Source organism: Falco cherrug, chromosome 10 (genome assembly GCF_023634085.1).
Source record: "Falco cherrug isolate bFalChe1 chromosome 10, bFalChe1.pri, whole genome shotgun sequence".
Lineage (NCBI taxonomy): Eukaryota > Metazoa > Chordata > Aves > Falconiformes > Falconidae > Falco > Falco cherrug.
In genome coordinates, this window is record NC_073706.1 from 38406247 (window position 1) to 38549693 (window position 143447).

Sequence of the window (143447 nt, forward strand, 5' to 3'; positions counted from 1 at the left end):
CTTGACGTAAGTGCAGCACTGTTCCCCCCTGGAGAAGGTGCCGGGAAAGAATTCTTTTGCTGCTTCTCACCCTGCCCTGGCAGCCATGTGAGGCACAGCACAAAAGTTCTGCTCCCTGCTTCCTGTGGTGAGCAAAACTGACCCTTCAAAGCTGCAACCGTTAAGAGCCCAAAAAAGGCACCTTGGGAAAGTGCAGCACTCCTCCCATAAAGAAGGTACCAGGACAAAATTTTCTTGCTGTTCTCACCCTGCCCTGGCAGCCATGCGAGGCACAGCACAAAAGTTCTGCTCCCTGCTTTCTGTGGTGAGAAAATGGAACCAAAGTTTTTGCACTCCTGTAGAGCCAAAAGAAAAAAATATATCTTGGGAAAGTGCAGCACTGTCCCCCTGGAGAAGGTGCCAGGCAGGAATTCTCTTGCTGCTTCTCGCCCTGCCCTGGCAGCCATGTGAGGCACAGCACAAAAGTTCTGCTCCCTGCTTCCTGTGGTAAGAAAACTGACCTCTTTTCATTGGCAATCATGCACAGAAAAAAAATAATCACCTTAAAGCGCAGCGCTGCTTACCTGGAGAAGATGCCAGGCAGGAATTCTCTTGCTGCTTCTCACCCTGCCCTGGCAGCCATGTGAGGCACAGCACAAAAGTTCTGATCTCTGCTTTCTGTGGTGATAAAATTGATCCTTCAGAGTTGCAATGGTTAAAAGCCCAAAAAATCACCTTGGGAAAGTACAGCACTCCTCCCATAAAGAAGGTACCAGGAAAAAATTCTCTTGCTGTTCTCTACCCTGCACTTGCAGCCATGTGAGGAACAGCACAAAAGTTCTTCTCCCTGCTTTCTGTGATGAGAAAATGGACCCAAAGTTTTTGCACTCATGCAGAGCCAAAAGAAAAAATATATCTTGGGAAAGTGCAGCACAGCTCCCCTGGAGAAGGTGCCAGGCAGGAATTCTCTTGCTCTTCTCACCCTGCCCTGGCAGCCATGTGAGGCACAGCACAAAAGTTCTGCTCCCCGCTTTCAGTGGTAAGAAATTTGACCCAAGCATTTTGCACTCATGCAGAACCAGAGCTCACCTCAGCAAAGTGCAGCGCTGCTCCCCTGGAGAAGGTGTCAGGCAGGAATTCTCTTGCTGCTTCTCACCCTGCCCGGGCAGCCATGTGAGGCACAGCAGAAAAGTGCTGCGCCCTGCTTTCTGTGGTGAGAACATTGACCCTTCAGAGTTGCAGTCGTTAAGAGCCAATAAAAATCATCTTGGGAAAGTGCAGCCCTGCCCCCCTGGAGAACATGCCAGAAAGGAATTCTCTTGCTGCTTCTCACCCTGCCCGGGCAGCCATGTGAGTCAGCACTAAAGTTCTGCTCCCTGCTTTCTGTGGTGAGAACATTGACCAAAACCTTCTGCACTCGTGCAGAACCAGGGCTCACCTTGACAAGTGCAGCACTGCTCCCCTGGAGAAGGTGCCAGGCAGGAATTCTCTTGCTGCTTCTCACCCTGCCCTGGCAGCCATGTGAGGCACAGCACAAAAGTGCTGCTCCCTAATTTCCAAAGTCAGCAAAATTGACTGTCCACAGTTGCACTGATGTAGAGATAAGACTTTCTTACTCAAAAGCAAAACCCAAGAAACCACGTACCCCTGGGAACCCCCTTGTCCTTCCGTGTGGCTGGTGACTTCCCATGGCTCTTCCACAAGGCAGGAGAAATAACCATGAATTTGGAAGCCCACGTAAATTCAAGTACACTTAGTCCTCTGACAGTCACTACTTATGGGCCAGCGGTCCTCTCACCCCTCCACAGATCTGCCTGTTAGTCCTCTAGCAGTCATTCCCCATGGAGGGACCACAAGTCCTCCACACCTACCCACCAGCTCACCAGAAATGAGTCAGACCACGCCAGAAGTGACACTGCCTGACCTGCAGGAGATCTATTAGACCACTAACGATGGTTTCAAGACAGAAAAAACACCACCATCCACCAGCACAGCAGAAAAACCACCAGAAGAAACTTCGTACACAAACCAAAGGCACCCATCCGTACTGTACAAAGGAAAAAAAAGCTGAAAAAGGCACTCTCCACAAAAAAACCCACCACACAGATCACAAGATAAGATAAAAATGCCATAACCCCAGGAACACAGGGCCAACAAACACAGATTCTGTCCATAACAATAACACACTTTGACACTAACTCGCTTGACCTCTGGCATACCATAACCTTGTTGCCACCAAACCCCAGCACACTGTAGCCCTAAGGCAACACAAAATGGAACACAAAGTCCCTGGAGATCTCCGCCAGGGCTTTCAGGTGCTCCCTGACCTCAAGTATCACAACCTTCAAGAGAGAACAAGATGGAGGCACCAGGACAACACCGCCATGCGTCTTCACACCCTGGAAAAGGGCCTGAGATAAACGCTCCTGGGCAGAGAGGCTGAGGCACTCGGAGGCTTTGAGCCAGCCCTCCACCACCACAGGGCTTCAGCTCATCATTTCTGTGTCAGAGCCACCAGGCAGGTGGCCCCATCCTCCCTGAGAGACCGCTCAGGGCACCTGTACCCAGCTCCAGGGGGCTGGACACACAGCCTCGGATCCATGGGGGGAGGGGTGCTTTAATCCTGGGAGCAGGATTTCTGACAGTGCCCCTGAGGAGGAAAGCCTCCTCAGGCCTGGAAGCCTGAGAGACATCCCTGCGCTGCTCCACACGTCACCAAAAGCAGGGGCTGAGGAAGGCTGCTTTGGGGCCCGTCGAGGGAACCAGCTCCCCTGGGCTGCTCTGCGGCCACCAGCTGCCGTTGCTGTCGCGCGGGTCTCAGTGCTGCTCTGCAGTCGGCCGTCACCTCCCCGCGGGACACTCCCCAGCGCAGCACACGTCTGCACTGGCTCTCCCTGGGGACAAAGATCACAAGCGAGGGATGGGCTTGGCTTTGCCCCCAGTCCCAGGCTGCCCCCAGAGAGACCTGCCACCCCCGCCCCAGCTGTGCGATGTGGGCACCACGTACAGCTGCAGCTGTGGGTCAGGGCAGCTGTGGGCAGGGGGCAAGCCCCGTGGCGGTGCCCCCGGCGCTGGCAGCAGGCAGAGCTGGGGAGAGCGAGGGGCAGCCCAGGGCAGCCGGCAGCCGGCGGCGGGGCCTGGCAGGGTGCAGCACCCTCAGCAATGCCCGGCTCCTTGCGCCTCGGCCCCAGGGCTGCAGCGCAGGGCTGGCCCCAGCCGGGGCTGGGCTGGGAACAGCCAGGCAGGGCCCCTGGCACCCCGGCACGCACCTGCTCCCTGCGTGGGGCGGCCTGGTCCTTTGCAATCGACCCCGTGGCACCCAGAGAAGAGCCCTGCCCTGGGCCTGAGCCATCGCTGCAGGGATGAGGCCTTCCTCGGCGTCCGTCCCTCAAATCCCTCCCTCCGGCCCCCACGGCCCGTCCCTAAAACACTTCCCCTCGCCCCCGGTCCCTGCTGGCCCTGAAGGCTGGCCACAGCACTTGGTTTCAAGCCTGAGCTGGTCATGTCGTGGCTGTTCTGGAATGTGGTACAGTGAAAGGAGAGACTGAAATGGCAAATTTTCCCCCTCGGGGCGATCAAATGCTGGCAGAGGTTGCCCAAGGAGGTTGTGCAGTCTCTGTCCTTGGGGATCTTCAAAGGCCAAGGGCACACAGTTCTCAGCAACCTGCTCGAGGTGAGCGTGCTGGAGCAGAGGGCTTGGCCCAGAGGACCTCCACGGGTCCCTTCCAACCCCCCCTCCTGTGTGGCTCTGTGCTTTGCTTTTCCTCCTAAAGCCCCTCAGCTCAGCCCCGATGCCCGCTGGAAAGGGTGCTGGGGCAAGGGACCATCCCAATCTCCTCCCCGAGGGTCCACCCCAGCACAAGCGCTCCCCACTCCACAAGACCCTATGGCAGACACAGTCAGGAGAGGGAAAAGATTCTTTTATTGTCAACAGCAGCTGCAGGGGCCCAGGAGTCACAGCTGTTCAGCCGGTGAAAATCAGTCGGCACCTGCAACGACAGAGTCAGAAAGCTCTGATAAGCCCCCAGAGGCAGGAAGAGGCAGGATTTGGTTCCCCCCTCTTTGGGGGACGCTGTTTCCGAGGAATTCCTCATGGCCCAGAAGGGACAGCTCTTGCTGGCCTCCACTCGAGGCCGGCTCCGGTGCCTTCTCCCCAGGGGTGATGTCCCTAGGGAGCTGTGCGTGCGCAGGGATGCTGACAGTGCCCCTGTGCCGCGCAGCAGGGCTCGACGGGGAGCCCCCGGGGAGCTGCCGTGGGGCTCATCCCAAACCCTGCTCAGCACCAGCCCTCGCCGGCCCTTGCCAGCCAGCTGGGCTGACTTAGGGCCGTGTTCAGGGCTGGGAAAGATGGGCAGCAGCGCGTGGTACGCACCTGGCCTTCCTGACGTGCTGCAGCTTCCTGCATTTTCTCAGGTTTGGGTCCACAAAATCACTTCCTCTCTTCTCCTTTTTATTTGTGCTTGGCTGTCCCTCTCCTCTGCCCAGGCTTCTTTTCTCTTCCTTTTCCTTGACTTTTCCTTCTCCTGCTGGGAGCCTGCAAACCTTTCCATCCCACAGCGTGATGAGATGGGGAAAGCCCCAAGCCCCTGCAGCGAGCTCTCAGGTCAGGCAAGGGGAGCTCTTCCTACCTGGTTTCCTGGGGCAGGCTGGTCAGTTGTGGCAGGCGTGCCAGGGACTCTGCCGTGCCCTCGGGGGTGCCTGGAGGCAAATCTGGAGGTGCCTAAACCAGAAACTTGGGAGGTAACGGGTGGCAAGTGACAGCCTGGGGTAGTGAGGGCCTGACTGCCAAATTGCTGTATGAGCTCTACAGAGGAGATGCTGGTTTGCATCGTGCACATTTTGCACAGTCCAGCCAACGCAGCCTAGACTTGATGAAGCTGCGACGGAGTAGGATTTGAGCAAAAGCCCTCTCAAGGTGGCAGCTACTCCTTTCTGTCCTTTTGTGGGTATTTTGTAGGTATGTTTTGTTTGATGAAGCAGATCACACTTAATGAAGTGCATTCCAGAAACAGCCTTTCCAGTTTTCCTTAGCACGCACCACTCTGGGGGGAGAGGAGGGACCCCAAAGGCACAAGAGAGCGGCTGCCAGGAGGAGGCCCAGCGGCTGCTTGGCCTCCTGGGAAATTACTGTCCCACTTGAGACATGTTGCCCCAGCGTCTGTGGAGCTGCCGTACCTCTGCCGCTTTGGGCCCTGCCCCTGTGTCTCCCCCATCTCCGCTGTCGATGCCCAGCAGAGAGGCGGCTGCATCCAGAAAGGCTTTTGCCGGATGCTGGGTCTCTGCTGTGCCTGCAGGGCCACTTTGCTCTTCGCACCGCAGCTCTGGAAAGCAAAAGCACGTGCAGCAGCGCGACTTCTTGGAAGTCAAGAACACCTAAGCAAAGCCCAGCCGAGCCCTACACCACTTGTCTCGTCAGCGTTGAGGTTTCTGGCATCCCAAGCCCCAGTGTCTGTGACAAGCCTCAGTCCCGCCTCCTACCTGTGCCCTGGTCCATGGGTGCTGGCACCTCCTCGGCTGATGGAGGGGAGAGGCCGGCCACCTCCTCCCCAAAGATGTCCCCGCAGTTTTCAATGAGGAACTGCACCAGCACGTTCACCTGCAGACATCAAAGCCTTGGTCTCAAGCCAGGTGCCTGCAGACGTGTCAAGCAGCCTTTCCCACTGCTGACCCTTCGCCTGCGCAGGCGGCTGCGGCTGGGGGTTGCTCTTCCAGGCACCCAGCCCACCAGCACTGGCCCAAGGGAGGAGGCAGCCAGGGACCTCGCAACAGCCAAGCTCCGATGGGCCGGGAAGGCAGCACTGGCTGCTGGGTAGGGCGTACCTTCTCGGTCACCGCCAGCATGGCCTGCAGCGGGAGCAGGTCCTCGTTGGGTGGGCTCAGCAGGTTGGGCCCGACGCAGATGGCCAGGTTGCTGCAGCTCATTCTGCTGGTGGCTGCGTTGTGGCCGATGTGCTGCAGCAGGGCCATCAGCCGCTTCAGGAGGAGGAGGTTGGCCGCAGGCAACTTGTTGGCCACCCTGAGGGAAGAGGAAGACAAGGCTGATGAAGCAGAGGGTGCCCACAGCCGTCCCCGCAGCTGGCCCCAGGCGGGTGGGAGCCAGCGGCCGTGTTGCACAGCTTTGCAGCTGCCCGAAAAGACAGCTTTCTGAGGAGCCCGTGCCTTTGCAGGCAGGTCCCAGAACTCTCCCGGTCCCTGCTCACCAGGCAGGCTGCTGCCCACACTTACGCTTTCAGCTCCTCCACCTTGGCCTGCTTGCTGGCCCTCTCCATGGCTGCCATCCAGTCCTCGTAGAGGTCGACGACGAGGAGCTTGGTGGGGATGCTTCGCAGGAAGTCCTGCAATGCCAAGGGCTGCAGGTGAGCCTTTGAACGCTGCAGGCCAGCCAGGAGCTCCTCCAGCTGCACGTCAGAAGTGCTCACCTTCAAGATGACGGCCAGCAGCAGCGCAGGCTGGCTTCCTACGTCGATGTCCTTGCCGCGGTCCAGGGCCTCGCGCAGCTGCCGAAGTTCTGTCCCACCGGCAGCTCTGCGGAATATCCCCTCCGTTGCTGGTCCTTGCTGGCGCAGGACAGCCAGCAGCTCCTGCAGGAGAGGCAGGAGGCCACTTGCTTGGCTGAAGAACCAAGCGGTGGCAAGGACCAGAGCTCTGCCCCAGACGTGGTTGCCTAAGCGCCACAAAGGGTCTGGGACCAGAAGCAGGTTCTGGGGGTGCAGAGCCCAGTGCCCTGTCCCCGCAGCTGCTGGGGACACGCAGGCCCTCTCCAGAGCAGCCGGAGGGAGGGCTGGGGACCCCGTCTGTCCAGGCTGGCTTACCTGGATGGGCCGGGGCAGCGTGTTGTCCTCCCCACAGAGGGCTGCCAGGGGCTGCCCAAAGAGCACCCTGCTGCAGCTGGAGCCCGCCTGCCCTGGCGCCTGGGCAGCGGCCGGGGTGCGCCGCAGGGCGAAGGGCCAGGGCAGCCCCATCCTCCTCCTGCTGGTGCTGCTCCCGCTGCTGCTCCCTCCTGCTGCAGAGGAAAACAGAGTAAGACACCACCAATGGAGACCCCAGGCCAGCGGTCCCAGCGCCTGCCCTGCCCTGCGCTGCCCTGCCGGCAGCACGGTGCTGTGTGGTGCGGCAGGATGGGCAGGGAGGCAGCAGCTGGAACCGCGGCGTTGGCTCGGAGGTGTTGACTTAGAGGCTCTTGAGAGCCATCGTGCCACGGGGTCAGCCTGTGCCAGCCTTCGCCCTGCCCTCCTGCAAGCTGCGGGCAGCAGCAGAGGCTCCGTGTCCCCGCAGAAGCATATCCAGCAGGCACTGCCCAGCAGTTGTCCTTGTCCGTCCAGGTGACATCCTTCCGTGGGCTGCCCAACCTGCATGGCGACACTCGGGACAAGTGAGCACAGCATTGCAGGAGGTTGCCTTGCTTTCCCAAACTCACCTGGTGCGGGGCAAAGTCCCCCTGCGTTTGCAGATGGGGCCGTCGCAGGCCCTTGCTTGGGATGAGCCTGCAAGAACCAAGAATCGGGCTGTGCTTGGAGAGCAGCCCCGCAGCAGAAAGGGCCACCAGCAGCCTGAGCGCGGCAGAGCTGGGACCCTCTGCCCTCCCGGGCTCTCTTCCCCATGTGGCAGGGTTCCTCCCAGTGTCACCAGTCAGAACGTGCTGGCGTGCTGCTGGCTTCCCAAAACTCTCTGCTCCCTGAGTGGCACCATCAGACCCTCTGTCCCTCCCGCACAAGCTCACCCCAGTCCCTGCGCATCCCGGCGCAGCCAGAGGCAGGTGCAAGGCAGCCATTCTCACCTCTGCCTGTGCCCCCATCAGCCTCTCCAGGCTCCTGGCGCGCAGTGTCCTCCACTGGGCAGGAGAGAAGGAGGGGAAGAAGGTGAGCAGCCATGGCTCTGCTGCTCGGCTGCAGGAGCAGTGCTTGGGGACAGGGCCCAGAGCAGAGAGACACTCACGGCGTGGCGGCGGCTCAGCTCCCTCTCCAGGAGCTTGATGGATGTCAGATGGGTGACGCGGGCTCCCTTGCGTCCTTCTGGTGTCCTGTGCACCGGGAAGGGAGAGGGAGAGAGCTGGGTGAGCCCCAAGCCGTCTCTTGTCTCTTGTCAGGCAGCTGTGCCCGAGAGCTGCTCGCAGCCACGGGGGCACCTTCCCCAGCTGGGGGCTGTGTTCCCCCGTCCATCCAGCTTCTCCTGGAGCATCCCCCCGGCTTACCCCAGCAGCGTGGCCACCCACAGCTCCTTCAGTGCCTGGGATCTGCAGATAGAGAGGAGAGAGAGCGTCAGGCCCTGCTGCCCCCAGCCCTGGGCAAAGGTGGGTGCCTGCACAGCCCTGTGCTGTGGGGCAGGATAGAGGTGCTGTCCAAGCCCTGGGTCGCTCTGTCCTGCCTGAGCGGCTGCATTTGCCTTTCCCTTCTGGGGACCAAAAGGTGACCAGGGGATGCAGGATGGGGAAACATCCCACATCCCTCCCTCCCTGCCACCGGGCTGCCTGCTCCCTGCCCAGCTCTGCACGCAAGGCAGAGGCCTGTGTTCATGGGATGGCGTGGGCACGGCTGGGAACCTCTGCTGCCCGACCACGACTCACCCAAAAGTGGCGATGCAGGAGCCGGTGGGCCAGGCGAGGATGACAGAGGTGCTGTCCTCATCGGTGCCTTCCTCCTCCTCCTGTCCATCCTGCCCCGCAGCCTCCTTCCCGCTGCTGAGCACCCACAGCTGGTCCAGCGCCAGGCGGAGCTGTGGGCGCAGGCTGGTGCCGTGTCTGCAGAGAGCAGAGGCGGGCACTGAGCTGGAGGGGGGCTCCTTGGGCTGGGTCCCCACGCGCAGAGCCCTGTCCCCCACCTGCCCTTGGGACGGACATTGGTGCCTCCAGCACCGAGGGGCCGGGGCCTGGGGCTGGTGCCAGGGTGTCCCTGGGCCGGGGCTGGGGGCAAGGATCTGGGCTCTGAGGGTCTTACCGCAACTTGGCGACCACCAGTTCCTCGTGGAGGAGCAGAAGGCGCCTCTCGCTCCTCTTGCGGCCCCGCGTCAGCCGCACGTCCGCGCTCAGCACCGGCTCGGCGTCGCTGAGAGCCTCCCTGCAGAGCAGAGAGCGGCGGGCGTGAGCAACGCCAGTGCTGCGTGGCCCAGCTGTGCCCGCGTGTCCCCGAGCCCGGGGGGAGCCCACCTGGAGCCGCAGCAGCAGCTGGCCTGGCCCATCCTGCCCGGGAGAGGAGGGCCCTGGCCGTGCAGCGAGGAGGGGGCCCAGCCGGCGACGGCGAGGCTGGGAAGCGGGGTGCTGGTGCTGTGGCAGCGCTGCTGGGCCAGAGGCTGCCTCCTGCCAGCGCCGCTGCGTGCCAGCACGGCTCTGCCCTGCTGCCTGTGGTGGCCGTGGGCTCCCCGTGACCAACGGTCTGAGCCCAACGGAAAGTGGGCGGGGCCTGCGGGGCGGGGCTGGGGCCCTCTCCAGTATGGCCGGGCCTGCCTCGCCCCGGGGAGCCCCGCGCAGGACAGGGCAGGGGGCAAGGGCCACCTCCCTGCGCCTGCGGCCAGCGCTTTGCCCTGGGGTTTGGACAGGGTCCTGCTCGATAAAAGAAGCCGTTTTTCCTAGAGGTGACCGTTGTGGCCTGAGGCAGACTCCTCTTGGTGGAGGCCGGCCTAGCGGTCGGAAGGCCTCTGGCACACAGGCCGTGCCAGGCCTCAGGCCCCAAGGCGCTGGAACTGGAGCAGGCCCAGCAGGAGGAAAAACTTCCATTTTTACCAAAAGACGGGGGGACTAGCAGCAGTCAAGAGCCGCTCGTGTCCTGCCAGGCGCCACAGGGAAATGAAATGTGTGGTGAGCTTCGGCAGGAATTGTGGTGCCCCTGGAGCACCACCCTTGCTTGGGAAGGCTTTATTCCACCTGGGTGCTAAGGCTTCACCCTTGGCAATCAGGGCTGGATGAGCGCCACACAGGAGCCCCTGCCCTGTTAGCCATGACCTTCACCCAGCCGGTGGCCGACACGGCCAGGGGCGAGTCTGTGGGGTAGGCCGTGACCATGGCAAAGAAGGGGAAAAGTAGTCAGCTTTTGATGGCCCGTGTCTCGTTTCACTGTTGACCCTAAGCAATGCCTTGCTTCAAACAGAAGTGATTCAGAGAGTTACACACCCGCCCTGTTCAGGAAAAATGCAGGAAATCAGAGACATCTAGCAAATTCTCTTGTGGCTGTTGTACACTGCAGCAAGAAGCAGCGTGGGTCCAGTGGCTAATGCTGGAAGGGGAATTCAGCACTTCTGGGAAAGGGAGATAAAGGCACTCTTGTGGGCCAGGCTGGGATTGGAGAGCCTGGGTGGGTGTCTGGGGTCCCAGCTTTCCCGCAGTGCTGACTGTGGTGCCTGCTGCTTGTTCTTCCCTGCAACGCCGGTTGCATCCACCTGCTGGGGCTGTGCTTGGGAAGGGCTCCGGGGGTGAGCAAGCCCATGGGAGAGGCCTGGGGAGAAGCTCTTCTCCAGAGATCTACCAGAAACTGTCCAGAGCATCCGAGAGGATGCTCTGTATGACAAGGGAAGGTGCCCGTTGGTCCAATGTATGAGAGCCTGCAGGGCTCCCATCAGGGTCCTTTGACCTACCCATCCTCCAGCCAGCAATCCAGGTGCTGGGGGGTCCCATGTAGGTCTCCTGAGGTACCCTTTAGCCCCGGGCAAGGTGTCGTGCCTCAGTGTGTGCTTGCAGGGCATGTTTCCTTCCTGCTGACAAGGGCGGAATTGCAGTTAAATGCCCCTGGGCGATCCCGAGCCAAGCAAACTTTTTTCTATGGGTCACACTGCTTTGCAGTCCATGTGTGTGGTTCAGCTCCTGCATGGGAGCTGAGGACACGAGGTGACCTAGCTCGGAAGCTGGCCACTCTTGCTCCAGGCAACTCCAGTTGCTTGCGTTTTCCTTCAGCTTCCCCAGCCTGATCATCTCCACTGTCACCTCCTCCCTGTCCTACAAGAAGTATCCCTATCCCAGCCATTAGGACAGTGGCACAGCACTCAGAATCCAGATCACTGGTAGAGAAGAAGGACAGAGGAAAAGAGAAGTTCTCCTTTGAAAGAAATCCTTCTTTGTCCTCCTTTAGCTACTAGTGGATGAAAAAAAGGGGGACAGAATTTCAGGCCAGCCACAGCACTGGCTTTCAAGCCTGAGCTTGTCATCTCATGGCTGTTCTGGAATGTGGTACAGTGAAAGGAGAGAGAGAAATGGCAAATTTTCCCCCTCGGGGCGATCAAATGCTGGCAGAGGTTGCCCAAGGAGGTTGTGCAGTCTCTGTCCTTGGGGATCTTCAAAGGCCAAGGGCACACAGTTCTCAGCAACCTGCTCGAGGCGAGCGTGCTGGAGCAGAGGGCTTGGCCCAGAGGACCTCCACGGGTCCCTTCCAACCCCACCCTCCTGTGTGGCTCTGTGCTTTGCTTTTGCCCTGGCGGAGATCTTCAGGGACTTTGTGCTCCGTTTTGTCTTGCCTTAGGGCTACGATGTGCTGTGGTTTGGGAGCAACAAGGTCAAGTATGTCAGAGGTCAAGCGAGTTAGTGTCAAAGTGTGTTACTGTTATGGACAGAATCTGTGTTTGTTGGCCCTGTGTTCCTGGGGTTATGGCATTTTTATCTTATCTTGTGATCTGTGTGGTGGGTTTTTTTTGTGGAGAGTGCCTTTTTTCAGCTATTTTGCCTTTGTGGGGTTTGGATGGGTGCCTTTGGTTTGTGTATGATGTTTCTTCTCGTTGTTTTTCTGCTGTGCTGGTGGATGGTGGTGGGCTTTTCTGTCTTGAAACCATCGTTAGTGGTCTAATAGATCTCCTGCAGGTCAGGCAGTGTCACTTCTGGCGTGGTCTGACTCATTTCTGGTGAGCTGGTGGGTAGGTGTGGAGGACTTGTGGTCCCTCCATGGAGAATGACTGCTAGAGGACTAACAGGGAGATCTGTGGAGGGGTGAGAGGACCGCTGGCCCATAAGTAGTGACTGTCAGAGGACTAAGTGTACTTGAATTTACGTGGGCTTCCAAATTCATGGTTACCTGTCCTGCCTTGTGGAAGAGCCATGGGAAGTCACCAGCCACACGGAAGGACAAGGGGGTTCCCACGGGTACGTGGCTTCTTGGGTTTTGCTTTTGAGTAAGAAAGTCTTGTCTCAACATGAGTACAACTGTGAACGGTCAATTTTGCTAACTTTAGAAAGCAGGGAGCAGCACTTTTGTGCTGTGCCTCACATGGCTGCCAGGGCAGGGTGAGAAGCAGCAAGAGAATTCCTGCCTGGCGCCTTCTCCAGGGGAGCCGTGCTGCACTTGTCAAGGTGAGGGTTTTTTGGCTCTATATGATTGAAAATGTGAGGGGTTAATTTTCAGATCACAGAAATTAGGGAGCAGAACATTTGTGCTGTGCCTCACATGGCTGCAAGGACAGAGTGAGAAGCAGCAAGAGAATTCCTTCCTGGCACCTTCTCCAGGGGAGCAGTGCTGCACTTTACCCATAGTGAGGGTTTTTTCGGCTCTGCATGATTGCAAATGTGAGAGGTCAGTTTTCTCACCACAGGAAGCAGGGAGCAGAACTTTTGTGCCGCGCCTCACATGGCTGCCAGGGCACGGTGAGAAGCAGCAAGAGAATTCCTTCATGGCCCCTTCTGCAGGGGAGCAGTGCTGCACTTTGCCAAGGTGAGCTCTGGTGCTGCATGAGTGCACAAGGTTTTGGTCAATTTTCTCACCACAGAAAGCAGGGAGCAGAACTCTTGTGCTGTGCCTCACATGGCTGCCCGGGCAGGGTGAGAAGCAGCAAGAGAATTCCTGCCTGGCACCTTCTCCAGGGAGCACTGCTGCACTTTGTCAAGGTGAGTTTTTTGGGCTGTGCATTATTGCCACTGAAAAGAGGTCAGTTTTCTCAGCACAGAAAGCAGGGAGCAGCACATTTGTGCTGTGCCTCACATGGCTGCCAGGGCAGGGTGAGAAGCAGCAAGAGAATTCCTGCCTGGAACCCTCTCCAGGGGAGCAGCCCTGCACTTTCCCAAGCCATGTTTTTTGCTTCTGTATGAGTTCTAAAGTGCTGTGTCAATTTTCTCACCACAGAAAGCAGGGAGCAGAACCCTTGCGCTGTGCCTCACATGGCTACCATGCACGGTGGGAAGCAGCAAGAGAATTCCTTCCTGGCACCTTCTCCAGGGGAATTTCCCAGTTCCCGAGAGACTCCTGGCACCAGCTGCAAGGGGGCTCCCAGCCGAAGGGAATTGGGGTGGGAATTGGTGATGTCTCCTTTCCTTAGGCATGTTAACACTTTGGAATAACAATTGGATGCTTCGCTTCTGTTGCTCTTTTCTCATATTGCTCACAGTAACTGCTACTGGTTCCTTTTATCATATTGCATGCTATTTTCTTTTATTGCAATATAAGAAACTGCGTTTGATATATTCCATCATTTGATATATTTGATAGATTTGATTATATTTGATGTAGAGTTCAGCTTTGCTGTGTATCCAGTCAGTCAGCAAAACATAATTTGGCGTAGTCGGCATCGTATGAAGTAAAACTCTCTCTATTTAAGAAGAAAAAATGTTCCTCGACTTGCTATTGGCAGGTGGGAACCATTGCCTTACGGTGTTTGGGCCAGAGTGGTCTGGTGGTGCTGGGCAGTTGGGCCGTGCCAGGGACAGAGGGACGGGGGCAGGGGAGGGGGCGGGGGGAAGGGGTTTAGGGACGGACGGGTGGGAATGGATGAAGGTGTTTAGGGATGGAGCGGGGTGTGTGGGGGTGGGGCAAGGATGTGTGTTTGTGGGAGTGGGTGTGGGGGGGGTGGGGGGTGGGGGGAGGTGGGGGTGTGTGTATTGATAAACCGGGGGTGGGGGCGTGGGGGGGGTTGAGGGTGTGTGTTATTTAGAGAACAGATTGGGGGGCCTGGGGGAAGGGTTTTAGGGACGGACGGGGGGTTAATGGAGGCCTTTAGGGAAGAACCGGGGGGTTGGGGGAAGGATTTTAGGGACGGGCCGAGGGTGGGGGAGGGCTGGACCAGGGTCTGGGGGAAAAGGTTTTAGGGACAGGGCGGGGAGGTGGAGGTGGGGGATGACTTCAGGAACAGCCAGGGTGGAGGAGGGGGTCAAGGGAAGTCTTTCAGGGTTGTTTGGGGGGAAGGATTTTAGGGACGGATGTGGTGTCTGGGCGGACGTTTGATGCCACCGTATAGATTCCACTGTATATACGTTTATGTCCAGGGATTCTGTTAAGGGAAGGCTGCTGGCTCGGCAAAGGGACAAGATGTCTGAGCTCCCCAGTTACCACACTGATTTGGTGTTTAGCTCTACGTTAAACACACCTGCGCACAAAGGTTAGGCCAAGCTGACTCTCTAAAGCTGTTAGAAGTGACAAATTAAGGGACCTCTCATCCAGGGAGTCAGCCTTGGGAAGGATGGGGAACAAAGAATGGATGGGGAAAAGATCTGCGTTCTCTTTCAGTGATGCAGAAAGAGCCTCTGGGTGAGGACGTTGTGGCCACAGGAGGAGACAAGCCGATAGAGTGCTGCGATCCGCAGAATGTTGGTTGGAAGTCGGGCAGAGGTAATTGTTGTGGGGGGAGATCGCGACCTCTGACTCAGATAGCCCCCCGAGAGAGGGCAAGGCCCCGCTTGGGGAGCATGGGGAGCTAGTAAAAAACCTCAGCAGTGCTGTCTGAGGGTGTGTGCTCATTTGTATTAAAGCAAGAAACTTGTAACCCATCCTGTGCCTGACTGAAAATGCATGTGTAATGCGCTATGAGTGTGCAAGTGCTCTGCTGTCCATAGTGCGTGCCCTCGAGTAACTGGGTGAGCACGCTCAGAGGAAACATTCCCCCGTGCTCCCAGCACTGCCATAAAGAATGCCTGCCTTCTGAAACTTGCAAGCAAGGCTTAGAGGGTTTCTCTCCATGACCGACTTTATGGCATCATTCCCACCATACTGGAGAAAGCAAATCTTTTATTGTTTGGTGGTGAAAGCAGCTTGGGCAGTGTCACTGATGTGCAGCACTTTTTTAACCTCAGGTCTAAAGTGCCACCGGTCCCACCGTGGGGTACATCCTTCCTCAGGCTTTCACCAAACGGAAAGGATGCATCAAACCCACCCCACAAACACGTCCTGCCCTTTTTTTATCTTTCCTGGAACGTGGGGACATGACCCTGCTGGGCCATCAGTGCCACCTGCCTGGGAGCCAAGATGGTGCCTTTGCATTCCAGGCTAGGAACTTACCTTCTTTTTTTCCTTTTCAGTGACTTTAGAGCCATCCTTAGGGAGGCTGGTTAAGCTGGTTTACTGCACAGCTGGTCGCCAGTGGAGGGAAATGGTAAGCTCCGCTGTTGCCTTTGGTGTTTACTTGTTACTGTGTCGCTCATTTGAGGGATCTTCTCATGCCCCGGCAAGCAGAAGCTATCACTCCACTTTAGGCCTTGGTCTAATAGTCATGCAAAGCAATATTGAAAGTCATTCTGAGGTCTGGAACAGGCCCCAATATGCATTTTATAAAAGTGCTTCTTGGCTGCTGTTTCTCTTTGTATGGGTTTTTTTCCCATTTCCCCAGACTGCTGAAGCTCTGAAAGGCGCCGATGAGCTGCTCTCCCTCAGTTTGCTCCTTTGCCTTTGGGGAGTGCGGTTCATGTTTTCTTCATGGCTTTGCAGAGGAGAAAATCCATGAGTACACCACCTTGGTTTTTTCACCTAAGCTAATTTCCGAAACTGCCTCCTTTAACTTAAACATGAAACTCTTCTTCACCTCTTTGTGCACTTGTAGAAAAGCAGGGTGGGGTGGGGGGTGGGGGTGTCTTCAGGAAGTGCCTGCAAAAGAGCCTTTGGGAGATCCTGTCCCTTGACTCCCATGTGGGGTAGTGAAGAGTCTGAGAAAGTCATGGGTGTTTTGGTGTTCACCTAAGCAGGTTTTCGTTTTGTTTTTTTTCTTTTTTATCTTATGTAGCTTATGTCACCAGGTAGTGACAGCCTGGGGATGACAGGAGGGGACAGCAGGCAGTGGCAGTGTGGAGTGTGACCAGAGGGGACAGTAGGCAGGGACAGGCCTGGGGGTGACAGGAGGGGACAGCAGGCAGTGACAGCCTGGGTGGTGACAGGAGGGGACAGCAGGCCATGACAGCCTGGGAGGTGACAGGAGGGGACAGCAGGCCGTGAAAACCTGGGGATGACAGGAGGGGACAGCAGATTGGGACAGCATGGGGGTGACAGGAGGGGACAGCAGGCCATGACAGCCTGCGTGGTGACAGGAGGGGACAGCAGGCAGTGGCAGCATCGAGGGTGACAGGAGGGGACAGCAGGCCGTGACAGCCTGGGGGGTGACAGGGCACGGGGCGGTGACAGGCTGGGGGACAGCAGGGACACCGGCGGCCCAGGCGGGGCTGATGAAGGCCCCTCCCCCAGGGGCGCTGAGTGGCCCCCTGAGCCCCTCTGTCACAATGCGGAGCCGCCTGGGTTGCCATAGCGAGCAGCTTGGCCTGGCAGCGCTGGTGCGAGGAGGGAGCGGAGGCCGAGCCAGGGCCTGTCCCCATCGTCCTCCCACCGGGGCTGCGAGGAGGAGCCGGCGGGCTCAGCCCGCGCTGCTGGCCCCAGCCCCTCGGTGGGCCCTGACCTGCTGTGGGGGCCGCGAGGCCAGCTGCTGCGTGAGGTGCCATCGCGGAGCGGGCACCGCCTGGCCCCGGCCATGTCGTGTGTCCACTACAAGTTCTCCTCCAGGCTGAACTCCGATGTGGTCACCTTTCACGGCCCCCACATCTCCCTGCGCGACCTCAGGCGCCAGATCATGGGCCGCGAGAGGCTGAAGGCGACCCACTGCGACCTGCAGGTCACCAACGCCCAGACCATGGAAGGTGCGTGGGGGCGGCGGGCGCGGGGACCGGGGACCGGCCGGCTGGCGATGGCGCAGGCGGCCAGTGAGGCGGTTGGGCCACGGCCGGCAGCGGTGACTTGTGCTGGGGCCTCAGAGCTGCTCTTCCGTGGTTGTGCGCTGGCAGCTGCCGTCAGGGCTGTGTGCGCAGCCAGGCACAGCAGCGTACGGGGTCCGTGTGCGACACCGCGCGTGGAAGAGGTTTGGTTTCTGGGAACCCTTCTAGCTAAAACGATAAGGGAATGTGGGACAATGCCTTGTCATCACAGACCTGCCAGATTTCTTTGAAAGCCGGCAGAGAAGGCTGAACATGATAGAAAAGGAGTGGGTGGCTAATTTAAAGGGGAAAAAAAAGTGGGTTTGGTGACTGAAATTTGTCTTCAGCTACTTTTACTCCACCGCATTGGAAAAGCGGTGCTTGGCTGCTGCAGAAACTGCTCAGTAGCAACGTTTTGGATCAAGGGTGTATCTGTGAGTGAGAATCTATGCAGACCCTGGAAAGCCATCTTGTAGACGAGTGTTCTGTCTAAAGTATACTTGGCATTTCTTGCTAATACAGCTTCTTTGCTGCACCATGCTACACATTCATTCAGATGCTATTGAGCATCATTTCTTCATTTCTTTCAAACGGTGCATTTTTGTCGTGGTACTGCGTGTTAAACGGTGTCAGGGCAGTACTGAAGTTTTATGGCAGATCAGTTATGGTGAATATACCTAGAAATGTTCTTAGAGAAACCCTAAGTTCTTTTGAATCTGAGAAATGGTGCTTGATTCTCAGAGACGGTAATGGTTTTGTATTACTTAGTGTGCTGTTTCAGTTTGGTAATCTACCGTCTGGCAAAGCTTGCATGTGATTAAAGACTTTGGAATATGACTTGTCAGAAATACAAAGACTTGGAAACCATCTCCATTCCTTAAACATTCAAATTTTATCGGTTGGGGTTTTTTTTCTTTTTTCCTGTGGTTCTGTGACATTCCCACAACAGTCTTGTCGTTACAATGTGTACTCATAGGATTTTTTCCTCTTCCTCTTTGATGTATTAAAACTTAAACAGAATAACATGCCTGCTGCGGTAACTGTAACTTTGGCCCCAGCCTTTCAAGTGGTTGGACCTAAAGACACTGTTTACCTACAGATAGGTAAAGTAGGTTCAGGAGAGTATCTGTGAGCAGACTTAACAGCACGGTGTTAGGGGTCTTGGGGGTGTTACGGGATCGCGTGTCATATACAGCAGTAGAGACAAACATGCAGGTAGAGGCAGACGTACAGGTTGTGACACAGATGCTTACTGGAACTTTTGTAAGGGTGTTTTCCCCGTGAAAATGCAAAAAATTCCCCAGCGGTTGTCAGAGCAAAGCTAAGGAATACATTTCGGTGTCATTTATGTGTATGCCAGATTTTGGGGTTTTATACATAACCGTGACTTTCCGTTTTTATTGAACAGCATCTACGTGCTTAAAGTCACCTTCAGAAGATGAAGGAAAGAACTAGGCCTGGATGCTCTGCCTAAAGGGGGTTCTTGGAGATCCTCCCTGTGGAGATATGGTAGTGGGTTTTATAACTTTGTGCAGGAGTCCTGACTAAATGTTGGCATGATCTTGGAAAGACCCTTCAGTGAACCTTGAGTGAAGATGGCCAACTTGTTCAGAGTTTTCCGAGCCGCGTGATCACGGAAATCTCGTAATAGAAGCAATGCTAATAGAAGCTAAAAGTAAACAGGATTTTACACATCACTGGGGGGAAAAAAAAGAGATGGTGGACTCTTTTTGAAGATGGTGGGAAGGCAAAATGGATGGTTGGGATGTGTTTTAAAAGGTGGGAGGCGGGGTGGGGGTGTCCTCTTCCGTGCTCGCTATTATAGAGACATGTTCTAGGGTTTTGTAAGCTAACAGGAGCAAAAGCAATGAAAGTTAGATCAGGAAAGAGCCTCATGTTTTAGCAGACTCTGCTTTAGTGACTTTAGAGACCATTTTGCTGTTGGCATTGAAACGATTCAAAACAAATGGAAAAGATTTTGCTGCTTGTGTTTGACTATCAGACCTGAAGATTTCTGGAAAGGTACCGTGAGTGTGTGGACATGATAAAAGCATGACGCTGTGTGTAAAATGTTGCTTTTCTATCCGTAAAGGGTTCCCTGAAGTGCTATGTCATGACATATTAATATCACTCTTACGAACTGACTGATGCTTTCTCTGTATTGATGTTGTTTTCAGAATACACAGATGACAATGCCCTGATTCCAAGGCACTCATCGGTAACTGTTAGGAGAGTCCCTGTTAGAGGAGTTAAAGCTACCGGCAAGACAGACCTTGGGTAAGTAGCCGTAACGCGTTGTGTTCTTTGGGAGGGGTTTCAGTGTGTTCACCTTCTTTGTGCCTGTTGGGTTACGGAGGCATTCCGGTTGTCTCTTTCTTGTTAAAGCTGCTGTTAAATTGTGTTGTGACAGGGCAGATTTGAATGTATCTGTCCCAAAGCAGACTTAGATTTTTCAGCCCGCTGGGACGTGGCATTCAAAGTCCAACAGTGGTAGCTGTTCAGACGTTTGAATTGGGTTTGCTCTTGGGGTTGGTTTTTCTGAGAGTCAAGTTCTCCATCCTGTTTCCTCTATGCAGAGAGATTCCTTATTTTATGCTTTTGCTTGTATTGCTTTTAGAGTAAACGGAGAGACACATTGCAGTGTGAACTGGTAATTGGTTCCCATCTGCCAGCAGTCCGAGTCCCAGTGTTTGACTGCTTCCTTTGTTTGGGGGCGGGGGGGCAGGGTATTCTTACACCCCAGAGGGGTGGGGGTGGCGGGGCTGCATGCTGTCTCCAGAGGAAAGACTGAGAGTGGCCAGCTGGCAAACCGTGCGAACAAGAAGTTTCATTCTTAAGTGATTCCTATTAGTTTCCTAAAGACAATGCCTGTGTCGGGCAAGAGAAAAAGAGCAACGTCCTAAAGCGTATTGCCTTTTGTGCCAGGACGGTGAAGGAGCAGTTGATCTTTTCCAAACCTGAAGCTCAGAAAGCAGTTGGGCACATTCCCAAATGTTGGTAGTTACCTTTCTAAGTTTGATTTCACCCTAAGCTGCTCTCTGTGCTCCAGGTATTACTGCTGTATTCCTCAGATTTATGGAGGACAGAGATCTGATTACAATTGCAGATATTCAAATGTAAGCCTGACTACAGCATTGTTGCTGTCATCGATGTATTGGTCCAGTCCAGTTCTGTATCAGCTGCGTCAGCATGGTTTGAATGGTCATGTTTTCCAGCCTTCTTCAAGACAGACCTCTCCTCCACCATTAGTAGATATTATTGACTTGTGGTTATGCCGTGTCTTTCTAATGTTAGTTCTCAATAAATAAAGTATACCGGCGAGTTACAGCGTGTCTCTAAGACTTATCTCTAAGACTTAACCTTGAGACATAACCATAAGTCTTAACCTAAAGACCTAACCTTAAGACTTAACCCTAAGACTCAACCCTAAGACCTAATGGGTAGAAGCTCCTGATCTGGCTCCGGTCAATCTGGGATCATCACTGGGAACCACGGAACTTGGCCAGCACAAGGTCTGTGAGGTAGCAGGTTAAATGAGGCAGAGGAGAAGCCCACCACTCTGATGAGCTGGGTTCTTGGCACCAAGGTACCTCTGTGACATTTTCACTGTGCTGCAGTGTAAAGACGGCCTGTGATTTTCAAAAACTGAAGATCAGTCTTTAAAATGCAATTCCTTGGACAATAATAACATTGTGTCAGGTAAATACATACACCCCTCACCAATGGAGTTTTGGTTTTTTTCTTTGTACCTTTGCTGCTTCTGCAGAAGCCAGTAGTGCAGAGGGCTGAGGGTACAGCTACACAGAGTGGCTTCTGTTTTGTGAGCTCTAACTAGACGTGCAATGGACAGCCATTAAGATTGGGAAAGCTCACAAAAAGCTTAAAAACAGATAAACCACAACATTTCTTTCTTTTTTATAGAACTCCTTAGACTACTCCTTTTTTTATAAAAATGAGAAATCAGGGGTTAGTCATGCTTTGTATGCTATCTAAAGGCTTTAATCAGCAGTGCCTCCCCTGTCCATGCAGAGGAGGTCATGTCCATCTTTTTTCAGATTTTCTGTAGCTGGAAGAAGTGTTTTTGCCAGCCACCACAGACAAGTTTTCCTAAAAGGCATAATCTGTCCATTTAAGTGTTCCTTCAGCCTGATAATGATTTAAAAACTGTGCCTGCTGGTCTGAACCTGGATTTCATGTTCTAGTTCCCTCCTAACCAAATAAATAGAATGTTCTTTGCTGTAGATGCCCCATTGCAACGGGGTCTTCAGGAAGGGATTCTGCATCCAGCCCATCATAAATAATCACGCAGAATTCCAGAGAATATTTTAAGACCAACACGCTCTGCACTGATACACGTCTTCACCACTGTCATCTACAGTGGTGAAGATGACAATGAGGAGTACAATGAAGAGGAAGAGAACTGTAAACAGTTTTTTTCTCTTTTTTTGCAAGGAAGAAGAATGAGGGGCTTTTCAACGCTTGCAATGCACTGCGTGAACGATTTCTTAGAAAGAGCATTACAATTCTAGGAAAGACTTGTCAACAAGTTTTTTGAAATAGTTTCCTAATCTTCAAAATATTGGAGCTGGTAGTCACCAGCTGTGGCTGATGCACCATTTTCTGACTCCTGTGAAATGCCTAACTGTCTGTTTCCATAGTGGTATCATTCCCATACCTCCTTTTCCTTAAATAGAGTTTAAAATGGGGTCCACAAATCAGATGATGCGGTCCACAATTCAGATGGCCATCAAAGAGTCTTCAAAATTTCTCAAAATTCAGGTACTTCTTTTCTGGGAAACATACTCTTTGCGACTTTAACAGAACGTGTATGTGTATGTATGTGTAGGTATTTACAAAGAGGCATTTTGTAAAACATTAGTTAAAACGTTGACTGTCTCTCACTTAGAGGTGAGAGATTCCGGGGGAAGGAATGGATTGCACATTCCCAGCGAGTGAAAGCGAGAGAACACCCTGCTCCCGCGCGTTCCCTCCGTAAATGCCTGTGCTAGTTCTCAGGCGGCCCCAAGCTGCTTTTCACATCCCCCCTGCCCTTCAGGCTGGCTGGCAGGGCTGCCGGTTAGCGCTCCCTCACCGCCTTTCAGGCTGAGCACGCCTGTCAACAAGACAAACAGGAGGGCTTTGCTAACCTTAGTATCCTCAACGGAGACGGGGAAGGAGCACTCGCGTCACCAGCTCTGCTGGCAGGCATCACAGGGCAGCAGGTCTGCGCAGAGGTTTTGTGTCGAGCCCTCCCTGGGGACACGTTGATCCCAAAGGTTTCCTTTTGGGTGTCAAAGGGCGATTGTTTTGAAAAGGAGTGCTGAGGATGGTTTTGGAATCATTTAAGATCAACAAAGAGCAGCTTCTGAGTACGTGTTGGACCTGCAGTTCCACTGCACTTGGCAATAGCTGCTGTTAAGGACTCCTTTTCCTGGCCAGAAGCAGAGCTTGTGGGCAGACAAAAACCAACAGAAAATCCAGTACCAACAGAAAATTCTTAAATCCCTTGCTAAGGGATTATCAAAAGCTTGATTCCTTTTAGTGCTTCTGGGTCTGAAGCTGAATTTCAGCAAGCAAAAGCATCTGCCACAACTCTTAAGTTGTGTGTCCTTTTAATGCTGCAAAACATAACTAATGCTACTTGCATGCATCCCAGTTAAATGTACCGTGGCTAGCTTCTTCAACCAGTCTGGAGCTTAAAGGCCAGCTTCAAAATGCTGGTGGTGTGCTTTTTTCTACACATAGCTTCAGTCCGCTTGGAAGAAAACTGGATTGGTTAAACAAGTCTTTATGTAAGGTACAAAGAGAGCCTATTTGTAGCCTAACATGAGTGTCAAATAATCAGTACCTGTTAAACAGACTGACAACCTGGCTGAAGACAATGCTACCAAAGAGGATAAGGTACAGGCTATGATGGTACAGTCTTGCTGTGAATACAACCCAGTCAAGGAAGTGTCAGGTATGTTCCTTGAAGGTTATGGGAACATTGTAGAGATGTTTGTTTTAAGAAGAGAGATGCATGCATACCTTTTCCTTTTTTTTTTTTTCTTTTTCAAAAAACTTCTAGTTACATGAAAGACCCCTGGGATCCACCTCCACCATCTAACATTTGCTTTCGTTTTGGAAAACCTGGCCACCATAAGGTTAAGTCTTAGGTTGAAGTCTCATTGTTGAGACCTAGGCATAAGTCTTGGAGCTAAGTCTTAATGTTAGAGTCTTAGGGTTAAGTCCTAAGTTTAAGTCTCAGGGTTAATTCTTAAGTTTAAGCCTTACGGATTGAGTCCTAGGGTTAAGTCTTAAGTTTAAGTCTTAAGTTTAGGTCTAAGGGTTAAGCCTTAGGGTCGAGTCTTGGGGATAAGTCTCAGGGTTATGTCTTAGAGTTAAGTCTCAGTGTTAAGTCTTATGGATAAGACTTAGGGTTAATTTGTAGGGTTAAGTTTTAGTGTTAAGCCTTAGGGTTAAATCTTATTGTTAAGCCTTAAGGTTAATTCTTAGGGTTAAGTCTCAGGGTTAAGATTTAGGGTTAAGTCTTAAAGGTTAAATCTCACGGTTAAGTCTCAAGGTTAATTCTTAAGGTTAAATCTTATGGTTAAGTCTTAGGGTTAAGTATTAAGGTTAAAACTTAAGGTTAAATCTTAGGGTTAAGTTTAGGGTTAAGTCTTAGGGATAACTGTTAGGGTTAAGTCTTAGGGCTAAGTCTTAGGGTTAACTATTAGGGTTAAGACACAGGGTTAAGTCCCATGGTTATATCTTAGTGTTAAGTCTTAGGGTTAAATCTTACCTTTAAGTCTCAGGGTTAAGTCTTAAGGTTAAATCTTAATTTAAGTCTTAGTGTAAAGTCTCAGGGTTGAGTCTTAAGGTTAAGTCATAAGGTTAAATCTTAAGGTTAAGTCTTTGGTTTAAGTTTTACGGTTAAGTCATAGGGTTAAGTCTTATACTTTAAATCTCACGGTTAATTCTCAAGGTTAACTTATAAGGTTAAGTCTTAGGGTTAATTCTTGTAGTTAAGTCTGGGGATAAGTCTAAGGGTTAAGTCTCAAGGTTAAGTCAGGTTTAAGTCTCAGTGTTAAGTCTTAGGTTTAAGTTTTAGGGTTAAATATTAAGGTGAAGTCTTAAATGTAAGTGTTAGTGTTAAGTCTAAGGGTTAAGTCTTAAGGTTAAGTTTTAAATTTAACTCTTAAGGTTAAGTCTTAAGGTTAAATCTTAAGGTTAAGTCTTAGGGTTAAGTCTCAGGGTTAAGTCTTAAGGTTAAATCTTTAAGGTTAACTATTCAGGTTAATACTTACGGTTAAATCTTAAGGTAAAATCTTAAGGACAAGTTTTAGGGTTAAATCTTAGGGTTAACTCTCAGAGTTAAGACTTAACATTAAGTCTTAAGTTTGAGCCTTATGAATAAGTCTTAGGGCTAAGTCTGAACGGTGAGCCTTAGGGTTAAGTCTTAGGGTTCAGTATTAAGATTAAGTCTGAAGGTTAAGTCTTAGGGTTCACTCTTATGGTTCAGTCTTAGGGTTAAGTCTGAAGGCAAAATCTTAAAGGTTAAATCTCAGGGTTAAGTTTTGCGGTTAAGTCATAGGATTACATCTTATGGTAAAGTCTCACGGTTAAGTCTCATGGTTAACTCTTAAGGTTAAGTTTTAGGATTAAGTCTTAGGGATAAGTCTTAGGGTTAAGTCTCAGAGTTAAGTCTCAAGGATAAGTTCCAGGGTTATGTCTTAGGGTTAAGTCTCAGGGTTAAGTCTTAAGATTAAGTCCTAGGCTTAAGTCTTAAGTTTATGTCTTAAGGTTAAGTCTTGGGTTAAGTCATAGGGTTCAGACGTAGGGTTGAGTCTTAAGTTTCATCCTTTAAGGTTAACCCTTCACCTTAATTCTTAAGGTTAAATCTTAAGGTTAAGTTTTAGGATTAAGTCTTAGGGTTAATTCTCAGGCTTAAGTCTTAAAGTTAAGTCTTAAGGTTGAGCCATAAGTATAAATCATAGGGTTAAGTCTTAAGGTTAAGTCTATAGGGTTAAGTCTTTAGTGTATATCTTATGGATTGAGACTCAGGGTTAAGTCTTTAGGTTAAGTCTTAAGTTTAAGTCTTATGGATGAGTCTTAGGGTTAAGTCAAAAGTTTAATTCTTAAGTTTAAGTGTTAGGGTTAACTCTTAGAGTTAAGTCTTGGGGATAAGTCTTAGGGTTAAGTCTTAAAGTTAAGTCTTAAGGTTGAGTCCTAGGGTTAAAACTTAATGTTAAGTCTTGGGTTCAGTATTAGGGTTAAGTTTTATGGTTAAGTCTTAGGGTTAAGTAGTCTTAAAGGTTATATCTCAGGGTTAAGTCTTAGGGTTAAGTTTTAAGGTTAGATCTTAGGGTTAAATCTTAGGATAGAGCCTTAAGGTTGAGTCTTAAGGTTAAATCTTAAAGATAAGCCTTAGGGTTAATTCTCAGGGTTAAGTCTAAACGTTATATCTTTAAGTTTGAGCCTTAAGGTTAGGTCTTAGGGTTAAATCTTAGGTTTAAGTCTTAAAGGTTGAGTCTTAGGGTTAAGTCTTAGGCATATAGTCTTAGGTCTCAGTCTTAAGGTTAAGTCTTAAATTAAAGTCTTAAGGTTACGTCCTAGGGTTAAGTCTTAGTGTTAAGTCTTAGGGTAAAGTCTTAACATTAAGTTTTAAATTTAAGTCTTAAGGTTAAGTCTCAGGGTTAAGTCTTAGGTTAATACTTAGTGGTAAGTCTTAGGGTTATGTTTTAAGGTTAAGTCTTAGGGTGAAGTCTCGGTGTTGAGTCTTAGGGTTAAGTCCTAAATTTAAGTCTTAGGGTTAAGACTTAAGGTTAAGTCTTAAGGTTGAGTCTTAGGGTTAAGTCTTAGGGTTACTATTATTACCGGGAACAGAGGTGTATTTCTCAAGTTCTTGCAACTTAGTCTTCTGCAAGATTGATCGATAGATAGATAGTCAGACGGACAGAAAAATTACGCAAGAGCTGCCGTAAATGGTTCAGAGATTTGTTTCCATCAGGGTAGGGCGCAGAACTTCCTACAGTGGTTATCTACTTCCTCATGCGGCCAAGAACTCCATCGTGTTTGCCATCACTGCTACCAGTTGCTCTGTTCCTTGCTTCTTTGGGCAACTTTGGAGCCTTTGCTGTGGAAACAGGCTGGTGTGATGAAATTTAGCACATAGGAATACTTCATGGTTTGCTGGCTCTTCAGCAGGGGTTTCCTTCCTCCACTCCCTGCCCAGCTCCACCCCTGTTCTCTTCATTCCTCTGTCCCTCTCCTGTCCCTCTCCTGCCACCACACCGCCCCATCTCACCCCCCTCTGCTGCTCGAAATATTAAGGGAACTAGACCTGTATTGAAAAAAGTGGGGTTTCTCTTTCCTCTCCTGAGGATTTACCACCCAGAGCAGGCTCAGGTTCTGATCCTGCCAACTGCTCCCCAGCGCCTGGATGCTTGCTCTGGGAAACAAGGACAGCTGCTCTAATTCTTTTGCAGGCACAATCTTTCTTTAAATTCTAGTTGAAATGAAATAAAGAGCTGTCATCAGTCCCACCTGTGGCACAGAGAGACACCTGTGTTTCATGCACATGTCTGCACAGAAACACACACACAGGGAAAAAAGCCCAGAACCGCTTTGTGCAAGGAAGTACGTAAACTCTCCCTATCAGCATTGCTGCTTTGAGCAATTGAATTGTTCTACAGTCAACTGACAAGCCGACACGCTGCCCATCAAATGAGAACCAGAATGTATGCCATTTGCAAGATGGGGCAGCAATAAGCCTTCGACCACTTTCCAGCAAGATCATGTCAAGCAAGGCGGTGTATTCATGGATTTTCTCCTCTGCAAAGCCATGAAGAAAACATGAACCGCACTCCCCAAAGGCAAAGGAGCAAACTGAGGGAGAGCAGCTCATCGGTGCCTTTCAGAGCTTCAACAGTCTGGAGAAATGGGAAAAAAACCCCATACAAAGAGAAACAGCAGCCAAGAAGCACTTTTATAAAATGCATATTGGGGCCTGTTCCAGACCTCAGAATGACTTTCAATGTTGCTTTGCATGACTATTAGACCAAGGCCTAAAGTGGAGAGTGATAGCTTCTGCTTGCCGGGGCATGAGAAGATCACTCAAATGAGCGACACAGTAACAAGTAAACACCAAAGGCAACAGCGGAGCTTACCATTTCCCTCCACTGGCGACCAGCTGTGCAGTAAACCAGCTTAACCAGCCTCCCTAAGGATGGCTCTAAAGTCACTGAAAAGGAAAAAAAGAAGGTAAGTTCCTAGCCTGGAATGCAAAGGCACCATCTTGGCTCCCAGGCAGGTGGCACTGATGGCCCAGCAGGGTCATGTCCCCACGTTCCAGGAAAGATAAAAAAAGTGCAGTGTTGCCTTCACAGGCACACGGTGACCTGGGTCAGGAACGGCACGGCGGCTGACCCCTGGCCGCGTGGTCCATTAGCTCACAGACACCAATGTGGTGGATGGCAAATGGCGTTTATTGCTGAACGGCGTGACACTATATGGCCTAGGTTTACACTGTCACTTCCGTTTGCTTACATCATAAACTAAAGCTGTTGGCTACATGGAGGGGGGCCCTGTGTTTCCGTACAGCGCGAGATCTACCGGTCGCCAGGCCCTACCTAGCAACAGTGCAGGACGTGTTTGTGGGGTGGGTTTGATGCATCCTTTCCGTTTGGTGAAAGCCTGAGGAAGGATGTACCCCACGGTGGGACCGGTGGCACTTTAGACCTGAGGTTAAAAAAGTGCTGCACATCAGTGACACTGCCCAAGCTGCTTTCACCACCAAACAATAAAAGGTTTGCTTTCTCCAGTATGGTGGGAATGATGCCATAAAGTCGGTCATGGAGAGAAACCCTCTAAGCCTTGCTTGCAAGTTTCAGAAGGCAGGCATTCTTTATGGCAGTGCTGGGAGCACGGGGGAATGTTTCCTCTGAGCGTGCTCACCCAGTTACTCGAGGGCACGCACTATGGACAGCAGAGCACTTGCACACTCATAGCGCATTACACATGCATTTTCAGTCAGGCACAGGATGGGTTACAAGTTTCTTGCTTTAATACAAATGAGCACACACCCTCAGACAGCACTGCTGAGGTTTTTTACTAGCTCCCCATGCTCCCCAAGCGGGGCCTTGCCCTCTCTCGGGGGGCTATCTGAGTCAGAGGTCGCGATCTCCCCCCACAACAATTACCTCTGCCCGACTTCCAACCAACATTCTGCGGATCGCAGCACTCTATCGGCTTGTCTCCTCCTGTGGCCACAACGTCCTCACCCAGAGGCTCTTTCTGCATCACTGAAAGAGAACGCAGATCTTTTCCCCATCCATTCTTTGTTCCCCATCCTTCCCAAGGCTGACTCCCTGGATGAGAGGTCCCTTAATTTGTCACTTCTAACAGCTTTAGAGAGTCAGCTTGGCCTAACCTTTGTGCGCAGGTGTGTTTAACGTAGAGCTAAACACCAAATCAGTGTGGTAACTGGGGAGCTCAGACATCTTGTCCCTTTGCCGAGCCAGCAGCCTTCCCTTAACAGAATCCCTGGACATAAACGTATATACAGTGGAATCTATACGGTGGCATCAAACGTCCGCCCAGACACCACATCCGTCCCTAAAATCCTTCCCCCCAAACAACCCTGAAAGACTTCCCTTGACCCCCTCCTCCACCCTGGCTGTTCCTGAAGTCATCCCCCACCTCCACCTCCCCGCCCTGTCCCTAAAACCTTTTCCCCCAGACCCTGGTCCAGCCCTCCCCCACCCTCGGCCCGTCCCTAAAATCCTTCCCCCAACCCCCCGGTTCTTCCCTAAAGGCCTCCATTAACCCCCCGTCCGTCCCTAAAACCCTTCCCCCAGGCCCCCCAATCTGTTCTCTAAATAACACACACCCTCAACCCCCCCCACGCCCCCACCCCCGGTTTATCAATACACACACCCCCACCTCCCCCCACCCCCCACCCCCCCCACACCCACTCCCACAAACACACATCCTTGCCCCACCCCCACACACCCCGCTCCATCCCTAAACACCTTCATCCATTCCCACCCGTCCGTCCCTAAACCCCTTCCCCCCGCCCCCTCCCCTGCCCCCGTCCCTCTGTCCCTGGCACGGCCCAACTGCCCAGCACCACCAGACCACTCTGGCCCAAACACCGTAAGGCAATGGTTCCCACCTGCCAATAGCAAGTCGAGGAACATTTTTTCTTCTTAAATAGAGAGAGTTTTACTTCATACGATGCCGACTACGCCAAATTATGTTTTGCTGACTGACTGGATACACAGCAAAGCTGAACTCTACATCAAATATAATCAAATCTATCAAATATATCAAATGATGGAATATATCAAACGCAGTTTCTTATATTGCAATAAAAGAAAATAGCATGCAATATGATAAAAGGAACCAGTAGCAGTTACTGTGAGCAATATGAGAAAAGAGCAACAGAAGCGAAGCATCCAATTGTTATTCCAAAGTGTTAACGTGCCTAAGGAAAGGAGACATCACCAATTCCCACCCCAATTCCCTTCGGCTGGGAGCCCCCTTGCAGCTGGTGCCAGGAGTCTCTCGGGAACTGGGAAATTCCCCTGGAGAAGGTGCCAGGAAGGAATTCTCTTGCTGCTTCCCACCGTGCATGGTAGCCATGTGAGGCACAGCGCAAGGGTTCTGCTCCCTGCTTTCTGTGGTGAGAAAATTGACACAGCACTTTAGAACTCATACAGAAGCAAAAAACATGGCTTGGGAAAGTGCAGGGCTGCTCCCCTGGAGAGGGTTCCAGGCAGGAATTCTCTTGCTGCTTCTCACCCTGCCCTGGCAGCCATTGAGGCACAGCACAAATGTGCTGCTCCCTGCTTTCTGTGCTGAGAAAACTGACCTCTTTTCAGTGGCAATAATGCACAGCCCAAAAAACTCACCTTGACAAAGTGCAGCAGTGCTCCCTGGAGAAGGTGCCAGGCAGGAATTCTCTTGCTGCTTCTCACCGTGCCCGGGCAGCCATGTGAGGCACAAAAGAAAATTTCTGCTCCCTGCTTTCTGTGGTCAGAAAACAGAACCATCACTTTTGAAATGGTGCAGAACCAAAAAAAAGTCACCTTGTCCAAGTGCAGCACAGCTCCCCTGGAGAAGGTGTGAGGAAGGAATTCTCTTGCTGCTTCTCACCCTGCCCTGGCAGCCATGTGAGGCACAGCACAAAAGTTCTGCTCCCTGCTTCCTGTGGTGAGAAAATCGACCAAAACCTTGTGCACTCATGCAGAACCAGAGCTCACCCTGTCAAAGTGCAGCACTGCTCCCCTGGAGAAGGTGCCATGAAGGAATTCTCTTGCTGTTTCTCACCGTGCCCGGGCAGCCATGTGAGGCGAAACACAAAAGTTTTGCTCCCTGCGTTCTGTGGTGAGAAAATGGACCTCTCACATTTGCAATCATGAAGAGCCAAAAAAACCCTCACTATGGGTAAGTGCAGCACGGCTCCCCTGGAGAAGGTGCCAGGAAGGAATTCTCTTGCTGCTTCTCGCCCTGCCCTGGCAGCCATGTGAGGCACAGCACAAATGTTCTGCTCCCTTATTTCTGTGATCTGAAAATTAACCCCTCACATTTTCAATCATATAGAGCCAAAAAACCCTCACCTTGACAAGTGCAGCACGGCTCCCCTGGAGAAGTGACAGGCAGGAATTCTCTTGCTGCTTCTCACCCTGCCCTGGCAGCCATGTGAGGCACAGCACAAAAGTGCTACTCCCTGCTTTCTAAAGTTAGCAAAATTGACCGTTCACAGTTGTACTCATGTTGAGACAAGACTTTCTTACTCAAAAGCAAAACCCAAGAAGCCACGTAGCCTTGGGAACCCCCTTGTCCTTTCGTGTGGCTGGTGACTTCCCATGGCTTTTCTGCAAGGCAGGAGAAATAACCATGAATTTGGAAGCCCACGTAAATTCAAGTACACTTAGTCCTCTGACAGTCACTACTTATGGGCCAGCGGTCCTCTCACCCCTCCACAGATCTGCCTGTTAGTCCTCTAGCAGTCATTCTCCATGGAGGGACCACAAGTCCTCCACACCTACCTACCAGCTCACCAGAAATGAGTCAGACCACGCCAGAAGTGACACTGCCTGACCTGCAGGAGATCTATTAGACCACTAACGATGGTTTCAAGACAGAAAAGCCCACCACCATCCACCAGCACAGCAGAAAAACAACGAGAAGAAACATCATACACAAACCAAAGGCACCCATCCAAACCCCACAAAGGCAAAATAGCTGAAAAAAGGCACTCTCCACAAAAAAAAAACCACCACACAGATCACAAGATAAGATAAAAATGCCATAACCCCAGGAACACAGGGCCAACAAACACAGATTCTGTCCATAACAGTAACACACTTTGACACTAACTCGCTTGACCTCTGACATACTTGACCTTGTTGCCCCCAAACCACAGCACATCGTACCCCTAAGGCAAGACAAAACGGAGCACAAAGTCCCTGAAGATCTCCGCCAGGGCAAAAGCAAAGCACAGAGCCACACAGGAGGGTGGGGTTGGAAGGGACCCGTGGAGGTCCTCTGGGCCAAGCCCTCTGCTCCAGCACGCTCGCCTCGAGCAGGTTGCTGAGAACTGTGTGCCCTTGGCCTTTGAAGATCCCCAAGGACAGAGACTGCACAACCTCCTTGGGCAACCTCTGCCAGCATTTGATCGCCCCGAGGGGGAAAATTTGCCATTTCAGTCTCTCCTTTCACTGTACCACATTCCAGAACAGCCATGAGATGACAAGCTCAGGCTTGAAAGCCAGTGCTGTGGCTGGCCTGAAATTCTGTCCCCCTTTTTTTCATCCACTAGTAGCTAAAGGAGGACAAAGAAGGATTTCTTTCAAAGGAGAACTTCTCTTTTCCTCTGTCCTTCTTCTCTACCAGTGATCTGGATTCTGAGTGCTGTGCCACTGTCCTAATGGCTGGGATAGGGATACTTCTTGTAGGACAGGGAGGAGGTGACAGTGGAGATGATCAGGCTGGGGAAGCTGAAGGAAAACGCAAGCAACTGGAGTTGCCTGGAGCAAGAGTGGCCAGCTTCCGAGCTAGGTCACCTCGTGTCCTCAGCTCCCATGCAGGAGCTGAACCACACACATGGACTGCAAAGCAGTGTGACCCATAGAAAAAAGTTTGCTTGGCTCGGGATCGCCCAGGGGCATTTAACTGCAATTCCGCCCTTGTCAGCAGGAAGGAAACATGCCCTGCAAGCACACACTGAGGCACGACACCTTGCCCGGGGCTAAAGGGTACCTCAGGAGACCTACATGGGACCCCCCAGCACCTGGATTGCTGGCTGGAGGATGGGTAGGTCAAAGGACCCTGATGGGAGCCCTGCAGGCTCTCGTACATTGGACCAACGGGCACCTTCCCTTGTCATACAGAGCATCCTCTCGGATGCTCTGGACAGTTTCTGGTAGATCTCTGGAGAAGAGCTTCTCCCCAGGCCTCTCCCATGGGCTTGCTCACCCCCGGAGCCCTTCCCAAGCACAGCCCCAGCAGGTGGATGCAACCGGCGTTGCAGGGAAGAACAAGCAGCAGGCACCACAGTCAGCACTGCGGGAAAGCTGGGACCCCAGACACCCACCCAGGCTCTCCAATCCCAGCCTGGCCCACAAGAGTGCCTTTATCTCCCTTTCCCAGAAGTGCTGAATTCCCCTTCCAGCATTAGCCACTGGACCCACGCTGCTTCTTGCTGCAGTGTACAACAGCCACAAGAGAATTTGCTAGATGTCTCTGATTTCCTGCATTTTTCCTGAACAGGGCGGGTGTGTAACTCTCTGAATCACTTCTGTTTGAAGCAAGGCATTGCTTAGGGTCAACAGTGAAACGAGACACGGGCCATCAAAAGCTGACTACTTTTCCCCTTCTTTGCCATGGTCACGGCCTACCCCACAGACTCGCCCCTGGCCGTGTCGGCCACCGGCTGGGTGAAGGTCATGGCTAACAGGGCAGGGGCTCCTGTGTGGCGCTCATCCAGCCCTGATTGCCAAGGGTGAAGCCCTAGCACCCAGGTGGAATAAAGCCTTCCCAAGCAAGGGTGGTGCTCCAGGGGCACCACAATTCCTGCCGAAGCTCACCACACATTTCATTTCCCTGTGGCGCCTGGCAGGACACGAGCGGCTCTTGACTGCTGCTAGTCCCCCCGTCTTTTGGTAAAAATGGAAGTTTTTCCTCCTGCTGGGCCTGCTCCAGTTCCAGCGCCTTGGGGCCTGAGGCCTGGCACGGCCTGTGTGCCAGAGGCCTTCCGACCGCTAGGCCGGCCTCCACCAAGAGGAGTCTGCCTCAGGCCACAACGGTCACCTCTAGGAAAAACGGCTTCTTTTATCGAGCAGGACCCTGTCCAAACCCCAGGGCAAAGCGCTGGCCGCAGGCGCAGGGAGGTGGCCCTTGCCCCCTGCCCTGTCCTGCGCGGGGCTCCCCGGGGCGAGGCAGGCCCGGCCATACTGGAGAGGGCCCCAGCCCCGCCCCGCAGGCCCCGCCCACTTTCCGTTGGGCTCAGACCGTTGGTCACGGGGAGCCCACGGCCACCACAGGCAGCAGGGCAGAGCCGTGCTGGCACGCAGCGGCGCTGGCAGGAGGCAGCCTCTGGCCCAGCAGCGCTGCCACAGCACCAGCACCCCGCTTCCCAGCCTCGCCGTCGCCGGCTGGGCCCCCTCCTCGCTGCACGGCCAGGGCCCTCCTCTCCCGGGCAGGATGGGCCAGGCCAGCTGCTGCTGCGGCTCCAGGTGGGCTCCCCCCGGGCTCGGGGACACGCGGGCACAGCTGGGCCACGCAGCACTGGCGTTGCTCACGCCCGCCGCTCTCTGCTCTGCAGGGAGGCTCTCAGCGACGCCGAGCCGGTGCTGAGCGCGGACGTGCGGCTGACGCGGGGCCGCAAGAGGAGCGAGAGGCGCCTTCTGCTCCTCCACGAGGAACTGGTGGTCGCCAAGTTGCGGTAAGACCCTCAGAGCCCAGATCCTTGCCCCCAGCCCCGGCCCAGGGACACCCTGGCACCAGCCCCAGGCCCCGGCCCCTCGGTGCTGGAGGCACCAATGTCCGTCCCAAGGGCAGGTGGGGGACAGGGCTCTGCGCGTGGGGACCCAGCCCAAGGAGCCCCCCTCCAGCTCAGTGCCCGCCTCTGCTCTCTGCAGACACGGCACCAGCCTGCGCCCACAGCTCCGCCTGGCGCTGGACCAGCTGTGGGTGCTCAGCAGCGGGAAGGAGGCTGCGGGGCAGGATGGACAGGAGGAGGAGGAAGGCACCGATGAGGACAGCACCTCTGTCATCCTCGCCTGGCCCACCGGCTCCTGCATCGCCACTTTTGGGTGAGTCGTGGTCGGGCAGCAGAGGTTCCCAGCCGTGCCCACGCCATCCCATGAACACAGGCCTCTGCCTTGCGTGCAGAGCTGGGCAGGGAGCAGGCAGCCCGGTGGCAGGGAGGGAGGGATGTGGGATGTTTCCCCATCCTGCATCCCCTGGTCACCTTTTGGTCCCCAGAAGGGAAAGGCAAATGCAGCCGCTCAGGCAGGACAGAGCGACCCAGGGCTTGGACAGCACCTCTATCCTGCCCCACAGCACAGGGCTGTGCAGGCACCCACCTTTGCCCAGGGCTGGGGGCAGCAGGGCCTGACGCTCTCTCTCCTCTCTATCTGCAGATCCCAGGCACTGAAGGAGCTGTGGGTGGCCACGCTGCTGGGGTAAGCCGGGGGGATGCTCCAGGAGAAGCTGGATGGACGGGGGAACACAGCCCCCAGCTGGGGAAGGTGCCCCCGTGGCTGCGAGCAGCTCTCGGGCACAGCTGCCTGACAAGAGACAAGAGACGGCTTGGGGCTCACCCAGCTCTCTCCCTCTCCCTTCCCGGTGCACAGGACACCAGAAGGACGCACGGGAGCCCGCGTCACCCATCTGACATCCATCAAGCTCCTGGAGAGGGAGCTGAGCCGCCGCCACGCCGTGAGTGTCTCTCTGCTCTGGGCCCTGTCCCCAAGCACTGCTCCTGCAGCCGAGCAGCAGAGCCATGGCTGCTCACCTTCTTCCCCTCCTTCTCTCCTGCCCAGTGGAGGACACTGCGCGCCAGGAGCCTGGAGAGGCTGATGGAGGCACAGGCAGAGGTGAGAATGGCTGCCTTGCACCTGCCTCTGGCTGCGCCGGGATGCGCAGGGACTGGGGTGAGCTTGTGCGGGAGGGACAGAGGGTCTGATGGTGCCACTCAGGGAGCAGAGAGTTTTGGGAAGCCAGCAGCACGCCAGCACGTTCTGACTGGTGACACTGGGAGGAACCCTGCCACATGGGGAAGAGAGCCCGGGAGGGCAGAAGGTCCCAGCTCTGCCGCGCTCAGGCTGCTGGTGGCCCTTTCTGCTGCGGGGCTGCTCTCCAAGCACAGCCCGATTCTTGGTTCTTGCAGGCTCATCCCAAGCAAGGGCCTGCGACGGCCCCATCTGCAAACGCAGGGGGACTTTGCCCCGCACCAGGTGAGTTTGGGAAAGCAAGGCAACCTCCTGCAATGCTGTGCTCACTTGTCCCGAGTGTCGCCATGCAGGTTGGGCAGCCCACGGAAGGATGTCACCTGGACGGACAAGGACAACTGCTGGGCAGTGCCTGCTGGATATGCTTCTGCGGGGACACGGAGCCTCTGCTGCTGCCCGCAGCTTGCAGGAGGGCAGGGCGAAGGCTGGCACAGGCTGACCCCGTGGCACGATGGCTCTCAAGAGCCTCTAAGTCAACACCGCCGAGCCACAGCCGCGGTTCCAGCTGCTGCCTCCCTGCCCATCCTGCCGCACCACACAGCACCACCGTGCTGCCGGCAGGGCAGCGCAGGGCAGGGCAGGCGCTGGGACCGCTGGCCTGGGGTCTCCATTGGTGGTGTCTTACTCTGTTTTCCTCTGCAGCAGGAGGGAGCAGCAGCGGGAGCAGCACCAGCAGGAGGAGGATGGGGCTGCCCTGGCCCTTCGCCCTGCGGCGCACCCCGGCCGCTGCCCAGGCGCCAGGGCAGGCGGGCTCCAGCTGCAGCAGGGTGCTCTTTGGGCAGCCCCTGGCAGCCCTCTGTGGGGAGGACAACACGCTGCCCCGGCCCATCCAGGTAAGCCAGCCTGGACAGACGGGGTCCCCAGCCCTCCCTCCGGCTGCTCTGGAGAGGGCCTGCGTGTCCCCAGCAGCTGCGGGGACAGGGCACTGGACTCTGCACCCCCAGAACCTGCTTCTGGTCCCAGACCCTTTGTGGCGCTTAGGCAACCACGTCTGGGGCAGAGCTCTGGTCCTTGCCACCGCTTGGTTCTTCAGCCAAGCAAGTGGCCTCCTGCCTCTCCTGCAGGAGCTGCTGGCTGTCCTGCGCCAGCAAGGACCAGCAACGGAGGGGATATTCCGCAGAGCTGCCGGTGGGACAGAACTTCGGCAGCTGCGCGAGGCCCTGGACCGCGGCAAGGACATCGACGTAGGAAGCCAGCCTGCGCTGCTGCTGGCCGTCATCTTGAAGGTGAGCACTTCTGACGTGCAGCTGGAGGAGCTCCTGGCTGGCCTGCAGCGTTCAAAGGCTCACCTGCAGCCCTTGGCATTGCAGGACTTCCTGCGAAGCATCCCCACCAAGCTCCTCGTCGTCGACCTCTACGAGGACTGGATGGCAGCCATGGAGAGGGCCAGCAAGCAGGCCAAGGTGGAGGAGCTGAAAGCGTAAGTGTGGGCAGCAGCCTGCCTGGTGAGCAGGGACCGGGAGAGTTCTGGGACCTGCCTGCAAAGGCACGGGCTCCTCAGAAAGCTGTCTTTTCGGGCAGCTGCAAAGCTGTGCAACACGGCCGCTGGCTCCCACCCGCCTGGGGCCAGCTGCGGGGACGGCTGTGGGCACCCTCTGCTTCATCAGCCTTGTCTTCCTCTTCCCTCAGGGTGGCCAACAAGTTGCCTGCGGCCAACCTCCTCCTCCTGAAGCGGCTGATGGCCCTGCTGCAGCACATCGGCCACAACGCAGCCACCAGCAGAATGAGCTGCAGCAACCTGGCCATCTGCGTCGGGCCCAACCTGCTGAGCCCACCCAACGAGGACCTGCTCCCGCTGCAGGCCATGCTGGCGGTGACCGAGAAGGTACGCCCTACCCAGCAGCCAGTGCTGCCTTCCCGGCCCATCGGAGCTTGGCTGTTGCGAGGTCCCTGGCTGCCTCCTCCCTTGGGCCAGTGCTGGTGGGCTGGGTGCCTGGAAGAGCAACCCCCAGCCGCAGCCGCCTGCGCAGACGAAGGGTCAGCAGTGGGAAAGGCTGCTTGACACGTCTGCAGGCACCTGGCTTGAGACCAAGGCTTTGATGTCTGCAGGTGAACGTGCTGGTGGAGTTCCTCATTGAAAACTGCGGGGACATCTTTGGGGAGGAGGTGGCCGGCCTCTCCCCTCCATCAGCCGAGGAGGTGCCAGCACCCATGGACCGGGGCACAGGTAGGAGGCGGGACTGAGGCTTGTCACAGACACTGGGGCTTGGGATGCCAGAAACCTCAACGCTGACGAGACAAGTGGTGTAGGGCTCGGCTGGGCTTTGCTTAGGTGTTCTTGACTTCCAAGAAGTCGCGCTGCTGCACGTGCTTTTGCTTTCCAGAGCTGCGGTGCGAAGAGCAAAGTGGCCCTGCAGGCACAGCAGAGACCCAGCGTCCGGCAAAAGCCTTTCTGGATGCAGCCGCCTCTCTGCTGGGCATCGACAGCGGAGCTGGGGGAGACACAGGGGCAGGGCCCAAAGCGGCAGAGGTACGGCAGCTCCACAGACGCTGGGGCAACATGTCTCAAGTGGGACAGTAATTTCCCAGGAGGCCAAGCAGCCGCTGGGCCTCCTCCTGGCAGCCGCTCTCTTGTGCCTTTGGGGTCCCTCCTCTCCCCCCAGAGTGGTGCGTGCTAAGGAAAACTGGAAAGGCTGTTTCTGGAATGCACTTCATTAAGTGTGATCTGCTTCATCAAACAAAACATACCTACAAAATACCCACAAAAGGACAGAAAGGAGTAGCTGCCACCTTGAGAGGGCTTTTGCTCAAATCCTACTCCGTCGCAGCTTCATCAAGTCTAGGCTGCGTTGGCTGGACTGTGCAAAATGTGCACGATGCAAACCAGCATCTCCTCTGTAGAGCTCATACAGCAATTTGGCAGTCAGGCCCTCACTACCCCAGGCTGTCACTTGCCACCTGTTACCTCCCAAGTTTCTGGTTTAGGCACCTCCAGATTTGCCTCCAGGCACCCCCGAGGGCACGGCAGAGTCCCTGGCACGCCTGCCACAACTGACCAGCCTGCCCCAGGAAACCAGGTAGGAAGAGCTCCCCTTGCCTGACCTGAGAGCTCGCTGCAGGGGCTTGGGGCTTTCCCCATCTCATCACGCTGTGGGATGGAAAGGTTTGCAGGCTCCCAGCAGGAGAAGGAAAAGTCAAGGAAAAGGAAGAGAAAAGAAGCCTGGGCAGAGGAGAGGGACAGCCAAGCACAAATAAAAAGGAGAAGAGAGGAAGTGATTTTGTGGACCCAAACCTGAGAAAATGCAGGAAGCTGCAGCACGTCAGGAAGGCCAGGTGCGTACCACGCGCTGCTGCCCATCTTTCCCAGCCCTGAACACGGCCCTAAGTCAGCCCAGCTGGCTGGCAAGGGCCGGCGAGGGCTGGTGCTGAGCAGGGTTTGGGACGAGCCCCATGGCAGCTCCCCGGGGGCTCCCCGTCGAGCCCTGCTGCGCGGCACAGGGGCACTGTCAGCATCCCTGCGCACGCACAGCTCCCTAGGGACATCACCCCTGGGGAGAAGGCACCGGAGCCGGCCTCGAGTGGAGGCCAGCAAGAGCTGTCCCTTCTGGGCCATGAGGAATTCCTCGGAAACAGCGTCCCCCAAAGAGGGGGGAACCAAATCCTGCCTCTTCCTGCCTCTGGGGGCTTATCAGAGCTTTCTGACTCTGTCGTTGCAGGTGCCGACTGATTTTCACCGGCTGAACAGCTGTGACTCCTGGGCCCCTGCAGCTGCTGTTGACAATAAAAGAATCTTTTCCCTCTCCTGACTGTGTCTGCCATAGGGTCTTGTGGAGTGGGGAGCGCTTGTGCTGGGGTGGACCCTCGGGGAGGAGATTGGGATGGTCCCTTGCCCCAGCACCCTTTCCAGCGGGCATCGGGGCTGAGCTGAGGGGCTTTAGGAGGAAAAGCAAAGCACAGAGCCACACAGGAGGGGGGGGTTGGAAGGGACCCGTGGAGGTCCTCTGGGCCAAGCCCTCTGCTCCAGCACGCTCGCCTCGAGCAGGTTGCTGAGAACTGTGTGCCCTTGGCCTTTGAAGATCCCCAAGGACAGAGACTGCACAACCTCCTTGGGCAACCTCTGCCAGCATTTGACCGCCCTGGGGGGAAAAATTTGCCATTTCAGTCTCTCCTTTCACTGTACCACATTCCAGAACAGCCACGACATGACAAGCTCCCTACAGCTCTGGCAAAACCAAACTGGGTGGAAATCAGAAACTGGTACTGCTGTATAAGCAGCACAGCCTTTAAACCCAAACCAAGGGTTTAATTCTAAAGGTCAGCTGTTGGAGCACCATGAGGCTCTGGTGGGACAGCTCTGGAAAGAGTTAAGCCTACGCATCTTCAAAAGTTCTGCTCACCTTGGAAGAGGCCACATATGCAGGGCTAGCGCTGCCCGTACCCTGGAAGGTTAATTTAACCCTAATTTCTAAATAGCACTGCAGATACCATTTGAAGGGCACAGCACTGTCTGCCTCTGTCTCACTAGGAGCAAACACTGACCCGCTGGCTAATTATTCAGCTGCTTTGGGGGGGCGGGGGTGGGGGTGGTGGTGGTGGTAATTTGCAGTAGATTTAAAAACCACCCTCTTGCCAATTCAAGTCTGCTCCGACTTCAGTGAGAGCAGCTGGGGAGAACTGCAGTCAATGCTGACATGCTCTTCAAAGCCTTCACTGCCCCCAGCCTGCACGGTTTGCTCAGAGAGCAACAGAATTGCCCGTCAGCCAGAACAAGGAACAGAATCACTAAAGCAGCATCCCCTCATCGGCACTGTTTTTAAGTTTATCTCCTCCGTGTTTTGCTGTCTCTCCATATGGCCGTTTTGTTAATAAAGGCAGTGTCGCCAAAGGCTTGAGGTAATAAACAATTAAATTAGTAAATGAAAAAAATTGTGTGCTAGAGGGGAGAAGCCAGTATGGGAATGGGAACTGCGTGTTCTGCCCTTGCTTACACCACACCTGACCAAGAGCCTTTATACATTGCCTGAAAAATCAGTTATCTGCAAGTGAATCCCAGTGACAAGACAAATAGTTACAGCTTTTTTTCTTTTTTTAAAAAACAAACAAAACTTGGTCTCTTCTGCAAGGTCAGCTCCAGTTGAATGTGACAGCAGCGCATCCCTGGGAACGCCGAAGGGGATCTGCACTGAGCCACCAGGCACCCTCCTGAAGACGAAGCAGCTGGCTGTACGACCGCTGCTGGAAACCAGGCAGCAGCGAGCTTCACCTGGAGCACAGGGCTCTGGATCAGGGAGGTCAGGGACCAGGCTGAAGGAGACAGGACCCCGCATTACGACTGTCATGAGAAGAGGAAATCCCAAGGAAGGTCTTCTGCCTCCTCCCTCGTTACAAGGCGCTGGGAAACCATTTGCGCCCTGTGGCAGCACATAACAGACCCAGCACGGGGGTTATGCAGGCAGAAAAAAGCTGCCACTGATTAAGAAAACTTACACCCTAGGCCTGTCTCTTCTTTCCTGATCACAGAGATGTGACATGCAGCTGCCTTCTGTGATGCCAAGAGATGTCAGCCTTAGCAGCCACATAAAACATCTCCGAGAAGACAGCATGACAAAGAACAAGTAGGAAATGACCTAAGAATGATGCTTTTTCCTTTCTGCAGGGAGAGCAAACACTTCCATCAGTCCATAACAAGCCTTTGGCACTTGTCAATATGGCAAAAATCAGGCACTTAGGGAGGCAGGAAAAGAAGATGACAATGGAGCAAGGAGGAGAAACAGCCACTTTTGTCAGCAGGTTACATCAGCCCCCAGCTAAGCTGCAACAGCTCCTTCATGTTGACTCATTCCTCCAGTCTTTTTTTACCCAAGACAGACACAAATCCTCCCCTTGCTGGATCCAGAGGATTCCCTAACACGCTGGGCTGCCTGGCAGCTGGGAAAGCAATCTGACAGGGAAAAGCACACCCGACAGACACAGGATTTGACAGTGTGAGCACAGGACGACACACTGGTCCCAAGGGTCGCAGATCTGCAGACACCCTGGCAAGCAGGGATAAGCCAACCGAGGACGCAGGTATGCAGTCCCTACACCCCTCTTCCAACCCAAAAAGCCCCGTCTCAACACACAGATTTGGCGGGTTTTTACTTATTTTCTTCTGGTGGCAGAGATACTCCCTCCCTGCTGCTCCCTGCAACTGAGAATAGAACAGACACAACTCACCCAGCAGAGAGGAGAGGGGTACAGGGAAGCTGGTGCCTGAGGGGGACTGCAAGGAATTCCTGAAGTCACTATCCCAAAGTGAAGTTCACCACAAATCATGCTGGCTTGCTCAGGTAATGATCTTGTCTCCCACAAAGCCAGCAGCAAGCTTGCCTTAACAGGAAGAGCAATTATCACTCGAGGGTTAAGAGTACCACCGGGGTGGCAGCACGGCCACCTGCATTGCAGCATTTTCCTTTTCTGTTTCAAACAAGACACCAGCCTTTCGTTTGCCCTGTTGCCGCCCCTTAAATTAACCTCATTCAGTTTGTCAGGCTGTCCGTCAGTCTGCATAACATTCCCGATGCAACGCTCCTGTGAAAATTTCAGTCGATAACTCGCCCTTTCAATTGGGGACCATGATCTCTGAGCCTCACAGCCACCGTTTGCAGATTGGCCAACAAATGGGAGACAGGGAAATGACGGCTCACCCCCCTGCAGCAACCTCCAAGCAGGAATCAGAGCAGCGGCTTTGGCGCTTTAGAGGACACAAGGCTTGGGTTCAGGGACACGGGGGAATGAAGGATGCCCGTGTCACCCATCAGCTGGGCTAAGGCACAGCGCAGCCTGCTCCGCTCTCAGGTGGACACGTGCACGTCACCCTGACACCCGACTGCATCTCAGGCTTTATCTCCACAATTATTCAGTCCCCTCTGCTTCCCGTCAAGGAGCTGCCAGGCAGCGTAAAGCAGCCAAGGGCAAAACTTCAACTGGGGCAGCAAAAGAGCGGCAGAGCAGGCAGCTGCTGAGGGCCAGGGCGCAGCTCGGGCACATCTCGCCCATGCCCGCGCTGCTCCCATCAGGCAGCCTCAGCAGCACCGTGCCCGGAGTCTGTCTGAAGAGCCTTTGGTGAAGCGGCTGATGGAGCAGGTTCCCAGGACCTGCCTCCTGGCACGTCTCCATGAGAGCAGCAGCTGCCCTGAAAAGCAGAGATGCGCACCATGGGGGAACTCAGCCCCGTGGAGTCAGCAGGGGGGATCATCACACACACAGTCACAGAGCGGCTGGGGCTGGCGAGACCTCTGGAGATCATCTGGTCCAAGCCACTGCTCAAGCAGAGCCCGTCTTTATTGCAGGGAAAGAAACCGTCCCTGAGCCGCCTCGTGTTACTGCTCTAGTGACTGATCAGCCCCAGGACTGGCAGAGATGGCGGTGAAGCACGACAGGCTTTATTGCCCAGTCCCATGGGTTAGGGCCCTGAGGCAACGGAGGGGCAGATGTACCCTGCAAGCCCCCCGGCTACACCGCGAGCTGCCCGGGGAGGAGGGAGGCATTGCACCGGGACAGCAGGACCCGAACAGCTCTGCGGGTCACTGCCTGCGACAGGCATGCAAACCCATCATTTCAACACCAGTACCAGCCATCCCTGGTGGCTTGCTCTCGCCACAGATGGAAAGCGGGTTTTCATGGCGGATTCAAAGAAAGCTGCCCTGGGAATCCCTCCCCCACTTGGAGGTTACTGTTGTCCCCCAAACAGCTGGAAAAGCAGCAAGGAGGAAATTCGCCCCCCTCCCCCTTGGCCCAGGAGGCTGAGCCTGGCCTCTCGCACGCTGCCTGATGCTTTACCCGCAGACCCAACCAAGCCCACAGAGCCAGGCCTGGGTGAACCAGCTCCACAAATCCAGCCCACCTAGCGTGGAGCAGAACAAACCTCCTCCCAACCCTGTTTTTAAGCCCCTCACAGATCCCACCTCCAGTGAGCGGCACATCCCACCCAGCGTCCGCACAGGAGCCCTCCCTGGCTGCACCAGCCCTGCCCCCCCCTGCCAGGGCAGCGACCCAACCTCCTCCTGCCACGCAGCTTGTCAGCTGCAGCCTCCATCAGTTCAACGGCCTTTCCCTGCGGCTGGCCTCCGGAGATGCTCTGCAACGCGACGGAGCCCACACGCTCTGTAGCTACACAACCCTTACCGTTATATTTTTGTGCAACACCACAGCTGGTTGGGCCCCCAGCAGGTGTGAAACTCACCTCACCACAGGCAGGCTGAGGACAAACTTCACACCCCAGACTCTGTCACAAACAGCAGTCTGACACAAAGCAAACGCAGACCTAATGGGGAAAGCGTCGGGAAATCCATGCCCGTGCAGGAGCAAAGGGCCACAGGGGCCTCTTGATCTCAGAGCTCCAAAGACACGACTCTCCGTTAAATACCGTCCAGAAAACAGAGGGAAAACTTGTAAAGATGATCCAGACTCATTTCTGCACAAACATCTATGCAAGCTGTCTATTTTACTGAGGGGTGCCCCAGCTAAAACTGCCCCCAGAGCCAGGCTCCTCTCGCTGCGTTGGGACGGAATATCTTGCTTTCTCTCCGAGACAGCAATATGGGAACGTTGCATGTAAAAATCAGGCCACAGGCTGCTACAGACCAGTCAATTTTCATTGGGAAATAGTCCCACAGATACTTACCATCTCTACACAGAAGGAAGCAGGGATGACAGCCTGATTGGAGAGGTGGAGAGTTTTGGACGCATCTTGTAGAACTTCAATACTGCTGGAATTTATCTCACTCAGATGCACGTAGACAACCCGTTCTTCTCCAATGCTCACTAAACAGATATTCTGCTCCAGGAAGCAGGTAGGAAAGAAAAAAGAAAAGCAGGGGAAGTTAAAAAATATGAGACGGCTCTAAGTGTCCTCCTCGACTGGGCGATAAGTACGGCTGTTGGAAGTTTTCAGTGTTGCAAGGCTGAAACAGAAGGCCTGGGGCAAGTGCAGGCTCGGGAGTGACCCCATCTGAAAGCCACAAGCTCCCGTTCTCAGGGGACAGAGAAACCCTGGGTCCCACGCTCTCCTTTCCAGACCTCCTCCACAGTTAGCTCTCCTTTCTCTGCCTTGTGCCTGCTCCCGCTCCTTCTGCCGCTCAGCCTTGCCCCAAACCTCCCTGACCGCTGCTGCTGCACAGCGACACTTGGACAGTTACTTCTCTGACATTCCCAAAAATGCACCTCTGAAAACCAGCACAAGCCAGAAGCGAAGCAGGCTCTTCAGAGCAGAGATCGTGCAAGTTATGGCCTCTGATGTGTGCTTATGTGTATTCCTGGTATGGCATGAATAACAGGCATTAATTATTCATTACATCATTCAAGTGGTGTTTTTTCTCTTGACAGTCAGAACCAAAAGCTTTCTCCTTGCAGAACTGGCACAGACTACTGGAGGAGGAACACAGATCCCTTTGCTAAACCACCTTCCCACATCATTAAAAACAACGAGAATTTGTGCACTCTTGCAGTGGATTTCACTGGTTCCAAACACCTCAACACTTCAACAGGATCTGAATGCATAGAACTCCCAACACTGACCAGACGCCGTAGGATTCACTGGAGGGCACAGAGTACGATTTAACCGAAAAAGAAACCAGCTTCCACGATGTAAAACCTTTAATGATGTCTGGCTCAAGGAAGTGGTATTGACCGCTGTCAGAATCACCAGCCCAACTCAGCCAGAAGCAGCAGCATCCAGAAATGCTCATCCCTTGGCAGGGCACTGCTGCGTGCAACTAAGAGCCAAAAACCTCACCTACCAAGGCTGGGGCCTCCAAAATAAGGAACTGAAGCCATGCACGATGATGCATGTCTGGGCGATGCTGCCCAAAGCTCCCGGGAAGGAGGAGCTGCAGGGAAGAGCTGCGCCTCGCCAGCCAGCTCAGCTTCCCGGTGACAGCGGGACAGCAGCAGCAAAGGCAGGGCAGAGCCCTTTGGGGATGAGCGGAACAACATCTGGAGGATGCCCAGGAGAGCTGCCTTCTGTCAGCCTGTGTACTAACACCACGCATCCTCACCACCAAGGAGAGGGCTTCAGAAACGCTACCCCTTCATCTACAGGGTTCTAAAAGGGACAAGGAAAATGCCATGCAACAGCGTTACAGGCAACATGGCACAGGGAAAGGCAGCAACAAGCGATGGCAGCTCTGCCACCAGTAACGCCAGCGCTGGGATTTACCAGCTCCTTCATGCAGATGACACACGCCAGACTGGAGCTGGCACGCGTTCACCTGCAAACAAAATACCCGACAACGGAGCTGTGGAGGGACTCTGCACAGCCTGGATGAAAGATCTGTACCACGTTCTGCCTGAAACGGTGGTAAAGACCAGGCATCGACACTGGGCACCCCAGCCTAAGGCAAGAACGAGCTTTGAAGTTCTACTGGAACACACTGCAGCGATTCCCAAGGTCAGACTTGCAGCCGTACGGGTAGGATCTGCCACCAGCGCAGGACACGTAACAAGACAGCCAGCTCTTCTGCCAGCCCAGAAAGCTTTGGGTGCGTCAGCTACCAGGGAACTACTGGAACTGCACTGCAACCAGAAGACAGACCTATAGAAAATGCAACGCATCTAGTCCTTTCTTTAGGCACAGCTACGCTTCTCCAGCTGAAATGCTCGCCCTTTGGGCAAAACATTGACACGTTCACGTCCAAACAGAAAAGATTAAGGTAAGGTCAACTTTCAATTTATAAATTGTTAGCCCAAGCGTAAAAGCTTTTCAAGGTACCTGTAGTTCAAAATCCAGCTGACATTTAAACAACTGGTTATTCCAGTGGGGAGAAACCCTCCTCTTTCGGGGAAGCATGCCTTCTGTTTGCAAGCAACTGTTTTGTCAAACGTGAGACTTCCCTGCAAAGCCTGCATTGCCTGGCCTTGCTGTTGACTGGTTTACATGCACATCCCCAGCAGCCAGGGTTGAGATGACCAGTGGCATCCAAGGGATTTGGCATCATCGTTTCAATTCGGTTTATAAAAAGTTTATATCCCTGCAATTGTTTTCAAAATGTCAGCCTTCCTTTCTGTTACAGAAAGCTTCACGTTCTCGGGAATCCTCTGATATCCCCTTCCGTGCTCAGAGAGAGGACAAGACATTTTAAAACAGCTGCTTCAAAAGTTAGTATCCTTTTAAATTAAAGTTTAATTAACTAAATTTGTTCTCGATTTCAGCCAGTGGAAGCCAGGACACCAGATACAACGTTCTCTTGCCTACACTTTGTTGTTGCTGCTGTATATGCCTGAATGCAAATGTCCTGTAGGAGCCTTTAGTCCAGGAATGCTTTGCCTCACCCCTTTTCAAGCTTGGTAGGGAAAAAAAAAGAAAAGAAAAAAAAGCTTGTGCTCCAGATGCAAGCAGTGTGGAGTCTCATGCGTCTTTGGCTGGGGCTTTTGGCAAAGAGATATGATGGATATTTCTCAGGCGGGATGGACCTGACTTTCAGGAAAGCTTAAATCCAGCTTTACAGAAATCATCATTTCAGCACGGTCTCTTACACCGCTCTTGCTTTAGTGGTATTCAGCGATGTCCCCGTGCGCTCCCGAACAAGAGTTCTAATGAAGCAGCGGTTGCTGCTCATCTCGTAACGCAGGAGAGCGAGAGACCCAGGAATTGCTCTGGGTTTCAGACTGGGCTTGTTATCCCGCCTCACACGTCCGTAATTAAACACCATCTCAGACACTTAGATTTCCACCTAAGAGGACACCACCCTTCTCTAGGCATTAGCTGCTACTTATGCCATGAATCCCTTCTTTCCGTGTCCGCACCAGCCACGTATTGTCACGTTCTCCTTTTCCCTGGCAGAACCCCTGTACACTTTATGCCCAACAAGATGAGTCACACAAAGGCACGCATCTCGCCTAGCACTCACCAGCGGGGATCTTTCATTCCCAAACACTGAGACACTAGCCACAGTGTCCTGCCTTCCTATCGCCTGGGCTTCCAGCGTCAACGGCATCTCTACCGAGCTGTGAGGCTGGATAATCCCACACGGCACAGGGCTGGAGTACCACACAGCAGCATCCTCCTTGTGCTCCTATAAGGGACAGAATCAAAGACAACTTCAGAGTGACCTCTGAGGAAACTCCAAGCTTCTTAACATCCACCACAATGGCAATTCACCCACATTTTTAAAAATCCCTAGGAGAAAGCAGAAAGGCACAACACAAGGAGCAAGATTTGTATGGGCCTAATTAGCATCCTCACAGGGTCCAAAAGCTGCTGCACTCACAAACGCCCACTCCGGTGCTGGCGGCCTCCTTGCAGCAGCTTTTCACAACCCTCCAAGTTCTCCTGCATGAAAGCACCCCAAAGACTAGAACCGAAACTGCTTTCTGAAGAGTTCAAACCGCTCCTGAAGTTCATATTCAGGTAGCTTCCCGTTCTCTCCAAAACTTTAGGTTTGAATATAAAACAGCAAGGTCTTATCCAAACCCCGTTTTTTTCCTAACAAACCCCTCGATAACGACGTTTGAGGGCAGGAGGCGAACACGACGCCAAGCCTGAGGAAGGACTCCATAGCAGCCTGGAAGATCGCTGTCGTTCACAAGGGTCAGCATCCACTCGCAAGGGAACTTCAGAAAGCACCGTCCAAATGTCAGAACAGGGCTGAGCACGGGCAGTGGAGGAACGACACATCCGGGTGAAGAGATGACCAAAGGGAATTAGAGACACTGAGAGAATGTAGAAGTTGTTTACTCCCCAAACAGCATGAAACAGACACAAGGCATTTGTCTCTGCCAGATAGACATTTCCTACCTCTACGGCAATCGATCACCTCTAACTTCTTCTTACTCAACAGCCTCTTGTAAAGGAGGGGCAGCCCCAGACTCCCGTGGCAGAGGCTGCCCAGTGCCCTGCCCCAGTGCTCTCTCATCAAGCTTTGCCCCTCCCTTGCCCCAGGAGGCCGGCAAGGACCCTCCCACAGTCCCAGCAAGGCACGAGCTCTGCGGGAGCCTTCCCGCTGAGGACCAGCGCTCCCCAAAGCTCAAGGAAAACAAGACTCCCGCATCTCAGTAAAAGCAACTCCCTCCTCTCCCGTACCGCTCTCGCCCTGCCTGAAACCTCAGCCGCTTGCCCCCGCGATGGAGGGCACCAGCACCGCCTGCCTCTCGCAGTGGGTGACCAGCCTCTCCCAGCTCCTGCAGCTGCCTGGGTCCTCCACACACCAGCCCACACACTGACTCTTCCCATGCCCACTCGTTTTACAAAATTGCAGCCCAGGCACCCAGTGGGTGACTCTGCCGGGGAGAGGGAACAGCACCAGCAACTGCGTCCCTCTCGTCATTAAACTGGCACCCGCTGCGGCGCAACGGCATTGAACGACGCTGCAGCTTTTGGCTTAAGTCTGGGAACGTTCATGCTCAAGAGAACCAGAGAAACCTGAGCTCACCTGCCACACCAAGGACTAGTTTCCCCTCACCACTCCTGCCGTAAGCCCCTTTCCCATTTGCACACGCCTTCACTAACTGAGCCAGACCCCAGCTTTCAGCAGGCTGCTCGCCGCCTTCCAAACAAATGCTGCATTTTGGGCCAACCCAGCACAAGCCCACCGCTTGCAGGGAGAAGCAGGGGCAGTCCTTTGGAGATTCATTACTCCTCACGTCCCAGACAACAGGCCAATAGTGAATATAATCACTGCTCCCTTAAAAATAAAATAAACCAAAAAAAAAAAGACAGAGGCATGGCCCTGAGCACTGAGCACAGGTGCCTCTCAACATGGGCTGCTTTCAAAGCACGGCTGTGCTCACAGCGAGCTGGGCAGAACTAGCTCGTTAAGCAACATTTCTCATTTGGAGCTGAAGCCAGGACACCCCACGCCAGGCAGCGTGCTGGGCATGGGTACGCGGGGAAAGGTGGCCAGCTGCAAGGAAAGCGCCGGTACCTGGCTGTGAGAGGCACGCCAACACCTCCTGGCCAACACCATCCACGCCCACCACCAGCGCCAGCTCGTATCGCCCCACCGTGTTGGAACACAGGGTGACCTGGTAGAGGAGAAGAGCGTCAGATACTTAATCACTGCCAGAAGCCATCAGCCACGCGTGGTGTCCTCTGGCTCTCACCCACGGTCAGGAAAGGGAGCGATATTTTGCCTTAGTTCTCCTGCTGGTCCACGTGTAGACCACTGTCTTTCCGAGTAACAAAACTCTTCTGGCGATATCCGATTTATTAAGTACGCCTTGCATACCAGGGCATATGTAAGCTAAATTAAAGCACAATTCATGTTCTACTTGCCACTGGGACCAATTTTTACTCTCGACTACAACAGCATAAATCCAGAGGAAATCTGTTGACTTTCACAGAATGAGTCCAGCTTTACAGTGGGAAGCCGAGGGCAAAACGTGGCCCAGCAGCAGCTGTGCAGCTCATGGCTGCTGGAGCTTTTCCAGTCCTCGCTGCAGTGGATGCAACCATTCTGCTCCACACGAGAGGAAAGATAAGACCGGGAAGAATAGCAAACTGCTTTATGCAATGACATCTTTCTTTTAACAGTCACCTTCTGTCCCCATCCTTCCTCGGCCCACTTTAAATCAAATTGCTCTAAGCAGCTCAGACACACACGCATGGCTTCTGTGCTTCACCGTAGGGTACACGATCCTTGGCTTACAACTTTGGAAACAAAACGGTGCTCCGCCCCAGAGTACCCCAGCTCACAAAAACCTAACACGAACACCGATCTCTTACTTGCGTTATGCCCAAAGCCAGCAGCACTACAGCCCTCCTGCGCACCAGTGAAGCTTCAGCTCCACCTGCTGAAGCACGTATGGCCGGGCTCGTGCCATACCTGGATACCCAGGGCTCCTTGGGAGCGGATGGTCCCCTTGCAGGGCATTATGGTGAATTCAGTTGGCTTGATGTGATGTTGGGCTCCCTTTCTCCAGGACGGGCAAGTGTTGTCTGATATCTGAGCAAAACTGGTGACGCTGCGCTGTCCTGAGCCTTCGCCAGGGATGCGAAGGTTGAAAGTCATGGGAACCAAGGAGGTGTTAGTGAGGCGACACGGCAGGGTGCGAGGAAAGCCTGGGAAGGTGAGACAAATATCAGTCAAGTCCCCGGCTATCCCGTGATTCCTGGTGTGACTCTCCTGTTAGGATAGACCGGTGCTTGTTGTTTATCTCTTTTCAGTGTGAATGAGAGGTAATGGAGAAGCTCAGGGAGGAGTGAGTTGTGACTGAAGTTGCTTTTTCCATGGATGGCACAGCTTGCTTCCTTGGCAATGGGCAGTGCCGTTGGTGCTGAAGAGCTGTCTCTACCTGTGAGGAGCTCTCTCACCTGCCCCCAAACCAGCCCCAACTCTTTCTCACTGATCAGTGTGCACCCAGACAGAGCATTTATTCTGAAAATTCAGTCTGTAAAATCCCCCATTAACTCCATGAACATTCCCCCAGTTTTCAATATATGAAAGTAGGGCATTGTCATGTAAGGAAAAGAAAGGATGAGACCGGGCACTACAACATGATGCATTGCACTCTAATGCAGTTTCTCTAGGCAGGACCCTTAAGGCATCTCCTGTTTCTGGGCAACCAGACTGAGCACATGACAACTCGGCCCACCTCACTGCAGGCAAACCTGATGCTTCCTTAGAAATGAGCAGGAACTGTGTCTCACCTTACCTAACACACGGGGACATCACATCCACACTGCCTTTGATTACTGCCCACAAAGCCTGACATCACTTCAGCTCTGACACTTGCTTTCCACAACGGAAAACCAGTGGTACAACCACACTGGGTGAGGGGGTGGCTGTTCTGCAGAGGCAGGACACCAGCCCGCAGCTTGGTCTGGAGCGGACACCAGCTCTGCCAGAAGACACCTCCCATGCCCTGCTTACCAAGTGCTATTTGAATAAAGACAGGGAGGAAAACCACCTGCAGACACAGCAGATAGTTCCTCTGTGCCCAGCAGCAGTGACCATTGCCCACCGCCAGCAATTACTCCGGCAGGGAGGCGGGGGTGGGGCACAGAAAGGACATGCACCGACTGACCCACTGCACAGCCCCAAATGGGACCGAAGTCACCAGATGCAGACAACAGCCAGCAGCACAGTGACAAGGAGCAAAAATACAATAGCTGCCTTCAGCTGAAAAGGCCTTGTTAATGAAATCAGATTAAAGTAGGATGAACCTCCTATTACACAACCGCATTTCTGCCGGTGCGTTTCTTGTGGGTCTATTTATTCAAAAGGAAGCAGAGAAGTGGCCGAGTGGTGATGCAGGGAGAGGGGGAAGTGGCTCAGGGAAAGTATTGAGATTTCCTAGAAAGTCCACGAACCGCATGAAACCACAGAGGCATCCTGGGCACAGAATGATCATGGCCCTTCAATCAATCCCCAATTGATTTCACATGTAAACTTTAGATCATCTCAGTACAAAGCCTTTTCTCTGAGACTCGAGATGGAGAATCAGAATCTGCATTTCAGTGGAGATGCTCTGGGTGCTCAGCCACCGGCTCCGTCAGTGGAGCAGTGCTTCGGCTGGGGAAGGAGAAGGAGCCCACATCTCTGGAGACATCACTGCCCAAACCAATGCCGAGCTACTGCCTGGGCTTATTACCGGGCAGGTGATAACGAGGAGCCCTCACAGCACAAATTAACAGCTCACACTAAAGGTCAAGTGGGTAAGTGGTGTCCTCGCCTTGCAACAGGAACGTTCACCCTGAGCAGCCACAGGCTAGCGTGTGGCTCCAACTCCCTTCTCCTGCAGCCCCATCCCCTGGGCCCTTCTGGGACAAGGGCTTTCACCATCATTCTGCCGCCAAGGATTGGGAGGTTGGGGCTGAGCAGGCTCTGAGGGCACCAGGAAAATACTGACTTTCTATTCCTTTGGTCCTGTTTGATCTCACGGCAGCAAAATACCACCTGAGCAAGCGGCAGCCCTGGTTCTAACACCCTGAAGGCTGCTGTGGAGGAACACAAGTGACAGATGCTCCCAAAGCGCTTCATTTCAGTAAGGCACAGACCTCCCCACCAGCGGTCCAAGCCCAGGGCACACTCACCAAAGGAGACGTCGCCGAATGGAGGGAAGGTACATGGAAAGGGAAAGTCGGTCCGATGACACAGCCCCTGTAAGGACAAAGGCAGAGGAGGAACTGGCTTGGTTAAAAAGAACTGCAAAGTGTTCGGCTTTCGTTACCACCGGGACGGATAGAAGCTGGTCTCAGCAGCACGGTGGGTTTCAAATCAACCCGTCACCCCTGCGCTCGGCACAGCATCCCTGTGCACAGGGGCAGCCAAAGCAACGTGGTCAGCAGGTGGCAGCTGCTGAGGTGGCTCAGGGCACCAGGGCAGGCAGGGTACACCCCCAGGTTGCTGCTGGCCCAGTGAAGGACCCTGAACAAGTGATGGCTCTGTGCCTCAGTTTCCCCACCTGTCATGTGACGGGCAGAGCTGTCCATGCAGAAGCAGGTTCATTGTAACTAGCCCTCTCAGCCACAGGTTCCCTGCTTTGGTATCTCTTTGCTGGAACTGGCCTTTCCACGGGCTAGATGGACATCTTCCTCAGACCTTATTCCACACTACCATTATGCGTGCAGGATTTTGAGGCACGAATCCACAGGAGCCCCAGACATCTACTGAGAAACGCAGCACAAGTTCTACACAGTGGATGGTGGAATCTTGGAGGAAAGTATCAGCTTGTCACCAGTGCACCGGCTGACACATCCAAGAGCAAGACTATTTGCACCACCAAACATGAGTGTCCTGAAGCCACCACACCAGCCCGCCCATCCCTAAATTCAGAGATGTTCCAAACTCCCAAACTCACCAACATCCACTGAAATCAGCACTTGAAGCTGCACAACATTCATTCATTTCATGGTTGATGCCAATCAATGCCAGCTCTGCCTCTTGGTGAAAAAAACAAATACAGATCAAGGAGCACAGTGACCCGTGCCTCCTAGTTTTATTCACAGGACTGCCACCGGGTCTCTCGTACACATGAACAGACCCCAGCCTCCCGCAGGAGGGACCTGCACTCACCCGTGGTGTCCCAGTTCCAGCATCCCTTTCTAAAGAGCAAAAGAACAAGCGTTCAGGACCTCGTCAGGTCTGTTTCCAAGCAAAGAGTGATCACCTATGGTTTGGGCATCTTCTGACTGCACAATCAAAAAGCACTCAAAATCTGACTTTCAGGAGTTTCAATCCCATGCTAATTCTCGATTCCTGGAGCTGAATCCGTTCCTGAGAACAAGTTAGGTAGCAAATCCCTTCTGGCAATGAGGTTCCCTCTCCAAGGACCTCACGTAATCAGACTTAACCTGCCAAGCCCCAGCATCCTACTCTGGATGGAGCAAAGGGAGCAGACATGCTTTCCGTAATAGCACTTGCCAAAAGACAACAGAAAACTGCCTCCAAACCAGCCACAACTGGGTCTCACACTGGGAAACTGCCAAGGGTGAGCCTTGCAGCGAGGGGGGAAATAACTGCCGTTTCTGCTGAGCACACAGGAGCTGTGCTCAAGGAAGTCAGACCTGAAGGACTGCCCAGAGGGCTCGGCCAAGCAGCCAGCCCAGAGCCCTGTGCGCTACAGCCGGTAACAGCGCAGCTTGCAAGAGAACGGGGGAAGAGGGCAGTCTTTATGGCAACAGCCACATCTTCCAATAGTGCTTCTGAAGGGAGATCGGGGTCCTCGCAGAGCAGGAAGGAGCACAAGGTAGGAGAGGAACCACCTGCACTCCCACCGCTGTTCCTTCCTCTGCAGCCCCATGTCCCACCAGCCAGCTCATCTCCACTCAAAAGAACTGGGAGTTTTTCCCTCCCTGGAGAACTAAATCCAGTGCACAACCCCCCCTGAAGAGGGAGGCTCGGCTTGCCCCGGTGGGTGGGCATCTCAAAAGCATTTGAAACAAACAGCTTGAGTTGTGGGGCTGGAGAATGAGAGATAAGGGCTGGACAGGGGTCCTTGGAACAAAGGCAAGACAGAAAGCAAGGAGGCAGATGCCATCTCGAGGAGAGGAGTCTGCAGTGGGAATTACTGTGGAGGCACCCCCCAGGCTCCTGTAACCCTCCTCACCTGACGGTCAAGGTCACGGGCTCAGGGGACCCATCCACACTGAACCGGAATCCTTCTGTGAACTGCCCCAGGGCGGTGGAACTGAAGGAGATCTGGATGACTTGGAGGACATCTGGTAAAACGATGCCCTCCTGGGGGAGAAAGGAGAAGCAGGAGCCCAGAGCGGTCGCTGGAAGGACCAACTTGGAGGGGGCATCAATGACTCCTTTGTTAAACAGGATCACCTGCAGCAGCAAGAAAGCAAAATGGAAATACATGAGGAATCTTCTTTCCTTACAGAAGGCTGACTTGTTTTCTAATTAAACTTCTACAAAAGGCAGAAGATGCTGTGTGCTGCTGCTTGGCTGAAGCCAAAGAAAACACAACAGGACAGTTTCTGCCTTTGGGTTTTTGCATGCAAAAAACCCCAGTGATAACTTCACATAAACAGAGTCACTCTGGGTTTATTCCACTGACACAGAGCAGTCCGCTTGGACTTGCAGGGCTGAGGATGTGCTCAGCATCACCAAGGCGATGCAGACCTGCCCCAAAGAGCAGCAAAGGGCGGTCGCAGCATTACAGCGAATCGTCACCTAACTGCTCCCGCTCCAGATGAGCCCAGTCCTGCCAAGGGCAAAACACATTCAGCTCCCGTTACAGCCAGCAAGTTTACTGGATGTAGAAAATACCTTGGGACAGCCCCATAACCAGCTTCAGCAGCACTCCCCGACTCTGCTAGGGTACGTCAGTGAGGCGCATTTTGTTCTTTTCTTTGATCTGAGAGTCTCTTTGTCTTTGCTCAACCAGACATGTCAAGAAAGGATGAGAGTGAGGGGCATAGCAGCTCCACCTGCTCTAAAGAATCTCTTTCATAAATATTCACAGCCATCATCTACTAATTTACCATTATTTACTGTTCCAACAAGCTACACAATCCTGCAGCATTTGCTGAGATTCAGCAAGAAATGCCCACACCTGCCTGTGAGTATCAGCACACTGGTGGTCACCAAACCTACCCAAAGCAAAGCTCTACAGTTTCCGAAGGCTGCAGGTGAAATCCGGCCATTTCTGTGGACTTATCTACCTGCTTGGCAGTTATTTTCCCTAAGTTTTGTCCTCGCAAAACCTGTCAGAAAAACTGAGACAGAAGCAGAGGTACAGCCCTTATTTTTTTAATTTTGCAGCTGCTGTTGAAAACATTCCTGTATTCAAATTCTGCACTGGTAACTTGGAAACTACTCATATGTTTTACACCTTAATTACAAATTGCACTTAGGGATCCTACACTGAAGTTTACCTCCAGTCTGGCTACTTAATACAGCACTTGGAGTATCATCTACTTATTCACATTTTCTCCAGTAATGAAACCAACACATTGATATATATAGAATCAATAAAGAATCAGCATTAAAAAATGCATACATACAGTGCACAATATTTTGGCAAGAAAACACCTTAACGTGTCCTTCCCTGCAACAGTCAAGCTTTTGAAAGTGTCTGGCACCATGTACTGCCTCATTTTCTACCGCCTCCAGTTGCTGTATCTTGGGGGTTTTTTTGGTTGGTTTTTTTTTGAGAAAACTTGCCACCATCGGCGGGGGGAGGCAAATACCCAGAAAGCTCCTTTGCTTCATTTCCAGAACTGCCCTGCTCTGTTCATAGAGCCAGAGGGGCACCAGGTCTGAAGGGTGGCAGGAGGCTGCTCAGCAGGGACAGCGCTCCCGGTGCCTGCGCGGGCAGCTCTGCGCGGGGAGGCTGCCCGGCTTCCCTCCGGCGCCAGGATCCAGCAAGTTGCGCTTCACTGAAAGGTGTTTGCAACGGACTCGAGTCGGAACACAACACCTTTGTTCCAGCTGCTTTTTAACCGCCAGGGTACCAGGGCGCAGTGCATCTAGGGCTGAAACAAAAGCCTCTGGATCCTGACCTTTTTGACCCGGTGTTGCTATCATGTGTCAAGGGCTGGATTTTCTGCATGAAGCCTCCCAGCTGGTCTCAAAGGGAGGTTGCCAAAACGCAGGGATCGGGGCTTTGTGGACAACATACACACCTTTCAGACCCCATCAAAACTATCCAGATTCTGCAAAAACTCCCACATTTAACTTACATCAAATAATGCGTGCACATAACTGCCTGTGTTGCCAGAAATCCAGCAGGTGCACAAAGCTCACTGCTGCCCCAGGGGCCATCAGGATCCACCCCAACCCCAGCAAGCCCCACTGCTCACCTCGTAGCTGGGGGCTGATGCAACAAAAACCTTCCCGATGTCCAGCTGGCCAAAGCTGAAGCGCAGCTGGGGCCCTATGCCGCTCCCTTTGATGCGCAGGGGCAGCCTGGTCTCACGGCCTGGGGAGAGGTTGCCATGTCAGTACAGAATTCCTTCGGTTCGCCTGGATTTTCCAGGCAGCCTCAGAGCCAGTCCCTGACTCCGGGCTGGGTGGCACCAGCACTAGATGCTCCGCGAGAAGATACGGGACCCTTCTCTTCCCTCAGCACATCAACTTTGCGGCTGGTTTCTAACTTCTGACGGAGCCCTTGGGCTGGTTTGTAACTTAGCGATCAGTTTGCACCCTCAGAAAGTGATGCTGCATATAAAACATGATTTCTGAATTCCTTCCCATGCACTTAAACGAGCTTTGAAATCCATTCAGAGAAGGCACAAAGCTCACAAAACAGAGCCGGAGAGAAAAATCTGCTGTCTGTATCGCTGCAATTGGAGACGACCGCACGGGAGCTGAGAAGTATGAGCCCAAGCAAGGCAGAGCAGCCTGCTGACAGCGATACCCCAGCAGCCTGCTGACAGCGACACGCGCACCCGAGCGCTGCCTCAAGCAGGCAGAGCATCTCAGCCACCACCTGCGCCTAACGTAGGGCTCCGTACCAGGGTGCTCCAGGGCTCACCGCCTGCAGCAGCGCCTTGTTAAGACGGGGCTTTACGGTCTCCAGAGAGCAGCACTCACCTGTTCCCACCATCAAACCAAGAGCTCAGCTTTGTAAAGACGCCCCACCTGAAGCATACTGAGCAGTTACGGAAAACCAGCCTCCTCGCTACTGAAACCAGATAAGCTCTAAGTGTACTGCTAACACACATATCCCTTGCTGCAAAGGCAACTGAGACCACAAGGCTTACAGCTGAACTCCAGGATGCTGAGTTTCTTCCTTAAGTCTGCTAAGATGGCATAGTGCGGGATCTTTCAGTCTGAAGCCTTTCTTGAACCACTGGAGCAGCCTAAAGTGCCTGAATTCTAGCTCAGATTTTGGCTTAGGTCCCCCTGCTGTTATAGATTTGCTAATAAGTTAAGATTGATTGACTTTATTTGATTGATTATTTGATTTTATAAAATCAATCATGTAATAGAAATATAAGAGGATAAGAAAATATATTTTAATGAAACTTACAGTTATAGTAAAAAGCGGCTATAGAAAATCCTCTGTACAGCCCCGTACCAAGGCCGGAGGAATTGGTCAGAATCACCTAGTAGGAATGTTTAGAACTTAGATAACAGACTTAAGATTTGAGATGATTGTTTATATGTAACCTAGGAGGATGTACTAAAATGTCAAAATGAGATTTTATGTGAACTGGGAAGAGTTGAGTGAAGCAACCCATAGTTGCCGGCCAAGAAACAGTTACCTCAAGTGGCAGGTAATTCCGGCAGGGGGAGATCGAGACCACCGACTCACATACCACCTACCCAAATCGTACCCCAGACCCATTTCCGGACCTTTCTAACCTTTACTGCGCAGAATCGGGTACGAGAGGAGAGTATGTTAATGATTTATGGGAAATCTTACGATTATGCATGGATATTTAATGAATATGTATGAATGAGTTCTATACAAGGTGTATGATTTTGAACCATGGTGTGCGTCGATCGTGAGGGGACTCACTCACGCACCCGGCCGTCCATAAAGAAATGTCTGCTTATCTACATCACATTGGTGTCGGTAAGTTCTTCATTCCGAGATTTCGGTAACAGTTTTGGCAACCCAGATGGGACCTCGCTGAAGGAGACCGGAGGAGTCGGGGACCTGATCGGTTCCAGCCGGCACCGAGGATTTCTCGGGGATACCCATCGATCCCCGATCCGTAAGGCTCTTCGCGACGTTCCCTGGATTTTGGTAAGACACTTCTTCTTGTAATTGTAGTAAGTGGGTAGGAGTCCCACTATAATAAGTGTATGGTAAGGAGTGGGTTGGAGACCCACCAGTGGGTTTGAGTCTCACTGAGTAAGTCTGCCTGTCAGACGCGGTGAGAGCTGCGCAGGGTTGGACTATAAGGATCCTTGTGGAAGAGGAAGCCTAGGCGCCTGCCCGTAAGACATAAGCGAAAGCTATTGCAGGGTTGGACAAAAGTGGAAACAAGAGAACCTACATGCTCTAGTGTTCTCTAAGGTAGTGCCTCTAACAAGAAGTTAGGAGGGGTTTTTCTTCTGATACAGAATTGTTTATTGTGTCTGTGTATCGAGAAGAAAATTAAGAAGTGTATAATATTGTGTTTTATGTCTTTGTTTAAAGTAACAATTGTGGAAAAGTGTGAGTGTGGCTGTAAGGGTGAGACGTGCAATTAAGCACGAAAGCGAGTGTGCAGCGTGGATCCGCGGATCGGGGAGACAGAGTTGAATAATTGTGTATTGTACTGTGAGTGATTATACCATGGCATCTAAGTTAACTCGGTTGTTTAAAAGTAAAAGCATGCGTAATCTTGCTGTAAATGATAAAATCCCGAAAAATTCTCCATTGGGATGTTCATTGGCACATTGGGGAGATTTATATGAGGATTTGCCAAAAAGCCAGATGATTGAGTATTGTAATAATTGGTGGCCTCTGTATACATTGGAAAATCAGGAAAAGTGGCCCATAAATGGAACACTGAATTATAATACTATTCTGCAGTTAATGTTATACTGTAAAAGGGAAGGGAAATGGAGTGAAATGCCATATGTGGATTTGTTCTTTTACCTGAGACAGAGAAAAGACTGGCAGGATGAATGCAAGTTAACTGATGGAGATAATTTTGTGATGGCTGTAACTGCTGATAACAAGAAAGTAAAAAGGTGTTGCTCAACTTGTGAGATCGGGAAAGGTTGTTTAAAGAAAAAGATTGTCACTGAGAGTGATGATGGACCAGAATTAGATATATCCCCTCTTAGGAGAGAAAGGAATCAGGGTCGAGAATCTAGGGCACGAGAACAGGCGATTGAACCGGATAGCAGTGGAACAGGAGATGTGGAAGAGAGATTATCGGAGATTGTAATTCATACTCCTGTTTCACGGAGAACTCGGCAACAGACACAGACTATAGCTCCCCTGCGACAGGGAGTTGGTAGTGATGGACCGGTCTATGTGAAAGTACCTTTTACAGCTATGGATTTGATGACTTGGAAGCAGGCAGCAGGAAATTATAGAGAAGATCCTGAAAAAGTGGGCAAGGTGGCAGATACTATAACTAGAACACAGAATCCAGACTGGAATGATTTACAGGTGATCCTGGATAATGTGTTAGATGATACAGAGAAGCAAACGGTATTAAAAGCTGGTAAAGCTCAGGCAGAGTTGGATGTGATGAGTGGAATTACAGGTGGAACAATAGAACAGAATTTTCCATCTGGGGATCCGCAGTGGGATCCAAATAATGTAACACATAGAGAAAGACTGAGACGGTATCAGAAATGGGTTTTATATGGGATTAGACATGCCATGCCTAAATCTCTGAATTGGTCTAAATTATATGAAGTAAGACAAGATAAAAATGAATCTCCCTCAGCATTTTGGGAACGATTAAAGGAAGCTGCCAGAAAACATACTGATTTGAGAGTGGAAACAGAGGCAGCACAAATGCAACTGGCTTTGATTTTTATGGGGCAATCGGCACCAGATATAAGGAAAAAACTCCAGAAACTGGAGGGAGAGAATTCAAGGAGTTTGAATACAATGCTGGAAGTCGCATGGAGGGTATATAACAACAGAGAAAGAGAAGAAAGAAAATCAAGGAGAACAGATTTATTGGCAGTAATGACAGGAACGGTAGACAGAGGAAGGGGCAGAGGAAGAGGACGAGGATTTAATGGGAGGGGAGGTTGTATGCACTGTGGCCATCGGAAATTTAATACCCCCTTAGGAGTAAATCAGTGTGCTTTGTGTAGAGAGGAAGGACATTGGAAAAAGGATTGCCCTAGAAACAAGAGTGTTTCTCACGACCTTGCCAAGATAATGATTTTAGACGACTGAAGGGGACCGGAGGGGAACCCAGCTGAACCTCTGGTTAAAATTTAGCTGGGAGATAAAGAAGTTAAATTTTTAGTAGATACAGGAGCGACATTTTCAGTATTAAATACATGTAAAGGAAAAATAGGAACAAAACCAGCCAATATAATAGGAGCAACAGGGAAAGAAGAGAACCAGGCCATTCCTACAACACCTAGATTTGAAATTTGGAAATAAGATAATTACACATGAATTTTTGTATGTACCAGAATGTCCGATACCCTTGTTAGGAAGAGATTTGTTGTCTAAATTAAATGCACAAATTGTTTTTGATGAAGGAGAACTTTTCTTGAAAATACCCGAGTCAAAAACGGGAGAAATCTTGATGACACAAGAAAGAGTAAAGGAACAAGAAATTCCACCGGAGGTGGATTTGGCAGTGATCCCTACTGTATGGGAAACAGATATTCCTGGTAAATCGAAACTAGCAGAGCCTGTTAAAATAGATTTGAAGGAAGGCGCAGGAACAGTGAGAATTAAACAATATCCAATCAAACCGGAAGTGAGACAGGAATTGAAGAAATTGAGTGATAAATTTTTGGAGTATAACATTTTGGAAGAATGTGAATCTGAGTATAAGACTCCTATTTTACCAGTCAGAAAACCCTCGGGTGAATATAGGCTGGTACAAGACTTGAGAGCAGTAAATCAACTAGTTAAGGACATTTATCCTGTAGTAGCAAACCCTTATACACTGTTAACAGCATTAAGGGACACTTATCAACGGTTTACAGTGCTTGATTTAAAAGATGCTTTCTTTTGTATACCTTTGGAAAAAGAAAGCAGAAAACTGTTTGCTTTTGAATGGGAAAATCCTCAAACCGGGCGAAAGATGCAGTTGACATGGACTAGATTACCCCAAGGATTTAAAAACAGTCCAACTATCTTTGGAAATCAATTAGCAAAGGAACTTGAAATGTGGAAACAGGATAAATCAAGAGCTGGGCATTTACTTTTACAATATGTGGATGACATACTGATTGCTACAGAAGAAAGACTTACCTGTATACAGGTGACTATCGACCTCTTGAATTTCCTGGGACTAAATGGATACAAAGTGTCCAGGAAGAAAGCCCAGACAGCCTGCCAGACTGTGATATATCTGGGCTTTGAGATTTCAAAAGGACAACGACAATTAGGAAAAGATCGCAAAGAAGCTATTTGTGGTATACCTGAGCCGAGAAATATTCATGAACTCAGAGCATTTTTGGGAATGAGAGGGTGGTGTCACCTTTGGATCATGAACTATGGGCTAATAGCTAAACCCCTGTACGAGGCCCAAAAGAACCCTCCCTTTGCATGGGGCCCACAACAACAAAAGGCTTTTGTAGAGTTAAAACGTGCCTTAATGTCTGCACCTGCCTTGGGACTGCCGGATCTAACCAAAGATTTCCAGTTGTTTGTTCATGAAAGGCAACACCTTGCACTGGGCGTGTTAACCCAGAGGACAGGAAGCTGGAAACGACCAGTCGGATATTTCTCTAAACAACTGGACACAGTGAGTAGAGGGTGGCCAAACTGCCTTTGAGCAGTGGCAGCAACAGTGATGCTCATACAAGAAGCTCGGAAATTGACTTTGGGAAGAACAATAACAGTCTATGTCCCACACATGGTGATAACTGTCCTAGAACAGAAGGGGGGACACTGGCTGTCTCCCAGCCGAATGATGAAGTACCAGGTAGTATTGACTGAACAGGATGATGTGATTCTAAAGACAACTAACCTGGTAAATCCTGCAGTATTTTTAAGTTCCATACAGGAAGAAGGACGACTGGAGCATGATTGCTTGGCTGCCATCGAGTATGTTTATTCCAGTCGTGAAGATCTGAAGGATGTACCACTGGAGCGACCAGACTGGGAACTGTATAGTGATGGAAGCAGCTTCATGGAACAAGGAGTCCGATACGCCGGATATGCGGTAACAACAGAGACTACAGTTATAGAAGCAGGAGCATTGGCGAGTACCATATCAGCCCAAAAGGCGGAACTCATCGCTTTAATTCGAGCCTTAGAGATAAGCAAAGACAAGAAAGTAAATATCTGGACTGATTCAAAATATGCCTTTGGGGTAGTGCATGTCCATGGAGCTTTGTGGAAAGAGAGGGGGTTATTGTCCTCTCAAGGATCAAACATTAAGCATCAAACAGAAATTTTATGATTATTGCAAGCAGTTCAAAAGCCAGATCAAGTAGCAATCATGCACTGTAAGGCACACCAGATTGGGAATACAAAAATAATAGCTGGGAATAATTTAGCTGATAGAACAGCAAAAAAGGTAGCAAAGAAACAAGCATTGCAAATGGCAATAATTCCTTCTAAAACAGTAACCCTTCCTAGGGAAAACCCGAGATATTCAGAGGAAGATGACAAATTGAGTCCGTTATTAAATGCTAAGAAAAACTTAGCGGGATGGTGGGTAACTCCTAATGGACAGGTAGTAATTCCACCTCTTGTGATGAGAGAGAGAATTCAAACGAGACATCAGGAATGTCACTGGGGAGCAGAAGCCTTAGTAACATCTTTACGAAAACAAGTAATATCAGTTAAGATGTTGGGAATAGCTAAAATGGTAACTGCAAAGTGTGAAGTATGTTTGAAAAATAATCCAATGATTAAGAAAAAGGTTCAAATGGGTAGACTGAAATCTGGTGTAGAACCTGGAGATGATTGGCAAGTAGATTTTTCAGAGCTACCCAGACAAAATGGGTACCGGTACATCCTGGTAGGGGTTGATACTTTTACAGGATGGCCAGAAGCCCTTCCCTGTCGCACTACACAAGCAAAAGAAGTGGTGAAGTGGTTATTACAAGAAATAATTCCGAGATTTGGAGTTCCTATTGGAATTTCTTCTGACAGAGGTCCACACTTTGTTGCTGAAGTAGTCCAAAGTGTTAGCAAAGTATTGGGTATTAATTGTGACCTACATTTATCTTGGAGACCCCAATCTAGTGGGAAAGTGGAAAGGATGAATCAAACTTTGAAACCACAAATAAGTAAAATTTGTCAAGAAACCAGTCTAAAGTGGCCTCAGGCGCTTCCATTGGCATTATTACGTATCAGGGTACAGCCAAAGAGTGGAACCTCACTCAGTCCTTATGAATTATTATATGGAAAACCATATGAGTCTCCAGAACCAAATCCAAACGTACATGTAAAAGGAAAGCAGGATGTATATAACTATTTGCTTTCTCTAGGAAAAACTCCGGCTGCAATTCGGAGTGCAGTAATTTGGAATAGACCTTTATCCCTGGAAAATTCAGTGCATGATTTCCAACCAGGAGATTATGTCTATGTGAAGACCTGGACCTCTGAACCTTTACAGGAACGTTGGAAAGCACCTTTCCAAGTACTGTTAACCACTTTTACGGCTATCAAGATAGCAGAATCGGATGCTTGGATCCATTATACTCGAGTGAAGAAAGCACCTATTCCATGGAAGATTATCAACCGTGACCCAAAGACTTTAAATTTGACTTTGAAAAATGTCTAATTTTTCATATCAGGTTATGATCGTTCTTTGGATTCCATTTGGGTTGGTAGTGTTGGCAGGATCATGGGCTGACTTGGTGGACAGGAATGAAAGACAAATAGAGACAGAACAAGTGATTGAAATTCCCAAACAAACGGCTGAGGAAAATTTGATGGTAGGATTGATTAAAGGATTTGCCAATTTACAAAATGTTATGCAGATCACTGCTTGTTTACCAATACCGAGGGCAGTAGGTGAATCTATTCCATGGGGAATCTTAACCATGAATCTGACCAAATTAGAATATGAAAATGAGACAATGGATTGTAAACAAGAACCTAGGGAAACTTGGGAATTGCAAAAGGTTAAAGTTGGGGAAGAATCACCAGTATATTCAACCATTTGGGAATGTAAAGGATGATCTGTAGCTAAACCGGGATTATATGGAGATTTAGGGAACAAGGGATGGTGTTACTAGCCTAAAATGGCTACAACAAACACCAGTGTATGGATAACCGAGACAAAATGTGAGAAAAAGAATCGAACCCTACAGGAAAAGGAAATAGTTTGGGATTCGGTTTGGTCTATGACCTTATATTCCCATTTTCAGTATATGGCAAAAACTCCTTGGTGTTTTACCTGGGATGGAAAAGTGTTTTCAGTATTACCCTGGGTCAATGATAGATCAACTCCATTGGGAGAAAAGGAGAATAAAATAGTGCCATGGTGGAAATGTGAAAAAGTGTATGATTGTAGCAATGCAGACTTAATAATTCAAAGAATCCCTCCTTTGGCTGCCGCTTTAAAATATGGTTGTTTTTGTCGAGGTCTTAAGAATACTCTCAATCTATCTAGCGCCTATATACCCAGAAGAGGAATTATGTTTAGTTGTAGAAAATCTACTATTCAAAGTCCAGGACATTTAATTTGGGCATTGAGTGATGGAACCTGGACAACTCATCTACCATTAGATGGTAAAGTGAAACAAATAACGTTAGGCGTGCCAACATTGTGTCCGATTTGGAAGAAATCACCGTTTAGAGGATCTCTAGAAAATTTAGAACTGAAACGAACAAAGAGATCTGAGACAAATGATGGTACTTGGAATGAACCATCTACAGGAGTGAAAATTGGCTGGGCAATTGAATCACTTTTAAATCCTATAGCATCATATAGAAACAGAGCATGGCTTTATAAGTTAACTGGTCAAGTGGAAAAATTAGCAAACGTTACCAAAAAGGGGTTTAAGGAATTGAATATACAATTACAGGCGACCTCTAGAATGACTTTAAAAAATAGAATGGCACTAGATATGCTCCTACTTAAAGAACATGGAGTATGTGGATATCTCAAAGATAAACTGGACCACTGTTGCATCCCCATTTCAAATGTCACACAAGATGTGGAACATGATTTGGATTTATTAGATAAAATTGAAAAAGAAACAGAATCAATTCAAGAAGATATGTCAGAAGACTGGTTAGGGAAAATTTTTAACAAATTAGGAAGGAACTTGAGCTCTTGGATACAATCCCTAATCAAAACTTTGTTTCTGTTACTGATTGTCTTTTTGATGATCATGTTGGTATATGCATGTTTGAAGAAGCAGTTTACCAATAGAATTGCAATCAATCGTATGATCATGAGAGAAGTACCAACCAGTCCACCAAGGTATAGCCCACCACCAAAATATGTTGAAACAAATGATATGTAAATAATGTGAAAGTATTGAAATAATGATTTTCAACACTTTCAAAGGGGGGAAATGTTATAGATTTGCTAATAAGTTAAGATTGATTGACTTTATTTGATTGATTATTTGATTTTATAAAATCAATCATGTAATAGAAATATAAGAGGATGGGGAAATGTTATAGATTTGCTAATAAGTTAAGATTGACTTTATTTGATTGATTATTTGATTTTATAAAATCAATCATGTAATAGAAATATAAGAGGATAAGAAAATATATTTTAATGAAACTTACAGTTATAGTAAAAGGCGGCTATAGAAAACCCTCTGTACAGCCCCGTACCAAGGCCGGAGGAATTGGTCAGAATCACCTAGTAGGAATGTTTAGAACTTAGATAACAGACTTAAGATTTGAGATGATTGTTTATATGTAACCTAGGAGGATGTACTAAAATGTCAAAATGAGAATTTATGTGAACTGGGAAGAGTCGAGTGAAGCAACCCACAGTTGCTGGCCAAGAAACAGTTACCTCAAGTGGCAGGTAATTCCGGCAGGGGGAGATTGAGACCACCGACTCACATACCACCTACCCAAATCGTACCCCAGACCCATTTCCGGACCTTTCTAACCTTTACTGCGCAGAATCGGATATGGGAGGAGAGTATGTTAATGATTTATGGGAAATCTTACGATTATGCATGGATATTTAATGAATATGTATGAATGAGTTCTATACAAGGTGTACGATTTTGAACCATGGTGTGCGTCGATCGTGAGGGGACTCACTCACGCACCCGGCCGTCCATAAAGAAATGTCTGCTTATCTACATCACATTGGTGTCGGTAAGTTCTTCATTCCGAGATTTCGGTAACACTGCCATCCCATTCTACTCTTGTACGGAAAGCGAGTAGCACAAGGAGCAGAAGATAGCCCCAGAAGTTGTACACAACCGTCACTGTGGCTTTTGTGCAAAACTATTCCTCTATCCTTTGAGCTCCTTTTGTGTGACACCCACCATTAACTAAAGCTTAGGGACTGAAAGTTGATTTCTTTTTTTATAAAAGTCTGCTGCTTAGCCATTCCAGAATGTCCAAACCAACTTCTTACTGCAAAGAGCAGCCCACGTGTGACTAGATCACAACTCGGAAAAAACCCTCCTGGAACAGCCTTTTCAGTGATCCCTGACTTTGGGCTTGCAACCGTGGCACGGGGATGTTTGATCACATCCAAAGCCAGAAAGGAAGAGCTAGGGAGCTTTTGCTGAATTCAGTGGTTTTTCAGTGGATCCAGCCGCAGCCCAGCTGACAGCAGAGATGAGTTACACTTCACAGCTCAGGCACGCATCAGAGGGCTGTGTACTTCTATTGCACAGACACCCGAAAAGAGGCAGTACTGGGTGCTCGCTGTTCAGAAGATTTTTCCATCTTGCATCACATGTGGCCTAATTTTCATTAAAAACTTGATGTTCTAAACCATCAAAGCTCTTAGGAAATGACAAAGATTTCCAAGGGACAAGTTTTGCCCATAATCATGGGTGAGGCATGCCCCACGGCCACTATCATCAAAAAAAATCAGTGGCCATTCTTTCCCTTCTGCAGCAGGCCCTCAGCCTCTCCTGGAAGGTCTGCGGAAGCTATCCTTTCTTCTGCCCCACCATTGATGCTGGAACTTTAGGAAACCCTGGGAGTTTTACGCTCTCTCCTTCCAGGTGAACCTCAGAGAGTGCTCTCCTGAAAGGAGGAGGAGCAGAGTAAAATACAGACCATTCAGGACAGCCGAGAGAAAAAGAAAGAAAAAAGAGAGTATGTCCCGCTCCTCGCTAGCAGCTGGGGCTTCCAGGAGCACCCAGCCGCTGGCCAAGGCCTGGGTACCCCGGGCTGGGACCGTGTGATGCTCCCACCACAGCATGTCCCAGAGCACATGGACCAGGGCATGGAGGGGCCGCAGCCTCCTTGTCCTCAGTCCCAAAGCCACACCTGGTTCTGTGGAGTGAGAATTCGGATCTCAGTCGGGTTAACACCTTGGCACATCATGGAGGGATTACAACTCGGCATTCAAAGAAACAGGGGTGTGGGTGGCCCAACAGCACAGAACTGTTTCCCAAGTCCCTAACTTCTGCTGCTTTCTGGCACTCATCTTTTTGCCCACGGAACGTCCCCAGGTTTTGAGGTTGGTTTTGAACGTGACTCTCATCCAACCACATCAACACAGAGATCCAGTTTTACACGATGTAGGACACGGCAAGTGAAGGAGGGATCAGCACTTAGGATTTTGCTTCTCCCTGCAAAAGCAGCTTAGAAATGGGTTTTGGAAGAAATCAGATGTAACCCAGTACATTTCCACATCCAGAAAAAAACAACAAAAAAAGAATTTTAGGTGATTGAGCCCCCCCACCACGTGCTTCCTTCCAGCACTCAAGAGCCATGGCTTTATTTGCATGAATAACTAAGAAAGTTCATTTTGAGCTTAAACAAAACAAATTTCAAACCACTTCTTAACCGCTGGCTTTGCAAGTTGCACAGTGCTGATGAGTTCTGTAAATCACCTGATCCAGAAGCGTTCGGCTAAGCAATTTATGGAGGCAACTGCAAAAACACACATGGAGGCCAGCCACTTCCCCGTGGGGCTCGAGATCCAACTGCAATTTCACAGTGCTGCACTAGGGCAAAGCTACTAAATATTCCCTGCAAGGGGCACACGCTGTCTGCAAATCGTCCTCCAAAGGGATCTGTGACTGGCATGCAAATGCACGAGGAAGGCTGTCACACTGCTCAGAGTCGTCAAGAAGCAAAATTAATGACTCCCTAGTTAAAGATCACGGGTTTCTTCTTTAAACTCTTTTTGCACCCTGGGACAGTCTCCACCCTGACGATACAGCGGCTCAGCTCTGTTTTGTGAGGGATGGGGGGTAGGTGACCTCCTTGAGGTCCTCTCCCAAGGGGCCCATGGAAGAGTTCAGATCTCCTGAGGGACCACGAGGGTTTTTCCAGAGCAGGCTCCTCTTTCTAAACACCGATCGCTTGCCCAGCTCTGTTTCCTGTAACTCCCAGGTTGCATGTAAGTAATTTTCCTATTTCTCTGCCACAACAACAACAAAAGCTCTCCAGGCACAACCCCTGGAGATCCCTGCAGCAAAGTGATGGACAGCCCCACCACCACAGCAAAAATCCCAGGGCCAGGAGCACAGCGCTGAGCCAGGATTCCCTTGGGAGCAACTTTTTAAATCAACCCTTTCCTTCCACAGCTCTAACAACTGCAGCTGGCGGCCAGGAAGGCGGTTTGTTAACACGAGCCCTGGTTAATTACTGTAGGTGGCATCTGCCAAGTAAACCCTGCGCAATTACCGTATCAATAAAAAGCTGTTTCATGGCCTTTGTATCTGTCAGCTTGGAGCAGTAAGGAATGGCTCGAAGCAGCTGGGTTAGTGATCTCAGCACCCTCCAGAACGGGAGCCTGGCTGCTGGGGACCACGGGCCTCGCACCTCCTTCCTCTTAGATGGGGAAAACCAGAGCGTTCCCTGGATGGAAATCTGACAGGGACCTCCCACTCCTGAAAAACACCTCAAGCAGCACCACACGGACGGAGAGGAAGGACAAGGTAACCTGAACCACGGAGCTTGCTGCAGGCATTCCCTGCCCCGTGCCAGCACAGCAAGGCCATCACCTCTGTAAGGGCAAAGGCGGCGTAACTCGGTGGGTCAGTGATAACCGCTCCCAGAAAAAGACCTGACAGCACTTCTGTCAGCCGGGAGGAGCATAAAGCTTGTCTAGCAGGCTGCTCGCACTCTGACTTCTGGGGAGGGTGCTCACCCTGCTGAGGACAGCGAGCCCTGTAACACGCGACCCAGATGAAGCATAGGCTTGAGCCACGAGGTGACGATTCCCACGCAGGGACAGCAGCACACGTGTGGTACGTTCACAGACACCCTGCGCTCAGCAGGGCTCAGCCACTACGGTCTGGCAGCGCCTGGAGAGCGGGAGGTGACCCAGGGGCAGGGAGCACGTTTCACTCAGCTCCTACCGCCTCAGGAGCCCGATGGTGCATCCACGTAATAAAGGCTCATCCTGGAGGTCTATAGGGGCTTAGTGCTCGTCCACCAAAGCTCTTCTGCTGTGTACCTCTCTGCCTTTACAAACACCTTGCAGCACAACGAATGCATGGTATGAAAGCTCGCTGCTTTGGCTGCTCTGGGATCAGCGGTCGGAGCCAGGCGCGCTAAGCCCTGGCTCTGCACAGACCAGCTGGGAGCCACGGGGACAGCAGGAAGGTGCTGGCACTGCCCTGCTGACCACCGGCTCTTCCTAGGAATTCCGTGGGAACCAACTGGGCTGGAAGAGTATTTGTGCCTCGCCTTTGCTGTGGGTAGCAGGAGGAGGAGAAAGGAGCTGTACCTGAGATGTCGCAGCAGACTGTTGATACACTCTGGCTTCTCGGGGTTTGAAGATCACGTAAATTTCAACTGAAGAATTTGGCCAGACATCTCCCTCCTAAGACAGGAGACAACAAACCATTTACCTTCAAACGTTACATTTCTTGTTTTCAACCACAGCCCTGTAAGCCTTTATTTAGAGCATCAATGACGAGCAAGGAGCAAACAACACTTACAAAATGTGTAAGACTTTGGAAGCAGCTGTGAAAAAAATTAAGTCCCTTACCTTAACTAGCACCCGGTAAAGGCTTGCCTTTTTTTTTTTTTTTTTTTTTAATTAGGGCTATAATAAAGGACCTAAACTGGCTGGCTTCGGCATATCAAGGATCTCTTCAGAAGTGCCAGCTGACCTAAAGAAAAGATACGGTTTCCTTCCAAACCTTCCCTTATATCCCTGTGTCACTACAGCCATGTGAACACGTCTTCTCAGATCAGAAGAGATTTAGCAAGTCAAATGGATTTTTCCATTCTTAGTTACAAAGACAGAAAGAAAGAAAACCATGCCTGCCTTCATCATTGCAGAAGAGATCCGTAGACCAGCTCACAAACAAAGGCAAGGTCCCGTCAGGGCTGGCTACCCCGGCCAGGGCTCACTGTCCAAGCCTCCCTCTGCTTGCAGGCAACAACTGGCAGAAGAGGAATATCAGGGCTTTGCAATCTGCTCCAGCTGCCTGCAGGTCTCCACAGGGGGTATGAGACATTGCCCATGACACAAAGCCCTAGTTGTCCTGGCCTCCTCCCGTTCCTGCATCACCGCTGCTGTCGGAAGCGGAACCGGAGCTGGGTCAGTGCCCACGTGGCATTTCTCTGACACTAGAATGTGATCCTGGCTCAAAATAACCCAAACCGAACACCAAAATGGTGAACTTCCGCTGCACAAAAAAAATCCAGCTTCAGCAAGAACCTGGGAGAACCCTGCAAGCGTAAATCTTCAAACAGCGAGGGAGTGGCGATGGGTCCCTGCAGGTGTTATTCCCAGCGGCCGAGGCCCCAGCGGGATGATTTGCCCAACACCACCGAGACCACGGTGATCGCTGCAGTGTTGCTGGCATCTCTCTGTACGCTGTATAACTCACCAGATGTCCTGCCATGCTCCAGGAAGCCAGTCAGTGGTGCAATAAGATCCTGGTAAGGGACATATCTCCCTACATCCAGGGTGCTGCTGGATCCCAAGGCACAGTCAGATGAGACTGCTCTAAGGCATCAGAGGAGACAAGCCTACGGACGAGCAACACAACCCATCCATTCATATGCACCCGCACAGCTCTCTGCAACAATCCTAACGCAGCATTATTGATGGAGCCTTGCACTCATATCCTCACTCCCAAGGAAACCTGCACCAGCAGTTAACAGACTCAAACCTCTTGAGCTTCTGACATGAAATCACCATTCTCCAGGATTCAACGTATTTGGACAGAAACTTCAGGCAGTACGGCCACAATCAGCTTCCCTGTATTGTCAGTGAAGCTGCACGCCAGACTGTTTGACTCAAAGGGAGAGGGCAAGAAGAAATCATCAGTTACACATTATTCTACTATTCTGTGGCTAAAAAAAAATTGTGAAGGACATGACTGTTTTGGGAAACCTTTGCCATTTCTCCCTTCATTACTGCTGTATGTCAGACCATAAAACTGGAAAATATTGTGACCTATTTCTCCTGGGAAATGAAAATAGGCTGTTGGAAAGGTTCCTCACATTCCTGCTACCCCACGGGGAAGAAAGAATTGCTGGTTAAAAGGATACACTTCACTACTCACCCTTGCGGGCTACTGCTACATAGGCGTACCAGCCCTAGGACACGGCAGGAGCCAGCGGTCTGCCGCGGCTAGCATATTCTCCGTAAGATGGCAGTGGAGTCAGATCATGGAAAACTACCGTGGATGCTTGCCAGGGCAGAAATGCAACTATGCAGTGCTGTGAACACGATACTGCAACACTTCTGGCTTAATGTCAGCCTCAGGCAGGCTGCAGCTGGCAGGTGGCATAAAATACAGACGGTGGATGTATGATGATCCAGCACAAAAACTCCTGCTGTTGTGCCCTGGCTTTGCTACAGCATATGCCGACGTGATACCCGAGGGGACGGCACACCATGACTCACCGCTACAGAAGTGACCTCAATAAGGAGACCAACCATAAATAGATGCAGATCCTATTTCCCCTCCCTCAGCCCCTAAATAATGCGAATCTCCTCAACCTCCACCAGCCTGAAAAGGAAAAAGCTGGTCTTGGAAAGTGGGGCACCACCAACTGTCGGCCTGCTTTGTTTGGTGGAGGGAGAAGGTGATCCATGGAAAGGAAATCACTGCTCAAAGCACACCAAAACCCCCAAAGGCAGAGCTGGCAACACAAGTACTGAAGTGACTCCCCAAAGTGCATCCTGTTAGTTCAGGGCACTCAGGGAAAAGGCAGCGCCAAAGCCAGTATCTGCCCCTTCCCATCAATAACCGAACCCACAGCGAGCGGAGGGATGGACCATAGCTCCCACTGGAGATGGCGCCTTCTGCCAAAAACCAGAGTGCTCTGCAGTCCCCTCTCATTTGGATGGGGACCAGCTGGGCACCTCAGCTGAGGTGGACGTTTGCAGGAACAAATATCGCTGTTATCTCCTGGCCCAACCTCTGCACCAACAGCAGTAGCACTTGCGTAACCTGCACATCTTGAAGACCACCTCCATTGGCTCAGAGCTGGCACGTGGCACTGAGGAGTCGCTACCAGGCAATGACAAGACAGTGATGACTTGTCAAGGTAAGAGCAATGATTACAAATCCTTTTCCTCCCTTTCCTCTGGTTTCCATTTCCAAGGAGTCAGCTCCCACGTGTCTGTACTGTGACTTACAGCTAAGCTGTGGTGGGGAAGGTGCAGCAAAAAGCAAGGACTTTGTCCTTTGAGAGCCACCTGGGCTTCTACCACAGATGCTTCTGCTGACATACCATGTGTCTTTGCAAAAATAAATCAACTTCGAGATGCACTCAGGAAGTCAGAGTTACAGAACAGCTTGTTTCCCACAGGCTTGGACGGCTGCTCAAAACGTTCATGGTCACAGGCTGACTGCAAAACCGCTCCTCCTCTTTTCTCTTATTATTTTCATCAGCAAGTTAACCTTATACAGGCTGAAACAGCCTGCTGCAGCTTCCACTGAGAGCAACCCCTGGCAGCTAACGGCCCGCTTACACAGCAAAGCTGCTGCACAAACCCTGCAAAGCCACCCTGCCCAGAGAGCCTTTCCAAGGCTATCGTCCCTCCAGCGGCCTCCTAACCTCTGGAAACCTCCAGCCACTTGTTCCAAGGGTTTGATTCTTTCTATAGGGTGCTCCCAGGCACCACAGGTGATAGGTGAGAAGAGCAGCTGCCGCTTTTGGCCAGAAGGTCTGAGGCAGCAAGGTCCCAGCTCTGGTGGGGCCCCTCCAGCAGATTTACACGGCGCTGCAAGAAGGGTCTCTGTCCACGCTACAAGTTACGGGACTCTCACCGGGGAGAAGGTTGTGGAAGTCAGCAGCAGTGGATTTTTAGATTTTACATTTGATAGGAAAAAAGACTAACATTTGATGTGAAGACACCCGTACGCCAGGGGGGAAGACAGACATCAGCAAAACTATGAATGTGAAACCCACTGGTCCATAAATCATGGAATTAATGGAAATCTAAAGACTGATAATGCTGAACCAGCCAGGAGGGGAACGACTCCTGTAGTATCCCACTTACACCCAGTCCTAAGCAAACTGTAACATCAACACAGCCATTCAGGAAAGGTTTCCACTCAGGACTTGAGGCCAGGCTACACTCTGGGTCCGTACAGCGCTACACGGAGCACCAGGACTCAGCGGGCAGCCAGGCTGCTGGACCTCACCCTAATGCACTTCAGGAGCCCAAGAGCAGGTTAAGCTCGTTATGGAGACCTAGCCCAGTCGTAATGAAGCAGGAGCCCTGCGACATGCTCCAAAACCAGCTGGCACAGCTCAGGCGATCGGCTCCCGCTCTCTGCAATACCCCTGCTGCTCCGACACAGGCTCTTGGTCCCATCATGCTGCTCTCAGCTGCAGTGGTGTGAAACTGCAGCTGTGCTCACATGGGGGGCTCTCAGCCTCATTCGGGCTATAGGAGTAACCAAGAAGAGAACAAGATCCCCTTCCTTAAAAAAAAAAAATAATAGTTTCACCTACTATAAAAGAAAGAAGAGGCTCGGATTATTCTAGCGTTTGCAACAGGATGAGAAGGGATTTTGCATTGCTCAGGCAGCAGGCATTCTTCATCTCAGACCATGCAAATACTCAGTCAGGGCTCTGTTTCGTTGAAGGACATGAGGTTTTGATTGCGCAAACACAAAAGCAAAAAGTTTTCTCCAAGTCTGCAGTGAAACTCAAAAAGTTCGTTTAAAGCTGCCAGCCTTGCGTGCAGGCTCACAGACGATGCTGGGAGGGAGAGTCACACATGGTATAAATCCAGATTATATGAAGGGATTGGTCTTTCCGTGATTAAACGGGCTGAACTTGGCCTCCTTTCCATAGAGGACCTTTTCATTCTTCAATAGGTGAACTAACGCCCATGGTTAATCCCCATGCGCTACGTGTAAAGCCTGCCCTTATATATAATAATCAGTACCCCTGAACACTGTAAGGACACTTATGAAGTGCCCTTAATTTACAGCCCTTGCAGCAGAGCTCAGCTTTAGGCAGGCTCTCGCCGCCTGCCAGGAGCTCACTGTTTAGAAACGCTTTTTGCAACAACCTCTCCCAGCCTCACTAGAAACCTCATGTCTTCCCTCTCGGCACATCAAGACGCTGACGCGGGTATCTGCCAAGTGACCTCATTCAGGGAGGAGGAGGAGGAGGAAGAGAGGTTCTCAGCTATTGCTTACCACTGGCTCAATGGCAAAAATATCACTGGAGAAAAGCATAGAGTCTTCTCGCACCTTTGCCCTCTGGTTCTGGAAGGCACGGGAGAGAAGGGAAAGGCGTTCTTGGAGCGTGGGGTCCATTGCACGCTGCTTGAGAAAAGAATCCCTCTCATTCTCCTCCTGCTTCTGCAGCCTGAGACAGCCCCTGCAGCCATGGGGAGACACAAACCAAGCAGATCATTTAATAAACAACATATTTGCAGAGACTGTCGCGTAAGCGCAGGAGCAGCCACGCACTGGGGGAGGAACAGCAGGAGCAGCTCAGCAAGGGGCTGACCCCAAGCCACGGGGTCCCAAGCAGATCAGGTTATCACTTGTTCGCTGGCACGGCAGGTAGTTTTACGCCACACTCACGAGCTAAGAGGAGGTTTTTGAAAGCTAGCAGCCCTCAGGAGAGCCTCCTGGCTCAAAGCTACTGCCACGACTAATGGACAACCCACCAACACCCTCAGATGGCTTTTCCTCCCGTAGAGGTGCTCTGGGGAGATGGATGAAGATGAAGGAGCACACACTGCAGTGCTTCGCTGGCAAGGGGAGAGCAGCTGGGATTCAGCTGCAGGTTACCAGCATCACTCTTTTTTACCTTCCCTTTTGGACTGGCAGGGATAAGCAAACTAGATCTGCTCCACCGCCTACACTGCCATCCAGCAGAGGATCCCAGAGCATTTGAAAAGCCAACTCACGGACTTTCAGGCATTGCATCACTTCAGTGAAATTAATGGGTTTATATGCATGAAGACAGAGGCCCCGAGAGGTGAAGGGACTTTGCCTAGCATCACCCAATAACGAAGGCAGGACCAGCATCTCTGAATGCAAACCCTTACATCCAGCCTTGAACCACTGCAACATTTTTCTCTTTTTGGCCTTCTCCACAGAGCTTTGACACAGGTCACCTCTCCCTCACTCGGTAGTTGTAGCAGCAATCATTCTAGTGTTTAAAGCTCGCAACCGAGAGGTGAGAAGGGAGCACTGCTGCAGAGCACTTGCTTCCCAGCTGGCACGTGGATGTGCCCCCTTCACGCTCCAGTCCCCTGGCCACCAAGGACCAGCAGGTGACTACTCGAGGGGGATGAGGGGAAGGCTCCATACACAGCACATCAGGGCAACGTGGTATAAACAGGACCGCAATCACCACCCAGCTGAATTCCAATACATTTAGAAAGGAAACACAGCCATGGACATTACTAGCAGCACGCAGACAGAGCCTCGGGCAAATGCTGTCACCAGTGCCAAAAATACTTTCTTTGGCTTGCTCCCTGTGGAGTGTCATGAGAAATGTTTTTCCACGGCTGACCTACAGCGCTGTGCATGAGGGGGGCTTCCAGGCACCGAGATGAGCAACCCTCAACTAAGCCTTCATCAACAGACAATAATTCCATTGTTGAATCCCAGAAAGTCCTGCAGGAGGGAGACAGAGCAAACCCCTGGGTAGACCTTGTGATGATCCAGGTCTTTTGGGGTGACAGCCAAGCGCAGGGTGCTGAACTGCCTCCTCCCATTGGAAAGGTCCTCTCTGCTCTGACATCTCAAAAGCTTCTGCTACAGCAGCACAGAGGCCTCGGAGCTATGACCACCCCTAAGACTGCAAGTAAGGAAGAACAAAGCACTCTGCTCAGAGTACAGAACACGAGCTGGCATAAGATCAAGTGCCATTGGAAAAAAATGGGTTGAAGTTAACTGTGGGGAAACCTGGTTGCTTCTGAGGGGAGAGAGGATCACTCAGGGTCCCATCTGAGATAGGCAGGTGGGAAGAGATGCTAAAAGAATGGCGCAGGGACGTACTAAGAGAAGGTCATGAGACTTTTTCTGTTAACACACTGATCTTGCACAGAAGTCACACACTGCGCAATTAAAAACAGAGAAGAGTGGAAAACTAGTTTTGGCCTTCAAGGCATTTCTGACCTAATTACACTGAACTTTATTTGCTCAGAAGCCCTCAAAAAGTTCTCCAGCTGAAGGCAGTTTCCTGACCAGCTCTGGGTTCAGACTAACTCCTATACACCTACAGCCATTCAACTCTGAGAAGGCACACAAGGACTCCCTAAATCACCCCAGCTTCTAAGTGTCTTTTCCAGTGCATCCCCTTGGGCTAGAAGTGTTTCCCTGCTGCCCCAAATGGAATTTCAAAGCTTCAGAGACACCCTGTGGAGAGCCTGCCCCACCTCTCAGCACCACGAAGACACAGGTGCTGACGCCCAAAGGCACTTCCAAGTCCTGTGCTGCCCTGCCTTCCCCGCAGAACCCTCCACCTCCGAACTCTCCGAGCCCCGGAGAAGGGGCAGGGATACCTCGCTGTGCTGGAAGCCGGGACAGCGCAAGGCAATTCAGCATCCTACAGCCGGATGGCCTCAACGTTTGGGGCCAGCAAAGCACCCTGCCCTGCGCACTACTGGACAAGAAGGCTGAAGAAGGTTGCCATCTTATCAAAGCTGGAGGGGAAGAAACTGCAGTGAATATCACAGCAGGTACGCTGCCTGCAGCTGTTAGGTGCTACCGCTCAACGCAGTCCCAGGTAAGGAGTGCCGACACCTTCCTCAGCCTCACAGACCCTCTGCGAGCCCAGGGACCTGGCCTCACTGACTTAGGGCTCCCACAGATGGGAATTTGCTCTCCGAGGAAATGCAACCTTTCCTCCCCAAAACATGAGCTGGAACATGGATGGAACCGGAATGGGAAGCACTGAGCTCCATTACCCTGAAGCCCAGGGGGGGACACCCTGGTGTCGTGGATGGTTTACTTGTCCTACGCCATTCAAAAAAGCACCAACATCCCTCTGAGGCCGTACGTTAGTTTTACCCTTGGGCAGCGTGTCTTACTGAAATGAATCTTCCCAATGAACCTCAGCTTCTCCTGATCCTCCTCTTCTTGACTAACAAAAGCCTTCCACTGGAGTGGGCTATGACTTTACTCCGATTGTGGATGACCACGGATCTGTGGTTTGACAGCGTGATGTAGGTCTTCCCAGCTGTCAAGGAGTTCCTGTCTAGCCTGATGTTGACATCTTCAACTACTGCAAAATGAACTCCACGAAAACTATCATCATCTCGCTGTCTAAACCCATGGCCAGGTGGGTCTTGAAATAATGGGTATAGTTCTGATCTTAAAAACCAGGCTGAAGCCTTTGAAATTTCTGCCCTTCTCCGAAGTACAGAGCAGCTTCTATACGAAGACTGAACAGGATTCCTCAACCTAGAAACCACACAGGAGATAGGTAGGTTTGTAGAAGTATGAATGGCCTGGGAAAAAGTGAACAAGGAAAAAATTGTCACAATTTGTTGTAAAACAGGAACCCGAGGGCCTGAAATGGTATTAGTTAAAATGAGAGAAAAGTAGTTCTAGTACTTTTCCTAGGAATATTCCTTCCTTTGGAACGTACTGCCATAGGTGCCTACAGGCGCTCATCGCTATAAATCCACAAAGCAACTGGACAAAGGCTTGGAAGGTAAAACCATCAGAAGCGATTAAACAAAGACGTGAATAAAGCCTCCAGCACAGAAAAATGCTGCCTCCAAGGCCCACGAGGGAGAAAGCATATGCACTGCCTGCTTCTACACGCTTTGCTAAGCATCCCCTACTGCTGCTCTCCTGGAGAGCACTTACACTCCCGGCTGCAGGCACCGAGGACGCTTCTGAAGGCTGGAGGGCTTTGCCGGAGCACCTTCTACCACAGAGAGAAGGATCTGGCATCGTGCTGACTGTGTAAACCCACAAACCTCCCGGTACAGACGAGAGCGTGCAGACGCCAGCGAGTCAGGAGGGAGCAGCAGGTCTTTCTGCCAGGCAGATAAACCGACACAGCAGAGCTGTCAGGGTTGGCCCAGGGCAGCTGCAGGCTTCACGGCCTGGGTGCCAAATTAGATGTGACATTTATTTAAGACTCTTGATGGTTTACTATATAAGTCTGGAGGAAAAGAAAAAAACAACAACAAAACAATCTCTGTACTGTACCAGCAATGTAGCCCTAGGTATTTCACCTGATGGGGTAATGTCCATGGGTCTGTGCTTTGGGATGCTTTGCTGCCATGAAAGCACATTTACTGAATCCAGACGTACCTGCCCTATCGTTACTTACACAACACGATGATCTTATTACAGGCTGTCAGCTCTCTCATTCTTACATGCTTTTGACGTATTTCCCAGAGACAGCAGGACACAGCTCACTCTGCAACCTGAACAAAGCAACACCTGAACTTGAAATTAAAAGAGAGGCTTCTTACACAGCAGTAGAGCAGGTGCTTTGGGCTGTGCACTCCTGAGCGATGCTCTCTGAGACAGCGGGAACACCACCGTGTTTTATTCCAGCATCCATCTGCATGGCTATGGCCACCGGTATCTCAGCACATCATGGTAACTTTTAACTATCTGAAAGTAAGAAACCCAGCACTGGGTCGTCCTCTGGGGGGCCTGTTGTGCAGGAGGAGAGGGAATTTACAGAAGAGCTAAAATATCTTTCCGAATATTAAGCAAACCCTTGAACAAGATTTCAAAACAAATTTCAGGTTTTATGAAGAATGCGTTCCCAGCATTCAACAGCCAGTACCTTCCTCCATCGATTACTGCTCTAAATATTAGGAAGCTGGTAGCCAGATGGATTAGACTGAAGAGAAACAAAACAGCACTCTGCTGCCTTTCGTCCTCACCGTAATATTCTCCCTCTATCCCTGTAACTCCCTCCTCGCTGAATTTGGATTTTAAACCTTTTTAGGAGTGCATGACAGTCAGGTTCAGAATATTTGGGTAACAGGGAAAGCAAGTTTAAGTTAATTTGCCCAGTTTGTCAGAAAACTATGCCTGGCTCTCACCTCTTCTAAAAGAGACAGGTCCTGCTGCTTTTTCACTGAAAATACAAGCAAGCAACGAAAGCCGAGCTCTTCACTCAGAAGTGTCATTGTACCTCCACATCGACCCTTTGAGCAGTTCTTTTGCTCCTGCTACTATCACGATACCCAACTGCCTCACCATCACCAGCATATTCTGGTTTTTCAAACAGCATGCAAAGGTCTGCTGGTACCACTTCACCACCGGAGAAGGGAGTCACTTCACCAGGCTAACGATCTCTGGAAAGCGAGAGGAGTCCCCTGCGGCTGGATCCAGCCCTCCCCACCATATGCTTTTGGCTGCACCTCCCACAGAGCTACCTCGGTCAGAGTCAGGAGCGCTGCTCTGAGCTGTTTTGCTGTCAGGAAGCTAATGGCATCACCTACAAAGTGTGCTGGGTCTCTGACAAAGGCCACCTGTCAGTCCCCACGCTCGTATTTCCAGCACTAGAGCAAAACACAGGGCAGCGACAGTCATTTTTAAGTGCTTCTCGGAGGCAGTGCTCATGAGCTACCTTCAGACATCATTAAAACCATCGTGCTAGTTACTCCAGCCCTAGGAGCAGCTTGTTTATAAACCTCACCATTAAATAACTGCTGCCAGCACAGGGGTTTCTACAGGACCATTGCCCAGGCTACAACAAAGCTCAGGGCACCCTAATCATCACTGCTGCCACAGCTGATGCTGTCAACAGCTAAAGCCCCCAGCAAAGCCCCCTCTGAGCCCATGCAGCCCATCGCAAGGAAAGGATCTGCTACCCCAGAGCACTGCAAGCCACCGTGAGACAACAGATGGGCAGGAAAAGGGAGATGGAGAGCAATGACCAGCCACAGCGTCTACGGGACAGGTCGCAGGCTCTTCAGACGGCTCTCCTGCACTTAGGAGTCACCTTGCTTTCCACCAGGCTCCTTGCTGTGCATCCTCCTGTAATGGAGCACCCAAAGGATTCCCCATTACCTCCTCCGCACTGTGCTTAGGAAGGGCTGTTGGCTTTCTTACGGGATGAAATACTCCAGCGCAGGAATATCTGGGAGCCAGCACAGAGCCTTTGTGCTGCCCAGTGTGAAGGAGCCTCGCAGAATGGACTGAAAGGACAACGAAACTGTTGGATAACACAAGACAGCGCTGCCGCATATCCAGGATGCCGTGGGCTATATATAATCATTATTGGTACTACAGCCATGATACGCTGGGGTTGCTGATCACTGAAACATTGCTTTTGGCCCACGGGGAAAGACAGGGCAGGAACCTTCCTTCTGATTGCCTGGCAAAGACATGCTTAATACGCCACTTCATAAATCAATCACCCTTCAAGCTACTCTTCTGCTTCTCAGCGAACGCTGATTGATCCACCAGGAAAGGAGACTAATGAATGCTCAGTTCTGCCCCGAAACGCATCCAGGGTTCATGGCACCTAAGAACATACTAGTGATTTCCACTGATGATAGAAGAGACAAGCTGCAGTCCAGGATGCCCTGCAAAGACATGAAAACTACATTCTCCCAGAAATCCTTCACAGGCTAAGAACGGGATAGGCGGCGTCACATGGAAGTCTGCTTCTGGGGATGAACAAAAGAGCCAAAAGGAGACTTTTAACTCCAAATAACCCTCCGAGCACCCACCCCCAAGCCGTGCTCATGCAGTCAACGCCACGGGTTGCTTTAGCAGCTTTTTTGTCAGAAGGGGTGTTACATAGTTTGGGAGATATAAAGCCATGACTAACAAAAAAAAAAACGATCAAGCAAATGAAGCACAAACTTAATTCCTCTTCTTCTACCCTCAAAGCGACAGACCATCGGCTTTGAAACAGAAGGCCCTAGAGAGGGGAGAAGGCCATACTCTGTTTGCAAGAAATTTAACAACCTTATCTAAAACAGTATATATAAAGAAAAATCATTGTTACAGGCAGTTGTGGAAAAGGGGAACAAAGACAGGAAACAGTTGTTAACTGTTAGCTGATCTGACATAAAGGAACACTTTGGAGAGCAATTATACTCACCCATCAATCTAATTGATTTGAACCATAAAAGCCTATATAACCAATTATTTGTATAACGTATTAGTTACCAATCCTCAGTCCGCTGCAGCACTGCTACGATTAAGATGCAAAGTCAACATATAATTGCACAAACTCCTATTTACACCTTTTTTTGCCTACAGTATATGCCACCCTGCACTCGCTTTGAAGCAGACGTACAAGAACATAAAAGTCCAACAGAAACTAGCCAATCCTGCTGGGAATTCTCACAAGTGAAGGAAGAAAAGCACAACATGCACCCACGACCTGAGGCAAGCAGAAAGGAAAATCCCTTTGCAAAGTTCTTAAATGCCTGGCAGTCCAAGGAAAAGCTGGAGCAGCCTCTTGTAATAACCACGGCGTCAGAGCCTGGCTTACACCTTAGGATAACACAGGAAACAAGATCTTTAAAAACTCACCAAACAAAACAAGTTTGTCTGCATCTGCTAGCACTAAACACAAACGGAAATAATTACATCAGTTCACGCACTACAGTAAAGCTTTGGAGCCAAGAGAGGCTGCTGCTTAGGGAAGCAGAAGGTTTCCCCACCTCCCAGCACTGGTAAGAAGCCACTACCAGCCTGCCTGGTGTTGAAGGATCGGAGAATTGCGCGGCGATGAAGAGCTACAGACCTGACCAGCAGTGGCACACAGCGGTGGCCACCAGAAGCTATGGGGCTGTTGCCGTGAATTTAGCTCGATAGGAACCGAACACACTGCGACATCAGAGCCGCTGTGAACGCTCACACCAGACCAAGGTTAAAACCAGAAATGGTTTTGGCATTCCCACCCTGGTACCCTGCACGACACAGGCACAGCTCCGGTCAAGATGCAGCGAGGCAGAGGGTTTGCTCAGGCAAGTCCTGAGCCTCCTCCGCTCCGGCTGGAGTCAGCACAAACCGCGAGGGCTCAGCAACCTGAGTGATCTCAGGAACGTGAAACGCAACACAGCAAGGGCTCAACTTCAGCTAAACCCTGCTGCCTATCCACATCCATCCGTGGGTTTGCAGAGAGAAAAGACAAAGAAAAAGGCTTGATCTAGAGGCTAAGCCAATAGGATTTTCATTTTGTTTTCAAACAAGTTCCTGGAAGCTACTGATGGCAGTGCCAGCCTGGCAAGATGACAGGACCTTCGGTAGAAAGGGGGTTCTTAAAGGAAAGAGAAGAGAGGCATGCAGAGGTGGTTGTCTTCTCCAAAGTCTGCACAAAACCACAGACTAATATCACAGCAAGGTAATGTTTTACTCTTGCGAGTAGCTGAGATGCCCAGAGGTGATGGCACATCCGTGCTGCCGTTACTCGTTCAGCCTCAAACATCAATAAACACGTAGGGCTGGGATTTAATGAGCTTCCTGCGTGTGTACAGTGGCCACTAACACACCGCCAAGCCCTTGCAGAGGTGGCCTCATTTACCAACGTAAGCTGATCCAGCTAAGCCCAGCATCAATTTCAGCTGAAGAAAGGGATTCAGCACCCCAACACACCGACATTCCCGGCTGGGAACCCCATGCTGATCTGTGCAGGAGCTGAGCAGTCAGCAACGCCCCTGACAATTCCCCTCGGCCCATTTGCAACGCGATGCAGCCCCTACCACAGTTTCCCACCGCGGCCGAGATGCACAGGCTGTGCTTGCCCTGCTGCCAGCCGAGCACACCCGGTTCTGTAGTTACCGTCATCTTCACCAAACCCAAATGGCTCTAACACACCACACCAAACTCTCTGTCGTGCCACAGGTGACTGAAGAGCTCCACATCAGCTCCCTAATTAATCGTGTTTCATATGCCTTGGTTTTTCCTGTGATCTCATGCCTCATTTTCCCCCATTTGTGATGAAACCTCGGTGCTTTCTCAAGCTGGCGGTTATCACTCACAGCTCCAGAGGCTGCTGCAGCACAGAGAAGCTGCCTGTGGTTAGACCGAGAAGGGCAGAGGCACCTCAGGGCAGTGGCTCGGGCCATCCTGCGTAGGGCAGAAGACCCAGATCCTCTTCTGACATCCCCTGCCACCCTGAGCATTGCTGCCGCACTAAATACAGTGATCCCCAGCCAGTTCTTCCAGATCTACCCAAGAAATTCTTTTGTTATTATTTTTTATGCTTACGTTGCCCTAAGGAGATCTTGTCTATCGTGCAAGTGTCGGTGCTGGCTTAGAGGAAGGGGAAGATCTGAGGCCAGCTCATCACGCTTACTGACCAACCCAAACCACACATCCCAGTAGCTCTCCGGTGCTCAGTACCAAACCCCCCTGCAGCAGCCCCCCGCGTGCGGGCAGCCTAAGCAGCAGCTGCTGGCCAGCCTTCGGGACTGGGGGGCTGGCGGGAGCCTGCCAGGGAGGAGACGGCTCCGGCAGGGCTTGCTTCTCCACGCTGCAGGCTGGAATCACCACCCCTGACGCGTTTGACAAACACACAGATGTGGTGCTTCGGGACACAGTTTAGTGGTGGGCTTGGCAATCCGGGGTTAAGTTGGACTTGGTCATCTTCAAGGTCTTTTCCAACCTCCATCATTCTATGATTCTACGAGGCTGCTGGCATTTGCCCCACGCCTAGCAAGCAGCAATGGGGAGGAAACGGTGCTGGGGACCCCCTGCTTCCAGGGCCAGGCAGCAAAGCTCAGCGGCGGGGGAACAAGGCAGCCAGACCCCTCCCTGACCCAGGGCAAGGCAAGCTCTGCTCCACATTGTCTCCAGCTCCCAGCGTGCTGCACTGAAGAAGCCTATTTAGCTGCTCCCTCCTGCCATATAGGAATAACCTGAATCTGGCACAGAGCAAGTTTTGCTGCCCAGGGCTCAGGAGGGGAGACATGACTTCACCCACTTCCTACGGGGACAGGAACTGAGCCAGCGCAGGAAAACTCACTCTGATTAACAACCACGGAGCCAGAATCAGACCCTGCTCGCACTTTCTACCTGCCCTTGAAGTAAGCAATTGAGGAGCCGAGGCTGAACTCCCCCATCTGTGCCCTGGGCGTGCAGAACCACAAAGGATGCTCTGAGCCTGGGTCTGCCATCCACAGCAAACAAGCCAAGATTTGCTTTAGCACAGCTCCTGCTCAGCAGCTGTCAGCCCTCCTGCAAGCTGTGTGGGAAGTTGAGGGAAAACAGGGTATTCATCTGCCAAACACCTAGACGGTTCCTCAGCAGGCTTTTAGCACAAGGCTGGAGGCTTCCAGCAGGACTAAAACCACCGAGAACTACTCCTGAGCCACACACGTTACCTCTCTTCTGGGGAAACCGCTTTTTGGGGCTCTGAACCAAGGGGAGACAGAAGAGTAATGGAATAGGCAGTTCTGCTTGAGGGCTGCCTCCTCTTGGGTGTGCTGTCTCCTAAAATACTCCTATGGGTATGGGTTCTGATCTCCCCCCTCAAAGAGGGTGAGATCCTGCCCCAGGCTTTTGCTTCTGCATTAGACTCACAGAGCTACTGAAAGAGAGCCATCCGCATCACTACTTTTATTACTGACAGCAATAAAAGCATCTCAATACATAGCGTCCGTCGGCCACGCACAAGCTCAGTGGTGCTTTGCTAATTACTGAAGTTTTCTGTGCTGACAAAGAGATGCCAAGGGATGCAGCAACCGATGGGGAAAAACTGCACAGAGGAATTTCAATACCGCACCACAGATCCCCTGGGCTAGAAGCGTGTTGTAGCGCCTTGCCACAAGGGCCAGTGGGCACTGGAGGCACCCACATACAGGCACAGGATCTGGTCCTACACCTTGAAGACCACCCATCATACTATACTAGTACTCGTTGGAGACAGGAGCCTAATGTGAGTCAGCATTTAGGGAGCTCTGAGTAGAGAAGCAATTCTCCTTCCACAACTCCAAGCATCTCGCCGGCACCTCCTGTCTCTGGCAGCCTTCTTCACCTGCATGGAGCACCTGCCGTAGACGTTATTGTTTTGGATGGCATTGGACTGGTGGATTTGCTTTGCACCTCTGGCACACCTCTGGGAACCCGTCATGCATCTCCTCAGCCACGTGTCCCTGAGCAAAGCTCACCTTCCCACACCAAGCTGGTGCTACGCTGCCAGGCTGCAATAAATGTTGTTACTGCAGCAAACTGGGTTTGGTGTACAATCAGCAGCACTCAGGGCAAGCAGCTTGGGCATCATCTCACTTGAGCAGGACTTGACAGCTGAAAGAATATCGAAACTTTATGAATACTGGATTGGTTGAGACTAGGACTTACCTCCATAAACTTATTTTCCCACATCCACACGGTCCACACAGGGTGGGCTGAACGTCATCTGGGAAAGGCCAAGTGACCGACAGGACTTTCAGTGGTATTGAAACCTTTTCCAAAGCTGTACGAGTGCTTCGCACGCAGGTTTCAGAAACCCTTTCAAGTACCATAATCTGATGTTAAGGTGCTGGACAGGGATATGCTGGAGCCCAGAACATCCCAAGTCACCCTCATTTCAGTACGAGCTGGGATTTTTCACACCCAGACACATGTACACAGGCGAAAAGGAGGAGTTTAGGCATGTAAAGCACTGAAGGACAAGTTTTCATTGTAAATCATTACGCTCATAGCAGCAAACATTTTCTCCACACTCATCCATAAATTTGTAGCAACAGAACCGCCACCACACACACAGTCTATCCAGGGGACAGTACCTGTGCTCCTAACCAGCCCAAAAGACACACAATTTAAATCAACCAAATCATACGCTAAGGGAAAAATTGTGACTTGTTCACATGGAAGAGCTCCATGCTTGCTTAAGCAATGCTAGGGACAGATCTGACCCAGCTTCAGCAGAAATTTAAGCAATGTTCACCCGATCCTGCGTAAGTCACCCTAAGAAGGGTGTGATCCATTGAGAACGACTGCTGCCTGCGAGCAAGTCAGTACTGATACACAGCCAAGCGAGGGAAACGCCTCCCAACACCTTAAACTGCTGTTTTGCTCTTAGCACTTCTGTTTCTTAATAAACACTCTGTTGGTGGCTCTGAAAGAGCAACCCGGCTGCTTTCTGTACGCGCGTCACAGGGAGCCTGCCGTGGTGCCGGACACATTAGCCAGGGCTCGCCACGCGAGGTCAGGGAACGCTGTCTGGTGCTCTGCACTACTCCTGCAATAAACTCTGCACCACACCTCGAAAGACTGATTGATTACACGTTTCTACTTCACTTTAGCAATTCATCTCAGCAGCCTTTCACTTACCTGTACGCTTCAAAGCTAGAGAGATAATCCCTTCATTATCCCCTTGCTCTCCTTCGCAATTCGTAGTTTATTTCAAAATAACTGCAACATTGTACTGGCAGGCAGGAATGAAATCCTGGGTTCATCTCCCAGGGAGCTGCACGTGTTCCTGGGAAAACACCCATCTCAGAGCCAGCAGAGAGTTTATCCCCGTGGCCTACCCACACAAATCACTTTTGCAAAGATTGACTATGGGGGAACCAGCTGTTTCAGTAAGAACAAGACTCTCAGGTTTTTCAAAGCGAGCCACGAAGATCCTGGCCCTAATTATTCGCTCACTCTGTTCCGTCACAAAGTATAAACCCTACGGCCCTAATCTCCACTGTCACTGCTCATCTGCCCCAGAGAAATTCTAGCCCTCTGAATTTTATCCTATAGATTCTGTATAGGCATACAAATAAGGCACGTTTTTGTGCTTCCCTAGCTGATATTTCAGTCACCCGTCCTAGAAACTGTTACCCAAAACAATAAGCTCCTCTGAGTGAGCATCAACCATTCTCCGTGAATATGTCAATAACTGGAAAACATTAGACAAAGCTGAAATAAGTCGTGAGGCTACATAAGTGTTTGGAAGATACAGGAGCATTTGTAACTTCCACAAACCCAAGACAACTAAAATGCTCTTTGCCGGGCTAAAGCAGCACACAGTATCCCCTCGGTTAGGACACCACACTTCCAAGGACCAACGCTGAGGAACAGGGACAAACCAAACCTCCCTCTCAGGCGAGAGGAAACACACGCCAAGTGCCTTCACGCAACTGAGGAAGCGCCTCGTTTGGCACCACAACATACCCCTGCTGAGCCAAGGCCGACAGAAGCATTCTAACATGGCGCCTTTTCCTAAAGATATTCCCCGCTTACTCTTCAGTGAAGCGTAAAGCTGATGGTGTTTCTGTGGCCTGACCTCAGCTTCTCCTAGCCTAATATAAATGTTACACCTATCTCGGGAGGCAGCGAGCTCTTCCTGCCAAATCCCAAGAGCCCTCAAGTCCTGGCTGCATTAGTCCTGATGTCGTGAGCTGTGGGAGAAGGCAAACAGAAAGAACAAGGCTCTGCGGCAAAACAACGTAGAAGCAGTGCAGGGGACAGATGTGTAAGAGACAGCGGCATTGGAGCGAGTCTGACAGAGGCACGCATTCCCACGTCGCGCTTCAAACATAGCACCGCCAAGGAATGAAGCTTCACACGTGCATATGCACACCGTAACGGAGAATCAAGGTTCCTCCCGCCTCCGACTCAGCAACTCCCAGCAAAACCGGATTCCAAAAAACCTCATTCCTGCTTGAGGGGATGCACTTTAAAAGCCCCCTAAACACCAACTATTTGTCACTTTTCTTTGAGGCAAAGCCGGGACAGGGGAGATACACCTGGAGAGGCAATTAAGGTGACCGGGACAACAGGGAATGATGGCAGATGGCAGTCATGGGGGGTGCTGGGTGGAGAGCACCCAGCCGACACCAGCATCCCCCAGGGAGAGACCGGCACACAGCCACACAGAACGAGGGCACACGCAGCCTTTGCCCCTTACCTGCTCACTTAAGCACCGAAACATACAGAGGTTTTGAAAGAAAAGGTTTTAGAAGTAGTCTGCAAAGCAAGCTTAACATTTTTCTGCTTTGAAAGGTCTCTGTTTTGAAGGACGCAGAGACTGGGCACCATGCAGTGCCCAGACCTTACCTGTGTCATAGTGAACTGTCAGGGGCCTGGAATAATCACCAGTCTTCTCTGGGTGGAAGTCCACCCTTACTTGCATGGCATCGCCAATCCCAAGAGTCCCAACGGAGGGATCAACAGAGAAAGGGCTGCAACACGGAGAGGCACATCAGGATTATTGTGGGACCTTTGGGGACTACGTTCCTTCTGCCGTCCAGCTCACTCCAGCTCACCTGTATTAGCAAGGGGCCAAGAAACCACAGTCAGCAGCAGAAAAAGAGAACATACAGGGCCAGGAACTGAGCCACCGACCCAACTCCTGAAGAGCTCCAGCCCTCAGAAGATCCTAAGCGATAAAATGACCTCGTCTCCCCCATACCCTGCATCCAGTTTTCTGCAGCAAGGCTCAAGAGTCTGACTGCTAGCGATACGATCGGAGGAGGGTTTTTGAAGGGCACGGAGATGGCAAGAGTTATTTGCATGCACAACTTGACACTGAGTTCCTCAGGAATCCGTCTTTTCCTGCCACCTATAAACCTCAAGAGATGCAAATGTCAAGGCAATACCTGTCCCAGTGAGATTACAGCCTGGAAATCAGACAGGGAGAACAGAAGTTTATTCTTGAATGACCGGAGAATAATTAGACTTTAATGGCAGAATTAATCTATCTTTCTTTTTTTTTTTTTTTACCTTGAAAGCATCCTGGTTTTGCCTCAGAAAGGGCACATTTTATCAGCATTTCAATGAAAGCTGTTCTAAGCAAAGAAAAATCTGTACGAGTGCAAAGGCAGATTAGAGTGATACAGAAACAAGAAAACAAGACACAAAAGGAGTATCCCATTTACAGCCTGAACAATTAAATCTCTAGCTAAATGAAGCACCGCTAGCAGGAGCATATCAAGGCACCTTCAACAGGAGGTTTTCTGCGTATTCACAAGCAATGCAGTCTGGGGCTCTGGGTTGTAATCCAGGCTTGGTAACTGTTTGCTTGGCCTACTAGAGAAATTCTGTGCAATGTGTGGGAAATAGTATGAAAATGTGTCGGTGTACTTTAGATTTAACAAGAGCAATTATGATTTGTCGCCAGGTAAACAGCTCTCAGCTGACAGACACATAATTCAGTCCTTTAATGCTCAGGGAAAAGTCAGATGCAACATGTTTCTGCATAACAGCAGCTGGGCTTTGCGGCTCTTGTACAGCCTCACTTAGAAAGCAAAAGTTATTGGATTTAGTGCTTTGCTGGTGGTCAATTTGTCACCTTAAAAATATTTTCTGCAGAGTTTTACAGTGATTGGGGAGTGCAGCCCACAGAAATAATGAGAAAAAATGGAGCCATGCGCAAGCTTCGCTTCGCTCATGGAAGCAGTGACAGCTGATGAAACTGCTGGAGTTCCTGCTCGTTAAGGAGACACTGATGCAATTGGAGGCCTGACCTGCTCCCATCACGACTAGCAAGAACATCGCCAGTGACTAATGGGGAAGCATTGGGCCCGCAATGTTCACGTGCTGGACCTGAGGCTTTTGAGAGGGAGGAGGAAAGCCAAGGCGCCGCCAGCCTCAGAACCGGGCTGCTCTACATGGCCCTGCACCTGCGCTGGGGGTTGTGCCTGGTTATACTGGGCAGGGCTCTGCTGGTGCTTGGCGGGGATCACTGCCTGCTGTGGGAAAGGCACAGAAAAATTCCCCCCCACCTCTTTTAGTTTGTTGTTTTTACCAGAAACATTGCCAGAACAGAAAAGCTGCCGGTTAAGGGCCACACTTCAGCACTACCTCCCATCCCATGCCCTTCCTACTCCATCCCCATGTCTGCATACCCCTGCCCTCAGATAGCTGGGATGGGAATGACACTCCTGAGGATGACTTCAGGGGATGCCCGAGAAAGTAGATACCTTCACATCTTCAAATTACCAGAGAGGAGGATCCCACCGAGGTCAGGACTCATTCTCAGGACGGAGAAACAGAGCACAAGTCAGACACCGCACCTCCTGCCTCCCACCCCACGCTGTACCCACAGGACAACTTGGTTCCTGATGTAGCAGGAGCTTGGTATCCCTCACGTAGACCTGCTTCTCCAAGACCCAGAGGGATGTAAGGTCCGTGCTTCACCTGAACTCTGAACTTCAGTCCACATCACTAAGCTGTTCCCTGCAGCCTACAGATAAGAGATGCTAAGGAAACGTCCCTGACACACTAATAGCCACATGAAAACCACTGCCAACAGATGAAGCTGGCAGGCTCAACTTTGGCCTTTTAGCCATTAATTGTGAGCTGTTCTTTACGGTAATTCTTGTCCTGTTAGATCTACCCTTGTAATGAATAACTACTGCTCCTGACAAAACAGGAAAGATAAGGTTTGGAGGTTTATTAATAGCTCTTCTTCTGACATGCTTTTCAACTACGTCCATTTGTACGTTTGCTTTGTTGTACAACATCTAAACTTTCACAGGTCCAGATCTCCCAACGGTGCCTTGCAATCCCCAGCTTGTATAAACTCATCTAGCCGCACCAATCTGAGGGAGACCTTCCCAGCAGAACCTGCTGAGATCTTGCCCGTAATTGCCCTTCAGAAAGGGAACAACACCAGATTAGTAAGCAATTTCATTGTGATCTGCCTTGGCGTTTACATCTTGCTTGCTTTCACCAGGCATCAGCTCCCCAAGCTGGGCAAAAGTTAAATCCCATGAGGATACCACGGGCAAAATACTCCTGACAATTTAGCAACCAACTGACAAGTGAACAACGCTGACAGTTCTGTGGCTCAGGCTTTCCCGACTACCGCGCTGCCTTTCCTCCTGGAACCATACGTTTAGTCAGTGCAGCGTGCAACGAGGCTGCAACATACTTCGTCCCATGGTATGTTTCTCTTCTACAGCCAAAACCCCTTTACTCCTCTGGTGCCTTAATTTGCATTATAAAATCATCTGAGTTTGTGAGAATTGATTTCATTAAAAGCTGCCTCCAACCCCAAGACCGACAGTAAAATTACTGGTGATTGAATTGCCCCCTCTGTCAACTAAGACCTATCGCAGGAAAAAAACCCCAAAGATCACTTAATCTTGGCATACGTAATTTTTTGGTAATGGTATAAAAGCCAAAGTCGAGCACTGTAACCACTCCAGTAAACACAGTCTGTTAGGTCAAAGCATCCAAGACTCCATCTCCATACTGAAAAAATCCTGCACAGAGCCAGCATCTCACAAGCTCTCTCTTTCCCTCTTTCCCTGCACGTAGGCTCTGTTGTCACATCCCTGTACATCCCATGGTAACTCTCCAGCCCCACACCTCCATGTAGTATAATGGGTACTGCAGGGAGGGATGCAAGGCGGCTCCTGGCACTGTGCCATGTAGGATCATTTCCTGAGCTTCCAGAGCTTAATGGGACATTCCTAAATGGACCTTCTCAGACAGATCCTCTCTAACCCATAGCACAGCACAGCACAGTGTAACGTCAGGAAAAGGCAGTGCTGCACTGAGATCTGCTTCCAGGCACCATTTTCAACTGAAATGTACTGGAATGACATTTATCTCCGTGAATGCCGTGGAGAAGAAACTCACTAACCAGCCTTAACAATGAGAACGGCAGGAAAAGACTTTTTATATTTATACTATTGTTATTTTTTTTTATTACTACACTATGCAGTGAACAGCTGGGTATGGGCATGCAGGGGGAGGACAGGCACAGAGCCAAGCTGCATAATGGGGAGTGCTTTGGTGTCAGGGTTCCCACACACACACACACACACACCCTTTACGAAAGAGGAGTCAAAACGTGTCCATGTTTTCTGGTAGATACCACGGCAAGGGAGAGTTCTGAACAAGCAACAGCAGAAGGATGCTGAACTGGCCCCGTGGATTCATTTGAGAGCTCTGCCGTGGAGTAAAATACACCATACAAGTCCTTAGATAAAGTTGTAAGAGGCAAGGAATGTCCTTATGAAGTGACCCGCTGCAAGAGCAGAGCTCGCAGTACTGACCGAGAGGAAAGGTTAGCATTGGAGATGGGCTGAAAAATGCACTGAAGGTGAAAGCTGGTAGGTTACACTTGATGCCAAGGGAATTTTGAGAAAGGAGGCAGAGAGAAGTGATACGAGCGGCGCATTGGACTAGGAAACTGTGGCGCCTGCAGCTGCCTTGCAAAGGGGCAAGAGCCTGAATTCGCCCAGGCCAGAAGACAGAAGTTGCAGCAACTAAGAAGTCTCAGTTGTGCAGAGAGAGAATGAAGGACACAGAGGCCAGCTGATGGTCCGCAAACTTTGATCTCTCATTCCCTTCTACTCCACTAAGCCTCCTCCCCCTCTCACGTGCACGCATGCTTACACATAGCGGCACACAAAACTATTACGTGATATTGATGTTGGCTTTAACACAACACTACATCCGTACTCAGCAAAAGTTAAGCACACACTAAAGCTGCTTCAGTTCTCCACTAAATAGGAAGAGACTAAAACAGTCCTGAATGTAAGTCTGTAAGGCTGGCACTCCTACCACCTATGCCATAACTCTTAAATACTGCGTCTCGTATCTACACATTAAGCTCTCCAGGACAGGAAACATCACGCATTAATGTCCAAAGCACAGGTTTAAGTGTTTGTGATGCTGAACAATCATTACGGGAGTCATTCAAAAGAATGCAATGACATTAAACTAAAAACTTCCCCTGTCGTTAATAATGATGCAGCCTTGGTCACAGCCTCTAACGCAGGGAAATTAATCCCCTGACATGAGGAGGAAAACGGTCTCTCCCGCGAAAGCCTCTGTAAGTAGAGTTGTTCAAAGACAATTAACAGCTAATGACCTACTCGCCTGTGGAGCAGTGTATTGGTGAGACTCTCCAGCCAACTTGTCATGCCAGCTGGGAGGCCAGTTCTTTTCTGCTGGGGCTGCTGGAGCCACTGAGCTCACCTGGGACCTCGGGGCAGGCACCTGAGCAACTTCTCACAGCACAAGCAGCAGGGAACCCACTGTCACCCAGCGCAGTCCCCAGCACTGGCTGGAGAAACCACTCCTGGCACACCATGGCCTCATCGCACAGGGAGAACGTGGTTGTTCTGCTCCCAGGCTGCAAGGGGACGTGGTGACCTGGTCAAGAGTGGGGAGCACTCGGATTTTGAGTGGAGGATACAAGCTTGGGGGAGTACAGTCGAGATACTGGAGGGCTGGGCTGCTATTCAGGGGACACAGCAGAACCGCATGCAGCCGAGGGATGGAAAATGCAAAAACCTGTATTTGGGATGGAAGAATCCCTGGCAGTGCAGGCTGGTGGGCACGAAAGCCTTTCTACAGAAGAGGAGCTTAGGGGCTGGAGCACAGCACATACAGGGAGATGCTGGGATAAATGGCTTTGCACAGCCTTGAGAAGGAAAGACGAAGGCTGGTATCACTTGGTCTTACTTTTCGTGTTGAGTGCACACCTGATCAAACTTTGACACTGGTCTTGCTTTGAGCACTGTGTTTGCTCACATGATCTCCAGAGGTCTCTTCCAAAGTTATTCTAGGATTTTATCTTCTCCAGCAGCCCAATTCCATTTCACGTGTTCCCCAAATTTCTCATATTATTTCTTATACATCTGTGCATATATATAGGCAGATGGTAGACACACAGGCATTAGAGGAACTCAACCTTTAAGAAAGTTCCCAATGAGGAATTCATTATGACATTTCGCTGAACACTTAAAGCAAAAAAAAATAAAAGAGCAGAAAGACAGGAACCTCAGAGTATTTAAAAAAGAAATCTGAATGAAAGTGGGGGCGACCTAATTAGAATAAAACGCTGCTTATATTCAAAGATCATCAGTTTGAAATTTCAGACTGGCTTTCAAAAGTTCATAACGAAATGGAAGAGATGACTGATGCCTTTGGCTGACATGGGAAATCTTACCAGCTTTTGATCTCTGCGCACACGCAATCCAGTTATTCAGAATTGTACTTTCTTGTGTAGTTTGAAATAAAGCTTTCGTAACGCTTCCCATCCCTTTGTTGCAAGTCAGGACTGAAACATTCAATTGGTGAAGTTCAGCATAAAATCCATATCAAGCAGGATTCAACGTACGCCGTATCACGCGATAGAACAGTTGGCAAGGACATTGCCAAGAGATGCTACACACGACTGGGTACTTGTTTTGGTGGTGACAAGTAGATCTGGAAATCCCAGAGGGAAGCTGTACAGGGATTTACAAGTTCCTGCCTACGTATTTCCACAGTGAAAAGAAGCAGCCTGCTTGAACAGCATCCTGGAAGCCTGCTTCGACAGCCTTGCCAGGCTTTGGTAGAAGCCTCTTGGACCTTCGCATTTCCCAGGAGAAAGAGCAAAGAGCCTTCTCTTGACCCCTGTTTTCCTGGGGAAGAAACCGAAGCAACTCAGGTGCACTAAGGCAGATGGCACGTCTTTGCTGCATTCTGGACCTCAGCTCCTACACCAAAACCTCTGGGACCAAGCAACACGGAGCTAACTACCAGCCAGCTGAAGTGGTTTCCTTGCAGGTGCAGTTTCCAAAACGCATTACCCTCTCCAGTTCAGCAAACTGGAAAACCAGTGACTGTCTTCTCAGACCAAGAGGAACAGTACAGGCTGTCCACGACACAGCACACATCAGGCGCTTGACCAGGAGACTGCCGAAATGCCACGTGCTTGTGGCCTCCCAGGGAATGGGTATATTTGGCCAATAGGGCCACACAACCATTTCAGAAGGTACTGAAGATCAAGGGGGTTGCTGGTAGCTACTACAGCATGCTAGAGCACTTTCCAGGAGATCTGAGAGAGACAAAGCTCTAGAAAAGGCTCCCAACCCACGCACCAGGCATTTGCTGCACCTTTTGCCTGTGCGCCCATCGGCATTCTGCTTTGGGGCTAAAGTGCAGGTTTGAAGCCGCTGCCAGCTCATCTCCACTTAAGAGCTCATTCTAATGAAGAACAGTGGATCCCAGGGACCAGATCAAACCTACTGGAAAACCAGGTTCTGGACCCCACAGGGTTTTTGTCAGGGTCTCAATACCAGTTGCTTTGATCTATCATCTCTGATTGCACTTGCTACTATAGACAAACTGCTGGTAAAGCTGATGATAAATTCTTAAATGTCTCTTCCACCAGCTCAGAGCTTGCCCATTTCTTAACACTGCCTTTGGTCCTCAGGAACTGAGCTCCTAGAGCTGTCGTCTGCCACGCAGGATCTTACACAGCCCGAGGGCAGTCCAGCTGCCTTCCTACATTTGCTCGTTCAATCTAACAGAATCAGTCTTGCACGACTGTGCACTGAAGACACCGTTGCACTATAAAACTCCACTCTGCAGCTTGCAGGGTTTTAGCAGAGGCTGCGCCATGCTTCAAACACTATAATCAACAGCAAACCCCACGTGCCCTGCCCATTTCCAGCCACGGCAGCAGTACAGCAGCTCACACGCTCTGGCTCCTTTTTGTCGCTGTTTACCAACTGTATTATCACACAACAGTGTTTTGCACAAAAAGAGATGAGCTCCCTACCTCTGAGGGCTGATGCAGTAGCGGGCCGCCCCGTTACCGATGTTGCGAACCAGCAGTGTTTTCTGGGTGCTGTACTTGACTGGACAGGCTGAGAAGTTCACCTGGTCGGGGAAGTCCAGGATAGCTCGGGCACCTATAGCTCGGAGAGGCACAGCAAACTTCTCCCCTTTCTGTGATGCAGATGAGCTCGTGGAAATAATCCTGCGGGGAAAGAAACAATCTCAGCACAATGCTTTTAGTACTTTCCCCACGGCAGAAGGAAAACTGCTGTTTTCTATGGCTGTAGCAGTATCATTCAGTAACGCAACAGTACTTTTTACCTTCATGAGCTTTCATTCCAGTAGCATGACTTGCACAGGGTCGTTAACTTGCAAAGGAGAAACAAACCCATTGATTCACCTGCTTTTGCAGCAAGCTGGCAGCACCACAATTATCTGATGCTTTGATTCTGAGACACCAGAACAGTCTCTTCATGCAAGGGATCACAGCACTAACGCAACCTGCTTCGATCGCCACTGCAGACTATTGGAAGCACCACTGAGAACCCAGCTGTGCCACAGCACTAACTCCAGTGCCAGCAACGCGGCGACCTCGTTGAAGCTTGGCAGGGGATGCTCAGGTACACTTTCAAAAGGACTTCACCACATGCATAGTCAATGGTCAGTCTTCGGTGAAATACTTCACAAGCTGGACACGGTAATTGCGGCAGCGTCAGGGCAGTGCAGGGTACGGCTGTATTTCCTGCCCCTTCTCACAGCGTTATAGGGCCAAGGCTGGGGACACGCACCCTTCAAAAGCCACCTGATCCATCTCCCCACACCAGAGCTGGCTCAGCTCCAGACCCAAACTGTTTTTGCGAGAGGTTTCACAAGTACCTAGAAGTGCTAACAGTTCCACCCCTGCCCTCAGCAGCCTATGCCACCTCTGCGCTAGAATTAAAGGGTGTTAGTTCTTCCTGTGTCTGAACTCCGTTTCCCTTTACATCTCACCCAGCCTCAGGGGGCACAGGAGACAGCTCTGGCTGATGCCGTAATCACACCCCTCTGTAAGGTCTGTTCTAGAGGAGTAAGTGACGGCGTGCCTGGTTAGCACACCCACCCCAGGCAGGCGGCATCGGGAGCTGCACACGGGGGACACTCAGACACCCCACCAGAGCAAAGCCGGCTGTGCAGTCCCAGCCACTGCCTTCTGCAGAACAGAGCCAGGCAATCCCCCCCGCGCCCCGGCTGTCTGGCGTTTAGCAGCAGGAAGGCAAATCAAATTACCAAAATCATGTTACTGTAGAGATGAGCAGAGCAGTCTCCAGATGTATGGCGTGGCATCGCTGCGCTGGAACTATCACCTTGCCCCCACTGAAATCAGTGGTAAATCTGCTGCCATAGGGCCAGGAGCCATTACCCCCAGCAGCGCTCTTATGGATGAGCTGATAAAAACTCTGCTTCTCGTCACTCACTGGCTGCCCTGATTTTTTCCTCAGTGCTTTTAATTAATTTGATATTTTTATCACTGTTGAAGCAGCAAGCGCTTTAGGATTTTAATGATTTAGGAATTGCATACAGCAGCAAACTCCCTTCAGCAGAACCGATCCAGACTCCCCCACAGCTGGGATTTCCTGCTCCTGTCCCCATCCCCTCCTGGAAGGGCCCTAAGGCAGCCAGCCCAGGCACAGACACGCACCTATTGCTCTAACGCAAGCGCTGACAGCCAGCGCCTCACCCACCACCCAGCACCTCGCCTACCACCTGCTCAGCTGGGGTTTAAGCTTGTCAGTACAGATGCTGCCCCATCCAAGACAAAAAGAATAATCTCCTTTTCTAGACATCTCAAATATTCACCCTAGAAACTGCAGAAGGGCTTTTGCTTTTCCTATTTGGAAGGTAAAATACTAGGAAGGGAACTGCAGCAAGCAACCTGCATGATTTAATACCGCATTTCAGGAAAGCGTTTCATCTTCAGCAAGTCGTTCTGAGTTAGCAATTTTGTACTCAATCTTGCAGCCTAAGCCCTCTAAAATAAAAGCTATGGGCAGCCCATATGAATTTAAAGCACCTATTATCTGGCTACTTCACGTCCTGCACTGTTTCGATCCTCAGAAACTCATTAGCAAATGAAGAATGTTATTTGCTTTTGTTGTTGTTGTTCTTTTGGCCACACTACTGTAACAAAGGCATTGCAAAGCCAATTGAAAGCTACCTGCCTTATTAAGTCTTGGCATGCCATATTTACTTAGCTCCCTCTTCCAGGTGCCAGGTAGGCAGAGGAGGATGCAAGTTCAGATCAGCAGGAGGATAAAGAAAAAAGGAACTTCAACAACTGGAGCTACTTGGAGCAAGTAAAAGGAAGTAATTGTCAAGGTGTTGTCATTGCTAAGGAGCAAATGGATCAACAGCAATGCAATTAAGAGCCCAAGAAATAAATCCCCCCCTCCCCCAAAAGCAAGCACAGGCAGCCTTCCCAGCTCCGTTGCTGGTGAGGGGCGCTGGGACCACCTGCACAGCAATGCACAAGGGATTTCTCCAGGGACCTGAGGGCAAGGCTAAAGCAACAAGGATTTGGTTTCACAGAGACAACCACGACCTTGAGAGAGAAAGATGCCTCTCGCCATTCATGCAGATGCACATTATGCTCCAAGCCCCCTCTCCAGGGACACCGTGGGACATGGCATCCCGTGCAAGGCTTGACTCAGCACTTCAGAGCGGGCTGACCCTTCAGCCACGCTCTACCACCCCACCAACGTGGGACCTTGCACCAGGCTGAATGCAGCGCCAGCCCAAACAGGGGGAAACCCAAGGCAAGAGGGGTGCTAGGCAGAAGCTGGCTGTTTGTGCCACTGTGAACCCATGGTCCCTTAAGCTTTTGAAAGCCGAATTGCCCTCCCTTGGGGGCAACAGGTTGCAAAGTCTCTACTTCAGCACTGCCTCGTGTTACCAGGGCACTAACCCTGCTACGCACTTGCTTGCAGCCTAGGGGCACAGTTGAGACCAGTTCAAAATGTTGTTCTGCTTCGCAACTGCAAACCCTTAGCAGACTGTTTAAGACCAGGTTTCTAAATAAACGTGCCTGGATGACAGAGGGGTTGCATCCCATCTATGCTTTAAAGTTTGCTGTGCTTAGACACAGCTTCAGGCTATAGGTTTTCATGAAAATACGACTTCATCCTGCATACAACTCCCCTCTCAGTTTCACGGAAGATACAGACAGTTGTACGATGGCTCCCCTTCTCGTGCTCCCCTGTGACAAGCAGTAAATTACAAGCTCTGGCCTTCCAGGTATCACCACTGGCGTCTGAACTGGCACCCACTGAGACTGAAGCAGCTGCTCGTCTTGGGTGTTGTTTCAGGCTCTTTGTAAACTCAGGCTAACAGTAATTACTGTCGCAGCAATATCAAGCCTAACTGCCCAGAACCCCAAACTCAGATGTCAGTTTCCCTGCATAACCTATCCCAAATGCTTCACTGAATTCCTTGCAGCAGCCAACTTGCAAAGAAAAGATCCTTGTAGCATGAGGTAACACAGCAAGCCAAGCAGGGAAAGCTCCTGCTGAAACCCTGATATAAAAAAAGGCTGGAAAATAAGGGCCGTGACAACAGAGGAGAGACCAGAGGATGAAGATCCGTTCGCAGCAGAGGGGGTGCCCCTGCGCCTGCCCCCCTCAGCCACCGGTTCGCAGGAGTCTTTGAAATGAGTCACTTGGCTTCAGGTTCCTGTGGCGCCGCGCCATTTGCCTTGGTCTTCTGCCCCTTTCCTCCTCACAAGAGTCATCTTAAAAGTATTCTTGGAATAGCTTCTGTGCACAACAAAACATCTAGCAGGGCTGGGCTGAATTTTAAAGGACTTCATTTCAGTCATGCAATAACTCACTGTCCTGTCATATTTCAGAGTAATCAATGTGCATTAATTCAGTCTCCACTGAGCATCAGCAATGAATTTCACAAACCTCACAGACTGAACTTGCACTGCCTGAAAACAGTGCACTGCTACAGTGAAAAGAGCAAGAGGACAACACAGAATAAGCTCTGCTATGGTTTTATGTGCTTCTTGCTTCCTTCTTCCTTTACAATAAACTACTAATAAGCCTGAAGGACGCACAAATGGAAGTATTTCTGTCTGTTGTTTATCTGCCGGTCAGTGCCACAATGGTTTCCAGTTCAGCAGAGGCCGTCAGACCATAACGCAAGAACACACGGGAACAGGGGCTGGCACGAGAACACCCACGCTGTACAATGGAGCCATAAAACAGAAACGTGCAAATCAGAAGCAGCAAGAGTAACAAACTGGAAATGTTGCCCAGCAGAAAAATTAGCAGTTCATTTATAACACGAGTGCCAATAAACCAAGAGGCGCGTCAGCTATTCCTTTTCTGACAGTCTGACCACGTGGCACATTCCCAAATGACTGCGAGACAGTAGGAAACTGCTCATTTTCCAAGAAAGGGCTACGTGGCATTTCAGCCACTAACAACTCACATGGCCCTATTACTTAGGGCTGAGGCACAATTTTACTCCTTTCAATCAGGAGTGACTTCACTGAAGTCAGACTTACGCCAGGGAAGAACAGATTCAAAGCAAGAGAATGACACAAACCGGCTCCTCATCAGGAAGACCCAGACCCCACTTCACTGGGTTACCCACAGTCCCTGTGGATCATGCAGTATCAGAGATGTAGGAGTTATTCAAAGGCAGCACTCCTGAGCCTTCCACAACTAACACACAGATACTCTGCAGGCAAGCAACTGCAAGCCCAACACAGGTGGCTTTACAGAACCATCTCCCAAAGCCTGCCTCTTGGCTAAGGGCTTTTCAAGGTGCTCTGCACATCCTGACCATGCTACTGATGCATTTCTAGCTGAGCGACAGCACTCCGGCACTTTCCTGACTCACACTCCATCAAGTACGAGACAAAAAGTTCGATTTATACAACATTCTGGTTCTGCTGTAGAGTCCCCATGTGCTCCTCACCAAGCAGCCCACATCCCTCTCCCAATGCCCTGCAAGGAGCACAAAACCCAGGTCGGCAGAAACCGCCAGGGTGTCGCTCAAGCTGTGCAGAGGACCTCGCTGGCACAGCTCCCTAATGCCACACACTCACCAGTTCAAGGGCAAGACAAGGGACAAAGTACTGGACATGAGTGTTCCTGGGAGTTACCTCACCCTACTTCTATTTGGGGTGATGTTCATGTGTTGCTCTGCTGCTTCTCTGTAGTTGAAGAGCAGCTCTTTGCCCTTCATGGGAACCGATTTACTTCCATCCCAAAAATGAATGCTCATGAATACTAGTCAATCACATTTTAAAGGAAGCAGTGTCCCCTGCAAAGCCTACCTCGGTGAGATTAAGCTCTTATGTCACTTGGGCAGTATGGAGAACTGCCCTAAGCCAACATCATTTTAACCTTCCATACGAATGACGTAAAACAATTTCTCAGTCCCTCCGCAAAGCAACAGATCATTTCACAAGCATGGGGAGCCAGGCACCACAGGGCATTTCCTCTCTAGTTTGCTACAGCCATGCTGTTTGAGGATAGGTGCTGCGGGCATTTCGGGCGAGCGGGAGTCAGATTCAAATACTCACAGAGTTCAAGATCTGATCCGTTTATTGTACAAACCAGGTAGACTTTTATAAGGCATTCTATAAGCGTGCAATAATGTGGTTGGCTATTTTACAAGCGTATAATAATATGATTGGTTAACAATTGTTTACTGGGAAGATTTCTGTTTCTGCTTGTTCTGGCATGTAGGCTCCTTTCTGCGGTTTCCCAGCTCCTCTTATCACGTCCCGTTGGCCTTGGTTTTGAGCAAACATCTGCAATTTGCTCCTTTTTCTTCATCCCACTGTTCTGGTCGCAACCTCGTCTTATTTCTTCAGTATTTTTCCACTTGCTTCAGAGTTCAGTATAATCATTCAATACAGCAAGAGCCCCAACACCTCCCCCTTTCTTTTTAAATACAGCATTAATACTGCGTTCCACACAGCTCTGAAAACATTGTAAAAGGCAAGGCACTAAAAGTAACAAAAGAATAACAAACAACAATATAGACAGACCTTGTTTCAATAAATCCCTCAACCACCCTCAATTCTTGTTGAGGTAAATAAATTGATACATTTAAACGGTAAATCAACTGTACATATTTTTAACAAGTGTAGTATTCCACCAGGTACAGTTATCTCCAAGGCCATGATTCATGTCATTATACTTCTTATCTAACCAACCCCAATATGATTGATTTATAGCCGTATAGTTTACTCCCAAAGGCTCAAAAGCTAGTTCAAAGCAGAAACGCATTTCTTGTAGGTGACATCTGAAGCACTTTTTTTCCTTTTTTTTTTTTCTTTTTTTTTTTTTCCTTTTTTTTTTCTTTTTTTTTCTTTTTTTTTTTCTTTCTTTTTTTTTTCTTTTTTCTTTCTTTTTTTTTTCTTTTTTCTTTCTTTTTTTTCTCTTTTTTTTTCTTTCTTTTTTTTTTTTTCTTTTTTTTTTTTTTTTCCTTTCTTTTTTTCTTTTTTCTTTCTTTTTTTTTTCTTTTTTCTTTTTTTTTTTTTTCTCTTTTTTTCTTTTTTTTTTTTTTCTTTTTTCTTTTTTTTTTTTTTTTCCTTTTTTTTTCCTTTCTTTTTTTTTTTTTTTTTTTTTTTTTTTTTTTTTTTGGGGGGGGGGGGGGAGGGGTTTGTAATCAAGTCCGTATTTTTCCTTGAGAAGCTTAAGCTGTTCCTCTTGCTTCAGGAGAGTTTCCAACTCTGATTTGTCGAATAGGTCCGTATTTCCCAAATAAATCATACATTTCCTCCGCTGTGATTTTATACGGCAGGTTCCGAATATAAAGGATCCGATTGACCTCTGGGGGCAGCCAGATGTTAGCTCGCTTGGCCGCTTGCACTGCCATGGCGCCGATCGGAGCGGGGGGGGGGTGGAGGGGGGGGGTGCAGCCTCGGAGAGAAACCGCGGCCGGGACGGGGCCTGCCGGGCCGCACGCCGCCGCTCGCCGCTTGTTCCTTTTCAGGACACCAGGGTGGTAATTGCGCGACCATACCCCGTACAGCTCGATACGTGCGAGCCAAAGTCTTTACCCCCTTAGTCCCAACTTGCACAGATTCCCATAAGTCCTCTCCTACTTTCTTCCATGTTTCATTATTATATATATCTTGCGTAGAAGCAAGGTAACCACGGCGGCAACTCCAACATAGCAGATCAATTACTGCCTGCCGTGAGACTGGCGTTTCAGTTTTTTCTGCCAGTTTCATCAAACTGTCTACGGTTGCTTTTTCCACCACTGATGCAGTGATTCCCATCCTGCTTAAATTTCCTGACTCACCGGTCAGCCGTGCACGTTCCGCCTTTCTTCGGGCGCCCAGCTCTCTCTCCGCTGGCAGCAGGATCCTCGCCGGCTCCGCAGCTTGTAACACGATCCTTAATGAATCTTCCTGACTTTTTAACCGATCCTGTCGACCCTCATCGGATCGTCGGGGTCACCAGATGCTGCGGGCATTTCGGGCGAGCGGGAGTCAGATTCAAATACTCACAGAGTTCAAGATCTGATCCGTTTATTGTACAAACCAGGTAGACTTTTATAAGGCATTCTATAAGCGTGCAATAATGTGGTTGGCTATTTTACAAGCGTATAATAATATGATTGGTTAACAATTGTTTACTGGGAAGATTTCTGTTTCTGCTTGTTCTGGCATGTAGGCTCCTTTCTGCGGTTTCCCAGCTCCTCTTATCACGTCCCGTTGGCCTTGGTTTTGAGCAAACATCTGCAATTTGCTCCTTTTTCTTCATCCCACTGTTCTGGTCGCAACCTCGTCTTATTTCTTCAGTATTTTTCCACTTGCTTCAGAGTTCAGTATAATCATTCAATACAGCAAGAGCCCCAACAGATAGGACAGGGTGTTCAACTACATCTAAGCAGCAAACAGAAGATGAGAGAACAGCTGTGCCCAAAGAGAGCCTGCACCTCTGGCCTGGCACAGAAACACCAGCTGGCTCAGAGCGACCCCCTCACCTTGCATCACCCACAAAGTCACGCAAAGAACTGTGCCAAGAGGCAGCAGAGTGCTGGTGTAAAGAGTCAGCCTGTCTGTCTGTGTTCCCCTGCAGGGCTTCCTCCCTTCCATGCCAGGTACTAAACCCTTTTGCGTTAACAAGCCTCCAGGTAACACCGCCGCCCCTTCACATCACGGCACAGTGCCAGACTTGCCAGGGCCACAGCACCGATGTTCCAACCTCCGAGCAAAAGCATGGCACACGGGGCAGGGAATAGGTGCCAGCTGACACAGCAACCACAGCCCCATGCACGCAGGCACAGCCACACCAGCGTGACTGCCCAAAGGCTCCAGGCTAACACTCTGCCTGCAGATGCTACCTGCCCCTTCACTCCTGTGTGCGCTCCAGATGCCTCAGTCCTCTGCAGCACACCAGCCTCCTGCTGGTTAAAGACATCTGGAGCTCAGCGTGTCTGGGCCAGGCTGGCTCCCTGCCACGAGCACAGCGCATCTTCTCCCCTAGAATCACAGCTGGAGCACAGGTGGGCAAGTATCCTCAGGGGCAGCACAGCGGCAAGGCTGGAACACAGAGGGTATGAAAAAGCATCACCTTCGCTCCAGCCCAGGGTGAGGCAGGGAACTGGTTGCCAGACGGGAAAGGGGAAAGCTCTCTGGATCTAGCCATTCCCCTAGCGTTTTCCATCATAATTAAGCCCCTAACATCGAGTAGAGAGGTGCGATGGCTAAACACCTTACCAGCACCCCTCCCTGCCATTTCCCTACTGTCCCACGTGCGCCTTCCCCTGAAAACGCCCAGGAAAGCACAGGGAGGGAACGCACAGCTCGTCAGTCCCTGCTGCGGTGGCATCGCATGGTGCTGCCAGCCAGGATGTGACCAGCTGCAGGCTGCCTGACCACAGCCTAGAGCAAACCTCGCAGCACGGCATGGGCTATGACCGGTGTGCAAGAAAAGTGCCGGCTTCAGACAGAACGTTCCGCCGTCTCACTACTGCGGCCAACACGATATGCATTCAAGAAGCAACTCCAGTTTTCAAAGGTGGTGGTCCTCACTCTGATCAGGCTCAGCTTTGGGTCCTCCAAACAACAGGTTTGTATTTATGCAAACAGGCTTTTGTATTTATAATTATCAGAGCAAACCCGTAATTATGCAGCAATAGTCAGATACTAGAAACCAACACCATGAGAGGCCACCCCACCACACAGTGCACTCTTATCCCTGAAGCCAACAGACATGGCATTAAACGTTCCAGCACCAAAGGATAATCACAGTCTGAAGCATAGAAGAGCCTCCAGCCTATGACAGCATCATCTTCACCACAGGAAAAGTTTCCCCCAGCTGCAGATCCAGTGCAATGCCACCGAAACCAGGACAGTGCCTCAAAACCCACAGCAGATGCCCTGTTCTGAACCCAGCCCCGCAGGTTCACCTCCCACTGAAGGCACACACCTCTCGGGACCTCCAGTCTCACCTTGTTCTCATCAGGGGAGAAAACGATGCGGAAAGTCGCAAGCATGCCAGGCAGTACCTTGCGGCACACAGCATGGTGGCTGATCAGCTTGAAATAAGGTGAGCTCTCCAAGATGACCTTCACCAGCCCAGGAACCTGCAGAAAAGAGAGGAAAGTATGATCTTGCAGCTTGTGGAAACAGGAGGAGAAGAGGCCTGGTGATACCACCTTCACAAAGCACTTTTAGCTCTGGAGGTACATGCACGTAACACATAAGAGTGAACATTAATCCCTTCTGCCTGGGCAAAACAGCTCGAGGCCAGAGGCAGCAGGGCAAGGAAGGAAGGGCCAAGCCGGGAAGACACCAGCAGCACGGCGGTATAATATCTGAATCAAGTCACCCGTGTATTCAATAAGCCCAGAGAATCTGCTGGCTTCTGCCCGTACACATCCAGGCAGACATGCCCCTAGAAGGGGCATGTATTATCTGAACGCCAAACAGTACGTGTTAATCCTGGCGGAAGGAAGAAATTCACTTTAACGTGCTGGGTTTGAGCGGGGCAGTCAAGCTGCGGTGCTACAGTCATGTAGGCAGACCAGCAAGAGGGGACCACAGATACTGTGGCCTTACTGGGAATAAAAGCAGCAAATGAAGAGCAAAAGGAGGAAACACAGGAAGACAAAGAGACAACCCCAGAAACAGAGAGATGGCTGGGAAAATCCAAAGGGAGCTGGAAAGAAGCAAGGGAGAAGCACAATATGCTACAAGGAAAGGCTGATGCAGAGGATGAGAGCCAGCAACCTGGCCAAGTGATGGAAAGCCAGGCGACCCCCCAGGCTGTGCCTATCAACTAGGGGCTTCAAAGGCATTTTCTGCCCCGAGATACATGACTGGCACTGCCTGGTGGTGGTTTCATTATTAAAAGCCAACCTCTGCTCTCCGGAGGCTCCTGCTGCCTGTGACTGTAGCCAGGCAGCTGCCAGCGCGGGCAAGCCAGATCCCTGGGGACCCCTGCCCACCCCCAGCAGTCCCTGCAGGCACCCTGCTGCACGGTTCTGCCCTCTGGGGCACCACCAGCACACAGACAGCACACAGGCATTTTCCTAGCACACAGAGAGCAACCCCTGAGCGCCAAATCTCAAAGTCTGAAGCAGGTGATTTGGACTGGTGGGCAGCTTCACGGATCAACAACAACCCCACATGAGGCTTGGAAAAAATGGAGGCTCACTCTGCGCCACCCACCCGAGCCTGGTAACCCGTGGCCAAGGCAGTCCTGAACTCTCCAAACGCCCTTGGAACCCAGCAATGTCCTGGGGCAGCGAGTTCCAGGAGCCAACTTCACAGTGCAGACAAGCATTTTGGTCACCATGTCCCTTAGAAGGGGAGCACGTGTGGCTCAGACCTTCAGCAAAAGCCACCCAGAACATCTGAGGGTGCTGAGGAACAGCCTGAAAATAGAAAAGCAATTTTTACAACACAGGTAAGAGCAGGAAGTATATAGTACAGCACTTCTGTAGTTGCATGATTACAGAGCCTCTATGCGGAACATATTTTGCTGTCAGCTGGATTTTTATGGGGCAGACAACTTCAGGCTACCATGCAGTGTAACTCGGTATGATTCAGAGGAATGTGGGAAACTGGCACGAAAAACTTGAGACGGAGCACAACGTTGCTTTTCTCCAGGACATCGCCAAAAGCCAACCAATTTAGAATATAACACCCTCGCAGGATTATCCTCTCTGTCTTTCTGTATTTAAAACATACCAAAGATTTTCCTGGAGCTTATCTTACTTTTACACCCATGCTCTCCAGTGGTTGAGCTCTAACTAGCTTCAAAACGACATTGTTTTGGGAAAAAAACCACAGTTCACACATTGCCTCCCCCTTCACAGGGCACGTAAATCCCAAGGTGCAGCTTTACACAGTACAAGTTTATTATCATTTACTGGGAATGGCAGAAATGTTAATGCAGATGATCTTTTCCACTTGAGGAAGCATGAATAGAGCAAATTAACTGTTTGCCTGTTGGCTGGTACTTGGCAAAGATAAACATTTTGAAGTGCTGCATGGATAATGGAGCAGGTGAAGCCAAAGACTCAGTGGGAATGAAGCAGAGAGTAGGAAGAGAGAAAGTGAGGACTGAGGCACATTTTAATCAGGGACGAGGATACCTACAGCAAAGACTGCCCAAAATTCAGCGCAGATCACACCAGTGGCATCCCCCGGGTGCAGGCACACATGCTGCATCTTATCAATGTTCCCAAGTTAAATGCCAGACCAGGAATGGTGCAGTACTCTCCCGGAATAACTGAGGGAGCACACCCGCATCCTTCCTTGCCAAAGGGTCTTCCATTTTCACCCATATCCCTGTCACAACCTGTTATCTCAGGAGATACTTGGACTTGCTGTTCTTCCACCTGCAATATGCCTCGACAGCTTTTTTTTGTTGTCCACCTGTTTGCCCTCCCCAACAGGGAAATTTGGAAACGAGGCGAATTCACCGTCTCTTGTGCACACTTCCATCTTCCCATCCCACCCTGCCCTCACGCATACCCCTTCCTCTTCATTACAGAAGAGTATCCTTAATTACACCCCTCTTTCTGACCTGTCTCTACTGCCCGTGCACTTACTGCTATGTATCAAGAGAAACCCCTGCGTGTATGAAAGTGCGCAGGGAGAGAACACCAAGCTCAGCTCCTTTCCTCCCTCCTGCCTTTTCCCACCAGCTTGCCCTTGGCACATGCCTCATTCCAGCAAACGTTTCCCCAGCTGAAGTTCAAAAGGTCCCAATTTCCCTCCTGACAATGGAACAAAACTGCTGACATTTTTCAACTTTTCCATTCTCAACTTTCTTGGGAAGTCTCAAAATGATCGTTTTTTTCAAGTAAAGGTGGAGACCTTTGAGGGCACTTTACTCCAAACAGGCCGTGGCTCTCCAAAGGGGAAGCAGAGCATCACGTTGTCTCAGGAAAACCTGAGCAGAACCCAATTAAGCTTAGCAGGAGCCTGAAGGGGCACCTAAAGGCCTCCCGCTGCTGCTGCTAAATCAGCCTGCTTCCACTGCTGTTTCAAAACACCTTTCCTGAAGCGCTGTTACCACTAATTATAACTTACTCCAGCATAAAGTGGAGAAGACCCCACCCCGAGCTCTGACAGCCCGTTCAGCTCTCTGTGCAGCTCATCCAGAGGCAGAGGTGCCCTGTGGAAACTGAGATTAACCACGGAGCCACCAGGACGCGGTGCACACTCGAGGGAAAGCACGAGGGCAGGGAAGAACTGTACAGCCCCCAACATTCCCACCCGTGCAGGGCTTCCACGGGGAAAGGTGCTGACCAGAAAAGCTCCTTTCAGCTAGGTACCACCAACACACAGCCAAAACCAGGGGGAGAAACCTCAGCATGGCAAGATTTCCACCGTCTTGCAAAATAAAGGCGGTGAGACGTTTTATTCTGGATGCGCTGTGCTGCAGCAGGCGACTGGCTGTGCTGTGCACCGCACGGATGACACTGCTCTCCAGTTCCAGCACAGGGTTAAACTTCCACATCCCAGCACTTACCTTGTCCACGTTCCTCAGAATCAGTGGCACTTCATAGACCTCATCGGGGACGTAGCTCTGAAATACCACCTCTGATGGGAAAGGCCGGAACAAGCTCTGTTCCAGGGCAACTGCCGAGAACTGGAGATGCAAAAGAGAGCAGAGAGTTTCAGCCGCGGGGAGAAAGACTCATCGGTGAGAGAATACAACACTGGCCTCCAGCGAAGGACAGTCCCTTGGTGAGTACGCCTGCCCAGCTCACGCTAGGGGAACAGAAGCTCACCCACCTGTGTTCTGAGCAGATCAAAAGTTTCTGGGCCACACTAGAGCAGGCTCAAGCGAGCAGCTCTTTTGGCAGGTGTTTCTCCAGGTCTCCTTCTCCAACAGGCAAGGCAGCACTTACCTCCGGCAGAGCCCTGGGCTAACACGGTCACACAGCTCCAGAGCACTCACTGCAAGAGCTGTAAGCACTCGTGGAGCAAGGGAAAGCCAAGAATTTACAGGAGACCCCATGGGAAACAATTTGGGGATCATCTTTACATTGAGACACAGAGACCGAGCCCAACACATCCTCAAATCTCTTTTTTGACACACAGCCCAGAAACCAGGAAGAAGAGAAGACAGGCCAGAAAGGAACACCGCCGTTAAGAAAGCGACAGATGAGGTGGTAAGTTCCAGGTACTTTCCCAGCATCACTGGGCAATCTGAGTAAAGCTGGACTTGGCATCTCCTTTTCCCACGAGCTTTAAATGGATGCTTCATTATATTCTATTATTGCCATTTTCTTTAATACCACTACAGAAGCAGGTCTGAAAACATACAGAAACAGCAAATGCTTACAGCGCCGAGGCGTTACTTTGAGAAAACTCCTCCCTGCTCTGCCTCCCCCCTTCCAGCTGAACTCTTCACACTCACAAGACACAGGCACGTCTCCTGCTTCTCCACAGGAGTCAGGGTCGTGCTGAAGCCAGCGGCCACAGCACACGGCCAGTTCTGTGTGCGCTCGTCCGAGGCGTTCCCAACCTCACGCGCTGTCTAGGGCAATCCTTAACCAATTTGCTACAGGTCTCTCGCTGGCAGTTTTCCACTCAACAGCCTACCTCAGTCATCTACCCCTTTGGAACGTGTGTTATACTAAGCAGATCTGTAAGAAAAGCAGCTTTAAACACACGTGTAAATAAACATTGATCCAGATAAAGCACACCCACTCCCCTCTGCCCAGGGCCATTCCCCTGTGTACCTGGCAGCCTGAAAAATCTAACACCCTGTACGGGTCCCACTCGTTGTTCCAACCCAAAGCATTCATGCAATTGCTTTAGCTACACCTTGAGTAGTTACCGTAGGCCCTCAGCCCTCAAAGGCCAACGCTGCCACCACTGAGGGCATCCTATGACCCCAAGTGTTCGACAGAGACTACACCAAACCAAGGGCTGGCTATTTCAGCAGGAAGGTGGGAAATTGCAAGCTTGCATCCTTGTGGCCCGCCCCAGCCTTCCCCCAGTATCATGCTTTAGCCGCAGTAGCTCATCTCCAGCAAAAGCCACCAACTTCAACAGAGGTTGTTTATATGGGCTTAGCGCAGGTCAGGACTTCAACATCTCACTGGGGAAAAATGTTTTACCTTTCCCCCAGCAGAAGGAACTCCACACCAGCAGCAGTCTGAAACAACAACAGGACTTAGTCACCAAGGCATTTAGATAAGCTGGAGGCAAGCCTGTCACAAGCACGCGCTCTCTTCAAACGTCACATCAAACAGCAAGGAAAAGGGCAAGAAAAGGCTACCTTACGATGGGAGGCTTCGCTCATGTCTAGAATCTGGATAATCTGGGGTCGCCGCATCTCCCGAGTGCTGGCCAGCCTCTGCTTGGTGGTAAGAGACATCTCCTTCAGGAGGGCAGAGGGAGTCAGCTGAAATGCAAAACACCAGCAAGAGCTACAGAACTGCCTTTATTCAGAAAGGCTTTTCTTCTTCAAGAGCCACCGATGAATAATTTGTGATCATAGCCGCTAGGATAGTCCTGGAAGTCCCATAACTACCTGTTGAAATATTTACCATTAGTAAATTAATGATAGAGAGCGCAATACACATGCTCCAAACAAGTAGCTTTGTCCCGTTAGCTTCTCCTTCGTGATTTGATGTGACATGTTGGGGGTTTTGCTCTTCGGGCATTTGTTTCCTTTCCAGTTTGGCCGGAGTGAGCCAGTGACCTTTGAAAAAGGTTGGGAGGAGTTACCAGAAATCCCTTAACTCCACCCTTGCACAACGCTCACAACCACCACACATGTGGAGATGTCACTGCTGGGTGAGTCAGGAAAGCAGAAAATCAGTGTTGTGCCAAGACTGAGGTGGAGAGGAATGGCTCCAAGTTTTAGTTATCTCTTTTGAATTAGCACTTGTTTTCTCTGTTTGGGCCTCCGAGACCCCTCCACAGAAGTATGCAAAGGTATCTCCTCGACAGAGCTTCAGCACCAGGTCATCTTCAGCCAAGTGAGCTCTGGTCAGCAAAGGGCTGTCTGAGGATGGGGAGGAGGAATTGCCCTGACTCCGCTGCTGTCTGCAGCGCTGGATCTGTGCTCCACACGGGATACGGGACAGAACAACTGTTTTGGAACCTGTTCCATCTGGGACCAGCCATACCTCTCGAAACCTTCAGGCAGAGTTTGAGCAGCCCACCACGTGCCCAGCTGCCTGGAGGGCAGGTATGGTCAGAGCAGCGCTGGCAAGCATCCCGAGGTGACAAAACGTTACTGCCCACACAAAGGGGGCGGAGAGAAGCACACGCTCACGCTTCAGCTATTCCGGTGCAATGCCCGGTACGTTCATTTAAATGGCTCCAGTGGCACATCCAGACACAACTCTGGACTTCCCCTGAAGCAGCACACAGTCCATCCCCTACCGCACCATGGTCACCACCTCCGACAGAAGCATGGCAGCAGAGAGACGGGGAGGTGGTGTCCAGCTTCACAGTGCTGCCAGACAACAGGAGGGGCAGGTAGAGGAAGGACGCGGGGGCAGTTTCCAGCCTTACACAGCTCCTACCTGGCCGCAGCAGGTACTTACAGTTGCAGGCTTCTCTGTCCCTCTGGCTAGCTTCGGCTTACGAGGCACTACCACTTGGCTCGGGAATCTACCAGCCATCCTGGAGGACCCCGTGAACCAGCGGGGCTTTCCAGTGGCCATGCCTCAGTTGACCTGCAAGGAACAGCAACGGGACTTGGAAAACCCAGCATCCCCTTCCATGGCAGACCCAAAGGAGACAGCTGTGTCTCCGGGCTGTGGCTCCTTCATAACTGGAGAGCAGCCGGCATCCCCACCCTGTTTCATAACTAGACCATATTTCAGTGGCAGAGTTAAGACTGATAGAAGTAAAAGCCCAGAACAAACACTCCAAAACAGCCTTTTGCTGTGGGCGCAGTCCCACAAGCCACAAACACACATCAAAGACTGCGGCCACTTCTCATCTTCTCCCCCTCTTCCATGTATTTTGGAACTATTTGCTGGAATTATTATCCAAATCTCTATTAATACCCAAACTGTCCTTTATTACTCTTTAAAAGTTTTTTGGTGGGAACAATGTCACTTCACTGCTTCATTTTGCAAAAACAGCTGACCCGATGTGACTTTGTGCCTGACCCTACTAAGTGCTCAGACTATTATGAACAACCTTAAACCCAGGGATCGCTGCTGCCCCAAGCATCAAAATCAGACTGCTCTCCTACTTTGCAAACCAAACGCCCATCCTTTGTGCAAGGAGGTTGGTGATGTTTTTAACTAAGGGACCATAGAGTTCAACACTCTGATTAACAACTATGGTTTCTCAAAGCTAATTTGGTTAGGTTACAAAACTTATCCAGCAAATATGACTCCTTCCAGGCATGAAATTACCATGCCCAAGAGCCTTTCTCCATGGAGAATGAGGGCCTTATTTTTTTCACTTACTAACACCCAAACTCTAGGCTCCCTACAGGCATGAAAAGCTGTAGCAGCAGAAATAAAAGCATGAAACCATTAAAGTCGCATGAGCAATTAGCTCAAATAGAAATACAACAGATGTGACAGCTTGGCCACTTCAGGCTATCCTAATGGCAGTTCCTCTCAAGCATCCTTATCCTGCAGGCAGCATGGCTTGACAGGTCCATGGGCCATCCTTCTTCTATCACCAGCCTGCTGACAACCTCCCCATCTGTCTCTCAAAAAGTGGGTGTGCAAGAAAGGGAAAGAAAACACCCCCAGAAAGTGGGTCTCAAGCACCGACAAAAGTCAAAGGTGAGTATGTACAGCATTTACTAAGCACTACTTTGGACGAGAAATCGTTTCCCCTCCCTTTCTGGCTAACTGGACCAAGGAACAGATGGATGTCCCCGCCTCTTTTTTTTTCTGGGACTTGAAAGACCAGTGGCCTCAAACCCAGCTCTACCCTAAAATTATTTTACATCCTGACAATAAGTAAAAAATCACAGATCCTACCCCCTCCTGCTTCCTCCTGTTCCACATCATTTTTCTTCATGTGGACTTGCTGTACACAGCTAGACACCATTCTATGCAAAGACCACCATTCCCTTCCCCTCAAGTTTGACCCACATCCTGCAAACGAGGCAATACTTTCAGCTCATTACTCCCGAAACAGCTACAGCATTGCGCATGTTCACGGTACCAGGCCCTTCATAGTTTCAGGGAACAACAGGGTTGCCATTTCCTTTTGTCCTTGCCGGGAACATGAAAGAACAGCACGGTCCTACGGACACAAGGGCATGCTGCAGCTGGAGCTCGGATTGAAAGCCAGAAATAACTATTCGTTAAGAGAGAAATCTAATGGGGATGATACAACACTAATCTGGGTATCAGTGCTTTATTACTGGGTCTTGAGAGTAACTGGATTATTTGTTTCAATTTTCTAACTGTAATTTCACTTCACTTGAAACTAATCCTGCTCATCATGCCCACACCAGTTATTTCCAGAGGGCTTCCAGTCTGCATGCCCCCATACCAGTCCAGCAGCTTCCCCTACCCTCTAGCCCCAGAGTTAGGCACTTCCACAGCCCCACTTCCCTGGAGCCTGCAGGGACCAGCCTCCTGCATTAGGAGGAAAGCAGCAGAACTAAGAAAGCAGCCACATTCTCCTGCGGGGGCAGGACAAAACAGCAACCGCAACACAGCCCACCTCCAGCCACCACCCCTGGCTGCTGCACGGGGAGCTCCATCTTCCCCACCTCAGAGAGCCCTTCACCCCCCCCAGAAATTAAGGACAGACTGCAACTGCCCCTCTGCTCCAGGCTCAGGGCACAGACGGCTCGGGCACCTCGACTGTGGGTTCAGAGCATGAACGCCCCAACCCTGGGCAGGGGAACCAGCTGCGCCAGGACACAACAGCTACCATCACCTCAGAAAAGCAATGAGGAAATATACCCAGGGCTGGGGTACAATTCCTGACGTGTCTCAGGAAACCCACATGTGCCAGAGCAGGGTGCCAAGCTCCAGCCCCCTCCCCCACGCTCCCTTTACTCCAGTACCTACTACTATGTACTGCTCTGCTTTTGTGCTGTGCCTCACATGGCTGCCAGGGCAGGGTGAGAAGCAGCAAGAGAATTCCTGCCTGGCACCTTCTCCAGGGGAGCAGCGCTGCACTTTGCCAAGGTGAGGTTTTTTGGCTCTGCATGATTTCAAATGTGAGGGGTCTGTTTTCTCACCACAGAAAGCAGGGAGCAGAACTTTTGTGCTGTACCTCACATGGCTGCCAGGGCACGGTGAGAAACAGCAAAACAATTCCTTCCTAGCATCTTCTCCAGGGGAGCAGCGCTGCGCTTTCCCAAGGTGATTTTTTTGTTCTGTGAATGATTCCAAGTATGAGAGGTCAAATTTCTCAGAACAGAATGCATGGAGCAGAACTTTTGTGCTGTTCCTCTCATGGCTGCCAGGGCACGGTGGGAAACAGCAAGAGAATTCCTACCTGGGATCTTCTCACCATGTCCTTGCAGCCACGTCAGGCACAGCAGAAAAGTTCGGCACCCTTCTCTCTGTGGTGAGAAATTGGACGCCTTTACATTGGCAATCATGCAGAGCCCCAAAGAGTCACCTTGGCAAAGTGCTGCACTGTCCCCCTGGAGAAGGTGCCAGGCAGGAATTCTCTTGCTGCTTCTCACCCTGCCCTGGCAGCCATGTGAGGCACAGCACTAAAGTTCTGCTCCCTGCTTTGCGTGGTGATAAAATTGACCCAAAAATTTTGCACTCATGCAGAACCAAAGCTGACCTTGACGTAAGTGCAGCACTGTTCCCCCCTGGAGAAGGTGCCGGGAAAGAATTCTTTTGCTGCTTCTCACCCTGCCCTGGCAGCCATGTGAGGCACAGCACAAAAGTTCTGCTCCCTGCTTCCTGTGGTGAGCAAAACTGACCCTTCAAAGCTGCAACCGTTAAGAGCCCAAAAAAGGCACCTTGGGAAAGTGCAGCACTCCTCCCATAAAGAAGGTACCAGGACAAAATTTTCTTGCTGTTCTCACCCTGCCCTGGCAGCCATGCGAGGCACAGCACAAAAGTTCTGCTCCCTGCTTTCTGTGGTGAGAAAATGGAACCAAAGTTTTTGCACTCCTGTAGAGCCAAAAGAAAAAAATATATCTTGGGAAAGTGCAGCACTGTCCCCCTGGAGAAGGTGCCAGGCAGGAATTCTCTTGCTGCTTCTCGCCCTGCCCTGGCAGCCATGTGAGGCACAGCACAAAAGTTCTGCTCCCTGCTTCCTGTGGTAAGAAAACTGACCTCTTTTCATTGGCAATCATGCACAGAAAAAAAATAATCACCTTAAAGCGCAGCGCTGCTTACCTGGAGAAGATGCCAGGCAGGAATTCTCTTGCTGCTTCTCACCCTGCCCTGGCAGCCATGTGAGGCACAGCACAAAAGTTCTGATCTCTGCTTTCTGTGGTGATAAAATTGATCCTTCAGAGTTGCAATGGTTAAAAGCCCAAAAAATCACCTTGGGAAAGTACAGCACTCCTCCCATAAAGAAGGTACCAGGAAAAAATTCTCTTGCTGTTCTCTACCCTGCACTTGCAGCCATGTGAGGAACAGCACAAAAGTTCTTCTCCCTGCTTTCTGTGATGAGAAAATGGACCCAAAGTTTTTGCACTCATGCAGAGCCAAAAGAAAAAATATATCTTGGGAAAGTGCAGCACAGCTCCCCTGGAGAAGGTGCCAGGCAGGAATTCTCTTGCTCTTCTCACCCTGCCCTGGCAGCCATGTGAGGCACAGCACAAAAGTTCTGCTCCCCGCTTTCAGTGGTAAGAAATTTGACCCAAGCATTTTGCACTCATGCAGAACCAGAGCTCACCTCAGCAAAGTGCAGCGCTGCTCCCCTGGAGAAGGTGTCAGGCAGGAATTCTCTTGCTGCTTCTCACCCTGCCCGGGCAGCCATGTGAGGCACAGCAGAAAAGTGCTGCGCCCTGCTTTCTGTGGTGAGAACATTGACCCTTCAGAGTTGCAGTCGTTAAGAGCCAATAAAAATCATCTTGGGAAAGTGCAGCCCTGCCCCCCTGGAGAACATGCCAGAAAGGAATTCTCTTGCTGCTTCTCACCCTGCCCGGGCAGCCATGTGAGTCAGCACTAAAGTTCTGCTCCCTGCTTTCTGTGGTGAGAACATTGACCAAAACCTTCTGCACTCGTGCAGAACCAGGGCTCACCTTGACAAGTGCAGCACTGCTCCCCTGGAGAAGGTGCCAGGCAGGAATTCTCTTGCTGCTTCTCACCCTGCCCTGGCAGCCATGTGAGGCACAGCACAAAAGTGCTGCTCCCTAATTTCCAAAGTCAGCAAAATTGACTGTCCACAGTTGCACTGATGTAGAGATAAGACTTTCTTACTCAAAAGCAAAACCCAAGAAACCACGTACCCCTGGGAACCCCCTTGTCCTTCCGTGTGGCTGGTGACTTCCCATGGCTCTTCCACAAGGCAGGAGAAATAACCATGAATTTGGAAGCCCACGTAAATTCAAGTACACTTAGTCCTCTGACAGTCACTACTTATGGGCCAGCGGTCCTCTCACCCCTCCACAGATCTGCCTGTTAGTCCTCTAGCAGTCATTCCCCATGGAGGGACCACAAGTCCTCCACACCTACCCACCAGCTCACCAGAAATGAGTCAGACCACGCCAGAAGTGACACTGCCTGACCTGCAGGAGATCTATTAGACCACTAACGATGGTTTCAAGACAGAAAAAACACCACCATCCACCAGCACAGCAGAAAAACCACCAGAAGAAACTTCGTACACAAACCAAAGGCACCCATCCGTACTGTACAAAGGAAAAAAAAGCTGAAAAAGGCACTCTCCACAAAAAAACCCACCACACAGATCACAAGATAAGATAAAAATGCCATAACCCCAGGAACACAGGGCCAACAAACACAGATTCTGTCCATAACAATAGCACACTTTGACACTAACTCGCTTGACCTCTGGCATACCATAACCTTGTTGCCACCAAACCCCAGCACACTGTAGCCCTAAGGCAACACAAAATGGAACACAAAGTCCCTGGAGATCTCCGCCAGGGCTTTCAGGTGCTCCCTGACCTCAAGTATCACAACCTTCAAGAGAGAACAAGATGGAGGCACCAGGACAACACCGCCATGCGTCTTCACACCCTGGAAAAGGGCCTGAGATAAACGCTCCTGGGCAGAGAGGCTGAGGCACTCGGAGGCTTTGAGCCAGCCCTCCACCACCACAGGGCTTCAGCTCATCATTTCTGTGTCAGAGCCACCAGGCAGGTGGCCCCATCCTCCCTGAGAGACCGCTCAGGGCACCTGTACCCAGCTCCAGGGGGCTGGACACACAGCCTCGGATCCATGGGGGGAGGGGTGCTTTAATCCTGGGAGCAGGATTTCTGACAGTGCCCCTGAGGAGGAAAGCCTCCTCAGGCCTGGAAGCCTGAGAGACATCCCTGCGCTGCTCCACACGTCACCAAAAGCAGGGGCTGAGGAAGGCTGCTTTGGGGCCCGTCGAGGGAACCAGCTCCCCTGGGCTGCTCTGCGGCCACCAGCTGCCGTTGCTGTCGCGCGGGTCTCAGTGCTGCTCTGCAGTCGGCCGTCACCTCCCCGCGGGACACTCCCCAGCGCAGCACACGTCTGCACTGGCTCTCCCTGGGGACAAAGATCACAAGCGAGGGACGGGCTTGGCTTTGCCCCCAGTCCCAGGCTGCCACCAGAGAGACCTGCCACCCCCGCCCCAGCTGTGCGATGTGGGCACCACGTACAGCTGCAGCTGTGGGTCAGGGCAGCTGTGGGCAGGGGGCAAGCCCCGTGGCGGTGCCCCCGGCGCTGGCAGCAGGCAGAGCTGGGGAGAGCGAGGGGCAGCCCAGGGCAGCCGGCAGCCGGCGGCGGGGCCCGGCAGGGTGCAGCACCCTCAGCAATGCCCGGCTCCTTGCGCCTCGGCCCCAGGGCTGCAGCGCAGGGCTGGCCCCAGCCGGGGCTGGGCTGGGAACAGCCAGGCAGGGCCCCTGGCACCCCGGCACGCACCTGCTCCCTGCGTGGGGCGGCCTGGTCCTTTGCAATCGACCCCGTGGCACCCAGAGAAGAGCCCTGCCCTGGGCCTGAGCCATCGCTGCAGGGATGAGGCCTTCCTCGGCGTCCGTCCCTCAAATCCCTCCCTCCGGCCCCCACGGCCCGTCCCTAAAACACTTCCCCTCGCCCCCGGTCCCTGCTGGCCCTGAAGGCTGGCCACAGCACTTGGTTTCAAGCCTGAGCTGGTCATGTCGTGGCTGTTCTGGAATGTGGTACAGTGAAAGGAGAGACTGAAATGGCAAATTTTCCCCCTCGGGGCGATCAAATGCTGGCAGAGGTTGCCCAAGGAGGTTGTGCAGTCTCTGTCCTTGGGGATCTTCAAAGGCCAAGGGCACACAGTTCTCAGCAACCTGCTCGAGGTGAGCGTGCTGGAGCAGAGGGCTTGGCCCAGAGGACCTCCACGGGTCCCTTCCAACCCCCCCTCCTGTGTGGCTCTGTGCTTTGCTTTTCCTCCTAAAGCCCCTCAGCTCAGCCCCGATGCCCGCTGGAAAGGGTGCTGGGGCAAGGGACCATCCCAATCTCCTCCCCGAGGGTCCACCCCAGCACAAGCGCTCCCCACTCCACAAGACCCTATGGCAGACACAGTCAGGAGAGGGAAAAGATTCTTTTATTGTCAACAGCAGCTGCAGGGGCCCAGGAGTCACAGCTGTTCAGCCGGTGAAAATCAGTCGGCACCTGCAACGACAGAGTCAGAAAGCTCTGATAAGCCCCCAGAGGCAGGAAGAGGCAGGATTTGGTTCCCCCCTCTTTGGGGGACGCTGTTTCCGAGGAATTCCTCATGGCCCAGAAGGGACAGCTCTTGCTGGCCTCCACTCGAGGCCGGCTCCGGTGCCTTCTCCCCAGGGGTGATGTCCCTAGGGAGCTGTGCGTGCGCAGGGATGCTGACAGTGCCCCTGTGCCGCGCAGCAGGGCTCGACGGGGAGCCCCCGGGGAGCTGCCGTGGGGCTCATCCCAAACCCTGCTCAGCACCAGCCCTCGCCGGCCCTTGCCAGCCAGCTGGGCTGACTTAGGGCCGTGTTCAGGGCTGGGAAAGATGGGCAGCAGCGCGTGGTACGCACCTGGCCTTCCTGACGTGCTGCAGCTTCCTGCATTTTCTCAGGTTTGGGTCCACAAAATCACTTCCTCTCTTCTCCTTTTTATTTGTGCTTGGCTGTCCCTCTCCTCTGCCCAGGCTTCTTTTCTCTTCCTTTTCCTTGACTTTTCCTTCTCCTGCTGGGAGCCTGCAAACCTTTCCATCCCACAGCGTGATGAGATGGGGAAAGCCCCAAGCCCCTGCAGCGAGCTCTCAGGTCAGGCAAGGGGAGCTCTTCCTACCTGGTTTCCTGGGGCAGGCTGGTCAGTTGTGGCAGGCGTGCCAGGGACTCTGCCGTGCCCTCGGGGGTGCCTGGAGGCAAATCTGGAGGTGCCTAAACCAGAAACTTGGGAGGTAACGGGTGGCAAGTGACAGCCTGGGGTAGTGAGGGCCTGACTGCCAAATTGCTGTATGAGCTCTACAGAGGAGATGCTGGTTTGCATCGTGCACATTTTGCACAGTCCAGCCAACGCAGCCTAGACTTGATGAAGCTGCGACGGAGTAGGATTTGAGCAAAAGCCCTCTCAAGGTGGCAGCTACTCCTTTCTGTCCTTTTGTGGGTATTTTGTAGGTATGTTTTGTTTGATGAAGCAGATCACACTTAATGAAGTGCATTCCAGAAACAGCCTTTCCAGTTTTCCTTAGCACGCACCACTCTGGGGGGAGAGGAGGGACCCCAAAGGCACAAGAGAGCGGCTGCCAGGAGGAGGCCCAGCGGCTGCTTGGCCTCCTGGGAAATTACTGTCCCACTTGAGACATGTTGCCCCAGCGTCTGTGGAGCTGCCGTACCTCTGCCGCTTTGGGCCCTGCCCCTGTGTCTCCCCCAGCTCCGCTGTCGATGCCCAGCAGAGAGGCGGCTGCATCCAGAAAGGCTTTTGCCGGATGCTGGGTCTCTGCTGTGCCTGCAGGGCCACTTTGCTCTTCGCACCGCAGCTCTGGAAAGCAAAAGCACGTGCAGCAGCGCGACTTCTTGGAAGTCAAGAACACCTAAGCAAAGCCCAGCCGAGCCCTACACCACTTGTCTCGTCAGCGTTGAGGTTTCTGGCATCCCAAGCCCCAGTGTCTGTGACAAGCCTCAGTCCCGCCTCCTACCTGTGCCCTGGTCCATGGGTGCTGGCACCTCCTCGGCTGATGGAGGGGAGAGGCCGGCCACCTCCTCCCCAAAGATGTCCCCGCAGTTTTCAATGAGGAACTGCACCAGCACGTTCACCTGCAGACATCAAAGCCTTGGTCTCAAGCCAGGTGCCTGCAGACGTGTCAAGCAGCCTTTCCCACTGCTGACCCTTCGCCTGCGCAGGCGGCTGCGGCTGGGGGTTGCTCTTCCAGGCACCCAGCCCACCAGCACTGGCCCAAGGGAGGAGGCAGCCAGGGACCTCGCAACAGCCAAGCTCCGATGGGCCGGGAAGGCAGCACTGGCTGCTGGGTAGGGCGTACCTTCTCGGTCACCGCCAGCATGGCCTGCAGCGGGAGCAGGTCCTCGTTGGGTGGGCTCAGCAGGTTGGGCCCGACGCAGATGGCCAGGTTGCTGCAGCTCATTCTGCTGGTGGCTGCGTTGTGGCCGATGTGCTGCAGCAGGGCCATCAGCCGCTTCAGGAGGAGGAGGTTGGCCGCAGGCAACTTGTTGGCCACCCTGAGGGAAGAGGAAGACAAGGCTGATGAAGCAGAGGGTGCCCACAGCCGTCCCCGCAGCTGGCCCCAGGCGGGTGGGAGCCAGCGGCCGTGTTGCACAGCTTTGCAGCTGCCCGAAAAGACAGCTTTCTGAGGAGCCCGTGCCTTTGCAGGCAGGTCCCAGAACTCTCCCGGTCCCTGCTCACCAGGCAGGCTGCTGCCCACACTTACGCTTTCAGCTCCTCCACCTTGGCCTGCTTGCTGGCCCTCTCCATGGCTGCCATCCAGTCCTCGTAGAGGTCGACGACGAGGAGCTTGGTGGGGATGCTTCGCAGGAAGTCCTGCAATGCCAAGGGCTGCAGGTGAGCCTTTGAACGCTGCAGGCCAGCCAGGAGCTCCTCCAGCTGCACGTCAGAAGTGCTCACCTTCAAGATGACGGCCAGCAGCAGCGCAGGCTGGCTTCCTACGTCGATGTCCTTGCCGCGGTCCAGGGCCTCGCGCAGCTGCCGAAGTTCTGTCCCACCGGCAGCTCTGCGGAATATCCCCTCCGTTGCTGGTCCTTGCTGGCGCAGGACAGCCAGCAGCTCCTGCAGGAGAGGCAGGAGGCCACTTGCTTGGCTGAAGAACCAAGCGGTGGCAAGGACCAGAGCTCTGCCCCAGACGTGGTTGCCTAAGCGCCACAAAGGGTCTGGGACCAGAAGCAGGTTCTGGGGGTGCAGAGCCCAGTGCCCTGTCCCCGCAGCTGCTGGGGACACGCAGGCCCTCTCCAGAGCAGCCGGAGGGAGGGCTGGGGACCCCGTCTGTCCAGGCTGGCTTACCTGGATGGGCCGGGGCAGCGTGTTGTCCTCCCCACAGAGGGCTGCCAGGGGCTGCCCAAAGAGCACCCTGCTGCAGCTGGAGCCCGCCTGCCCTGGCGCCTGGGCAGCGGCCGGGGTGCGCCGCAGGGCGAAGGGCCAGGGCAGCCCCATCCTCCTCCTGCTGGTGCTGCTCCCGCTGCTGCTCCCTCCTGCTGCAGAGGAAAACAGAGTAAGACACCACCAATGGAGACCCCAGGCCAGCGGTCCCAGCGCCTGCCCTGCCCTGCGCTGCCCTGCCGGCAGCACGGTGGTGCTGTGTGGTGCGGCAGGATGGGCAGGGAGGCAGCAGCTGGAACCGCGGCTGTGGCTCGGCGGTGTTGACTTAGAGGCTCTTGAGAGCCATCGTGCCACGGGGTCAGCCTGTGCCAGCCTTCGCCCTGCCCTCCTGCAAGCTGCGGGCAGCAGCAGAGGCTCCGTGTCCCCGCAGAAGCATATCCAGCAGGCACTGCCCAGCAGTTGTCCTTGTCCGTCCAGGTGACATCCTTCCGTGGGCTGCCCAACCTGCATGGCGACACTCGGGACAAGTGAGCACAGCATTGCAGGAGGTTGCCTTGCTTTCCCAAACTCACCTGGTGCGGGGCAAAGTCCCCCTGCGTTTGCAGATGGGGCCGTCGCAGGCCCTTGCTTGGGATGAGCCTGCAAGAACCAAGAATCGGGCTGTGCTTGGAGAGCAGCCCCGCAGCAGAAAGGGCCACCAGCAGCCTGAGCGCGGCAGAGCTGGGACCTTCTGCCCTCCCGGGCTCTCTTCCCCATGTGGCAGGGTTCCTCCCAGTGTCACCAGTCAGAACGTGCTGGCGTGCTGCTGGCTTCCCAAAACTCTCTGCTCCCTGAGTGGCACCATCAGACCCTCTGTCCCTCCCGCACAAGCTCACCCCAGTCCCTGCGCATCCCGGCGCAGCCAGAGGCAGGTGCAAGGCAGCCATTCTCACCTCTGCCTGTGCCTCCATCAGCCTCTCCAGGCTCCTGGCGCGCAGTGTCCTCCACTGGGCAGGAGAGAAGGAGGGGAAGAAGGTGAGCAGCCATGGCTCTGCTGCTCGGCTGCAGGAGCAGTGCTTGGGGACAGGGCCCAGAGCAGAGAGACACTCACGGCGTGGCGGCGGCTCAGCTCCCTCTCCAGGAGCTTGATGGATGTCAGATGGGTGACGCGGGCTCCCGTGCGTCCTTCTGGTGTCCTGTGCACCGGGAAGGGAGAGGGAGAGAGCTGGGTGAGCCCCAAGCCGTCTCTTGTCTCTTGTCAGGCAGCTGTGCCCGAGAGCTGCTCGCAGCCACGGGGGCACCTTCCCCAGCTGGGGGCTGTGTTCCCCCGTCCATCCAGCTTCTCCTGGAGCATCCCCCCGGCTTACCCCAGCAGCGTGGCCACCCACAGCTCCTTCAGTGCCTGGGATCTGCAGATAGAGAGGAGAGAGAGCGTCAGGCCCTGCTGCCCCCAGCCCTGGGCAAAGGTGGGTGCCTGCACAGCCCTGTGCTGTGGGGCAGGATAGAGGTGCTGTCCAAGCCCTGGGTCGCTCTGTCCTGCCTGAGCGGCTGCATTTGCCTTTCCCTTCTGGGGACCAAAAGGTGACCAGGGGATGCAGGATGGGGAAACATCCCACATCCCTCCCTCCCTGCCACCGGGCTGCCTGCTCCCTGCCCAGCTCTGCACGCAAGGCAGAGGCCTGTGTTCATGGGATGGCGTGGGCACGGCTGGGAACCTCTGCTGCCCGACCACGACTCACCCAAAAGTGGCGATGCAGGAGCCGGTGGGCCAGGCGAGGATGACAGAGGTGCTGTCCTCATCGGTGCCTTCCTCCTCCTCCTGTCCATCCTGCCCCGCAGCCTCCTTCCCGCTGCTGAGCACCCACAGCTGGTCCAGCGCCAGGCGGAGCTGTGGGCGCAGGCTGGTGCCGTGTCTGCAGAGAGCAGAGGCGGGCACTGAGCTGGAGGGGGGCTCCTTGGGCTGGGTCCCCACGCGCAGAGCCCTGTCCCCCACCTGCCCTTGGGACGGACATTGGTGCCTCCAGCACCGAGGGGCCGGGGCCTGGGGCTGGTGCCAGGGTGTCCCTGGGCCGGGGCTGGGGGCAAGGATCTGGGCTCTGAGGGTCTTACCGCAACTTGGCGACCACCAGTTCCTCGTGGAGGAGCAGAAGGCGCCTCTCGCTCCTCTTGCGGCCCCGCGTCAGCCGCACGTCCGCGCTCAGCACCGGCTCGGCGTCGCTGAGAGCCTCCCTGCAGAGCAGAGAGCGGCGGGCGTGAGCAACGCCAGTGCTGCGTGGCCCAGCTGTGCCCGCGTGTCCCCGAGCCCGGGGGGAGCCCACCTGGAGCCGCAGCAGCAGCTGGCCTGGCCCATCCTGCCCGGGAGAGGAGGGCCCTGGCCGTGCAGCGAGGAGGGGGCCCAGCCGGCGACGGCGAGGCTGGGAAGCGGGGTGCTGGTGCTGTGGCAGCGCTGCTGGGCCAGAGGCTGCCTCCTGCCAGCGCCGCTGCGTGCCAGCACGGCTCTGCCCTGCTGCCTGTGGTGGCCGTGGGCTCCCCGTGACCAACGGTCTGAGCCCAACGGAAAGTGGGCGGGGCCTGCGGGGCGGGGCTGGGGCCCTCTCCAGTATGGCCGGGCCTGCCTCGCCCCGGGGAGCCCCGCGCAGGACAGGGCAGGGGGCAAGGGCCACCTCCCTGCGCCTGCGGCCAGCGCTTTGCCCTGGGGTTTGGACAGGGTCCTGCTCGATAAAAGAAGCCGTTTTTCCTAGAGGTGACCGTTGTGGCCTGAGGCAGACTCCTCTTGGTGGAGGCCGGCCTAGCGGTCGGAAGGCCTCTGGCACACAGGCCGTGCCAGGCCTCAGGCCCCAAGGCGCTGGAACTGGAGCAGGCCCAGCAGGAGGAAAAACTTCCATTTTTACCAAAAGACGGGGGGACTAGCAGCAGTCAAGAGCCGCTCGTGTCCTGCCAGGCGCCACAGGGAAATGAAATGTGTGGTGAGCTTCGGCAGGAATTGTGGTGCCCCTGGAGCACCACCCTTGCTTGGGAAGGCTTTATTCCACCTGGGTGCTAGGGCTTCACCCTTGGCAATCAGGGCTGGATGAGCGCCACACAGGAGCCCCTGCCCTGTTAGCCATGACCTTCACCCAGCCGGTGGCCGACACGGCCAGGGGCGAGTCTGTGGGGTAGGCCGTGACCATGGCAAAGAAGGGGAAAAGTAGTCAGCTTTTGATGGCCCGTGTCTCGTTTCACTGTTGACCCTAAGCAATGCCTTGCTTCAAACAGAAGTGATTCAGAGAGTTACACACCCGCCCTGTTCAGGAAAAATGCAGGAAATCAGAGACATCTAGCAAATTCTCTTGTGGCTGTTGTACACTGCAGCAAGAAGCAGCGTGGGTCCAGTGGCTAATGCTGGAAGGGGAATTCAGCACTTCTGGGAAAGGGAGATAAAGGCACTCTTGTGGGCCAGGCTGGGATTGGAGAGCCTGGGTGGGTGTCTGGGGTCCCAGCTTTCCCGCAGTGCTGACTGTGGTGCCTGCTGCTTGTTCTTCCCTGCAACGCCGGTTGCATCCACCTGCTGGGGCTGTGCTTGGGAAGGGCTCCGGGGGTGAGCAAGCCCATGGGAGAGGCCTGGGGAGAAGCTCTTCTCCAGAGATCTACCAGAAACTGTCCAGAGCATCCGAGAGGATGCTCTGTATGACAAGGGAAGGTGCCCGTTGGTCCAATGTATGAGAGCCTGCAGGGCTCCCATCAGGGTCCTTTGACCTACCCATCCTCCAGCCAGCAATCCAGGTGCTGGGGGGTCCCATGTAGGTCTCCTGAGGTACCCTTTAGCCCCGGGCAAGGTGTCGTGCCTCAGTGTGTGCTTGCAGGGCATGTTTCCTTCCTGCTGACAAGGGCGGAATTGCAGTTAAATGCCCCTGGGCGATCCCGAGCCAAGCAAACTTTTTTCTATGGGTCACACTGCTTTGCAGTCCATGTGTGTGGTTCAGCTCCTGCATGGGAGCTGAGGACACGAGGTGACCTAGCTCGGAAGCTGGCCACTCTTGCTCCAGGCAACTCCAGTTGCTTGCGTTTTCCTTCAGCTTCCCCAGCCTGATCATCTCCACTGTCACCTCCTCCCTGTCCTACAAGAAGTATCCCTATCCCAGCCATTAGGACAGTGGCACAGCACTCAGAATCCAGATCACTGGTAGAGAAGAAGGACAGAGGAAAAGAGAAGTTCTCCTTTGAAAGAAATCCTTCTTTGTCCTCCTTTAGCTACTAGTGGATGAAAAAAAGGGGGACAGAATTTCAGGCCAGCCACAGCACTGGCTTTCAAGCCTGAGCTTGTCATCTCATGGCTGTTCTGGAATGTGGTACAGTGAAAGGAGAGAGAGAAATGGCAAATTTTCCCCCTCGGGGCGATCAAATGCTGGCAGAGGTTGCCCAAGGAGGTTGTGCAGTCTCTGTCCTTGGGGATCTTCAAAGGCCAAGGGCACACAGTTCTCAGCAACCTGCTCGAGGCGAGCGTGCTGGAGCAGAGGGCTTGGCCCAGAGGACCTCCACGGGTCCCTTCCAACCCCACCCTCCTGTGTGGCTCTGTGCTTTGCTTTTGCCCTGGCGGAGATCTTCAGGGACTTTGTGCTCCGTTTTGTCTTGCCTTAGGGCTACGATGTGCTGTGGTTTGGGAGCAACAAGGTCAAGTATGTCAGAGGTCAAGCGAGTTAGTGTCAAAGTGTGTTACTGTTATGGACAGAATCTGTGTTTGTTGGCCCTGTGTTCCTGGGGTTATGGCATTTTTATCTTATCTTGTGATCTGTGTGGTGGGTTTTTTTTGTGGAGAGTGCCTTTTTTCAGCTATTTTGCCTTTGTGGGGTTTGGATGGGTGCCTTTGGTTTGTGTATGATGTTTCTTCTCGTTGTTTTTCTGCTGTGCTGGTGGATGGTGGTGGGCTTTTCTGTCTTGAAACCATCGTTAGTGGTCTAATAGATCTCCTGCAGGTCAGGCAGTGTCACTTCTGGCGTGGTCTGACTCATTTCTGGTGAGCTGGTGGGTAGGTGTGGAGGACTTGTGGTCCCTCCATGGAGAATGACTGCTAGAGGACTAACAGGGAGATCTGTGGAGGGGTGAGAGGACCGCTGGCCCATAAGTAGTGACTGTCAGAGGACTAAGTGTACTTGAATTTACGTGGGCTTCCAAATTCATGGTTACCTGTCCTGCCTTGTGGAAGAGCCATGGGAAGTCACCAGCCACACGGAAGGACAAGGGGGTTCCCACGGGTACGTGGCTTCTTGGGTTTTGCTTTTGAGTAAGAAAGTCTTGTCTCAACATGAGTACAACTGTGAACGGTCAATTTTGCTAACTTTAGAAAGCAGGGAGTAGCACTTTTGTGCTGTGCCTCACATGGCTGCCACAGCAGGGTGAGAAGCAGCAAGAGAATTCCTGCCTGGCACCTTCTCCAGGGGAGCCGTGCTGCACTTGTCAAGGTGAGGGTTTTTTGGCTCTATATGATTGAAAATGTGAGGGGTTAATTTTCAGATCACAGAAATTAGGGAGCAGAACATTTGTGCTGTGCCTCACATGGCTGCAAGGACAGAGTGAGAAGCAGCAAGAGAATTCCTTCCTGGCACCTTCTCCAGGGGAGCAGTGCTGCACTTTACCCATAGTGAGGGTTTTTTCGGCTCTGCATGATTGCAAATGTGAGAGGTCAGTTTTCTCACCACAGGAAGCAGGGAGCAGAACTTTTGTGCCGCGCCTCACATGGCTGCCAGGGCACGGTGAGAAGCAGCAAGAGAATTCCTTCATGGCCCCTTCTGCAGGGGAGCAGTGCTGCACTTTGCCAAGGTGAGCTCTGGTGCTGCATGAGTGCACAAGGTTTTGGTCAATTTTCTCACCACAGAAAGCAGGGAGCAGAACTCTTGTGCTGTGCCTCACATGGCTGCCCGGGCAGGGTGAGAAGCAGCAAGAGAATTCCTGCCTGGCACCTTCTCCAGGGAGCACTGCTGCACTTTGTCAAGGTGAGTTTTTTGGGCTGTGCATTATTGCCACTGAAAAGAGGTCAGTTTTCTCAGCACAGAAAGCAGGGAGCAGCACATTTGTGCTGTGCCTCACATGGCTGCCAGGGCAGGGTGAGAAGCAGCAAGAGAATTCCTGCCTGGAACCCTCTCCAGGGGAGCAGCCCTGCACTTTCCCAAGCCATGTTTTTTGCTTCTGTATGAGTTCTAAAGTGCTGTGTCAATTTTCTCACCACAGAAAGCAGGGAGCAGAACCCTTGCGCTGTGCCTCACATGGCTACCATGCACGGTGGGAAGCAGCAAGAGAATTCCTTCCTGGCACCTTCTCCAGGGGAATTTCCCAGTTCCCGAGAGACTCCTGGCACCAGCTGCAAGGGGGCTCCCAGCCGAAGGGAATTGGGGTGGGAATTGGTGATGTCTCCTTTCCTTAGGCACGTTAACACTTTGGAATAACAATTGGATGCTTCGCTTCTGTTGCTCTTTTCTCATATTGCTCACAGTAACTGCTACTGGTTCCTTTTATCATATTGCATGCTATTTTCTTTTATTGCAATATAAGAAACTGCGTTTGATATATTCCATCATTTGATATATTTGATAGATTTGATTATATTTGATGTAGAGTTCAGCTTTGCTGTGTATCCAGTCAGTCAGCAAAACATAATTTGGCGTAGTCGGCATCGTATGAAGTAAAACTCTCTCTATTTAAGAAGAAAAAATGTTCCTCGACTTGCTATTGGCAGGTGGGAACCATTGCCTTACGGTGTTTGGGCCAGAGTGGTCTGGTGGTGCTGGGCAGTTGGGCCGTGCCAGGGACAGAGGGACGGGGGCAGGGGAGGGGGCGGGGGGAAGGGGTTTAGGGACGGACGGGTGGGAATGGATGAAGGTGTTTAGGGATGGAGCGGGGTGTGTGTGGGTGGGGCAAGGATGTGTGTTTGTGGGAGTGGGTGTGGGGGGGGTGGGGGGTGGGGGGAGGTGGGGGTGTGTGTATTGATAAACCGGGGGTGGGGGCGTGGGGGGGGTTGAGGGTGTGTGTTATTTAGAGAACAGATTGGGGGGCCTGGGGGAAGGGTTTTAGGGACGGACGGGGGGTTAATGGAGGCCTTTAGGGAAGAACCGGGGGGTTGGGGGAAGGATTTTAGGGACGGGCCGAGGGTGGGGGAGGGCTGGACCAGGGTCTGGGGGAAAAGGTTTTAGGGACAGGGCGGGGAGGTGGAGGTGGGGGATGACTTCAGGAACAGCCAGGGTGGAGGAGGGGGTCAAGGGAAGTCTTTCAGGGTTGTTTGGGGGGAAGGATTTTAGGGACGGATGTGGTGTCTGGGCGGACGTTTGATGCCACCGTATAGATTCCACTGTATATACGTTTATGTCCAGGGATTCTGTTAAGGGAAGGCTGCTGGCTCGGCAAAGGGACAAGATGTCTGAGCTCCCCAGTTACCACACTGATTTGGTGTTTAGCTCTACGTTAAACACACCTGCGCACAAAGGTTAGGCCAAGCTGACTCTCTAAAGCTGTTAGAAGTGACAAATTAAGGGACCTCTCATCCAGGGAGTCAGCCTTGGGAAGGATGGGGAACAAAGAATGGATGGGGAAAAGATCTGCGTTCTCTTTCAGTGATGCAGAAAGAGCCTCTGGGTGAGGACGTTGTGGCCACAGGAGGAGACAAGCCGATAGAGTGCTGCGATCCGCAGAATGTTGGTTGGAAGTCGGGCAGAGGTAATTGTTGTGGGGGGAGATCGCGACCTCTGACTCAGATAGCCCCCCGAGAGAGGGCAAGGCCCCGCTTGGGGAGCATGGGGAGCTAGTAAAAAACCTCAGCAGTGCTGTCTGAGGGTGTGTGCTCATTTGTATTAAAGCAAGAAACTTGTAACCCATCCTGTGCCTGACTGAAAATGCATGTGTAATGCGCTATGAGTGTGCAAGTGCTCTGCTGTCCATAGTGCGTGCCCTCGAGTAACTGGGTGAGCACGCTCAGAGGAAACATTCCCCCGTGCTCCCAGCACTGCCATAAAGAATGCCTGCCTTCTGAAACTTGCAAGCAAGGCTTAGAGGGTTTCTCTCCATGACCGACTTTATGGCATCATTCCCACCATACTGGAGAAAGCAAACCTTTTATTGTTTGGTGGTGAAAGCAGCTTGGGCAGTGTCACTGATGTGCAGCACTTTTTTAACCTCAGGTCTAAAGTGCCACCGGTCCCACCGTGGGGTACATCCTTCCTCAGGCTTTCACCAAACGGAAAGGATGCATCAAACCCACCCCACAAACACGTCCTGCACTGTTGCTAGGTAGGGCCTGGCGACCGGTAGATCTCGCGCTGTACGGAAACACAGGGCCCCCCTCCATGTAGCCAACAGCTTTAGTTTATGATGTAAGCAAACGGAAGTGACAGTGTAAACCTAGGCCATATAGTGTCACGCCGTTCAGCAATAAACGCCATTTGCCATCCACCACATTGGTGTCTGTGAGCTAATGGACCACGCGGCCAGGGGTCAGCCGCCGTGCCGTTCCTGACCCAGGTCACCGTGTGCCTGTGAAGGCAACACTGCACTTTTTTTATCTTTCCTGGAACGTGGGGACATGACCCTGCTGGGCCATCAGTGCCACCTGCCTGGGAGCCAAGATGGTGCCTTTGCATTCCAGGCTAGGAACTTACCTTCTTTTTTTCCTTTTCAGTGACTTTAGAGCCATCCTTAGGGAGGCTGGTTAAGCTGGTTTACTGCACAGCTGGTCGCCAGTGGAGGGAAATGGTAAGCTCCGCTGTTGCCTTTGGTGTTTACTTGTTACTGTGTCGCTCATTTGAGTGATCTTCTCATGCCCCGGCAAGCAGAAGCTATCACTCTCCACTTTAGGCCTTGGTCTAATAGTCATGCAAAGCAACATTGAAAGTCATTCTGAGGTCTGGAACAGGCCCCAATATGCATTTTATAAAAGTGCTTCTTGGCTGCTGTTTCTCTTTGTATGGGGTTTTTTTCCCATTTCTCCAGACTGTTGAAGCTCTGAAAGGCACCGATGAGCTGCTCTCCCTCAGTTTGCTCCTTTGCCTTTGGGGAGTGCGGTTCATGTTTTCTTCATGGCTTTGCAGAGGAGAAAATCCATGAATACACCGCCTTGCTTGACATGATCTTGCTGGAAAGTGGTCGAAGGCTTATTGCTGCCCCATCTTGCAAATGGCATACATTCTGGTTCTCATTTGATGGGCAGCGTGTCGGCTTGTCAGTTGACTGTAGAACAATTCAATTGCTCAAAGCAGCAATGCTGATAGGGAGAGTTTACGTACTTCCTTGCACAAAGCGGTTCTGGGCTTTTTTCCCTGTGTGTGTGTTTCTGTGCAGACATGTGCATGAAACACAGGTGTCTCTCTGTGCCACAGGTGGGACTGATGACAGCTCTTTATTTCATTTCAACTAGAATTTAAAGAAAGATTGTGCCTGCAAAAGAATTAGAGCAGCTGTCCTTGTTTCCCAGAGCAAGCATCCAGGCGCTGGGGAGCAGTTGGCAGGATCAGAACCTGAGCCTGCTCTGGGTGGTAAATCCTCAGGAGAGGAAAGAGAAACCCCACTTTTTTCAATACAGGTCTAGTTCCCTTAATATTTCGAGCAGCAGAGGGGGGTGAGATGGGGCGGTGTGGTGGCAGGAGAGGGACAGGAGAGGGACAGAGGAATGAAGAGAACAGGGGTGGAGCTGGGCAGGGAGTGGAGGAAGGAAACCCCTGCTGAAGAGCCAGCAAACCATGAAGTATTCCTATGTGCTAAATTTCATCACACCAGCCTGTTTCCACAGCAAAGGCTCCAAAGTTGCCCAAAGAAGCAAGGAACAGAGCAACTGGTAGCAGTGATGGCAAACACGATGGAGTTCTTGGCCGCATGAGGAAGTAGATAACCACTGTAGGAAGTTCTGCGCCCTACCCTGATGGAAACAAATCTCTGAACCATTTACGGCAGCTCTTGCGTAATTTTTCTGTCCGTCTGACTATCTATCTATCGATCAATCTTGCAGAAGACTAAGTTGCAAGAACTTGAGAAATACACCTCTGTTCCCGGTAATAATAGTAACCCTAAGACTTAACCCTAAGACTCAACCTTAAGACTTAACCTTAAGTCTTAACCCTAAGACTTAAATTTAGGACTTAACCCTAAGACTCAACACCGAGACTTCACCCTAAGACTTAACCTTAAAACATAACCCTAAGACTTACCACTAAGTATTAACCTAAGACTTAACCCTGAGACTTAACCTTAAGACTTAAATTTAAAACTTAATGTTAAGACTTTACCCTAAGACTTAACACTAAGACTTAACCCTAGGACGTAACCTTAAGACTTTAATTTAAGACTTAACCTTAAGACTGAGACCTAAGACTATATGCCTAAGACTTAACCCTAAGACTCAACCTTTAAGACTTAAACCTAAGATTTAACCCTAAGACCTAACCTTAAGGCTCAAACTTAAAGATATAACGTTTAGACTTAACCCTGAGAATTAACCCTAAGGCTTATCTTTAAGATTTAACCTTAAGACTCAACCTTAAGGCTCTATCCTAAGATTTAACCCTAAGATCTAACCTTAAAACTTAACCCTAAGACTTAACCCTGAGATATAACCTTTAAGACTACTTAACCCTAAGACTTAACCATAAAACTTAACCCTAATACTGAACCCAAGACTTAACATTAAGTTTTAACCCTAGGACTCAACCTTAAGACTTAACTTTAAGACTTAACCCTAAGACTTATCCCCAAGACTTAACTCTAAGAGTTAACCCTAACACTTAAACTTAAGAATTAAACTTTTGACTTAACCCTAAGACTCATCCATAAGACTTAAACTTAAGACTTAACCTAAAGACTTAACCCTGAGTCTCAATCCATAAGATATACACTAAAGACTTAACCCTATAGACTTAACCTTAAGACTTAACCCTATGATTTATACTTATGGCTCAACCTTAAGACTTAACTTTAAGACTTAAGCCTGAGAATTAACCCTAAGACTTAATCCTAAAACTTAACCTTAAGATTTAACCTTAAGAATTAAGGTGAAGGGTTAACCTTAAAGGATGAAACTTAAGACTCAACCCTACGTCTGAACCCTATGACTTAACCCAAGACTTAACCTTAAGACATAAACTTAAGACTTAAGCCTAGGACTTAATCTTAAGACTTAACCCTGAGACTTAACCCTAAGACATAACCCTGGAACTTATCCTTGAGACTTAACTCTGAGACTTAACCCTAAGACTTATCCCTAAGACTTAATCCTAAAACTTAACCTTAAGAGTTAACCATGAGACTTAACCGTGAGACTTTACCATAAGATGTAATCCTATGACTTAACCGCAAAACTTAACCCTGAGATTTAACCTTTAAGATTTTGCCTTCAGACTTAACCCTAAGACTGAACCATAAGAGTGAACCCTAAGACTTAACCTTCAGACTTAATCTTAATACTGAACCCTAAGACTTAACCCTAAGGCTCACCGTTCAGACTTAGCCCTAAGACTTATTCATAAGGCTCAAACTTAAGACTTAATGTTAAGTCTTAACTCTGAGAGTTAACCCTAAGATTTAACCCTAAAACTTGTCCTTAAGATTTTACCTTAAGATTTAACCGTAAGTATTAACCTGAATAGTTAACCTTAAAGATTTAACCTTAAGACTTAACCCTGAGACTTAACCCTAAGACTTAACCTTAAGATTTAACCTTAAGACTTAACCTTAAGAGTTAAATTTAAAACTTAACCTTAAGACTTAACCCTTAGACTTAACACTAACACTTACATTTAAGACTTCACCTTAATATTTAACCCTAAAACTTAAACCTAAGACTTAACACTGAGACTTAAACCTGACTTAACCTTGAGACTTAACCCTTAGACTTATCCCCAGACTTAACTACAAGAATTAACCCTAAGACTTAACCTTATAAGTTAACCTTGAGAATTAACCGTGAGATTTAAAGTATAAGACTTAACCCTATGACTTAACCGTAAAACTTAAACCAAAGACTTAACCTTAAGATTTAACCTTATGACTTAACCTTAAGACTCAACCCTGAGACTTTACACTAAGACTTAAATTAAGATTTAACCTTAAGACTTAACCCTGAGACTTAAAGGTAAGATTTAACCCTAAGACTTAACACTAAGATATAACCATGGGACTTAACCCTGTGTCTTAACCCTAATAGTTAACCCTAAGACTTAGCCCTAAGACTTAACCCTAACAGTTATCCCTAAGACTTAACCCTAAACTTAACCCTAAGATTTAACCTTAAGTTTTAACCTTAATACTTAACCCTAAGACTTAACCATAAGATTTAACCTTAAGAATTAACCTTGAGACTTAACCGTGAGATTTAACCTTTAAGACTTAACCCTAAATCTTAACCCTGAGACTTAACCCTAAGAATTAACCTTAAGGCTTAACAATAAGATTTAACCCTAAGGCTTAACACTAAAACTTAACCCTACAAATTAACCCTAAGTCTTATCCATAAGACTTAACACTGAGACTTAACTCTAAGACATAACCCTGAGACTTATCCCCAAGACTCGACCCTAAGGCTTAACCCTTAGACCTAAACTTAAGACTTAAACTTAAGACTTAACCCTAGGACTCAATCCGTAAGGCTTAAACTTAAGAATTAACCCTGAGACTTAAACTTAGGACTTAACCCTAAGACTCTAACATTAAGACTTAGCTCCAAGACTTATGCCTAGGTCTCAACAATGAGACTTCAACCTAAGACTTAACCTTATGGTGGCCAGGTTTTCCAAAACGAAAGCAAATGTTAGATGGTGGAGGTGGATCCCAGGGGTCTTTCATGTAACTAGAAGTTTTTTGAAAAAGAAAAAAAAAAAAAGGAAAAGGTATGCATGCATCTCTCTTCTTAAAACAAACATCTCTACAATGTTCCCATAACCTTCAAGGAACATACCTGACACTTCCTTGACTGGGTTGTATTCACAGCAAGACTGTACCATCATAGCCTGTACCTTATCCTCTTTGGTAGCATTGTCTTCAGCCAGGTTGTCAGTCTGTTTAACAGGTACTGATTATTTGACACTCATGTTAGGCTACAAATAGGCTCTCTTTGTACCTTACATAAAGACTTGTTGAACCAATCCAGTTTTCTTCCAAGCGGACTGAAGCTATGTGTAGAAAAAAGCACACCACCAGCATTTTGAAGCTGGCCTTTAAGCTCCAGACTGGTTGAAGAAGCTAGCCACGGTACATTTAACTGGGATGCATGCAAGTAGCATTAGTTATGTTTTGCAGCATTAAAAGGACACACAACTTAAGAGTTGTGGCAGATGCTTTTGCTTGCTGAAATTCAGCTTCAGACCCAGAAGCACTAAAAGGAATCAAGCTTTTGATAATCCCTTAGCAAGGGATTTAAGAATTTTCTGTTGGTACTGGATTTTCTGTTGGTTTTTGTCTGCCCACAAGCTCTGCTTCTGGCCAGGAAAAGGAGTCCTTAACAGCAGCTATTGCCAAGTGCAGTGGAACTGCAGGTCCAACACGTACTCAGAAGCTGCTCTTTGTTGATCTTAAATGATTCCAAAACCATCCTCAGCACTCCTTTTCAAAACAATCGCCCTTTGACACCCAAAAGGAAACCTTTGGGATCAACGTGTCCCCAGGGAGGGCTCGACACAAAACCTCTGCGCAGACCTGCTGCCCTGTGATGCCTGCCAGCAGAGCTGGTGACGCGAGTGCTCCTTCCCCGTCTCCGTTGAGGATACTAAGGTTAGCAAAGCCCTCCTGTTTGTCTTGTTGACAGGCGTGCTCAGCCTGAAAGGCGGTGAGGGAGCGCTAACCGGCAGCCCTGCCAGCCAGCCTGAAGGGCAGGGGGGATGTGAAAAGCAGCTTGGGGCCGCCTGAGAACTAGCACAGGCATTTACGGAGGGAACGCGCGGGAGCAGGGTGTTCTCTCGCTTTCACTCGCTGGGAATGTGCAATCCATTCCTTCCCCCGGAATCTCTCACCTCTAAGTGAGAGACAGTCAACGTTTTAACTAATGTTTTACAAAATGCCTCTTTGTAAATACCTACACATACATACACATACACGTTCTGTTAAAGTCGCAAAGAGTATGTTTCCCAGAAAAGAAGTACCTGAATTTTGAGAAATTTTGAAGACTCTTTGATGGCCATCTGAATTGTGGACCGCATCATCTGATTTGTGGACCCCATTTTAAACTCTATTTAAGGAAAAGGAGGTATGGGAATGATACCACTATGGAAACAGACAGTTAGGCATTTCACAGGAGTCAGAAAATGGTGCATCAGCCACAGCTGGTGACTACCAGCTCCAATATTTTGAAGATTAGGAAACTATTTCAAAAAACTTGTTGACAAGTCTTTCCTAGAATTGTAATGCTCTTTCTAAGAAATCGTTCACGCAGTGCATTGCAAGCGTTGAAAAGCCCCTCATTCTTCTTCCTTGCAAAAAAAGAGAAAAAAACTGTTTACAGTTCTCTTCCTCTTCATTGTACTCCTCATTGTCATCTTCACCACTGTAGATGACAGTGGTGAAGACGTGTATCAGTGCAGAGCGTGTTGGTCTTAAAATATTCTCTGGAATTCTGCGTGATTATTTATGATGGGCTGGATGCAGAATCCCTTCCTGAAGACCCCGTTGCAATGGGGCATCTACAGCAAAGAACATTCTATTTATTTGGTTAGGAGGGAACTAGAACATGAAATCCAGGTTCAGACCAGCAGGCACAGTTTTTAAATCATTATCAGGCTGAAGGAACACTTAAATGGACAGATTATGCCTTTTAGGAAAACTTGTCTGTGGTGGCTGGCAAAAACACTTCTTCCAGCTACAGAAAATCTGAAAAAAGATGGACATGACCTCCTCTGCATGGACAGGGGAGGCACTGCTGATTAAAGCCTTTAGATAGCATACAAAGCATGACTAACCCCTGATTTCTCATTTTTATAAAAAAAGGAGTAGTCTAAGGAGTTCTATAAAAAAGAAAGAAATGTTGTGGTTTATCTGTTTTTAAGCTTTTTGTGAGCTTTCCTAATCTTAATGGCTGTCCATTGCACGTCTAGTTAGAGCTCACAAAACAGAAGCCACTCTGTGTAGCTGTACCCTCAGCCCTCTGCACTACTGGCTTCTGCAGAAGCAGCAAAGGTACAAAGAAAAAAACCAAAACTCCGTTGGTGAGGGGTGTATGTATTTACCTGACACAATGTTATTATTGTCCAAGGAATTGCATTTTAAAGACTGATCTTCAGTTTTTGAAAATCACAGGCCGTCTTTACACTGCAGCACAGTGAAAATGTCACAGAGGTACCTTGGTGCCAAGAACCCAGCTCATCAGAGTGGTGGGCTTCTCCTCTGCCTCATTTAACCTGCTACCTCACAGACCTTGTGCTGGCCAAGTTCCGTGGTTCCCAGTGATGATCCCAGATTGACCGGAGCCAGATCAGGAGCTTCTACCCATTAGGTCTTAGGGTTGAGTCTTAGGGTTAAGTCTTAAGGTTAGGTCTTTAGGTTAAGACTTATGGTTATATCTCAAGGTTAAGTCTTAGAGATAAGTCTTAGAGACACGCTGTAACTCGCCAGTATACTTTATTTATTGAGAACTAACATTAGAAAGACACGGCAAAACCACAAGTCAATAATATCTACTAATGGTGGAGGAGAGGTCTGTCTTGAAGAAGGCTGGAAAACATGACCATTCAAACCATGCTGACGCAGCTGATACAGAACTGGACTGGACGAATACATCGATGACAGCAACAATGCTGTAGTCAGGCTTACATTTGAATATCTGCAATTGTAATCAGATTCTCTGTCCTCCATAAATCTGAGGAATACAGCAGTAATACCTGGAGCACAGAGAGCAGCTTAGGGTGAAATCAAACTTAGAAAGGTAACTACCAACATTTGGGAATGTGCCCAACTGCTTTCTGAGCTTCAGGTTTGGAAAAGATCAACTGCTCCTTCACCGTCCTGGCACAAAAGGCAATACGCTTTAGGACGTTGCTCTTTTTCTCTTGCCCGACACAGGCATTGTCTTTAGGAAACTAATAGGAATCACTTAAGAATGAAACTTCTTGTTCGCACGGTTTGCCAGCTGGCCACTCTCAGTCTTTCCTCTGGAGACAGCATGCAGCCCCGCCACCCCCACCCCTCTGGGGTGTAAGAATACCCTGCCCCCCCGCCCCCAAACAAAGGAAGCAGTCAAACACTGGGACTCGGACTGCTGGCAGATGGGAACCAATTACCAGTTCACACTGCAATGTGTCTCTCCGTTTACTCTAAAAGCAATACAAGCAAAAGCATAAAATAAGGAATCTCTCTGCATAGAGGAAACAGGATGGAGAACTTGACTCTCAGAAAAACCAACCCCAAGAACAAACCCAATTCAAACGTCTGAACAGCTACCACTGTTGGACTTTGAATGCCACGTCCCAGCGGGCTGAAAAATCTAAGTCTGCTTTGGGACAGATACATTCAAATCTGCCCTGTCACAACACAATTTAACAGCAGCTTTAACAAGAAAGAGACAACCGGAATGCCTCCGTAAACCAACAGCCACAAAGAAGGTGAACACACTGAAACCCCTCCCAAAGAACACAACGCGTTACGGCTACTTACCCAAGGTCTGTCTTGCCGGTAGCTTTAACTCCTCTAACAGGGACTCTCCTAACAGTTACCGATGAGTGCCTTGGAATCAGGGCATTGTCATCTGTGTATTCTGAAAACAACATCAATACAGAGAAAGCATCAGTCAGTTCGTAAGAGTGATATTAATATGTCATGACATAGCACTTCAGGGAACCCTTTACGGATAGAAAAGCAACATTTTACACACAGCGTCATGCTTTTATCATGTCCACACACTCACGGTACCTTTCCAGAAATCTTCAGGTCTGATAGTCAAACACAAGCAGCAAAATCTTTTCCATTTGTTTTGAATCGTTTCAATGCCAACAGCAAAATGGTCTCTAAAGTCACTAAAGCAGAGTCTGCTAAAACATGAGGCTCTTTCCTGATCTAACTTTCATTGCTTTTGCTCCTGTTAGCTTACAAAACCCTAGAACATGTCTCTATAATAGCGAGCACGGAAGAGGACACCCCCACCCCGCCTCCCACCTTTTAAAACACATCCCAACCATCCATTTTGCCTTCCCACCATCTTCAAAAAGAGTCCACCATCTCTTTTTTTTCCCCCCAGTGATGTGTAAAATCCTGTTTACTTTTAGCTTCTATTAGCATTGCTTCTATTACGAGATTTCCGTGATCACGCGGCTCGGAAAACTCTGAACAAGTTGGCCATCTTCACTCAAGGTTCACTGAAGGGTCTTTCCAAGATCATGCCAACATTTAGTCAGGACTCCTGCACAAAGTTATAAAACCCACTACCATATCTCCACAGGGAGGATCTCCAAGAACCCCCTTTAGGCAGAGCATCCAGGCCTAGTTCTTTCCTTCATCTTCTGAAGGTGACTTTAAGCACGTAGATGCTGTCCAATAAAAACGGAAAGTCACGGTTATGTATAAAACCCCAAAATCTGGCATACACATAAATGACACCGAAATGTATTCCTTAGCTTTGCTCTGACAACCGCTGGGGAATTTTTTGCATTTTCACGGGGAAAACACCCTTACAAAAGTTCCAGTAAGCATCTGTGTCACAACCTGTACGTCTGCCTCTACCTGCATGTTTGTCTCTACTGCTGTATATGACACGCGATCCCGTAACACCCCCAAGACCCCTAACACCGTGCTGTTAAGTCTGCTCACAGATACTCTCCTGAACCTACTTTACCTATCTGTAGGTAAACGGTGTCTTTAGGTCCAACCACTTGAAAGGCTGGGGCCAAAGTTACAGTTACCGCAGCAGGCATGTTATTCTGTTTAAGTTTTAATACATCAAAGAGGAAGAGGAAAAAATCCTATGAGTACACATTGTAACGACAAGACTGTTGTGGGAATGTCACAGAACCACAGGAAAAAAGAAAAAAAACCCCAACCGATAAAATTTGAATGTTTAAGGAATGGAGATGGTTTCCAAGTCTTTGTATTTCTGACAAGTCATATTCCAAAGTCTTTAATCACATGCAAGCTTTGCCAGACGGTAGATTACCAAACTGAAACAGCACACTAAGTAATACAAAACCATTACCGTCTCTGAGAATCAAGCACCATTTCTCAGATTCAAAAGAACTTAGGGTTTCTCTAAGAACATTTCTAGGTATATTCACCATAACTGATCTGCCATAAAACTTCAGTACTGCCCTGACACCGTTTAACACGCAGTACCACGACAAAAATGCACCGTTTGAAAGAAATGAAGAAATGATGCTCAACAGCATCTGAATGAATGTGTAGCATGGTGCAGCAAAGAAGCTGTATTAGCAAGAAATGCCAAGTATACTTTAGACAGAACACTCGTCTACAAGATGGCTTTCCAGGGTCTGCATAGATTCTCACTCACAGATACACCCTTGATCCAAAACGTTGCTACTGAGCAGTTTCTGCAGCAGCCAAGCACCGCTTTTCCAATGCGGTGGAGTAAAAGTAGCTGAAGACAAATTTCAGTCACCAAACCCACTTTTTTTTCCCCTTTAAATTAGCCACCCACTCCTTTTCTATCATGTTCAGCCTTCTCTGCCGGCTTTCAAAGAAATCTGGCAGGTCTGTGATGACAAGGCATTGTCCCACATTCCCTTATCGTTTTACCTAGAAGGGTTCCCAGAAACCAAACCTCTTCCACGTGCGGTGTCGCACACGGACCCCGTACGCTGCTGTGCCTGGCTGCGCACACAGCCCTGACGGCAGCTGCCAGCGCACAACCACGGAAGAGCAGCTCTGAGGCCCCAGCACAAGTCACCGCTGCCGGCCGTGGCCCAACCGCCTCACTGGCCGCCTGCGCCATCGCCAGCCGGCCGGTCCCCGGTCCCCGCGCCCGCCGCCCCCACGCACCTTCCATGGTCTGGGCGTTGGTGACCTGCAGGTCGCAGTGGGTCGCCTTCAGCCTCTCGCGGCCCATGATCTGGCGCCTGAGGTCGCGCAGGGAGATGTGGGGGCCGTGAAAGGTGACCACATCGGAGTTCAGCCTGGAGGAGAACTTGTAGTGGACACACGACATGGCCGGGGCCAGGCGGTGCCCGCTCCGCGATGGCACCTCACGCAGCAGCTGGCCTCGCGGCCCCCACAGCAGGTCAGGGCCCACCGAGGGGCTGGGGCCAGCAGCGCGGGCTGAGCCCGCCGGCTCCTCCTCGCAGCCCCGGTGGGAGGACGATGGGGACAGGCCCTGGCTCGGCCTCCGCTCCCTCCTCGCACCAGCGCTGCCAGGCCAAGCTGCTCGCTATGGCAACCCAGGCGGCTCCGCATTGTGACAGAGGGGCTCAGGGGGCCACTCAGCGCCCCTGGGGGAGGGGCCTTCATCAGCCCCGCCTGGGCCGCCGGTGTCCCTGCTGTCCCCCAGCCTGTCACCGCCCCGTGCCCTGTCACCCCCCAGGCTGTCACGGCCTGCTGTCCCCTCCTGTCACCCTCGATGCTGCCACTGCCTGCTGTCCCCTCCTGTCACCACGCAGGCTGTCATGGCCTGCTGTCCCCTCCTGTCACCCCCCAGGCTGTCACGGCTTGCTGTCCCCTCCTGTCACCACGCAGGCTGTCATGGCCTGCTGTCCCCTCCTGTCACCCCCCAGGCTGTCACGGCTTGCTGTCCCCTCCTGTCACCCCCCAGGCTGTCAAAGCCTGCTGTCCCCTCCTGTCACCCCCCAGGCTGTCATGGCCTGCTGTCCCCTCCTGTCAACTCCCATGCTGCTACTGCCTGCTGTCCCCTCCTGTCACCCCCAAGCTGTCCCCAGCCGCTGACCCTTCCCGTCACCCCCAGGCTGTCCCCAACAGTTGTCCCCTCCTGTCACCCACCAGGCTGTCCCCACCAGCTGTCTCTCCCTTCACCCCCCAGGCCTGTTACTACCAGCTGTCCCCTCTTGTCACCCCCAGGCTGTCCCCACCTGCTGTCCCCTCCTGTCCCAAGGCAGCCTGGGGGAGATGCTGGGGCTCTGCCGAGTGGCACTTGGCTGCCTGCACCGCAGGGACAGCGCAGGAAGGGGACATCTCAGGGTGTCGCAGTGTTGTCCTTGTTGTACTCCTGCATGGTATTAATGATGGTTCCTTTTGTAACTGGCTTTTATTCACTCTGTCTGACGGGGCTTCCTCTGGTAGAACCAGTGCCAAGAGGAAAAAAGGGCGCAGTCCAGTCGCAACGGGCGCGGTGCACACTGTCATCTTTTGTAATGCTTCATAAAATAGCTTTTATTTAAATTCTGTATCTGCAGTATTTTTTCCAAAAATGTTCAGTTAAGGGAAGACGAGAGAAAGGGTGAGTCCACTAGCACGAGCGGGGAGAGCCATGTGACCTTGACCTTGAGCGGGGATAACCACGTGACCTTGACCTAGAATGACAGCCCCGACTCTTCTCTCTGCCTCTTCTTGGATATGGTGCTGATCGTGGGTAGGAATGAGAGGGGGCATGACTAGATGATTGAGAGCAGCAGCGAGGGTGGGAAGGACCTGATCTTGACTTGCAGTAGGTATGCGAACTTCTAGAGCGAGAAGAACTGGCATAGGGAGACCTGGACCTTAAAGAACAAAACGCAACACAAAGGAAATGAATGAAGTTAATTCAAAACAGTCACTCACACCATTTTTTTTTCTCCCAAATTTGTTTGGGTTTGGGGTTTTTTCCTCTCCATACGCTTATGTCAAAGCTTCTTTCAGCTGCTGATATAATGCTGCTGCAAACCGAAGAGCATGGCGGCGTGTAAAGGTTTCTGCTTACGAGCCAGAACGGCTGCTGCTGTGGTAGTGTAAAAACACGCAGGAAGGGTAAGTCTGTTCCCACTCACTTCTATCGCATGGACTGCCCTAGCTATGGATGGATTTCAGGGGTGTCTACTGGTCTCTGCTGGTACATGGACATGCAGATGTCTCACTACCCAGCATCCACCTGCAGCGCACATCACTCTTGTTGCCGTAAGATGCAAAACAAGTGAGTCTTAATGGCTACAGCGCAGTATCAACTGTCAGGAAAGCAGGGTTTAGCCTGGAGGCAGTAAAGCTCCATTTGAAAATGCCAGCTTAGTCTATTTAACTTCACTACGTATTTGGCAATTTGTACAGCATGCAAAATGCCCCACTTCTAGCCAGTGGTAGCCAAATTCTGCACATACCTCTAGCTCCAACCAAGGCCGGTGACTGCATTTCAAGAAAAATCCTAGCTAAAAGCTTCTAAACTCAGTCTCCAGTAAGCTGACGGAATGCCACTACTCTGGGAAAGATACTGACAGCATTACTACAGAGAGCTCTTCAGATTCCTGCCCAAGGGCTTTTTAAGGACAGAAGACAGCAGCTATCTTTAGATTTTTCTTCACGAGTTATTCCACGTATGTTCATTCCTCCTCCAACTTAAGATTTCCTTACGCAAGTCTGATCTTTTAATTTGTAAGAAAAATTTAAGGATGTCAGCAGAATCTGAGCAAAAGGCGCCAGTTTGCAGTC

General features: G+C 51.1%; 1 pseudogene; it reads right to left on the minus strand.

The window, feature by feature from the left end:
* Positions 1–41904: 41904 nt before the first annotated feature.
* Positions 41905–112080, minus strand: LOC129736962 (hydrocephalus-inducing protein homolog; annotated as a pseudogene).
* Between the last annotated feature and the right edge of the window lie 31367 nt (positions 112081–143447).